Below are 144,179 nucleotides of genomic sequence, written 5' to 3' on the forward strand. Positions count from 1 at the left end.
GTGATGTTCCCCCCTCCTCCACCCCTCCATCCCAGTCTGCACTCCTCCTGTCTTACCCCTCTGGCATACCGTTTACCAGAGAGAGGGAGCTGTGATGTTCCCCCCTCCTCCACCCCTCCATCCCAGTCTGTACACCCCTCCCAGCCTGTACCCTCCTCCACCCCTCCATCCCAGTCTGTACTCCTCCTGTCTTACCCCTCTGGCATACCGTTTACCAGAGAGAGGGAGCTGTGATGTGCCCCCCTCCTCCACCCCTCCATCCCAGCCTGCACTCCTCCTGTCTTACCCCTCTGGCATACCGTTTGCCAGAGAGAGGGAGCTGTGATGTTCCCCCCTCCTCCACCCCTCCATCCCAGTCTGCACTCCTCCTGTCTTACCCCTCTGGCATACCGTTTGCCAGAGAGAGGGAGCTGTGATGTTCCCCCCTCCACCCCTCCATCCCAGTCTGCACTCCTCCTGTCTTACCCCTCTGGCATACCGTTTGCCAGAGAGAGGGAGCTGTGATGTTCCCCCCTCCTCCACCCCTCCATCCCAGTCTGCACTCCTCCTGTCTTACCCCTCTGGCATACCGTTTACCAGAGAGAGGGAGCTGTGATGTGCCCCCCTCCTCCACCCCTCCATCCCAGTCTGTACTCCTCCTGTCTTACCCCTCTGGCATACCGTTTGCCAGAGAGATACCGGGAGCTGTGATGTTCCCCCCTCCTCCACCCCTCCATCCCAGTCTGTACTCCTCCTGTCTTACCCCTCTGGCATACCGTTTGCCAGAGAGAGGGAGCTGTGATGTTCCCCCCTCCTCCACCCCTCCATCCCAGCCTGTACTCCTCCTGTCTTACCCCTCTGGCATACCGTTTGCCAGAGAGAGGGAGCTGTGATGTTCCCCCTGGCATCCTCCACCCCCCTCCATCCCAGTCTGCACTCCTCCTGTCTTACCCCTCTGGCATACCGTTTGCCAGAGAGAGGGAGCTGTGATGTTCCCCCCTCCTCCACCCCTCCATCCCAGTCTGTACTCCTCCTGTCTTACCCCTCTGGCATACCGTTTGCCAGAGAGATGTTCCCCCTCCTCCACCCCTCCATCCCAGTCTGAGGCTGTGATGTTCCCCCTCCTCCACCCCTCCATCCCAGCCTGTACTCCTCCTGTCTTACCCCTCTGGCATACCGTTTGCCAGAGAGAGGATGTTCCCCCTCCTCCACCCCTCCATCCCAGTCTGCACTCCTCCTGTCTTACCCCTCTGGCATGTTTACCCCCCCCTCCTCCACCCTCCATCCCAGCCTGGACTCCTCCTGTCTTACCCCTCTGGCATACCGTTTGCCAGAGAGAGGGAGCTGTGATGTTCCCCCCTCCTCCACCCCTCCATCCCAGTCTGCACTCCTCCTGTCTTACCCCTCTGGCATACCGTTTGCCAGAGAGAGGGAGCTGTGATGTTCCCCCCTCCTCCACCCCTCCATCCCAGCCATCCCAGGGAGCTGTGAAAGTGACTGGATCAAAAAGCGGAATCAAACGGCTGTCAGAGTCCCAGGTGATGATTAATGAACTGTGTTTCTCTGTAGCTGAGAAGAAAGGAGCAGGGAAATATACAGATGGGAGCTCTCATTGTAAGTACAGTAAGTAACATGTGTTAAGATAATATGTGTGAGAGGCTCACACGTTTCTGAGGCGGCCATTTGAAGGTAATTATCTTTGTCTGGGATGAAAGGTTTGAGAGATTTTCTTAGGCTTCCTTGAGAGTTAACAGTGGATACAAGGTCTCTCTCTCTCAGCCAGAAGAGGACATTTACAGAAAACCTTTGCTGGAATTCACAAGTTTTTATATTGGATCCTGCACACAGAGGGCCACAGTCATGGCTTTGTGAGGGCCAAGTGGTCCCTGAGTGGTAGTGAAGAGACTCTCTGGTGGCGAATACCACACACACATACACAGACAAACACACAGTGTGTGAGACTGATTGAGACGTTGGACAGAGCTGTATTGTATTGCGTCTCCCTTTACGGATGTTCCACTCAAACCCCGGTCCTACTCTCACACTCATCTCTTCCTCGAGCATCAGGAACACAAGAGGTAGTCACATCCAAGCTGAAATGATTTGAGGTGAAAGAGAAAGAAAAAGTGGGAATGGGGGAGAGCTGGATGAGAGACAGAGAGAAGAAAAAGAGAGAAGAAAAAGAAGAGAGAAAGGAAGAGAGAGAGAAGGAGAGAGAAGAGGAATAGATAGAGATGGTGAGAATTATTGAGAGAGGATAGACAAGAAGATGGAGATATCATTGACATAGATAGAGAGATTGTTGAGAAGGAGTGAGAAAGAGAGGAGATAAAGATATGGCAGGGGTAGGAGGAGACCACAGAGACAGTAGTCAGAGGGGTGAGCCCATCGATCCGGGACACTGAGTTGTTGCATTTCACCCCCTTAGTAGATGCACTGGAGCTTGGTCCATGGAACTGAGCCCTGTCCTGTCTTGCCAGGGTCAACTCCATCTGTGTGTGTGTGTGTGTGTGTGTGTGTGTGTGTGTGTGTGTGTGTGTGTGTGTGTGTGTGTGTGTGTGTGTGTGTGTGTGTGTGTGTGTGTGTGTGTGTGTGTGTGTGTGTGTGTGTGTGTGTGTGTGTGTGACAGAAAAAGAGAGCGAGAGAGAGAGGCTGGCATACGGGATCCATCATATCAATCAATCACAAATACACATATTACACACTACACACATCAAATACACAATTGTACCTCAAACATGTAGCCTTCTCCAGCCGTTTCTCAAAATAAGCACTGTTCTGAAAACATATCAGTATTTGCTCTGAATGCTTTCAATTCAGCGATTTGGAATAGACATTGAATAGAGTAGATTCTGTTTCCACTTAACCATAAACTGAATCTAGCCTACATTATTCAAGTTTATGTCTTGTCCATAGACAAAAAGGCCCAGCCCATACCTGCTTTCCCCCCCACACATCTGCCAACCTCTCCAGCAGGGGAACTGACTCTGAATGAATCATTTCAGCCATGACACACAGACACATACACACACACAATTTAGTGAGTGGAGGATCCATTCTCAAAGCCATTGCTCTGTCACCCGAGCCCACGTTGATGGTCCGATGACCAGAGAGAACAGACGGCCGAGCATGTGGCATCTCTAGTGACCTATAGAAACTTCCCCTATCTGACCCACAGCAGTCCAGCTAATGGATCCTTAACGTAGGCTTCGAACCCACAATTGCTCAGTGGCCACTGGCTACTCTCACACACACACGCACGCTCATGCGTACGTGCACGCTTGCTCGCTCACGTGCACACATGCATACAAGCGCACATACACACACCGAACACACACAGAACAATCTTGCGCACACATAGACACACACACTCCTTTGTGCGAGTGCAGTGAGAGGCCAATCAGATCTGAAACAGAGCAGGGGAACAACTTTGACCCCTTGGGTGAGGGCAGTGGAGTTTTGGGGTTGTGGATGGGACATGGATGGGGGGTGTTGTTGGTGATAAGATGCAGATGGACAGTTTTGCAGAGAGGGAAACAAGTCGTCTGTTGATGGTTAGATGTCTCTAAAGTAGGTGACACTGAACTGAAGATTGGTAACAGACTTTCTTCCCTTGAAGATGAGTTACTGCATTGTGCAATTCTATGGGCTTATTCAGCTCTTATTGAGTCCCAAAACCCATCTGAGTGACCACTTGACTAAGCGCTGGCCCACCAACACGGTTTTCCTCTGAACGTTGATTTAGGGGGGTTTCATGCCCATTGGTTGGCAAACTTGGCATCTCACCCTCTTGCCAAGTCACCTGGTGAAAAGCCATACGACAACCCACACAGGATTTGAAAATCCCTCCCATTGGAACAATAAACGCCTGGTACAGTGATGTTACAGGGAAGTGAAATACAGCTCCTCAATGGGTTGTTTCACGCTTTATTGGCACAACCATTTTCACATGATGTTTTACTGGCAGATCAAGGCCAGAGAATGTGTGAGGGGAAACTGTTCCTGCCAGTTCATATCCTACAGTATCCTTTCTCACTCAACTGAACAAAACCCACCAACCCTGTATATACTGTAAGTAGAAAGAAACATGTCACAATGGGCAATATACTGTATCACAAAAGAAGACATGAAAGAAACATGCAGGAATCGCAGTCAGAATTTCTCAAAGGAGCTCCGAAGCGGAATCTATTTTTATAACCTATAAAATAGAACCTATTCTATGTATCTTAGGACTTCTTAAAAGATGTTTGTCACTTAAAATATTTTTTTCATGACAGGAGATTGGAGATTGCCTCCTAGAAAAAGGTTCACGCCCTATACTTCTAAACTCTGGTTCCAGATCAGATATTGAACACAGGGGAGTAGTTGGAAGAATTCCTAAACACACATAACTTCTAGTCTGGGGTCAGATTGAAACCACAGGGGGTAGATCGACAGCCTTCCTAAACTAATATCAAACTGGTATTGGGTTAGATATTAAACACTGGGGAGAAGACCTGGGAAACCTTACTGAGCAACTTTCCAGTATGATGGTTCACTAGTGTTTCGCACACCGTCTTTACTCACAGTTCAGCGAAGTGTCTCACACACACACGCACACACACACACACACAGACACACAGACACACAGACACACACACACACACACACACACACACACACACACACACACACACACACACACACACACACACACACACACACACACACACGTTAGCTGGTAATAGCCAGCTTTTGTCAAAAAAGAAAATAGAAAAGCCAATGAATACAATTGGAAGCAGCCAAGTGTCCAGGAGAAGAAGAAGAAACAATCCCATTGTGAAATAATGTTTTTAGCCTGTTCATTGATGGAAATACCGTTAATACATTTGACTGGTCATGCTTATCGGTCTAATTAATTAGCACGTGTGAACAGTATATTTGTTCTGTATCTTATTTATCACGCGCGTTAATCATACAGATACAGAGCCTTGGAGTGGAACATCTGTCAGACAAGAGCTGCTGCTGCGGCTTGCACCTACTCCCTCTCTCTCTCCATCTACTCTCCCACCTCCTTCTCTCTCCTCCCTCTCTCTCCCATCTCCTTCTCTCTCCTCTCTCTCCATCTACTCTCCCACCTCCTTCTCTCTCCTCTCTCTCTCTGTCTCCATCTACTCTCCCACCTCCTTCTCTCTCCTCTCTCTCTCTCCATCTACTCTCCCACCTCCTTCTCTCTCCTCTCTCTCTCTCTCCATCTACTCTCCCACCTCCTCTCTCCTCTCTCTCTCTCCATCTACTCTCCCACCTCCTTCTCTCTCATCCCTCTCTCTCTCCATCTTCTCTCCCACCTCCTTCTCTCTCCTCCCTCTCTCTCTCCATCTACTCTCCCACCTCCTTCTCTCTCCTCCCTCTCTCCATCTTCTCTCCCTCCTTCCTTCTCTCCCTCCTCTCTCCATCTCTCTCTCCACCTCCATCTCTCTCCCTCCCTCCTTCTCCATCTATCTCTCCCACCTCCTTCTCTCTCCTCCCTCTCTCTCTCCATCTACTCTCCCACCTCCTTCTCTCTCCTCCCTCTCTCTCTCCATCTTCTCTCCCACCTCCTTCTCTCTCCTCCCTCTCTCTCCCATCTACTCTCCCACCTCCTTCTCTCTCCTCCCTCTCTCTCTCCATCTACTCTCCCACCTCCTTCTCTCTCCTCTCTCTCTCCATCTTCTCTCCCACCTCCTTCTCTCTCCTCCCTCTCTCTCTCCATCTACTCTCCCACCTCCTTCTCTCTCCTCCCTCTCTCCATCTTCTCTCCCACCTCCTTCTCTCTCCTCCCTCTCTCTCCATCTACTCTCCCACCTCCTTCTCTCTCCTCCCTCTCTCTCCATCTTCTCTCCCACCTCCTTCTCTCTCCTCCCTCTCTCTCTCCATCTACTCTCCCACCTCCTTCTCTCTCCTCCCTCTCTCTCTCCATCTTCTCTCCCACCCCCTTCTCTCTCCTCCCTCTCTCGCTCCATCTACTCTCCCACCTCCTTCTCTCTCCTCCCTCTCTCTCTCTATCTTCTCTCCCACCTCCTTCTCTCTCCTCCCTCTCTCTCTCCATCTACTCTCCCACCTCCTTCTCTCTCCTCCCTCTCTCTCTCCATCTTCTCTCCCACCTCCATCTACTCTCCCACCTCCTCCTCTCTCCTCCCTCTCTATCTTCTCTCCCACCTCCTTCTCTCTCCTCTCTCTCTCTTTGGCCATCTGGCTGGACAAATGGACGGTGGTCGGTAAAGGTCAGGACAGCCCATAATGACCTCATCAATATCAGGGCAGCTCTTATCTGAAAGACGAGACACTGTGTGTGTGTGATAGTTGGCTGGGGGATTGTGTGTGTGTGTGTGTGTGTGTGTGTGTGTGTGTGTGTGTGTGTGTGTGTGTGTGTGTGTGTGTGTGTGTGTGTGTGTGTGTGTGTGTGTGTGTGTGTGTGTGTGTGTGTGTGTGTGGCTGAGATAAATATACGTTGTTCTGGGGTTTCTTTGTGAGCGTGCATGTATGGCATGACTCATAAACCAAAGCTGGATTCATAGCCAGGATCTGCATTCTGACTCACATACCAGATCACCAGACATGTTTGTGTGTGGCTATGGCAAGGGAGGAAACAGTGTGTGTTTGTGTTACAGCCACAGAAGTGGCGAGTGGGTGTATGTATGTAGGCTATTTTCCGTAGCATCTGGTTCTGGACATAGTGGGTGAAAATATCAGCAAACCACAACTGGAGACCCAAAAGAGACAGCGCCAAGTCAGCAGCTCTCAGTGCTTCCTCCCGCTGCCGTCGTTCAGTTGGATATCCTCCTAGCTGTCGGGTCTGTGTGTTGTCTCGATGTTTATTTATAGCGTAGCAAGTACCAGTTATATAGGTGTTCACAGTCCTTGCAGGCCGTGTAGTAGCCCATGTAGCCATGGAACGTGACGTGATAGCCAGCTAATTTGGTCAGCTTGATAAATAACCATGGATCATGATGATGGACAACCTATAGCTTGCTACGGCACTAGCAAGTTAACTTTTGCAAGTAGACAATTAGGGTCATTATCTTTGCTAATGTTAAAGTTAACCAGATTTCTACGGTGCCTTCAGAAACTATTCACACCCCTTGACTTTTACCACACTTTTCTCACTATTATTGCACACAGAGTGAGTCCATGCAACTAATTATGTGACTTGTTAAGGAAATGTTTACTCCTGAACTTATTTAGGCTTGCTATATTAAAGGGGTTGAATACTTATTGACATTTCAGCTTTCATTTTTAATACATTTGTAAAAATGTCTAAAATCATAATTCCACTTTGACATTCGTATTAGTAGTAAACATTTGCTTAACAAGTCACATAATAAGTTGCGTGGACTCACTCTGTGTGCAATAATAGTGTTTAACATGCTTTTTGAATGACTGGCTTATCTCTGTAAGGTCCCTCAGTCGAGCAGTGAATTTCAAACACAGATTCAACCACAAAGACCAGGTAGGTTATCCAGTGTCTCGTAAAGAAGGGCACCTATTGGTAGATGGGTAAAAAACAGCAGACATTGAATATCCCTTTGAGCCTGGTGAAGTTATTCATTACACTTTGGATGGTGTATCAATACACCCAGTCAGTACAAAGATACAGGCGTCCTTCCTAACTCAGTTGCCGGAGAGGAAGGAAACCGCTCAAGGATTTTAACATGAGGACAATGGTGACTTTAAAACAGTCACAGAGTTAAATGGCTGTGATAGGAGAAAACTAAGGATGGATCAACAACATTGTAATTACTCCTCAGTACTAACCTAATTAACAGTGTGAAAAGAAGCAAGCCTGTACAGAATACCAATATTCTAAAACATGTTAATGATTGCAACTAGGCACTAAAGTAATATTGCAAAATATGTGGCAAAGCAATAACATATTTGTCCTGAATACAAGGTGTTATGTTTGGGGCAAATCCAATAAAACACATTACTGAGTACCTCTCTCAATATTTTCAAGCATAGTTGTGGAGGTGTGACCTTCCTGGTCCCGTCCCTCAAGTCAGCAAGTCAACACAGGAAGGAGCAATGGACAGTTATTTTATTTCCAAAGCTGCAATGATGGGACACACACAGTATGGATGAATGATCAGTAGTGACGGGATATAAATAGCACTCCCACAGCAATTCTACATAAATCTGCTGTATAATATACTAACAAAAAACAATTGAATTGTCTATCAAAGTCACTCTGATAGTATAGTGCAGGTACGCGCAATGCTGTCGGGGGTACGCCAGATAAAAATGAGATTTGCATTTAAAAAATATATTGAAATATTTTTCCTTTATTTCTTCTTTTCTTCACATTTTCAAAAAGTCAATTTATATTTTTCAACAGGGCTAAAGATTTGGGTGAGTTTTTTTAAATCACCTGAATAGCTTCGTTTCACTGCCAAAAGTTTTATTAAACCATCTAGTGTTCGGAGAAATAACGACACAATGTCTAATACAGGTAGCCTAGTCAAATAATTAACATCACATTAGCCGTTACTCTCTCACGGGAATTCCACTAACGGTCTGTATGTAGCCAAACGTAGCTGCTGCTCATTCCGTATGCTCGAAAATGGGTAAATGGTTTAAAAAAAGTAAGGCCCTCATTCATAGACACACATACCAGCTACTACTACTACTACTACCAGCAGTACTACACCTGCACCTGTTGATGACACAAGTTGTTCTGCTTCCATGAGCACATCCAATGCTAGCATCAGTAATTCTACATATGTTGTTAACCCAGCTAGCATGGACACTGACAGTTGGGAATCTGATGCAGCCAAAGAGCTACTGTCCCCTTACCCGGGAAAGCCCCGAACAACAGACAGGGATGTTGGATCATCGAAGAGGTGCAAATATGATGAGAACTACATTGATTTGGGATTCACTTATATTGGGAGTAGTGCCTTTGCTCAGCTACAGTGTGTAATATGTGCAAAAGTACTCTCTCACAACTCAAAGAAAGCTTTACATTTAGAAACAAAACATGTCAATTTGAAAAATAAGCCACAGGAGTTTTTTGAGCAAGAATTTAGACGACTTTCGAGTAGTAAGACGTGTAAAAGCAACAGATATTATTAATAAGATAGGGGCTAGAAGAGTTTTATTTGGTGAGCTACCGAGTGGCAAGCCCCATACCATTGTGGAGGACTTAATTATCCTGCTGCCGCGGATATGGCTGGGTCAATGCTGGGGGAAAAGGCCAAAAAAACTATACAGACAATGCCTCCATCAAACAACACTGTTTCACAATGCATCAGTGAAATGGCAGGAGATGATTTGAAACAACTACTGCTTCGCATACAAGCCAGTGAATTCTATGTGTTACAGCTGGATGAGTCAACAGACGTGGCGGGCCTGGCACAGCTCCCGGTATATGTCCGTTACGTTTATGGGGGGTCAATTAAGGAAGATATCCTCTTCTGCAAACCATTGGAAACCAGGACAACAGGAGAGGATATTTTTAAAGTACTGAACAGCTTTGTGAAATCAAAGGGACTTTGGTGGTCAAGATGTGTTGGTATCTGTACTGATGGCACAAAAGCCATGACAGGGAGACATAGTGGAGTGGTAACAAACATGCAAGCAGTTGCTCCTGACGCCACTTGGGTACATTGCAGCATCCACCGGGAGGCTCTTGGGTACATTGCAGCATCCACCGAGAGGCTCTTGGGTCCACTGCAGCATCCACCGAGAGGCTCTTGGGTCCACTGCAGCATCCACCGAGAGGCTCTTGGGTACACTGCAGCATCCCCCGAGAGGCTCTTGCTGCCAAGAGAATGTCCGACAGCTTGAAAGATGTTTGTGAAAATGGTTAACTTTGTTAAAGTAAGGCCCCTGAACTCTCGTTTATTTTCTGCACTATGCAATGATGTGGGCAGTGACCATGTAACGATTTACAACATACAGAAGTGCGCTGCTTATCAAGGGGCAAAGTATTGACACATTGTTTTGAATTGAGAGACGAGCTTAAAGTTTTCTTTATTGACCATAATTTTCACTTGTCTGACAGCTTGCATAATGATGAGTTTCTCACACAAGGTTTTTTCTCACCTGAATGATCTGAATCTAGGATTATAGGGACTCTCCGCAACTATATTCAATGTACGGGACAAAATTGAGGCTATGATTAAGAAGTTATTTTCTGTCTGCATTAACAACGACAACAGACAGGTCTTTCCGTCATTGTATGATTTCTTGTGTGCAAATGAACTCAAGCTTACGGACAATGTTAAATGTGATATAGCGAAGCACCTGAGTGAGTTGGGTGCGCAATAACGCAGGTACATTCCTGAAACGGATGACACAAGCAATTGGATTCGTTATCCCTTTCATGCCCTACCTCCAATCCACTTACCGATATATGAACAAAAGAGCCTCATCGAAATTGCAAGCGTTTCTGTGAAAATTGAATTTAATCAGAAGCCACTACCAGATTTCTGGATTGGGCTGCGCTCAGAGTATCCTGCCTTGTCAAATCGCGCTGTTAAGACACTGATGCCCTTTGCAAAAGCACAGTCCCCACACCACTAAAGGGATATCTTCAACCACCAACTTACCATCCTGAGACAAGGCCGAGTATAGCCCACAAAGATCTCCGCCACGGCACAACCCAAGGGGGGGCGCCAACCCAGACAGGAAGAATTAGGGACGGCATGGAAGAGCACCAGTAAGCCAGCCCCTGTAATAGGTGTAAAGGGGTTAGAGGCAGAGAATCCCAGTGGAGAGAGGGGAACTGCCCAGGCAGAGACAGCAAGGGCGGTTCGTTGCTCCAGAGCCATTCCGTTCACCTTCACACTCCTGGGCCAGACTACACTGAATCATAGGACCTACTGAAGAGATGAGTCCTCAGTAAAGACTTAAAGGTTGAGACCGAGTCTGCATCTCTCACATGGGTAGGCAAACCATTCCATAAAAATGGAGCTCTATAGGAGAAAGCTCAGCCTCCAGCAGTTTGCTTAGACATTCTAGGGACAGTTAGGAGGCCTGCGTCTTGTGACCGTAGCGTACGTGTAGGTACGGTATGTACGGCAGGACCAAATCGGAAAGATAGGTAGGAGCAAGCCCGTCTAATGCATTGTAGGTTAGCAGTAAAACCTTGAAATCAGCGCTTGCCTTAACTGGAAGCCAGTGTAGGGAGGCTAGCACTGGAGTAATATGATCAATTTTTTGGGTTCTAGTCAGGATTCTAGTAGCAGTATTTAGCGCTAACTGAAGTTAATTTAGTGCTTTACCCGGGAAGCCGGAAAGTAGAGCATTGCAGTAGTCTAACCTAGAAGTAACAAAAGCATGGATTAATTTTTGGACAGAAAGTTTCTGATTTTTGCAATGTTATGTAGATGGAAAAAAGCTAACCTTGAAACAGTCTTGATATGTTCGTCAAAAGATGGATCAGGGATCAGAGTAACGCCGAAGTCCTTCACAGTTTTATTTGAGATGACTGTACAACCATCAAGATTAAATGTCAGATTCAACAGAAGAACTCTTTGTTTTGTAGGACCTAGAACCAGCATCTCTGTTTTGTCCGAGTTTAAAAGTAGAACGTTTGCAGCCATCCACTTCCTTATGTCTGAAACACATGCTTCTAGCGAGGGCAATTTTGGGGCTTCACCATGTTTCATTGAAATGTACAGCTGTGTGTCATCCGCATAGCAGTGAAAGTTAACATTATGTTTCGAATGACATCCCCAAGAGGTAAAATATATAGTGAAAACAATAGTGGTCCTAAAATGGAACCTTGAGGAACACCTAAATTTACAGTTGATTTGTCAGAGGACAAACCATCCACAGAGACAAACTGATATCTTTCCGACAGATAAGATCTAAATCAGGCCTGAACTTGTCCGTGTAGACCAATTTGGGTTTCCAATCTCTCCAAAAGAATGTGGTGATCGATGGTATCAAAAGCAGCACTAAGGTCTAGGAGCACGAGGACAGATGCAGAGCCTCGGTCTGACGCCATTAAAAGGTAATTTACCACCTTCACAAGTGCCGTCTCAGTGCTATGACGGGGTCTTAAACCAGACTGAAGCATTTCATATACATTGTTTGTCTTCAGGAAGGCAGTGAGTTAGTGCGCAACAGCTTTTTCTAAAAGTTTTGAGAGGAATGGAAGATTTGATATAGCCAAAAGTTTTTTATATTTTCTAGGTCAAGGTTTGGCTTTTTCAACAGAGGCTTTATTACTGCCACTTTTAGTTAGTTTGGTACACATCCGGTGTATAGAGAGCCGTTTATTATGTTCAACATAGGAGGGCCAAGCACAGGAAGCAGCTCTTTCAGTAGTTTGGTTGGAATAGGGTCCAGTATGCAGCTTGAAGGTGTATGATTATTTTCATCATTGTGTCAAGAGATATAGTACTAAAACACTTGAGTGTCCTGGCAGTTCTGTGCAGACTCAGGACAACTGAGCTTTGGGGAAATAAGCAGATACAAAGAGGAGACCGTAACTTGCTTTCTAATGATCATGATCTTTTCCTCAAAGAAGTTCATGAATTTATTACTGCTGAAATGAAAGCCATCCTCACTTGGGGAATGCTGCGTTTTGGTTAGCTTTGCGAAAGTATCAAAAATGTATTTTGGGTTGTTCTTATTTTCCTCAATTAAGTTGGAAAAATAGGATGATCGAGCAGCAGTCAGTGCTCTTCGATACTGCACGGTAGTGTCTTTCCAAGCAAGACCAAAGACTTCCAGTTTGGTGTGGCGCCATTTCAGTTCCAATTTTCTGGAAGCTTGCTTCAGAGCTCGGGTATTGTCTGTATACCAGGGACCTTGTTTCTTATGAGAAGTGTTTTTAGTTTTTAGGGGTGCAACTGGAAGGGCATCAAGGAATTTTTGTGTTGTCTGAGAATTTATAGCACGACTTTTGATGCTCCTTGGTTGGGGTCTGAGCAGATTATTCGTTGGGATTGGAAACGTAATAAAATGGTGGTCCGATAGTCCAGGATTATGAGGAAAAACATTAAGATCCACAACATTTATTCCATGGGACAAAACTAGGTCCAGAGTATGACTGTGACAGTGAGTAGGTCCAGAGACATGTTGGACAAAACCCACTGAGTCGGTGATGTCTCTGAAAGCCTTTTGGAGTGGGTCTGTGGACTTTTCCAAGTGAATATTAAAATCACCAAAAATTGGAATATTTTCTGCTATGACTACAAGATCCGATAGGACTTCAGGGAACTCAGTGAGGAACACTGTATATGGCCCAGGAGGCCTGTAAACAGTAGCTATAAAAAGTGATTGAGTAGGCTGCATAGATTTCATGACTAGAAGTTCAAAAGACCAAAACGTCTTTTTTTTTTGTAAATTGAAATTTGCTATCGTAAATGTTAGCAACACCTCCGCCTTTGCGGGATGCACGGGGGATATGGTCATGAAAACGAAATACAGGCACAGACTGTGTATGAGAAATTATTTAAGACTGTGACTCTCCAATACAACCCAACATTGCAGAGTTATGTGCATCCTTTCAAGCACACCCTTCTCATTAACCTGTGGTGAGTTATTCACAATTTTCGATGAACAAATAATGTTTTATATGTAAGATGGCTAAATAAAGATATATTATTATTATATTATTATTTGTGCCCTGGTCCTATAAGAGCTCTTTGTCAATTCCCACGAGCTGGGTTGTGACAAAAACTCACTCATTCTTATGTTTAATAAATGTATCGTATAGTGTGTGTGTGGTAGGATTAAAATGAGGGCAAAGAATCTACATTTGAGAGTGCGCTGACTCTGGGGCTAGGGGGGTACGCAGCTGTAGGCTGAATGTTTGAAGGGGTACGGGAATATAAAAAGTTTGGGAACCACTGTTATAGTGGATTTAACCATTTCTAATAAAAAACTAATTTACTATAATAAAAATAAATACATATTTTCCATCTATAATCTCCATATTTACACCATCAGAATAAACTATCCTCCATTTTAGAATCAAAAGATATCAAATTAACCTGAAAAATGACTCAATGTCACTCTTGTGGTGAAGAAATATAATACATATACACTAATACGCTGCTAGCTGGTGCTCATAAATGTATAAAACATATACTTCTACACATTTGTTTACCTGCAATCATGGGACACAGTATGGATGATGTGTAGTAGACAGGATATAAACAGCACTCCTAAAGAAGATGCATTCTCGAGTTAGCTACCAACTTCAAAGAGGGAATTTTAGCTAGCATAAAACCCACATGGCAAAATGAACTTCGGCAAATAGCATAAGGAGTGGCTTATTTGACGCCCAACCAACATGGGTACGTTTGTAATAGTTAAGGACTGGGGAGTTTTTCAGGATAAAAAAATAAACTGAATGTAGCTAAGCACAGGCAAAATCCTAGAGGAAAACCTGGTTCAGTCTGCTTTCCACCAGACACGGGGAGAAGAATTCACCTTTCAGTAGGATAAAACGCAAGGCCAAATCGAGACTGGAGTTGTTTACCAAGAAAGACATTGAACGTTCCTGAGTGGCTGAGTTACAGTTTTGACTTAAATCTACTTTAAAATTTATGACAAGACTAGAAAATGTTTGTCTAGCAATAATCAACATACAATTTGACAGAGCTTGAAGAAGTTATGAAAATAATAATGGGCAAATGTTGCACAGTCGTGTGTCTGAGAGAGAGAGCCAGTGGAGGCAATCGTTAGCTGCTATTCTTAGCCCTCTTTTCCACACACACACACACACACACACACACACACACACACACACACACACACACACACACACACACACACACACACACACACACACCTTGGCACTGAGTCTGAACTGTAACCTAACTGGCCCGCCAAAGAAACCAAGGAAATCAGGAAATCAAAGCGCCCCCAGTGTGTGTGTGGGCAGGGAAAGGAGGCTGGTGGAAATCACTCGCCCAGAAAGAGGGGTGTGTGCCTCTGCCCTCTGATGTATAGCGGACGTCCCGAGTGAGTGAGAGAGGAAGAAGACTTATTTTCATTCAGCGCGAGGAGATGTGTCTCGTTCTCTCATCCCTTTGTCTTCACCCCCTCTCTATCCTGGAGAGCATTTGAAGTCAATTCTCTTCATCACACACAAGTCCACTATATAAAATCTCTCTCTGACAGACAGACCAAGAAAATGCTGCTCTTTCTTCTTGCAATTGTGTCCAGACAAATGAGAGAGGGAGGAGAGGAGAGGGGTTAGGTCAGGAAGGCGATAAGTGGGGAAAGGAAGGTAGAGAGAGAGAGAGAGAGAAGGTAGGAAGAGAGGAAATAGTGGGGAAATGAAAGGGAGAGAGGAGAGGGTTGGGAGTGGGGTGGAGAAGTGAGAGAGGAGTCCAAACAGGAGAGCTGAAAGGAAGAAATTAAAGATGGGTTTGTTCACAACCACCGGCTGACACACTTCTCTTATCTCTTGCCCAAGTAAACCACATGCCCCTAGGCCACAGAGAGGGAGCGGTGTGTGTGTGTGGCATGTGTGTGTGCATGTGTACGAGAGCGGGCACATGCCAGATGGACAGGGAAAAGAGAGTAGGAGCGGTCGAATAGGATGAATGGAGAAAGTGAGAGAATGAGAGAGAAAATATAGCAATGGTGAGGAATGAAGAGAGATTGATAGTGCGAGAGAAAAAAAGAGAGCGAGCAACAGACAGACAGACAGATGGGGAAAGGATGAGTTAAGCTAGCAGGGGCTTGGCTTTGACCTGGTTCCATTCTCTCCCCCATGGCCACCAAGTTGCACGATGACCACAGACACAGCAGGCCAGGCGCAGTGCAACTGGCAGGGTACAGACGCCATCGCCCCATGACAAAGAGCCGCCGCCACAATCCTCCAGACACCTCAGCGGGCCACCATGTTGGCTTGATGGCCCTGATTCGACATCTTTGGAGCTGATAGTATCAAAACAAATGACCACTCTGTCTGTGGAAAATTTGGATGGGAAGTGTGAATGTCAAACAATGTTTAGACCACTACTGTGTGTATAACACGAGTTATATTTGGTTCGTTTTATATTACGAGCAAAACCTGGCAATGTGGCAAGAAATTAACACAGCGGCTGCCGTTTTTTTGATTTGTTGAGTTACATGTTGAGTTAAATGTGAATTGAACATACACAGACTATCACAGTGTAAATCCTGTTACCGGTGACTGCGGTTTGGATGCGAGTCATGTTCAAACTCCAGTTGAACGTTGAGGCACTTGACGTCTCATTCCCCTGTTTATTGAGTCGGCTTTAAACACAAAGTGAATGAAGTGAATTCAATAGCTGCATCGTGGTTGGTTGTTGGCCATTCAACACTATTACCCGAGGGATTTTACATGAGGTTAGCTTGCCCCTGGTCGTATTCATTAGGTACCAAACAGGAGAAAACGGGTCTACATTGAACTTCCCAATGCGAAACGCTCATGTTCATACCCCGTTGCAAAACATTTTTCTACGGCATGCCCTAATGAATACAACCCCTGTCAGGATGTCTGCCTTTGGCCTGCATTCCGAAGAGCCGTTGTGTTCCTGAACGTTCCCCAGTGCGGTCTCATTCCTCAATAACACCTCCTGAATAGTCTGCTATACTATGAAAGCCTTGGGGGGCTGTTTTAACTCTGTGTTCCATTCAGTGTGTTTTATATGTCTTAATGGGGGGAGGAATTGGAGGTGGAGGTTTTATCTGCAGTCAATGTGTGACTTCAAATAGTGACAGCGGTGAAAAATAGAATCCCTAGAGATTGTTGTATTACTGTGAATGAGACCCACGGTCATAGTAAAATAGAGAGAGAGATTGTGTGTGTGTAAGCCATAGAGGTTTATTTTGGACTGGTCGTCTGCTCATGATGAGTAGGATTTAAATTGAGCCCCCCGAGTGTACACTTCCTACTCACACATGATCCCTCTTTCTCTCTCTCACACACACAACACACATTCCCGGTGCAGAGCTGCGCTCTTTATCACTGTGACAGTTTGATTTATAAGCAAATCAGTCAATTGAAAGTAATTGAGTAGGCCATAATCTATGGATTTCACATGACAGAATGCAGATATGCATCTGTTGGTCAAAGATACCTGTGGAACAGAACCCCAGTCAGTATTTGGTGAGACCACCATTTGCCTCATACAGTGCAGCATCTCCTTTGCATAGAGTGAATCAGGCTGTTGATTGTGGCCGGGGGAAGTTGATGGATATTTGCAGGAACTGGAACAGGCTGTCGTACATGTCGATCCAGAGCATCCCAAACATGCACAAGACATGTCTGGTGAGTATGAGGGCCATGGAAGAACTGGGACATTCTCAGCTTCCAGGACGACATGAGGCTGTGCATTATCTTGCTGAAACATGAGGTGATGGCGGCAGATGAATGGCACCACAATGGGCCCCAGGATCTCGTCACGGTATCTCTGTTCATTGAAATTACCATCGATAAAATGCGTTCATTGTCCGTAGCTTATGCCTGCCCATACCATAACCCCACCGCCACCATGGAGCACTCTGTTCACAACGCTCACCTACATGATGTCATACATGCTGTCTGCCATCTGCCTGGTACAGTTGAAACCAGAATTTTATCTGTGAAGAGCACACTTTTCCAGCGAGCCATCGAACGCCAAACTGTAGTCAGATCAAGACCCTGGTAAGGACGACGAGATTCCCTGAGACTGTTTCTGACAGTTTGTGCAGAAATTCTTCAGTTGTGCAAACCCACAGTTTCATCTGCTGTCCGGGTGGCTGGTCTCAGACAATCCCACAGGTGAAGAAGTTGGATGTGGAGGTCCTGGGCTGGCGTGGTTACACGTGGTCTGTAGTTGTGAGGCCGGTTGAACTTATTGCCAAATTATCTAGAACAACATTGGATGCGGCTTATGGCTGAGAAATGAACTTTCAATTCTCTTGCAACAGCTCTGGTGGAGAATCCTGCAGTCAGCATCTGTGGCATTGTGTTCTGTGACAAAACTGCACATTTTAGAGTGGCCTTTTATTGTCCCCAGGACAAGGTGCACCTGTGTAATGATCAGGGCGTTTAATCAACTTCTTGATATGCCACACCTATCAGGTGGAAGGATTATTTTTGGCAAAGGAGAAATGCTCACTAAGAGGGATTTTTTATATTTGGGCAAAATAAGCCTTTTGTAAGTATGGAACATTTCTGGGATTTTTTATTTAAGATCATGAAACATAGGACCAACACTTTACATGTTGCGTTTTAAATTTTTGTTCAGTGTAGTAGTGTCTGGTCATCTGGGATCATAAAGTTTTAGACTGATCCATTGAACCATTGCATAGCCGTTCAAAATGTTGTATCAAGTCTGCCCAAATGTACCTAATTGGTTTATTAATACATTTTAAGTTCATAATTGTGCACTCTCCTCAAACAATAGCATGGTATTATTTCACTGTAGTAGCTACTGTAAATTGGACAGTGCGGTTAGATTAATAAGAATTTAAGCTTTCTGCCCATATCAGATGTATGTCTATGTTCGGTGAAATATTTTTGTTACTTACAACCTCATGTTAATCACATTAGCCTACGTTAGCTCAACCGTCTCGGGACACACACACACACACCGATCCCGTAGAAGTTAAGTAGTGTTGCACATGAAATCACAGATGCAAAACACATGGACAATTGTTTTACAGTGGATGAGATAAGGGTTAGAAGTGATATGAGCATGCATGCAGGCAGGCAAGTGAGCAACACACGCATGTGCACACGCACACATATGCACACACACAGTGTAGGCCTACATAATGGATAATGCTTGGCACAATTCAAAATACAGAGTAGGCTACTGTAAATGGTAAAACTACACATTTGATATGCAATAACAAGGGGAATTCATGCAGTAGGTCTATATCTGACCTTTACAGTGTGTGTGAACCAAGTTATCACGAGGGAGTCTGTCTGTAACGTGTCTCTCATCAACACACCTACTGACAACTAAAAATAAAACTCTAAGGCTGGCAGAAACCCAGCAGTGTAGTGCTACGATGAGGCCTCTCCTCTCCCGGCCGCAGCATTAATCTAAAACACATGGTCAAATTCGATGACTTTTCTCCTGGTCTTTTATCACAGCTATCGAAGAACGCATGCGGACTGAGTTGCTGTGTCCTCGCACATGGTTCTAACAGAGTCTCAAAGCCACCGGTGGTCCCTGACTGTTCGGAGCCTCGCGCCGCTCTCACACCCCTGTAGGACACATGGCACACCAGAACTGGCTGTTTTTGATTAATCATACCCGCTTGGACATGCTGTGCCGAGTGGCCAAATCACATCTATTACAGCAGGGGAGCCACCACAGACACAGAGGGAGAGAGGACACTTTGTGCACGAGTACACAGGTCATTGTCCGTCAGTAGCGGCCACGACGCCTGGGTCTATTTTGCGGACATTAAAATGCACATTGTGAGGGGATTGTTTTGACAAGCTCTCAGTGCAAGGCCATGGATTTCCTACGGCTACGTTTCCTATTTTGCAGCTAGATATGGGGAACAAGAAGGGTGGCCTTTAGTACTCAAAACAGATCATCAAAAAGGTAGTTGTTTCAAAACTCTATGCACATTTTCAATTGACAAGTACAACACACAAAATCAGTCACTTTTTCACCAAACTTAATCAGTGTTTCATCTAGAAATGCGTTTCACATTGCAATACATGTTCATATAAAGTAATTGCCTTTCACAATGCAGTGCTTTTGATATGATTCTCTTCTCTTTTGTTATGAGACATTTTATTATTACTTAATCCGACTGCTCTTAATTGATGATCACTTAAACATTTGGTAAACCTATAGATTTGACATGTAAACTGTTGTGTCTAGTACACACTTTGAGAAGTACATAATGAAAATGTATGTCTGTAAAGTAGAAACATATAAAGTATGATATATACTCCATTAAAAATGGGTGATTCGAGTCCTGAATGCTGATTGGCTGACAACCGACCTTATACCCCAGGTAAGGCAAAATACTTATATTTACTGCTCTAATTAAGTTGGTAATCAGTTTATAATAGCAATAAAGCACCTTGGGGGTTTGTGGTATACGGCCAATATACCATGGCTAAGGGCTATATCCAGGCCCTCCGCATGGCGTTGCGCATAAGAACAACCCTTAGCCGTGGTAAATTGGCCATATACAACACCTCCTCCGGCCGTATTGCTTAAATATACTATTATGATGACGACTTATGATATTAGTAAGTTTACACAAAATCTGATATTCACAAGATCAGAGATGTACTGTATGTAACAAATCAAATCAAAGTGTATTGTACACAGACTAGCAGATGTTACAGCAGGGTCAATACAGTACTATAATACCAGAATATATGCTATTTACGTAGCAGACACTTATCCAAAGTGACAACAATGCTGCCACCACCACCATGCTTCACTGTGGGGATGTTGTTCTCGGGGTGATGGAGGTGTTGGGTTTGCGCCAGACATAGAGTTTTTCTTGATGGCCAAAAAGCAATTTTTAGTCTCATCTGACCAGAGTACCTTCTTCCATGTGTTTGGGGAGTCTCCCACATGCCTTTTGTCAAACACCAAATGTGTTTGCTTATTTTTTTCTTTAAGCAATGGCTTTTTCTGGACACTCTTCCATAAAGTCCAGCTCTAAAAAATGTATGTGTGTACATTTGCACGGCTTAAAGTGGTCCTATGGACAGATACTCCAATCTCCTCTTTGGAGCTTTGCAGCTCCTTCAGGGTTATATCTTTGTTGCTTCTCTGATTAATGACGTCCTTGCCTGTTTTTTTGTAGTGCCATATTCTTTACATTTTTTAATAATGTATTTAATGGTGCTCCGTGGGATGGTCAAAGTTTCAGATATGTTTTATAACCCAACCACAAATTTGTCCCTGACCTGTTTGGAGAGATCCTTGTTATTCATGGTGCTGCTTGCTTAATGGTGTTGCAGACTCTGGGGTCTTTCAGAATAGGTGTATATATACTGAGATCATGTGACACTTAGATAATGTCCACCTGTGTGCAATCTAACCAATTAGATTGGTGGACTTTAACTAATGATGTGACTTCTGAAGGTAATTGGTTGCAGCAGATCTTATTTAGGGGCTTCATAGCAAAGGGGGTGAATACGTATTCACACACCACTTTTCCATTTCACTTCACCAATTTGGACTATTTTTTGCATGTCCATTAAATGAAATCCAAATAAAAATCCATTTAAATTAGAAGTTGTATTGCAACAAAACAGGAAAAACGCCAAGGGGGATGAAACATTTCAACGTCTTGAAATGGCCTAGTCAAAGCCCAGACCTCAATCCAATTGAGAATCTGTGGTATGACTTAAAATTGCTGTACATCAGCAGAACCCATCCAACTTGAAGGAGCTGGAGCAGTTTTGCCTTGAAGAATGGGCAAAAATCCCACTGGCAAGATGTGCCAAGCTTATAGAGACATACCCCAAGAGACTTGCAGCTGTAATTGCTGCAAAAGGTGGCTCTACAAAGTACTGACTTTGGGGGGGAGGGGGGGTGAATAGTTATGCACGCTGAAGTTTTCCGTTTTTCAAAAAAATATTTAGCATTTTCAAGGTGGTCGGCATGTTGTGTAAATCAAATGATACAACCCCCTCAAAAAAAATCTATTTTAATTCGACTGTACGTGTCCATTTAGATCCTCTCCAAAATGGCCTTTCAACTTAACTTTTTGGGGTCATAAAAAACATCACCATGTGGAACCATGTTAAGTTTGGAATTGATGTCTTAAATAAGGAAATTACTAAAAATTCACTTTAAGTAATGTCTTTAAGAATGGTTAACTGCTGCATTCAAAGATAACCAACCTACAGCACTAGCCTGAACTTCCTTCCGGAATTGAGATATAAACATGGCAAGGGTTTCATCAGCGGTTCATTTTGTCCTATAAAAAAATAGAAAAGCAGATGAATAAAATTGGCACCGGCCAAATGTCTTTGAGAAGAAAATAAAATCCCATTCTGAAATAATGATTTTAGCTAAGCTTTCCCTAAGTAAATTTAATTTAATTGCTGAAAATTATATAGCCTAATTACGCTTCTCCTGTCTATACATAAATAAGTAATGTAATTCAAAATGGGCTACTAAAGAATGATTTGGCAACAAAGAATCATTAGCCTCCCCTGGCCTTAAAAGTAGAATAATTGTTGATTGTTTTAAATCGCATTGCCTTCAGTCGGAAGGAAAAGGAGCAGAATTCGGGCAGCACGCACCTGGACATTTCCCAAATAGATGATTGTTAGTGAAAAGATGCTCAGCTCGGCATATCGCAATATTCAAAAATTGGATCATAGGAAAACATTGTTTGGAAAGCAAATGGCTATTGCTGTAAAGAGAAGACAATGAAAATACTAATATCTTTTTGTTATAAAAACAGGTTAATTGAGGCAACAACAGTAGGCCTATAGCCTATTTAATTGGCACCAGCAGAGACCATTGGCCATATTCCCGGTGAGTGCGCACTGCGCATATTCACTTTGTCATTCTTGGGTCAGTGCCACTTAAAAGTTTGTTTTTGGACAATAATGTACTCCAGTTTAAATGGGCATCATATTATCTTTGTCTCTCTCCTTCTCGTATATGGACAACATTGTTTTTATTGATCTATTTGTCAGTGTCAGCAGAGCATGCTACCATGTCATTAGTTGTGAAGAAAAAAATGGTCTGCTAATGTCTGCATGTAGTAGAATTGAATATAACATGTTCATTAAAAGGCATCATCTTTCCCTTGCAAAGAAAGAAGCGTATCAGATATAGCCTATAGCCCAGGCCTTGACGCTATAAGCACTCAGCCATGCATTGAGCAGTCAATTTTGCGATCAGTGATTGAGTTATATTATTAGCCTAAATTACGACAATACAATCTTCTCAAAGCATTACAAATAGTAGGCAAATGTGATGATGCATGGAATGCATTATTATAACGGTGTATTTTATGGTGAAATAGGCTCGTGATTGTGCACTTGTTACTCAAAATCAAATGTATTTATATTGCCCTTCTTCCATCAGCTGATATATCAAAGTGCTGTACAGAAACACAGGCTAAAACCCCAAACAGCAAGCAATGCAGGTGTAGAAGCACGGTGGCTAGGAAAATCTCCCCGGAAAGGCCAAAACCTAGGAAGAAACCTAGAGAAGAACCAGGCTATGAGGGGTGGTCAGTCCTCTTCTGGCTGTGCCGGGTGGAGATTAACAGAACATGGCCAAGATGTTCAAATGTCCACAAATTACCGGAATGGTCAAATAATAGTAATCACAGTGAACAGGTCAGGGTTCCATAGCAGCAGGCAGAACAGTTGAAACTGGAGCAGCAGCACGGCCAGGTGGACTGGTAACAACAAGGAGTCATCATGCCAGGTAGTCCTGAGTCATGGACCTGGGGCTCAGGTCCTCCGAGAGAGAGAAAGAAAGAGATACAATTAGAGAGAGAATTAGAGTGCATACTTAAATTCACACAGGACACAGGATAAGACAGGAGAAATACTCCAGATATAGCACCCCAACACAAACGACTGCAGCATAAATACGGAAGGCTGAGACAGGAGGGGTCAGGAGACACTGTGGCCCTGTCTGATGATACCCCCAGACAGGGCCAAACAGGCAGGAAATAAGCCCACACACTTTGCCAAGGCACAGCCCCCACACCACTAGAGGGATATCTTCAACCACCAACTAACCATCCTGACACAAGACCGAGTATAGCCCACAAAGATCTCCGCCAGGGCACAACCCAAGGGGGGCGCCAACCCAGACAGGAAGACCACGTCAGCGACTCAACCCACTCAAGTGACGCACCCCTTCTAGGGACAGCATGGAAGAGCACCAGTAAGTCAGTGACTCAGCCCCTGTATAAGGGTTAGAGGCAGAGAAACTCAGTGGTGAGAAGGGAACCGGCCAGGCCGCTTCAGCAAGGGCGGTTCGTCGCTCCAGTGCCTTTCCGTTCACCTTCACACTCCTGGGCCAGACTACGCTCAATTATAGGACCTACTGAAGAGATGAGTCTTCAATAAAGACTTAAATGTTGAGACCGAGTTTGCGTCTCTCACATGGGTAGGCAGGCCATTCCATAAAAAAAATGGAGCTCTACAGGAGAAAGCCCTGCCTCCAGCTGTTTGCTTAGAAATTCTAGGGACAATTAGGAGGCCTGCGTCTTGTGACCGCAGCGTACTTGTAGGTATGTACGCAGGACCAAATCGGAAAGATAGGTAGGAGCAAGCCCATGTAATGCTTTGTAGGTTAGCAGTAAAACCTTGAAATCAGCCCTTGCCTTAATTAACAGGAAGCCAGTGTTGAGAGGCTAGCACTGGAGTAATATGATCAAAATTTTGGGTTCTAGTTAGCACTAACTGAAGTTTATTTAGTGCTTTAGCCTGAAAGTAGAGAATTGCAGTAGTCTAACCTAGAAGTAACAAAAGCATGGATTAATTTTTCTGCATCATTCTGCAGATTCAACAGAAGATCTCTTTGTGTCTTGGGACCTAGAACAAGCATCTCTGTTTTGTCCAAGTTTAAAAGTAGAACATTTGCAGCCATCCACTTCCTTATGTCTGAAACACAGGCTTCCAGTGAGGGCAATTTTGTGGCTTCATTGAAATGTTCAACTGTGTGTCATCTGCATACCATTGAAAGTTAACATTATGTTTTTGAATGACATCCCCAAGATGTAAAATATATAGTGAAAACAATAGTGGTCCTAAAACAGAACCTTGAGGAACACCTACATTTACAGTTGATTTGTCAGTGGACAAACCAACCACAGAGACAAACTGATATCTTTCCGACAGATAAGATAGAGAGCCATTTATTATGTTCAACATAGGAGGGCCAAGCACAGGAAGCAGCTCTTTCAGTAGTTTAGTTGGAATAGGGTCCAGTGTGCAGCTTGAAGGTGTAGAGGCCATGATTATTGTATCAAGAGATATAGTACTAAAACACTTGTGTCTCCCTTGATCCTTGGTCCTGGCAGAGTTTTGCAGACTCAGGACAACTGAGCTTTGGAGGAATAGTTCCAGTTTCTGGGGCTGAGAAATAGGCCGTTTCAAATGGGTACGTTTTTTAGCCAAAAACGAAAATACTGCCCCCTATACGCAAAAGGTTAAGAAGGACACACACGTCATTAAATCCTCGACTTGCATGTTCTGTTACCCCTTACGATCACATATTTGTGATCATTGTGGAGTGCTCCCTGCAGCATACCATCGCAAGTATGTGATTGGAACAGTAGCAACAGAACGTACGATGCAACAAACATGTCTAAACAGCATTGTTGTCTGAAAAGCATCTAAACAATGTTTTGTACTGATGGGAAATGAAGGTCTTCACAACTTTATTCCTCAAGTTCACCTTTTATTGTAAAAGACAAATGTGACCTTTCTCATCCAAACATGACACGGAACACAATCAGTCAAACACTTTTCCATAAACCTGTCTAAATAACAGAATGCACTGACAGAAAAACTAAACATAAGTCAGTGACCTAACAGCTAGACTTGTTTACAACATACCACATCTCTGCTGAGCATAGGGGAGAAATGTAATATTGTTTAGAATACAGGTGTCAGCTAAGCTAACAGGAGGTAAATTCTTTATGATGGCAGCCATGTTTGTTTACGTTTGAAAAGTGAAAACTCCCTAATCCCAGAATGCCTTTTACTATAAAACGTAAATAAACAAAAATAAGAACTTATTCTGAAAAGCGGCCAAAATATTACAAATCTTTGATGTACTTGTTACAGTGTATACAACATTTACATTTTAGTCATTTAGCAGATAATCTTATCCAGAGGGATTTACAGTAGTGAGTGCATACATTTTCCTTATTTATTTTCTCCCCCCGTGGGAATCGAACCTACAACCCTGGTGTTGCAAGCGCCATGCTCTACCAACTGAGCAACACAGGACTCGACCAGAGCACATGACTTGTCAAAAACGACAAAATAAAATGCTTTCACCTCAAAAGATCATCACCCCAAATACAAGACTAATGCCTAGCCTGACCATAGCGCGAAAGCTAAACAGGGATGACACCATTTTAGGAGGGTTTGTGGAGCGTTTAATTTCATTTCTGGAAAGGGGGGTCTGAGCTTGCAACCCTGGAGGTATCATAGTTACAATCTGACGCCACATTAAAACAACTGGAACGCAGAAAGAAATGAACTCTGACTTGAGTTTTTCTCTAGTTTTGAACCGCCATCCAACTCGGGAACTTTCTAGAGCGCCGACCTTCCCACCAGAAAGACCACTAAAGTCATGATTTGATATATTTATCAGAACAAAGGCACATGACAGCCTGCTTGGAGTTTGCCAAAAGGCAACTAAAGACTCTGAAACCATGAGAAACAAGATTCTCTGGTCTGATATAACCAAGATTGGTCCCACAATTGACAGTGCATGTCAGAGCAACAAACCAAGCCATGAGGTAGAAGGAATTGGCCTTAGAGCTCCGAGAGAGCATTATGTTGAGGAACAGATCTAGGGAAGGGTCATATCGTTGGGATGTTTTTCAACAGCAGGGATTGGGAGACTAGTCAAGATTGAGGGAAAGATGAATGGAGCAAAGTACAGAGAGATCCTAATTGAAAACCTGCTCCAGAGAGCTCAGGACCTCAAACTGGGCCAAAGGTTCACCATCCAACAGAACAATGACCCTAAGCACACAGCAAAGACAATGCAGGAGTGGCTTTGGGACAAGTCTCTGAATGTCATTGAGCGGCCCAGCCAGAGCCCGGACTTGAACCCAATCGAACATCCCTAGATGGACCTGAAAATAGTTGTGTAGCAACGATCCCCATCCAACCCGACAGAGCTTGAGACAATCTGCAGAGAAGAATGAGAGAACTGCCCAAATAAGTGGGTCAAGCTTGTAGCGTCGTACCCAATAAGTCTCGAGGCTGTAATCACTGCCAAATGTATTCCAAAAATTACTGAATAAACGGTCTGAATACTTACTGTATGTAAATGTGATAGATTTATGCATTTACAAACATTTCTAAAATCTAGTTTTTGCTGTGTCATTATGGGGTATTATGCCTAGATTGATGAGGGGGAAAAAAACATTTGAATCAATTTTAGAATAAGGCTGTAATGTAACAAAGACTGAAAAAGTCAAGGGGTCTGAATACCTTCTGAATGCACTGCAAGTCAGTCGAGTGAACTATATCTTGTTACAACGTCTGACAGAAACTTACGTGACAACCAGAATGCTTTGTAATTTACAGCTGGCAAATAGCTGAGAATTAGCTCATCATAATCAGTACAATCTTCAAAAATTAGTATTTTACACACATGTACATTACAGTCTATGAAATAATCAGAATGCATGATTTGTCACCAGAACTTGAAACGTGAATGAAACAGTAAATACATGATGCTCCATTCATATGGTGTGCTAAAGTAGAACGCACACATGTTTTACACACACTCTCTCATCAGGTTACGGATTCAATTCATATGCCTATGGGTCCGTTAAATGTCTCAAATATCAGGTAAATTAAAATACTGCCGGTCAAATGTCCGGTGCCACATTTTCATAACGGAAACCCTGAAACATCATAATGCTTTAACTATTTACACATAAAGGAAGATTGTCATGTAGGAACTGAGTGCTTGCTTTGTTAGCCAACTGCTCGTGTCTTTTCAGTCATCCCGTGAACCCCGTTCATTGCTGCTTGCTAAACACGCTCACATTATACATGTAAACTTGTGATCACAATGCATGCATAGATAGTTATATTAGCTGGAGACGCACAACCAAAAGTTTCTCGACAAAACAATTACCGGCATTCGACCAAACTCTAATATGTTTCCCTCTCTCTCACAGGTGAACAACAAACGTACAATCACTTGAGAACAAACTGGACAAGCTCCATTCAAGACTATCCTATCAACGGCACATGAAGGACTGTAATATCTTATGTTTCTTGGAGTCGTGGCTGAACAAGGACAATATTCAACAAGCTGGTTTTTCTATGCATCAGCAGGACAGAATGGCCTATTCGGGTAAGCTCAAGGGGGGAGTATATTTTTGTCAACTGGTGCAAATCTCTAATATTAAAAAAGTCTCAAGGTTTTGCTCGACTGAGTTAAAATACCTCATGAAAAGTTGTAGACCATACTAGTTATCAAGAGATTATATTTTTCATAGCAGTCCATTTACCACCACAAACCAATGCTGGCACTAAGACCACACTCAACCAGCTGAATAAGGCCATAAACGAGAAAATGCTCATCCAGAAGGCTCCTAGTGGCCAGTGATTTTAATGCAGGAAAACTGAAATCTGTCTTACTAGCATGTCACCTGTGCAACTAGAGGCGGGGAAGAAAAAGCACCAAAAAAATAAACTCTAGATCACATTTACTCCACACACAGAAACGCATACAAAGCTCTCCCTCACACTCCATTTGGCAAATCTGACCATAACTTTATCCTCCTGATTCCTGCTTACAAGCAAAAAGTAAAGCAGGAAGTAACAGTGACTCGCTCAATACTGAAGTGGTCTGATGACGTTTTGCCAGCATGGACTGGAATATGTTCTGGGATTCATCCGGTGGCATTGAGGACTATACCACATCAGCCACCGGCTTCATCAATAAGTGCTTTGACGACATCGTGACCATACCCAGAACCACATCAGACAATGTGTTAAAAATATGCACATTTTATTTACTGTATTTGTGTGGCTATCGATGTTATCCTGTTGTATCCCAACCAAAAGCCATGGATTATAGGCAACATCCGCACTGATCTAAAGGCTAGAGCTGCCATTTTCAAGGTGAGGGACACTAATCCAAGTGCTTATAAGTAATTCCACTACACCCTCCAACGAACCATCAAACAGGCAAAGCTTCAACACAGGACTAAGATCCAATCCTACTACACCGGCTCTGATGCTTGTCGGATGTGGCAGGACGTGCAAACGAAGACAGATTATAAAGTGAAACCCAGTCGCAAACTGTCCAGTGAAGCGAGCCTACCAGACTAGCTAAATGCCTTCTATAATCGCTTTGAGTGAAACACAACCATACATGAGAGCACTAACTGTTCCGGACTACTATGTGATCACTCTCCCCGAAGCCGATATGAGTAAGAACTTTAAAATAGGTCAAGATTCAGAAGGCCGCGGGGCAAGGCGGATTACCAGGTCATGTACTCCAAGCATGCGTGGACCAACTGGCAATTGTCTTCAATACATGTAATACCTACACGTTTCAAGCAGACCACCATAGTCCCTGTGCCCAAAAAAGCAAAGGTAACCAGCCTAAATGACTCAATAGCCATGAAATGCTTTGAAAGGCTGGTAATGAACCACATCAACATTATTATCCCAGAAACGGTATACCCACCCTAATTTGCATACCGCCCCAACAGATCCACAGATGACGCAATCTCAACCGCACTCCACACTGTCCTTTCCCACCTGGACAAAAGGAACATCTATGTGAGAATGCTGTTCATTGATGACAGCATTCAACACAGCATTCAACACCATAGTGCCTACAAAGCTCATCACGAAGATAAGGACCCCGGGATTAAACACTTCCCTCTGCAACTGGATCCTGGACTTCCTGACGGGCTACCTCCAGGTGGTAAGGGTAGCCAATAACACCTCTGCTACGCTGATCCTCAAGACGGGGGCCCCTCACGTGTGCATTCTTAGTCCCCTCCTGTACTCAGTCTGCCCATGACAGCGTGTCCAAGCACAACTCCAACACCATCAATAACTTTGAAGACAACAAAAGTAGTGGGCCTGATCACTGAGAACGATGAGACCACCTCTCTATAGCTCGTTCCCAACCTATAGAGAGGTTGTTCTCAGAGTCCTGGCAGTGTGGTGCCAGGATAACAACCTCTCCCTCAAAGTGAGCAAGACAAAGGAGCTGGTCGTGGACTACAGGAAAAAAAAAGGCCAAACACACCCCCATTCACATCGACAGGGCTGTAGTAGAGCGGGTCGACAGTGTCCACATCACTAACAAACTACAATGGTCCAAACATACCAAGACAGCCATGAAGAGGACAGGACAACACCTTTTCCCCCTCAAGAAACTGAATAGATTTGGCATGGGTCTCCTGCTCCTCAAAAAGTTCTACTGCTGCACCATCGAGTACATCCTGACCGGTTGCATCACTGCCTTGTATGGCCCATAACATCTGGGGTTATCATGCATGCATTATTGTTGCTTGCGTTGAAGCAAGCATAAGAAGCATTTAGCCTGTCTGGTAGGCTCAAGTCACTGGACAACCTCTGGCTCTGACGAGGGTCAGATAAACTTTGGGATTAGTGTTTCACTTCTTGAAAGCGGCAGCTCTAGCCTTTAGCTCAGTGCGGATGTTCCCTGTAATCCATGGCTTCTGGTTGGGATATGTACGTACAGTCACTGTGGGGATAACATCGTCAATGAACTTATTGATGAAGCCGGGGACTGATGTGGTATACTCCTCAACAACATTGGATGAATCCCAGAACATATCTGTATTGAGCAAGTCACTGGTACTTCCTGCTGGACTTTTTGCTTGTAAGCAGGAATCAGGAGGATAACATTATGGTCAGATTTGCCAAATGGAGGGCGAGGGAGAGCTTTGTAAAGGCAATCCAGAGGTTTTTTTCCCCCATGTGACATGCTGGAAGAAATTAGGTAATACGGATTTAAGTTTGCAGCAAAGTCTCCGGCCACTAGGAGTGCTGCTTCTGGATGAGCATTTTCTTTTTTGCTTATGGCCTTATACAGCTCGTTGAGTGCAGTCACTGACAGCATCAGTTTGGTAAATAGCCAGCTACGAAAAGTATAGATAAACTCTCCTGGTAGTGTGGTCTACAGCTTCTCATGAGGTACTCTACCTCAGGCGAGCAATACCTAGAGACTTCCTTAATATTAGGCATCGCGCACCAACTGTTATTGACGAATAGACACACACCCCGCCCCTCGTCTTACCTTGTTATGACCAAGTACTAGGGAGGTTTTTATGATGACAATAAACAGAATAGAGCTAAGCACAGGCTAAATCCTAGAGGAAAACCTGGTTCAGTCTGCTTTCCAACAGACACTGGGAGATTAATTCATGACAATAACCTAAAATACACTGGAGTTGCTTACCAAGACAATTTTGAATGTTCCTGAGTGGACTAACAGCTTTTACTTAAATCTGCTTGAAAATGGCTGTCTAGCAATGATCAACAACCACATTGACAGACCTTGAAGAAATGTACCCAGAAAGACTCAGTAATCGCTGCCAAAAGGTATTAATGTATTGACTCGGGTTGAATACTTATCTAGACAAGAAAGCGTTTTATGTTCCACAATTGTTTTACAAATGTTAGAACGTCTCTTCCACTTTTAAATTAGCGTATTTTATGTAGATCGTTGACAAAAAAAAAGCCAATTAAATCCATTTAAATCCCACTTTGCAACAACAAAATGTATGTAGTCAATACGTATGCTGCTGCTACTGTGTATTATGTCACTTCATACCGAGTTATACAGTATGTGCATACTGTATCACCTCAATTGCCTCTGCACATTGACTCAGTACTGGTGCCCTGTGTATGTAGTCAATTACTCTGTGTACATATTATCACTTTCCTATTATCTCGATTTTCTTTCTCTCTGCATTGTTGGGAAGGGTCCGTAAGTAAGGTTTCACTGTTAGTCTACACCGGTTGTTTACAAAGCATGTGACTAATATTTGACATTGATATTTGAATGTCTGGTTATTCAGTCTTTAGATTAAGTGAAGGGGGGCATAGGGCACACGCCCTCTGCAGACGTACATGATTATAAAGAATACTAGGCCTATAGGTTTATGCTAAAAGAGATTCAGATTAACAGCTCAATTACCTGAGCAGCAGAAATGGCATTTGGTGTGGCCTCCACAGCAATAATTGGTGCGTAATAGTTGTTTTGCACATTGATACTGTAAACCTAAAGTTGGGTTACAATGAAGTTCCTTTCTGATTAGAAAAAAATGTCTCTTTCCAAAATCATGGCTACTTTCTTCTTGTGTCTCTGCTTCCAACACCACGTTAGAGGACTAGACCTACCTCAGCGTTTCCCAAACTCGGTCCTTGTAACCCCAAGGGGTGCACATTTTTGGTTTTGCCCTAACACTACAGTTTGATGATTAGTTGACTATTTGAATCAGCTGCGTAGTGCTGAAGTGTCCAATTCAGGACCGTATGTCGGCATCCAGGCTGTCATCCCAAAAGGAAAAGTCCTTGGGATATATCCAACTCTGATGTCAACCCATTGAAGTTGGGTTATGGTTAGCGTTTAGGGTAGGCACATCTTAAGGAGCATCTACCCATACAAAAGGGCCAGCTCATCCTCCACCTTCTGAGAAGGGGCCACAGGGTTTGAGTTCATAACCTACCAGAGGTCATCTCAGTGTTAAATAAAATAAAAACATACATACATAACATACATAATACATACATAGTTGAAGTCAGAAGTTTACATACTCTTAGGTTGGAGTCATTTAAAATCATTTTTCAACCACTCCACAAATTTCTTGTTTAACAAACTATAGTTTTGGCAAGTTGGTTAGGACATCTACTTTGTGCATGACACAAGTCATTTTTCCAAGTATTGTTTCCAGACAGATTATTTCACTTAGAATTCACTGTATCATGACACAAGTCATTTTTCATCCAATAATTGTTAACAGACAGATTATTTCACTTCACAATTTACTGTGTCACAATTCCAGTTGATCGTGCCTTTAAACAGCTTGGAAAATTCCAGAAAATTATGCCATGGCTTTAGAAGCTTCTGATTACATGATTGGAGTTTCTAAATTACATGATTTGAGTCAATTGGGGTGTAACTGTGGATGTATTTCAAGGCCTACCTTCAAACTCAGTACCTCTGTGCTTGACATCATTGGAAAATCAATAGAAATCAGCCAAGATCAACAAAATAAAATAGCATACCTCCACAAGTCTGGTTCATCCTTGGGAGAAATTTCCAAACACAAGAACGTACCATGTTCATCTGTACAAACAATAGTACGCAAGTATTAACACCATGGGACCACGCAGGAGTCATACCGCTCAGGAGGAGACGCGTTCTGTCTCCTAGAGATGAACGCACTTTGGTTATGAGAAGTGCAAATCTATCCCAGAACAACAGCAAAGGACCTTGTGAAGATGCTGGAGGAAACAGGTACAAAAGTATCTATATCCACAGTAGAACGAGTCCTATATCGACATGACCTGAAAGGCCGCTCAGCAAGGAAGAAGCCACTGCTCCAAAACTGCCATAAAAAAATCCAGACTACGGTTTGCAACTACACATGGGGACAAAGATCGTACATTTTGGAGAAATGTCCTCTGGTCTGACGAAACAAAAATAGAACTGTTAAGCCATAATGACCATCGTTATGTTTGGAGGAAAAGGGGGGAGGCTTGCAAGCCAAAGAACACCATCCCAACCGTGAAGCACGGGCGTGGCAGCATCATGTTGTGGGGGTGCTTTGCTGCAGGAGGCTCTGGTGCACTTCACAAAATAGATGACATCACGAGAAAGGAAAATTATGTGGATATATTGAAGCAACATCAAGACATCAGTTAGGCAGTTAAAGATTATTCGCAAATGGGTCTTCCAAATGGACAATAACCCCAAGCATACTTACAAAGTTGTGGCAAAATGGCTTAAGGACAACAAAGTCAAGGTATTGGTGTGGCCATCACAAAGCCCTGACCTCAATCCCATATAACATTTGTGGGCAGAACTGAAAAAGCGTGTGAGAGCAAGGAGGCCTACAAACCTGACTCAGTTACACCAGCTCTGTCAGGAGGAATGGGCCAAAATTCACCCAACTTTATTGTGGAAAGCCTATGGAAGGCTACCTGAAAAATTTGACCCAAGTTAAACAATTTAAAAGGCAATGCTACCAAATACTATTTGAATGTATGAAAACTGCTGACCCACTGGGAATGTGATGAATAAAATAAAAGCTGAAAAAATAATAATCACTACTGTTATTCTGACATTTCACATTCTTAAAATAAATTGGTGATCCTAACTGACCTAAGACAGGGAATTTTTACTAGGATTAAATGTCAAATGGTGAAAAACTGAGTTTAAATGTATTTGGCTAAGGTCTATGTAAACTTCAACTGTATGTATGTATGTTATTTATTCATATATTTATTCATGTTATTTATTTCACCTTTATTTAACCAGGTAGGCCAGTTGAGAACAAGTTCTCATTTACAACTGCGACCTGGCCAAGATAAAGCAAAGCAGTGCGACAAAAACAACAGTTACACAAACAAACTTACTGTCAATAACACAATAGAAAAATCTATGAACAGTGTGTGCAAATGTAGAAGAGCAGGGAGGTAAGGCAATAAATAGGCCATAGTGGCAAAATAATTACAATTTAGAATTAACACTGGCGTGATAGATGTGCAGATGATGGTGTGCAAAGGAGCAAGATAAATAGATAAATACTGTATGGGGATGAGGTAGGTAGATAGATGGGCTATGTACAGGTGCAGTGATCTGTGAGCTGCTCTGACAGCTGGTGCTTAAAGCTAGTGAGGGAGACTTTTGCAGTTTGTTCCAGTCATTGGCAGCAGAGAACTGGAAGGAAAGACGACCAAAGGAGGAATTGGCTTTGGGGGTGACCAGTGAGATATACCTGCTGGAGCGCGTGCTACGAGTGGGTTCTGCTATGGTGACCGGTGAGCTGAGATAAGGCGGGGCTTTACCTAGCAGAGACTTGTAGATGACCTGGAGACAGTGGGTTTAGTGACGAATATGTAGTGAGGGCCAGCCAACGAGAGCATACAGGTCGCAGTGGTGGGTAGAATATGGAGTTTTGGTGACAAAACGGATGGCACCGTGATAGACTACATCCAGTCTGCTGAGTAGAGTGTTGGAGGCTATTTTGTAAATGACATCGCCGAAGTCAAGGATCGGTAGGATAGTCAGTTTTATTAGGGTATGTTTGGTAGCATGAGTGAAGGAGGCTTTGTTACGAAATACGAAGCCAAATATAGACTTAACTTTGGATTGGAGAAGCTTAATGTGGGTCTGGAAGGAGAGTTTACAGTCTAACCAGACACCTAGGTATTTGTAGTTGTCCACATATTCTAGGTCAGAACCGTTCAGAGTAGTGATACTAGTCCGGCGGGAGTGTGCGGGCAGCAAGAGTTGAAGAGCATGCATTTAGTTTTACTAGCATTTAAAAGCATTTGGAGGCCACAGAAGGAGTGTTGTATGGCATTGAAGCTCATTTGGAGGTTTGGTAACAGCCCAAAGGGCCAGATGTATATAGAATGGTGTCAACTGCATGGAGGTGGATCAGAGAATCACCAGCAGCAAGAGTGACATCATTGATATATAGAGAGAAAAGAGTTGGCCTGAGAATTGAACCCTGTGGCACCCCCATAGAGACTGCCAGAGGTCCGGACAACAGGCCCTCCGATTTGACAGACTGAACTCTATCCGAGAAGTGAACCATGCGAGGCAGTAATTTGAGAAACCAAGGCTATTTAGTCTGCCGATAAGAATTCAGTGAAAAGCCTTGGCCAGGTCGATGAAGACGGCGCACATTACTGTCTTTTATCGATGGCGGTTATGATATCGTTTAGGACCTTGAGCGTGGCTGAGGTGCACCCATAACCAGCTCGGAAACCAGATTGCATAGCGGAGAAGGTACGGTGGGATTCAAAATGGTCGGTGATCTGTTTGTTAACTTGGCCTTTGATGACTTTAGAAAAGCAAGGCAAGATGGTTAAAGAAAAAAGTAAAAAAAAAAAACAAGAAGCTCAAATTATTTGGGCACAGACCACGATTGCATGACAGAACTCTGCAGGCTCTCGCTGTAGTGGAATGCCAGTCCGCCCCCTTGGGCAGTTCCATCTTGTCGGAAAATGTTGTAGTTCGGTAAGCCAGGATTCAGACATGGCTAGGACATCAGGGTTGGCGGAGTGAGGCTTCTGATGTTAACATGCATGATACCAAGGCTTTTACGGTTCCAGAAGTCAACAAATGAGAGTTCCTGGGGAAAGGGAGTGGTGCTGGGGGCTGCAGGGCCTGGGTTAACCCTACATCACCAAAAGGAACAGAGTGGGACTAGGATAAGGGTACGGCTCAAGGCTGTAAGAACTGGTCGTCTAGTGCGTTCAGAACAGAGAGTAAAAGGAGCAGATTTCTGGGCGTGGAAGATTCAAGGCATAATGTACAGACACGGGTATTGTAGGATGTGAGTACAGTGGAGATAAACCTAGGCATTGAGTGATGAGAGGTTTTGTCTTTAGAGGCACCATTTAAGCCAGCTGAGGGCACTAAGGCATATTGGGCAGGGCTGGGGGCTCTACAGTGAAGTAAGACAATAATAACTCATCAAAACAGCGATATACAAGGCATATTGACATTAGGGAGAGGCATGTGTAGCCGAGTGTTCATAGGGTCCAATGAATAGCAATAGGTTAGTCAGGGAGCCGTTCAGTAGTCGCTACTACGCTAGGCAAGCTGGAGACACGGCGATTCAGACAGCTAGCGGGCCGGGGCTAGCAGATGTGCCTTCAGCAACGTCACAACGGAAGAGCCTGTTAAAACCCCCTCGGACGATTACGTCAACAAACCAGTCATGATGGATCGGCAGTAAAAGGGTCCAGGCCAATAGGCAAAAGTATTGTAGCCCAAGAATTAGGTGGTGGACCTCTTCGGCTAGCTGGGAGATTGGTGCTTGCTTTGGGACAGAGACATTAGTCAGGAGTAGCCACTTGGATTGCAGCTAGCTGTGTAAAGGTTCAGAGCTGGATGATGATCTGACAATAAGTTTACACCGGTTTTCCCCTGCCTGAAAGACGTTGGCTCCAATTGAGAAATTTGATGCCAGACGAGGGCCTGGCTGTTGCTTTGGGGGCCCACCTGGAAATTCGAGGAAAAGCACTGGTCTAAACGGCCTAGGAGACAGTGTACAAGTGAACCAGGTATGTTGTGTTGTGGGTTACATGCATTCCTGTTCTTGTTCATCCTTGACACGAAAAACTATCAAACAGCTCCTGATCAGTCAGACTATCCCAGTCGTGCCAATCGTGCCAATCAAAAGAGCTGTCAAAGAGGGTATTCAGTGCCACGCCAGGAAGTCCACGGCACGCTGGCAGTTCCGCCAGTGGGGATGCCTTCAGGCTGGCAGACACACAGGCGGGCAACGCAAGGGGGCAAGAGTCTTGGCAAAAACCTTGCGTTGGGATGGCATGCCTTTCGGACGAGTAGACCTGGCATCTCCTGGCTACTACCAGACTGCCCCTCTCGCTCCAGTCCGGTAGGGAGTCGAGGGAGAACACACAGTCACTCACAAACACTGACACCATCATGCTGGGGAATAGACATAGCATTGGTGGTGGGGGTAATTTTGAAAAGTCCATTCACTCCAAAGTCTGTAAAAGGCTTTGTAGTGAATGGAGGTTTAAATAGGCAGCGTGAATAAGTGAATAGGGGCACGCTGAGCCTCTGGGGATCAGATGGGTTTAAATCAGATGGTTTTAATTAATAGCAGAGGTTTGATAGCCGACTGCTATTGAAGTGATGAGGTGGGAGAATACGACCTGCGCTAAGGTGACCCCATATCGCTGTTTGCTTTTGGGAATTCTTCCAGCACCTGCCGAGGCACAGATAAAAAATGGGGAAGGAGACATGACTAATCGATGTTTAGCATAAATATAAATGGTCAGTCACACGTCTATCCTTGGTTTTAACCATTTGAATAAAAACATTTTTTTAAAGTGTAGACACCATCAATAATTTCCCCTTGGGGATGAATAGAATTTATAGCATTAATCTCACCCTTAGACTCCCTGCAAAATTGAAAATATAAAAAATGTTGAGCTTTGGTAGAACTTTAGTGATGAAACTTTGGTAGAATTCTGAACCGTAAGATAAATTATAAAGAAAGAAAACCGGTGCAGAAAGAAAACGGAACGGACAAACGGTGCACCTCAAGACCTTACAGGACTACATAGCCACATTTCTTCTCTTTTCCATGTAGTGTGTGATACGAGAGCACCACCTGGTGGAGACAGTGCAGACATACAACAACTGAGGTTCACCCTTGTAAAAAGATAACTGAAGTCATTATCAAGTCAAACCATTACAAAATTGCTAAAAATGAGTTTATGAATTATAAAAACTTCACATTCACAATAAAATATTTTACTACACCTTTCAACATCCCAAAAAATTAAAAGTGTAAAGTGAAAAGTCTTGCCGATTCTGATGGTCATGGTCACACCACCATAGGAGTTGACAAGACAGCACAAACAGGTCTGGGACTAGGCTACTGCAACATAGCAGTGCAGAGAACACAATCTCAGTCTCACAAAAGGTAGTTGGACATCATACAGCAAAGATCATTTTTAATGGTCCCAAATATTTCTGAACAATGGAAAACAAAACTCAAAAAAAGTGAAGATATGATAAAATTGATCACATCTAATTCCACTCAATATTTAATCAAGACAGAATTACAAATTATTTTGTCCAAAAAATCTGCAGTTTCAAAGGGCAAAAAAAGTGTAAAACTAGCTCAACCTACTGCGGTCTTTAAAAACCTGTTCAAGTGAGACAGAAGTTCCTGAACATGCAAAAGGCATGTCTCTTTGTTGTCATTTACAAAAACAGAAGAGAGAGTGATTAAAAAGAAAAAAGAAATTAACAGCTGGCTTTTCGCTATTTCTCTATTGGAAGAACTTCCGCTGAGCAACGACGACAGCACTGATGACATCATCAAAATGAAAACCAACGACAGCGATTTCGCCGTTGGTCTGCAGTCTCCCGTCTGGGGTCCTAGAAACTAACATCTTAAAAAAAAAAAAAAAAAAACTTAAAAACAAACCAATACATGAGAAGGGGGGGGGGGGGGTAGTAGTGGAGGGAGAAGAAAGAAATTAACAGAAGTGGGTGGAGAAGTCAGCGTTAGGGGGTGGTGAGTGGTTCTGCATCTTGATTGGTCGGCCCCATTGGGGGAGGGGGGAGGGGGTCGCTGTGATGTCCTTCCCTGAGTGGGGGGGTTTGGGGGTCATGGTCCGAGCACGCAAGCTCTTTGGGGTTTAAGTCTGTGTGTGGATGAATGTGTGTGTTTATGTGGTCATTTCCCTCTGTATTTTAGCTTTGTTGGATTACAAATCGTCAGCCTGCCCCTTTTATCTGACGCCGTTATCGGTAATAGTCTTCCATCTCCGCCTTTCTCTTTTCCGTTCGTTCCTTCCGAGCTCTGCGGCCTCCCGATTGGCACTTGTATATTGGGATTAGTTGGAGGAGAAGCGTTTCCATCCATAGTCCGCTCCTTCACAGAAGCACCCATTGAAAACCAAGGGGGGGGTTGTGTATTCGTTTTAACAGTTTGAGCAGAGTTTGTTCCATCCTGTATTGGGTCTATCGTGGGATCGTGGAAAGCAGCCAAACAATGTATTTTTATTAGGAGCTAAGCTTGGACTTCTTGGACAAGGGCGGAGTCTCTTCTTTACTCTCGCCACCCACCTCCTCTTCGTCTTCTTCGTCGTCATCGGGGTAGTCCACCAGCCCCACCTGAGAAAGAGCAAGAGAAAGTGGGGAGGGGTTATTCATGTATTCAGATCTGATCTTGATTAGATTTCTTACAGAAAATAACTACTTAACTCTTTACCATAACAGAGGTCTAAAACTTAAGGCCTGGAAGCTACTATCTTGGAGCCTCCAAACTGATTCCCATCAGAATCAGCTCCTCAAGAGGACTTCAAGGACTTTTCAGCCATTGAAATCCTTGAGAGTGAAAACCTATACACACACACACGTTCAGAAGTTTGGGTTCACTTAGAAATGTCCTTGTTTGTTAAAGTAAAGCTATTTTTTTGTCCATTAAAATAATGTCAAATTGATCAGAATAGTAATTTATAACATTAACAATGTCTACACTGTATTTATGATCAATGTTGTTTTTATTGACATTTTTTGTTGCTTTTCTCTCAAAAACAAGGACATTTCTAAGTGACCCAAAACGTTGTACGGTAGTGTATGTGTAAACACACACCCACCCACCTAAATACAGATAACTCAGCAAAAAAAGAAACGTCCTCACTGTCAACTGCATTTATTTTCAGCAAACTTAACATGTGTAAATATTTGTATGAACATAACATGATTCAAAAACAGACAAACTGAATACGTTCCACAGACATGTGACTAACTGAAATGGAATAATGTGTCCCTGAACAAAAGGGGGGGGTCAAAATCAAAGGTAACAGTCAGTATCTGGTGTGGCCACCAGCTGCATTAAGTACTGCAGTGCATCTCCTCCTCATGGACTGCATAAGATATGCCAGTTCTTGCTGTGAGATGTTACCCCACTCTTCCACCAAGGCACCTGCAAGTTCCGGGACATTTCTGGGGGGGGGGGGAATGGCCCTAGCTCTCACCCTCTGATCCATGCTCTTCGCTGGCCATGGCAGAACACTGACATTCCATTGCAGAAAATGGCTTACAGAACGAGCAGTATGGCTGGTAGCATTGTCATGCTAGAGGGTCATGTCAGGAGGAGCCAGCAGGAAGGGTACCACATGAGGGAGGAGGATGTCTTCCCTGTAACGCACAGCGTTGAGATTGCCTGCAATGACAACAAGCTCAGTCCGATGATGCTGTGACACACCGCCCCAGACCATGACAGACCCTTCACCTCCAAAATCGATCCCGTTCCAGAGTACAGGCCTTGGTGTAACGCTCATTCCTTCGACGATAAACGCATATCCAACCATCACCCCTGGTGAGACAAAACCGCGACTCGTCAGTGAAGACCACCTTTTGCCAGTCCTGTCTGGTCCAGCGATGGTGGGTTTGTGCCCATAGGCAACGTTGGTGCCGGTGATGTCTGGTGAGGACCTGCCTAACAACAGGCCTACAAGTCCTCATTCCAGCCTCTCTCAGCCTATTGCGGGACAGTTTGAGTTTGGATTGTGCGTTCCTGGTGTAACTCGGGCAGTTGTTGTTGCCATCCTGTACCTGTCCCGCAGGTGTGATGTTCAGATGTATCGATCCTGAGCAGGTGTTGTTACACGTGGTCTGCCACTGCGAGGACAATCATCTGTCCATCCTGTCTCCCTGTAGCACTGTCTTAGGCGTCTCAGTACAGACATTACAATTTATTGCCATGGCCACATCTGCAGTCCTCATGCCTCCTTGCAGTATGCCTAAGGCACGTTCACGCAGATGAGCAGGGACCCTGGGCATCTTCTTTTGGCGTTTTTCAGTCAGTAGAAAGGCCTCTTTAGTGTCCTAAGTTTTCATAACTGTGACTTTAATTGCCTACTGTCTGTAAGCTGTTAGTGTCTTAAGGGCCGTTCCACAGGTGCATGTTCATTAATTGTTTATGGTTCATTGAACAAGCATGGGAAACAGTGTTTAAACCCTTTACAATGATGATCTGTAAAGTTATTAGCAATTTTTACGAATTATCTTTGATTGACAGGGTCCTGAAAAAGGGACGTTTCTATTTTTGCTGAGTTAAAATATAAACACACACACACACACAGTATATACACACAGGGCCTTTAGAAAGTATTCATACCCCTTGACTTATTCCACATTTTACAGCCCGAATTGAAAATGTTTAAGTCTTAAATCAGCTTGAAAATCTATGCTAAGTCAAAACTGTAACTAGGCCACTAGGAACATTTGATATCATCTTGGTAAGCAACTCGTGTATATTTGGCCTTGTGTTTTTGGTTATTGTCCTGCTGAAAGATGAATTAATCTTCCAGTGTCTGTTGGAAAGCAGACAATTAGGTCTTCTTGAGTACGACACTACAAGATTGGCACATTTGTATTTGGGGAGTTTCTTCCATTCTTCTCTGCAGATCCTCTCAAGCTCTGCTTTGTTGAAGCACCTTTGGCAGTCATTACAGCCTCAAGTCTTCTTGGGTATGACGCTACAAGTTTGGCACACCTGCAGATCCTCTCAAGTTCTGTCGGGTTGGATGGGGAGCGTCGCTGTACAGCTATTTTCAGGTCTCTCCAGAGATGTTCGATCAGGTTCAAGTCCGGGCCATTCAAGAGCGTTTAGAGACTTGCCCCGAAGCCAGTCCTGAGTTATCTTGGCTGTGTGCTTAGGGTTGTTGTCCTGTTGGAAGGTGAACCTTCGCCCCAGTCGGAGGTCCTGAGTGCTCTGGAGCAGGTTTCCATCAAGGATCTCTATTCTTCACTCTGTATTTTTCTCCGTTCATCTATCCCTCGATCCTAACTACTCTCCCAGTCCCTGCCGCTGAAAAACATCCCCACAGCATGATCCTGCCACCACCATGCTTCACCGTAGAGATGGTGCCAGGTTTCCTCCAGTCGTGACGCTTGGCATTCAGACCAAAGAGTTCAATCTTGGTTTCATCAGACCAGAGAATCTAATTTCTCATTGTCTGAGAGTCTTTAGTTGCCTTTTGGCAAACTCCAAGCAGGCTGTCATGTGCCTTTTACGGAGTGGCTTCAGTCTGGCCACTCTACCATAAAGGCCTGATTGGTGGAGTGCTGCAGTGCTTTGACATGGACTGTCAACAGGGGGACCTTATATAGACAGGTGTGTGCCTTTCCAAATCATGTCCAATCATCTCAAGGATGATGAATGGAAACAGGATTCACCTGAGCTCAATTTTAAGTCTGAATTTTAAGGGTCTGAATAATTATGTAAATACATGTATTTTTTTAAAGCAAAACTGTTTTTGCTTTGTCATTATGGGGTAGTGTGTAAATTGATGATACAATAATTTTAATCCATTTTAGAATAAGGCTGTAACGTAACAAAATGTTTAGAAGTCAAGGGGTCTGAATACTTTCCGAATGCACCGTCCACATACATGTGAACATCCCTTCAAATGAGCAGATTTGGCTATTTCAGCCACAACTGTTGCTGGCAGATGTATAAAATCGAGCACATATCCATGCAATCTCCATAGACAAACATTGGCAGTACAATTGTTACATAACACAATGTCACAGATGTCTCAAGTTCAGAGGGAGCGTGCGATTGGGGTAAATTGACTTCTAATGGTTTTTCATTTGCAAATGTTAAAAGTGAATGGTTGTTAGCAGTGGTTCGGCAAACAAACCCGAAGTGTGGATTGCAGTCTGTCCTTCTCCGGACTGATTTCAAGGTAAGGAAACAAAATGTGTCAATTTTATACTTTGGGTAAACGATCCCTGTGTTTTTGTAAGAACTAAACTCCGACCCCCAAACAATCATTCCATTCTTAGGCACAGAATGAAGAAAACAATTAAACTTGAACTGTCCAATAACTATTTTACATTTGAAATGTTTTCTGTTGTGCCCTAATGAACACAACCCAGGTCCCCGTGGAGACTAGTCTAGTGATTCTACCCACCTTTGTGGTGACTGTGGCTGCTGTTGGGGGCGAGCCCTTGGCCCCTGACCCAGGTGAGCCGGGGCGCAGCGATGCGGGCGGGCTGGACAGGCTGGTCTTGGTGGTGGAGCCGGAGAAGGAGAGTTTGAAGCTGGGGCTCTGGCGGCCTGACAGACTACTGGACTTGCCCAGGACTTCCTTGTCATCGGAGTCTTTCACTGTTCGACAGAAAGACAAAGATCCAGACAGTTGTGGACTGTCAGTTTTACTTTTTTCTAAAGATGCAAGACAACTTATTTTCTTCTCAGTAGAGAGTATATCAGCAACCTTCAAATGCACTTCATTTCATTTCCCCAGAGCACCGGAAAAAAAAGTACAAATTCTAAACCAAAACAAGTGCATCTAAACTCCCCTTAAAAAACAGCACTTCACATATGCATTTGACCCAGTTCTGTCAGTAATTCAAGCATCCTTTCCCTGCGACCTACGTTTCTTCCTTTCCATGAACTTGCTGATGGGGTCCATGAGGTCTTCATTCTCGCCGGCGCCACCGCTCGCTTTGGTGATCTTGTTGTCCGAGGGGGGCACCACCGCCTCGCAGTCCTCAAGCTCTTCCTCGTCCGCGTTGAACCACATCTCCTCATCGTCGTCCAGCGTTCGCGCATCACGCCGGAACCGGTGGTTCCTCAGGATCGACCGCATGCTGTGTAACAAGAGTTGGCAAACAGTTCAACTTGAGCATGACTGCAGAGTTGAGTTACAGACAAATGAGGGATAGCAAATTGATAGAAACCTGTGGATTCCAAAGGTAAAAAATGGACAATCATTCATAAAGCCAATCAGCTTGAGTCGAGCCAAAAGAAGACCATATCACTAGCCAATTGGAATTGTTTAAAGCCAAAGACAACAACCCACTCATTCTGTAGCTAATGACAAGCCATTTCAAAACTACAGCTAGAACGCCCACTACCAACCCCAAACATCACTAGCAGAATATGTATTTAATCTATCCATCCAGCCATCTCCTGACCCCTCCTGTCTCAGCCTCCAGTATTTATCCTGCAGTAGTTTGTGTGTCGGGGGGGGGCTAGGGTCAGTTTGTTATATCTGGAGTACTTCTCCTGTCCTATCCGGTGTCCTGTGTGAATTTAAGTATGCTCTCTCTAATTCTCTCTTTCTTTCTCTCTCTCGGAGGACCTGAGCCCTAGGACCATGCCTCAGGACTCCCTGACATGATGACTCCTTGCTGTCCCCAGTCCACCTGGCCGTGCTGCTGCTCCAGTTTCAACTGTTCTGCCTGTGATTATTATTATTTGACCATGCGGGTCATTTCTGAACATTTGAACATCTTGGCCATGTTCTGTTATAATCTCCACCCGGCACAGTCAGAAGAGGACTGGCCACCCCACATAGCCTGGTTCCTCTCTAGGTTTAGTCCTTTCTAGGGAGTTTTTCCTAGCCACCGTGCTTCTACACCTGCATTGCTTGCTGTTTGGGGTTTTAGGCTGGGATTCTGTACAGCACTTTGAGATATCAACTGATGTACGAAGGGCTATATAAATAAATAAATGTGATTTGATCCCATCACCCTTCCCCCTAAGTCTTAGAGTGGTCTTTCTTATCCCAGAGGTGCAATTCATTTTGCAGCACATAGTAAAAACAATGGACACATGACAATAAATAAACACAAAAACAATATGAACCTGTCCAGTTTGGGGTTGTCCTGCCTCTCCCTCTGCTGTTCATAGCGCAGCTTCAGTCCTTTAAAGGTCTGCACGTAGTCCACATCCTCCAGGGACTTCCAGTAGTTCTCCACTATGTGGGCCGTCAGGGACTTCACATCCTCCTGGGGGGAACGGGAGCGTATAGAGGAGGAAAGAGAAGAGAGAGAGAAAGACCATACCATTCTTGCTCAGCTTAGGTTTTGTTCTGTCTAAGCAGAGGTGATATTGTCAAAAGTAAGTCCGCTAGGAGTAGGTTACCATTTGTACTTTCTTTCGTGATATTATATATTTTTTTTTACAATAAAAGTTAAAACACAAACACAGGAGACATTGGAAGTGAAGAAATGCTCACCACGCGGACATATTCAAACATCTCGATGATGGCTGAATTCATGAGATTGTAGCGGGCGCCGTTGTTGAGGAAGGCCTTGACCACCGGCTCAAACAGGAAGTTCTTCATGATGTAGCGGTTGTAGAACTCGTCCTTCAGCCCGATGATCCGCCTCATGAAGCGCAGCGCGCCTGGAGGAGTTTGACACACATTCACATTTTCACTGTGATCAAGTTGATACAGAAACAATGTTCCAACCAACTCGTAGATTGTGCAAATGTTACAGTTCTCTCCTGAGTGTCAGCACAGAGAGAGACTCAGCAAGTGTGTGTGAGAGTGTGAGATATTGGAATATAAAGAGAAAAGGACAGGTGTTTTAAAGGTCTAGAGTGTGGTGGTGATGCAGAAAGATACAACACAGGCTTGGTGAGGATATAGTGACGGGTTATTGGCGAGCTGAACGTTATGTTGTGTGTGTGTATAGAGGACTCACAGAGGGCCAGGAAGGCGTGCTGTGAGGCAGTGAGCACCAGGACCCTACGGAGGATGTCCTTGTTGATGATGTAGTTCTTGATGTGGTAGGTGTGGTGCTCCACGCAGAACGTCAGCAGCTCCAGGATCAGCGCCAGCAGCTGAGACGTCTGGAAGTCATCTGGAGGGGATACAGGGAGGTGGTTAACGGTGTGGGTGTTCGTAACATGAAGCACTCACACAGACATTAGACTAAATTGTACCTGCTTTCATCAGATACTGTATATACAACTGTCAGTGAGTGTGCCAGTTATCCTGACAATGACAGGGCACTCACACACACACATATCTGAGTGTATTTCTGGCTCATTTGGATGCAAGTAAAACATTGTTTCTCTGCACACACACAGGGGACACACCTCTACTGGGTTTGTCATCCGTGGTGTTGGCCAGTAGAGGAGCAGAGAGGACATGCATGCAGTGCTTGTAGAAGAAGCTCAGGAACTCTGTCTTCTCTGTTTTCTGCAGGAGGAGGAGAGTCAAACCATGAGATGCAAACACTCCAAGTGAAAAGGGTTTCACCAAAACACACATGACCTGAAGGAAGTGCCTAGAGAGTAAGTTGGGTTTGGTTTAGTTAGTTTCAAATTATGGAATGCAGCGAAATCTCTGTGCGAAGCCCCAGGTGTGGTGCCAAGTGAAGTCACAAAACGGTAGTGGAGCCTCTAGGAAGTATGCCTGGTGGGATTTAGATCCTGCCCAAGGACTAGGAGCTAAGGGTCGATTCGAATTCCAGCCACTCTCTCGGGGGGGGGGGGGGCATTGTAAGATTTACATTGGCCATGACCAGCATGTTATCAGGGTAAGGAAAAAGGTAAGAAGCGAGCCGCTCTACTCACATTGGCGGTGGCCATCATGTTTTCAGGATCCACCAGGGTGCGTAGCAGGCCCATCAGCTGTACGGCGCCGCCCAGCTCCGGGTCCGAGTCACAGATCATGTGCTCGATGATCAGGTTGATCAGCAGGATGTCCTGGGAGACACCAAGGGACCATTGGTGGGGGAAATGTAAAACTGGCTGAAGAGCGTCTAGAAGCAAACTCGCCACTAGCATTCAAAACACATAGGCGACTCGTAGGAAGACGCCCCGGATGCCATGAAATATTGTGGACTACCCTTTGTTGCTTGGTAGTTTACCTGGCTGCCTGGTTTGAAGAGCATGCTAGCTTATGTCCAGAATTTCAAACTGAATGAATATGGTACTTTAAACCTCTTAGCTAGACTCTAGGTGAAGACTGTTCATGAGGCCCCTGTGTGAGACGTCAAAAGGTAAAAATACAAAATTGCAATCAGTCTCATTAAAAACAATGACATCAACATGAAATCAGATATAATTAAATTGAATAATCCCCATACAACATACATGCGGAACAAACCCCTAGAATGGCATGGCTCCCAAAGTAAATACTTATTTTCAGTAGTACCAATTACCCCACCGAAAACATTCTTTCAAAAAATATACTCTGCCATAAGAGAATTCATAAAACTCAGAATAAATAGGAAAGTTTTACATGTCCCTAAATTTAAAGGTGGTTTTAACCTTCCAGATTTGGAATTGTATCTTTTCACCAAGCAAGGCTTTTTTATTTTTTATTGTTAAATGCACTAAAGCAGAACAATGGGTACATATTGAAGATACGCATGCTCATCCCCAGAATCTTTTCACGTGTCTGGTTTCAAAGGATGGAGCTAAGAACATGAACAACTTTACAGTTCAGAAAATTAAATGGATTCTACAAGAACCAATATCACTCCCTAAAAACACCACCTTTGGAAATATATTTGGATAGCTTTTCAGAATTCACAGACAAATTGGCCCACATGGAAAACTAAAGGCATAGAAACTATAAACGAACCAGTAATAGGCAATACAATTATTTCCATGATAGAATTAAAAAGCAATTTTGGACTGACCAATGTAGACTTTTTCAAATATATGCAACTTAAGTTTTATACTGTTTCACAAAATGTTGACCTGAAAGCTTTTGGACATCAGAGCAATGTCGAGGGAATCCTATTTGAGCCAGTCCTAAAGTGAAGGGCAGAGTTAGAAAGCTGGCTGTCAGAAGTTTTACAATGCAATCCATCTGTCTGCATACTTCCAAGGCAAGGCATATGGGGGTGTGGTGAGATACCCAATGGGTTGGGCAATATTTTTTTGTCACTTGTATTGCATAAGTCATTACATAAATACGGGAAGTCAATTGATCCAACTTTAAGAGAATGAAAGAATCAAATGTTTTATCATTTAAATATTTTGTAAAAAAAATAATATTTCAAAAATTGTCTAGACAAACACAACAATTAGATTAATGTATGTAAACATTAAGTCGTTTGTCTATGTATTATTTTTGTTAGCAAAAAAGCAAAATGAAAAATATATCAAAAACGAAAACAATGACATCTGTTTTCGCTGTGGCATGATGAGCTGCCTGCATCATCAGTTCCATCATAGTGCTTGATGGTTTTTGCGAGTGTGCTTGAAATGTTCATGTCTTTTTTTTAGTTTTATTTTACCCCTTTTTCTCCTTGTTAGTAGCTACTATCTTGTCTCATCTCATCGCTACAACTCCCGTACGGGGTCGGGAGAGACGAAGGTTGAAAGTCATGCGTCCTCCGATACACAGCCCAACCAAGCCGCACTGCCTCTTGACACAGCGCGCATCCAACCCGGAAGCCAGCCGCACCAAAGTGTCGGAAGAAACCCTGTGCACCTGGCAACCTTGGTTAGCGCGCGCTGCGCCCGGCCCGCCACGGGAGTCGCTGGTACGCGATGAGACAAGGATATCCTGGACGACGCTAGGCCAATTGTGCGTCGCCCCACGGACCTCCCGGTCGTGGCTGGTTATGACAGAGCCTGGGCGCGAACAGAGAGTCTCTGGTGGCACAGCTGGCGCTACAGTACAGCGCCCTTACCACTGCGCCACCCAGGAGGCCCTGTCCTTCATGTCTTAAAGCAAAGTTTTGCTTTGATTATTTGAGCTGTTCTTGCCATAATATGGACTTGGTCTTTTACCAAATAGGGCTGTCTTCTGTATACCATGTCACAACAACTGATTGGCTCAAACGATTAAGGAAAGAAATTCCACAAATGTACTTTTAACAAGGCATGCTTGTTAACTGAAATGCTAAGATGGCCCTCACAAAGATTTCAATGGCAGAAATATTCCTGACACCTTTGTGACAATTGTGCACTAAGATCTGAATGAAACATTGATTAAAGAATACAACGAAGCCACAAAACAAGACCATTAACTATCCAAGGTTGGGGTTAAGTTTAGCACTGAGCCCAGGTCCTTTCGTGTTTATAAAATATTAAAAAATAAGTTATTTTCTCAGATGGTCATGTGATTGTTCTGTCAATAACTCAGAGCCCCACTGTTCTAGGACCTGGTACCAGTTTTGCGATACTCAAAAAGGTTTCTTGGCAAGGAAACAAAACATGAAGCAGACAATATTTCAGAGGAAAACAATCCTAATGTTGGAAATAAGAAGCCTTAGGTTGTCACCCAGAATCACATTTGTTTATTTTCCAAGCTATAGGTACATTACATTTGACATCAAGCAGTTATATATATATATATACACAGTGCCTTGCGAAAGTATTCGGCCCCCTTGAACTTTGCGACCTTTTGCCACATTTCAGGCTTCAAACAAAGATATAAAACTGTATTTTTTTGTGAAGAATCAACAAGTGGGACACAATCATGAAGTGGAACGACATTTATTGGATATTTCAAACTTTTTTAACAAATCAAAAACTGAAAAATTGGGCGTGTAAAATTATTCAGCCCCCTTAAGTTAATACTTTGTAGCGCCACCTTTTGCTGCGATTACAGCTGTAAGTCGCTTGGGGTATGTCTATCAGTTTTGCACATTGAGAGACTTGAGAGAATTTTTTCCCATTACTCCTTGCAAAACAGCTCGAGCTCAGTGAGGTTGGATGGAGAACATTTGTGAACAGCAGTTTTCAGTTCTTTCCACAGATTCTTGATTGGATTCAGGTGTGGACTTTGACTTGGCCATTCTAACACCTGGATATGTTTATTTTTTAACCATTCCATTGTAGATTTTGCTTTATGTTTTGGATCATTGTCTTGTTGGAAGACAAATCTCCGTCCCAGTCTCAGGTCTTTTGCAGACTCCATCAGGTTCTTCCAGAATGGTCCTGTATTTGGCTCCATCCATCTTCCCATCAATTTTAACCATCTTCCCTGTCCCTGCTGAAGAATAGCAGGCCCAAACCATGATGCTGCCACCACCATGTTTGACAGTGGGGATGTGTGGTCAGGGTGATGAGCTGTGTTGCTTTTACGCCAAACATAACGTTTTGCATTGTTGCCAAAAAGTTCAATTTTGGTTTAATCTGACCAGAGCACCTTCTTCCACATGTTTGGTGTGTCTCCCAGGTGGCTTGTGGCAAACTTTAAACAACACTTTTTATGGATATCTTTAAGAAATGGCTTTCTTGCCACTCTTCCATAAAGGCCAGATTTGTGCAATATACGACTGAATGTTGTCCCATGGACAGAGTCTCCCACCTCAGCTGTAGATCTCTGCAGTTCATCCAGAGTGATCATGGGCCTCTTGGCTGCATCTCTGATCAGTCTTCTCCTTGTATGAGCTGAAAGTTTAGAGGGACGGCCAGGTCTTGGTAGATTTGCAGTGGTCTGATACTCCTTCCATTTCAATATTATCGCTTGCACAGTGCTCCTTGGGATGTTTAAAGCTTGGGAAATCATTTTGTATCCAAATCCGGCTTTAAACTTCTTCACAACAGTATCTCGGACCTGCCTGGTGTGTTCCTTGTTCTTCATGATGCTCTCTGCGCTTTTAACGGACCTCTGAGACTATCACAGTGCAGGTGCATTTATACGGAGACTTGATTACACACAGGTGGATTGTATTTATCATCATTAGTCATTTAGGTCAACATTGGATCATTCAGAGATCCTCACTGAACTTCTGGAGAGAGTTTGCTGCACTGAAAGTAAAGGGGCTGAATAATTTTGCACGCCCAATTTTTCAGTTTTTGATTTGTTAAAAAAGTTTGAAATATCCAATAAATGTCATTCCACTTCATGATTGTGTCCCACTGGTTGTTGATTCTTCACAAAAAAATACAGTTTTATATCTTTATGTTTGAAGCCTGAAATGTGGCAAAAGGTCGCAAAGTTCAAGGGGGCCGAATACTTTCGCAAGGCACTGTATATATATATTTTTTAGTCTGCTTTGTGTTTTCCTATGGAAAAATAAAGTATTGTGGCACCTACATTAAGCCCTGTCACTCTCCGCTCCTCATGACACAGGCTTGGCGACATACAGTTTATAATAAATACTGATTGCATGTTTACATACATTTTAATTTAGGCCTAGATGAATACTGTAAATGTCTTGTAACACAAGCAGCATTTACATTCAAGGCCTAAAATGTACTTTTTGTTTCATTAGCCACTGTGGCAGGTAGATATAAAAATCTACCAGACACTCAGATTTTGTTTTACCCCGCTAAAATGTTAAAATATCTCACTATAATTAAACCAACAAAATTGATGTGCATGCTCTGTAATGCATTGAAAACAATAAAATGCATTTCAAGTAATATGTAAATGTGGTATAGTATTTAGTTACATTTTTTGTTCCTTTGAACCAAAATATCAAAGACGAGACAAAAATGTTCACCTTGCCCTTTAAGTGCGTGAGGTTACCATGGTAAAAGACTCGTTTGTGCCTGTGAGATTACAGTGTGAGATGGGACAGGCTATATAGGATTCATAGTTCTTTGACGGAGATGAAACAAAAAACTGCACTCACCATCAAAATACTTTGAAAACAGAGGCATTCATTTTACAAAATGTGATCATACTTGACTGTGAAATGCTCACACTGTGGAGCCAGGATCACCAACCAACGTTGCTGTCCAAAATGTGTCTGTCTGTAGCCTGCAGAAGTCCGTTTGTTTTGTTGCATTTAATATATGTCCCATGTCCATGGTCTAAAACTCAGATTCCTATCTCTGTTGTCCTACTGCATGAGGGAGGTGTGCAGGTAAAAGAGCTGTACTCACATCGTCGTTCTGCTGGGACTCCTGCATGATAAACTCTCGTACCATAGAGGGGTTGTACTCCACCAGATAGGAGAAGATATCGGTGGCTGCGCCGCGCACCTGCACATCATCCATCCCCTGACGGCACACACAATATTCACAACGGAATCCAATATGAACAATCAGAACAGAGGAGAATAACATCGGAAAAGACAGCGAAGGAATACAAAGTAGTGAGTTTGAGTACAATATTCCATCCATGTAGACCTTAAATAACTGTGGAGGTAATTGGTATAAGCAATAAGGTCCACCTTGCCCTCAAATAGGCTGGGTGGAATTTACACAGGTTGGGGCTAGGGCTTGTGCTTGTGGGCTAGGGCTTGTGTGTGTGTGGGCACTCACCAGTATAACCTCAAGTGCAGGGAGAATTCCCATGTTTGACAGAGTCTTGAAGAAGGTGTCTCTGTTTTGAGGTTGTAACGTTTGTGAGAAGGCGCAGAACTCCTTTAGAAAGTTTACCTGCGGGGAAAACAATGCTTTGTGTTAGTCATTGGCTAACTAACTGGGCTCCAGAGTGGTGCAGCGGTCTAAAGCACTGCATCTCAGTGCTAGAGACGTCACTACAGACACCCTGGTTCCAATCCAGGCTGTATCACAACCGGCAATGAGTCCCGAAAGGTGGTGCACAATTGGCCCAGTGTCGTCCGGGTTTTGCATAAGAATTCCTTAACTGACTTGCCTAGTTAAATAAAAAGGTGAAATAATATTAAAAATAGGACTATCCTAAGACTTTTTGGCATCATCCTCAATTATTTAATTTGCATGTCTCATTTGCTATGTGCGTCGTTTCTTTTAATTGTCTAATGCAGTGTCTCCAAGCCCAGTTTTGTTTTCGCCCTAGCACGAACACAGCTGATTGAACTTAAGCAGGGGTGTCAAACACATTCCACGGACGTCCGAGTGTCTGCTGTTTTTTTGTCATTTCCTTTCAATTTGTGCCCAATTAAGACCTAGACAGCCAGGTGACGGTGAGTTCCTAACAAATCAATCACCTTAAAAAGTATTGATCAAGTACAAGGGAAAACCTGCAAACACTCCATGGAATGCGTGTGACACCCCTTCACTAAAGGCTTAATGATGAGTTGATCATTTGAACGAAGTGTGTGCGTGGAAGGGGAAAAAACAAACAAACGTGCTGCATCCCCTTTGGATTCCCAGGACCAGGAAGCATAAGGATGAGCAACTCTCCTTTCATATGAACGATTCGATACGCATCTAGATGCAGACGGGGTGTCACACACACACACGACAAGATTCCGCCACACTGTCTCACGAACACAATGACATGTGATTAGATTTTTAGCTACGTTAACGAGTGGTGGCTCAAAGCAGCCTCAAAGGTTTGTAGCCAACATTTTGAATTGAATAACACTGCAATTGTCATACTTGGGTAAAAGTAAAGAAACCTTAATAGAAAATGACTGAAATAAAAGTCACATAGTAAAATTCTACTTGATTAAATGTATTTGGTTTAAAATATACTTAAGTATCAAAAGTAAGTGTAATTGCTAAAATATACTTAAGTATTAAGTATAAATAATTAAAATTCCTTATATTAAGAAAACTAGAAGACACAAGTGTCTTGTTTTTTTTTTAAATTTACGTATAGCCAGGGGCACACTCCAGTATTCAGACATAATTTACAAACAATGCATGTGTGTTTAGTGAGTCCACCAGATCAGAGGCAGTAGTGATGACCGGGAATGTTTAGTTGATAAGTGTGAATTTGACCATTTTCCTGTCCTGCTAAGCTTTCAAAATGTAACAAGTACTTTTGGGTGTCACGGAAAATGTATGTAGTAAAAAGTAAAATATATTTTTTAAAGAATGTAGTGAAGTAAAAGTAGTCCAAAATATAAATAGTAATGTACAGATACCCCAAAAATCTACTTCAGTACTTTACATTACTGACAAAGGCATCCTTGGTGTCATGCTTGAGTAAACACATTCTGGGTGAAGCGAAACATCTCCATCACCATTACTGACAAAGGCATCCTTAGTGTCATGCTTGAGTAAACACATTCTGGGTGAAGCGAAACATCTCCCCACTGGCTTCTTCTCTGGTGAGCTCGAAGTGGCTATTGCTGATCACCATTTGCCAAAAATTTGAAGTGCGAGATGCGCAACCCAAGAGTATTGCAGATTGTGCCGATAAAATCAAATCAAATGTATTCATAAAGCCCTTCTTCCATCAGATGATATCTCAAAGTGCTGCACAGAAACCCAGCCTAAAACCCCAAACAGCAAGCAATGCAGGTGTAGAAGCAAGGTTTGAAATCAAACAGGTTTGAAAACATCGGGACGCCTGGAACTGCTCAAAGACAGGATTGGTAGCCCCCAGATTGCGTCTCTGACCCGATCACATTAAATAAGTGTCAGTGACGACCGAGAGTCTCAAGTTGGCAACAACATGGGTAATTTGTCTCCGATCTCAAAAACTTGTCGGGGACAAAAGTCTGTAGTGTACTTTCAGCTTAAGCTGCGCGGCCCTCAGTGTCTGTGTGTGTAGGCACCTGAGCTGAGCCATAGGGCAGGCTGAGCATCTACCACCCCTGGGGTGGGGGCAATTTAGGCTTTTGTCCCCCCCATAGTTTTTTTCTGAAATCACCCACTGATTAACTTGACATTTCTACAGATGAAACATTGAGAGCTCGTACTATGTCCATATTTATCTTCAGAAATGTAACTAATTAATAAAATGCAACTTTGGATTTTACCCTGTCTTTTATCCCACTCTGACCAATGAATGTGACCATGCACAGCTCACAAAAATCATTGCAGTCCTTTATGAAATTACCCTGTTCGGGTAAAAAGGACCAAATACACTGTTTAAAGCAAATCAACATCTTATGGCAAACCTGAACAATCTAAATGCAATCTTAATGATTGAAAACTCCAATCAGCAGTTGGATGAGAGTTGTATCCACTCTGGTAGGCTACACAACCCTGGTAAAAAACTATTTTCTACAGCGCATTTGGCAAAGGTAACAATGACTCAGCAAATTACGTTGGTTGTCACTCAAATAATAAAACCCATGATTTGACAATGCAAAAGCCATTTTACAAGCAGCAATTCTGAAGGTGCCCCGCAGATGTACAAATAGCCTAGAACAGGGATAGGCCTCTCGTTGGGGTGAGCAGCTGTCTCGCGCACTCTGCGGTGTGCGCATTCTTAATGTTTGAATGTGTTTTCTGACCGATGCATGCTTCACATTTGGATGTGATCGGGCTCCCGCAGACCAATGCATTGGATCTTAAACATTGGAACTGAGGACCGAGGGAATCGTTACATCCCTAGAACCATAGGTCTAATCAACACTTCTTGGCCTTAGGAAACTTTGCAGTATTTTGTATTATTTCTTACCATTGTTAGCCCAGAAAATTAGCCGGGGAGAAAGACTAGTGTGTAAGGAAGGTGGGGATATTTGTCAGGTGTAAAAAAACAAACATTTGTGCCTGCGCTGCTGTCAGTTGGCGTACCAGTTCGTGTCGCTTGTCATCGTCGGTAGCCTCATCTGTGAGCTGTGCAAAGAGGTCTGTCAGGAACTTCTCGTCGTCCTGAGCGAGGGAGGGGAAAGGAAAAAAAGAAGAGAACATGAAAGACTGATTTACTGCCAATTTTTTGTTTTGACTCCCAAATGGTTATGGTTGGAAACGGGTAAGCTGATCCTAGAGCTGTGCCTATGAAGGCAACTTCTAGCTGTCACTTGCATCACTGCACTATAGTGTTTAATTTCAAACATTTTGGCAGTTGGTCTGCTGTTTAGCTGTCCCACCATGCCCGACTCCCTGGGGTTGTTTCAGTAGGCACAAAACAGGAGAAAACATTTTGAAAAACAGGATGTACTATCTGTCCCTGTCCAATAGGAACACATTGTAGTTTTTTGTGCCTTCTGAACACAACCCTGACTTGCAGGTGACAGACTGGCCAGGTTAGAGCCATGAGATGACATTCAAAAAACAGAAGCCTCTAGATAAAAGGACCTTTGAGAAGTCTTTATGACAGTTTGACCATTTTTCATTTCAGTCAGACCTTCACATAGAGTGTGTAGCTGTATCGTGTTAACCAGAGTCTTGTTGTTTAGGGCACACAGACTTTGTTTTGTTTGTTTAATGTTTTGTGACAGAAAATGAAAATGTGCTTCTTTTTTTTTTTTCATTGGACATGCCCAGCTGCGGCCTTCCTGCTTCAGTCCGTTTTTTTCATTTGGTGCCTGATGAGCTACAGACGGATTGGCTGACAACGCCACAAAAATTATGTGAGCACATCCATGGTGTCAGAAGTCGTGCTTTATGATTTTCTATGATAGCCAAAAAGACAAGCTGCTGCCATGTGGGGAATCGTAGGTGCCTCATTTCAGCTAGTTTTATCTTGTTCTTGCTTTGAGGTGTTGACTGATTTTCTGTCCAACATTAATATGCCCCCAAAAAAATGCTACCTAGCTGACCAACAACTGAGACAAGTACACATTGTGGAAAATAATACTGAACAAAAATATAAACAATATGCAACAATTTCAACGTTTTTACTTAGTTACAGTTCATATGGAAAATCCGTCAATTTAGATGAATTCATTAGGCTCTAATCTATGGATTTCACATGACTGGGAATACAGATATGCATCTGTTGGTGACAGATACCCAGCAGTAGATAAAGTACCCACTTGACCTACGTCAGTATTTTTACACCACTGCAGATACCCTCAAAAAACAAAACAAGTCAGTATTTGGTGTGACCACCATTTGCCTCATGCAGCACGATCTCCTTCACATGGAGTTGATCAGGCTGTTGGTTGTGGCCTGTGAAATGTGGCCTGTGAAATGTCATCCCACTCCTCTTCAATTGCTGTGCAAAGTTGCTGACATTGGCAGGAACTGGAATACATGTTGATCCAGAGCATCCCAAACCTGCTCAATACCTGTCTGACTATGCATTCCATGGAAGAACTGGGACATTTTCAGCTTCCAGGAATTGTGTACAGATCCTTGCGACATGGAGCCGTGCATTATCATGCTGAAACATGAGGTGATGGCGGTGTATGAATGGCGCGACAACGGGCCTCAGGATCTCGTCACGGTATCTCTGTGCATTCAAATTGCCATTGATAAAATGCAATTGTCCGTAACTTATGCCTGCCCATACAATAACCCACCTCCACCATGGGGCACTCTATTCACAACGTTGACATCAGCAAACCGCTCACTCACACAACGCCATACATATGGTCTGCGGCTGTGAGGCCGGTTGGACATACTGCCAAATTCTCTGAAACGACATTGGGGGTGGCTTATGGTAGAGAAATTAACATTCAATTCTCTTGCAACAGCTCTGGCTGATATTCCTGCAGTCAGCATGCCAAATGCACGCTCCCTCAGAACTTGAGACAACTGTTGCATTGTGTGACAAATCGGCACATTAAAAGTGGCCTTATTTTCCCAGCACAAGGTGCACCTGTGTAATGATCATGCTGTTTAATCAGCTTGTTGATATGTCACACCTGTCAAGTGTATGTATTATCTAGGCAAAGGAGAAATGCTCACTAACAGGGATGTAAACAAAAGTTGAACAGAAAATGAGAGAAAAGCAATTTGTGCATATGGAACATTTCTGGGATCACTGTTGACAACATGTAAACCAATCTAAACCAATCCAGTCTGTTTTAACCCACTGTTGCGCAAACATCAGTTTTGTTGCAAAACAACCATCCTGTCTACGCATCCATCAAGCAAAGTTTTTTTAATAAGTAACCCAAGATAGACCACGTCTGTTGTTTCCAATGGGAGCAAATTAATCAGTGGGAAGAACAAGCAAGGTGGTGGGCAGAGCCAAGATCCTATTGGTGCATTCTTGCATGTATTTGTACATTTCCGTTAGGGAACACCTACTCTGAAGTGTGCAAGTGCAAGAACTCAATTGGCCCTTGCACTCCTACACAATGCAAAAAAAAATGTTACTTTAAAAGTCTACAAAAAAAACTTAGTCCACTGTTAATAACTAACAAATTCTAGTTTTGGGAACACAAAACTGTATTGAGAAAATGAGCAGAATGTCAAACAAAATAAATCTTCTCCCACTTCCGGCGACTTGGCTTCCTCTCATCACCATATTTGGTGGTGAGTGGAAATGCCAACCCGATGCTTCAGATTTATACATCCGGTGAAACATCTGGCTCATTGTGCCATCTGTGTCTTAACTCATTTTACCAAACACTCTTGCGTTTCCATAGAGATGGCTATGCACAAACACCTTTGGAAAGAAAGAGCGCCCCTTACGTACACTGATGGTAATCCCAGTATGGTAACGGAACAGTATGAAAGTCTGGATACCTCCCAACCTTACTTGCATGTGTATTCTACTATGCTCCCTACGCCCCGACCTCACCTGCAGCATACCCACAATCTCCACCTTGTTGAAGAAGATGAACGAGTGCAACGTAGAGAGCATGTTCTCCTCGAACACCGACGGCGTGGGCAGCACCATGTCCTGGATGTACTGCACGCGGTACGTCTGGTGGATCTTGGCCCGCAGCTCGGGGTCACCGATAGGGATGACCTCCTTGAAGCGCGCCGTCTTGGTGAGGAAGTCACGGTGGCGCCGCGGCAACCCGTCCAGCGCAGGGTCATGCTCCAGGCAGCCAATCACATCCATGATGCACTCCTCAGAGAACATGACCTCGAAGAGGGCCGTGCGGTTTAGCAGGAAGATGCCCTTGACGATCTCGTATAGGTGGTGGAGGCCGTCTGCGTTTTCCAGGTCCTCGCACTGGCGGAAGAGCTCCAGGAGCTTGCGGATGTAGCCCTCGTTCTCCACAGCCAGGGCTAGTTTTTCGCGGCGTAAGGGGGAGGGGAGGGATGAGGCCACGAGCTCGGCGAGCTCCTCAAGGTGGCCCAGCTCGCAGGGAGGGAGTTCGAGGCCCGGGGAGGACATGTCATCAAAGCGCTCCTCCTCCGACTCGTCCACCAGCTCTTGTGTGATGTCCACTGACGGGTCCTTGCCCTGGACCTGTTGGAGATCGGAGTGATAACAACAACATAAGGGACAGAACAGAGAGACAAGTCAAAACACAATGCATGAAGAAATGTGTTAAACAAGAACAAGCATGATCCTACTTTTAAACCATACTTTGATTTTTGAAATCAAAGTATCTGCTGTCACTTTGTCAAGTGAGTGAGAACCCATTTTCTTTCATTATTAGGGCATTTTGGGCATCTGGCCACAAAACAGAGTTGAGCATGATTCCCCTTCAACTTATACATACACTGAACATACACACAGGAATATAAGGTTACCAACCTGACAGATTTTCTCCCAGATCTCATCGCAGCCGGCCTTCTCCTGGAAGCTGAGAGCCAGGTCATAGTTCTCAGCCTCCGACCACACTATCAACGTGTCCTGAAGGGACAAGAGAAGGGAAAAAAAGTTAGCAACGTGTTAATTAGGGCATGCGGTGTCTGAAAACACAGATGTTTTTTATGTGACCAGCTCCAGGAATTTCCTCCCAGTTTCTTCCATTTGGTGCCTAATGAACATGGACCAGGTCATAGACCACATAATGCTCATATTCAAGTGTCTTCATCAAGCAAGCGACTGACCTGTTGTTTCTGGTAGGCTGTGTTTGGGTTGATTTTTGACTCGAGCAGTAGGGAACCTGAGGGATGAGAAAAAACACAGTATGTTATTACACTAACAAGGAACGTGCAGGTTCGCAGTTTGCACAAAGACTTCGAAAGGGGAGGCAGGTTACTGCTATAAACAGGACAGTAGAGGTGCTAAATAGGGAGTTGTGTATCTCAAAACCCTCTTTGGGAGGCTGTGAGGACAGTGTGGTTATGTAATGCCACATTCAAAACAACTGGGACCTCGGAAATCTCAGAGTTCTGCGCGTTCAAAACAATCGGGAACTCTGAAAAAAAATGTAGTTCCCGCTGTGAAAACTTTATTTGAATGGTCATCCAACTTGGAATCCCAACTCGGGAACTCTGGCCTTTTTCTAGAGCTCCCACTTTCCGCCCCAAAGATCACTATTTTTTAGACTTCAGTTGTTTCGAACATGGCATAAGTGCAAGGCGATGACAGACTTCTTGAACTGAGAAAGTTTACAACAGTTTACAACTGGAGGAAAGAGATGGGCGACATTTCATGATCCAGTCGAGCTATGTTTTTTCGTCTTTCAGTGCACAATATGGGGATTTAGGGTTAGTGCCTTGTCTATGATGTCAAGGGCTTAACCCACTCACTAGATATCAAGGCTCATTTTTTGACAGACTAAATAAGAGTACACAAAAACTACCATAATAGTTCACACAAACGATATAGTTAGTTTACTGCTAACAAGTTAGGTGTTATGAACAACATGATTCATGAAATGATCAGAACAAAGAGTTAAACCAATGGTTGAGGGTATTAGAGTAGTAACAATACTTATACCTGACTCACCATCGCTCTCCGCTCGCACCAGCAGAGACATGCCTTTCAGCCTCTCCACATAACCGGAGGAGACGTGTCCCGTACCGCGGTCATCCCATTGTCTGTCCTCGTTGAGAGTATAAACTTTGACTCGGCGGCGGGTATCCGTCATCTTGGCAGATGGTTGTGGCCGCTTCCCCCGCCGATGTATTTACCTTGCGCCGCAACTCTACCGACTTCCTTGTATGAGGACAACTAGATCCACTTTCGCTTTCAAAAACAGTAGCTAGATTACTTGGGTTTGGCTGTTTGCTAATTGTAACTTCCTACAGATAACTAACCTTAGCTGGCTTCCGCAAAACATGTCTTTCGCAGACTAGAAATACACGACGCATGATCAAGTCGCGCTGTTTAAACATAACCGACTTGCTAGTTAGGTTCGCATTATCCTCCAGAAAAAGCACAGACTAACTAATAAGTATGACGAGTATGTTTCAAAGGTAAACATTCAGGTAAGATCACCTGGCTAGGTCTTCAGACTTCAGCTACAGTGAGATGATTGTTGTATGCTAGCTACTGTAACTACCGTAGTGGGCTAGATCGCTGGCTAGCAAGTTAGCTCGTCAGCCAACTGCCTAGCTGCATTAAACATCGTATGAAAACAGTAAATTGATAAATACTATGCACCGGTTATATTATTGCCCGTTTACAACCAGTGTTGTGCAATGTAACCCCCGACGTTTCGGAACAGCTAGCGAGGTGTCTCTTGATAATACCGTTATCTGCTAGCTATTTCCTTCCCAAGTGTTCCGCCATGTTCTGGCTCCGGGCCGCAGAGAGACCAGTCTCTCTCCTTACGAGGTATTCTTGCACCCAAAAATTAGGCAGATCAACCAGCTGTAATCGTATAACTCCATCAATGTTACGTTTCACATACTAACGTTATTAACCATTAATGTCCATCATATTGCACAGATAATTGCCAACTACCCCCCCTGTGTGCGTTCAGCCATCTTGGGTCCCTTCAGAAAGTACGGGGTTTCCAGCACAGCAACAACAGGGCAGCCTGACACATTTTAAAGCAACAGTACAGTTCTCAAAAGATGAGACGAGCCTGAGCATTGTTTTATTTAACTAGACAAGTCAGTTAAGAGCAAATTCTTATTTTAACATGACGACCCTGGGCCAATTGTAAGCGGACCTGCACTTGGTGCAAAATACAGAATATGGAGAAATATCCAGCTAATGGTAAGGACTCATAACTACTAGATATACCTTGCAAGTAATAGGGAAATATTAAACATTATTTGTAAGATACTATTTTAAGATTCAGGCTTCCCTGGAGAATGCCATTTTTCATCCTCTGGTAGTTTACCAATTCAAATATGTTCCTCCATCTCTTAATACATTTGTGAGTCTTAAATGCACTTCAAATCTAATTGTGTTTGTCACATGCACCGAACACATCAGGTGTAGACACTTCAGTGAAATCCTTACTTACAAGCCCTTAACCAACCATACAGTTATGAAAATATGTGAGTTGATTGCCCCCATCTATCGCCTTTCTAATTGACCTGGCCCGGGTATCCTGGAAGGATATTGACCTCATGTCAGTAGAGGATGCCTGGTTGCTCTTTAAAAGTGCTTTCCTCAGTCTTAAATAAGCATTCCCCATTAAAACAAATGTAGAACTAAGAACAGATATAGCTCTTGGTTCAACCCAGACTTGACTGCCCTTGACAGCACAAAAACATTCTGTGGCATTGTGCATTAGCATCGAATAACCCCTGTGAAATGCAACTTTTCGGGGAAGTCAGGAACCAATATACTCAGTCAGTTAGGAAATCTAAGGCTAGCATTTTTAAACAGAAATTTGCATTCTGTAGCACTAAGTCCAAAAAGTTTGGGATACTAAAGCCCATGGAGAATAAGAGCACCCCAGCTGACCACTGCACTGAGGATAGGAAACTGTCACCACCGATAAATCTACTATAATCGATGATTTCATTTAGCATTTTTCTACAGCTGGCCATGCTTTCCACCTGGCTACCCCTACTCCGGCCAACATCTTAGCACCTCCTGCAGCAACTTGGCCAAGCCCCCTCGCTTCTCAACCAAAATCCAGACACCTGATGTTCTGAAAGAGCTGCAAAATCTGGATCTCTACAAATCAGCTGGGCTAGGCAATCTGGACCCTCTTTTTCTAAAATTCTTCCGAAATTGTTGCAACCCCTATTACTAGCCTATTCCACCTCTGAGATCCCCAAAGATTGGAAGGTTGCCGCGGTCATCCCCCTCCTCATTGGGGGAGACACTCTAAACCAAAACTGTTATAGACCTATATCCATCCTGCCCTGCCTTTCTAAAATGTTCGATAGCCAAGTTAACAAACAAATCACCGACCATTTCGAATCCCACCATACCTTCTCCACTATGCAATCTGGTTTCCGAGCTGGTCATGGGTGCACCTCAGCCATGCTCAAGCTCCTAAACGATATAACCGCCATCGATAAGACATTACTGTGCAGCCGTCTTCGTTGACCTGGCCAAGGCTTGACTCTGTGAATCACTGCATTCTTATCGGCTTCTCAAATGACTGCCTCGCCTGGTTCACTAACTACTTCTCAGAGTTCAGTGTGTCAAATTGGAGGGCTTGTTGTCTGGCAGTCTCCATGGGGGTGCCACAGGGTTCAAATCTCGGGCCGACTCTTTTCTATGTATATATCAATGATGTCACTCTGGCTGCTGGTGATTCTCTGATCCACCTCCATGCAGTTGACACCATTCTGTACACATCTGGAACTTCTTTTGACACTAACTAACCTCCAAACGAGCTTCAACAACACTCTTTCCAAGGCCTCCAACTTCTTTTAAATGAAAGTAAAACTAAGTGCATGCTCTTCAATCGATTGCTGCCCGCACACTCCCGCCCGACCGGCATCACAACTCTGGACGGTTCTGACTTAGAATATGTGGACAACTACAAATACCTAGGTGTCTGGTTAGACAGACACGTGATCACAGTCGTCAGAACAGCTGATGCTCTCACGCATGTTTCAGTGTTACTTGTCTTGAAGCGAGAATAAAAGTTATTTAGCTGGTCTGGTAGGCTCGTGTCACTGGACAGCTCTCGGCTGTGCTTCCCTTTGTAGTCTAATAGTTTGCAAGCCCTGCCACAGCCGACGAGCGTCAGAGCCGGTGTAGTCGAACTTGTTCACATTTTCTCAGTAAATAAACAGATGCAGTAATGTGTTGATATGCTTCCAGTAAAACACACCAAATAAAATCTGAAAAGTTTATTTCCTGTATTCAGAGAAAAAACAATTACCAGAGAACATGAAATTAGATGTCAGAAATTCCAAATATCAAATTTACAAAAACAGGATTTCACAGGTCTAAAATAAAAATGGTAGTAAGAGGTGCAAATATGGAAAATAAAGCTGACATAATTCACCCTAAATTAATAAATCAGCATTTAAGGTAAATCACATTCGTCAATGTTACAAAATTACCAAATTACACCCTTAACGGACACCATCAGTGGCATGTTTCAATTCAACTCTCCCATAATTTATTAAAAAACAAAGCAAAGTCACTCCTCAAACCTCTTCCTTGAACAGAAATGGACATTTAATGAAAGAAACAAAAATAGTTGTCCTCTTTTTAGTTCATGTAACCTTGTCTAGTTTCTTTTGTTCAAAAGACCCATCTTTACCAATACATTTGTCCTTCAATTAACTAGCCACTTCCACAAAGAATAGACTCAAACAAATTTTAGGCTTGTCTCCCGCCCATAGATCACTGTCGCCGTTCGAATACCTTCCTCCCTTCCTTGGCGTAATCAATGATCAGATTCAGTTGAATTGGTGAAAGCAATAGGTTGATAACCTTGTTCTCATCTATCCAATCACTTCTCGATCTGTGATTATCTCAAGGGAGGGTGAATGCACGTTGTGTATTCGAAAAGGGCCACTGTCCCCCTCCCTCTTTACAACCTCTACCAAAAAGCCAAGGATGAAGTTGCCCCTATGTACTGGTCCCGAATCAGTTTGGGCTTATCATTTCCTAGTGATTTTCATTTCAGGGTGGAGTAAACTGATCCTAGAGCTGTGCAAAGGGGGCAACCTCACCTCTCAGCTCCTTCCCTTCCTGTCTTTACTTTCCAGCTTGTTGGGCTTGACGCCGCAGCAGCACGTAGATCTTCTCCTTGATCCAGTCTTTGTTGTATGGCTGGTATGTCTGAGTGTCCGCCCGGTATCTGGATGGAGAGGTGGTGGTTTGTATTCATTAGACAACAAATGCAAGAAAAAAACACATTTGAGAGGAAATACCTGGGGTGTATTCACGAGGAACCAAACATAACAGGGAGGGACCTACCTAAATTTGTCCAATAGAAACTCCCGTTGTCGTTGCAAATTGCAAATGTTTGAAAGGGTTATGACTAATGATTAAATCCATTGAATTGTCCAATAAGAAACACTAGTTTTCTATCACACAACATTTTGAATACGACCCAGGAGAGACATGTCATTAACGTTGTTCTCATGAGATGAAGCCTTATTGTCAAATAGCCTACTGGACCTCATTATTACTGTGGTGAAAACAGAAGGCAATTCTTAGTCCCAATCTAAAGTTGACCCCTAGTCCCCTAAACCTTGGCCAACTGTTGACAGCTCCTCAAGAGCTGTGAAATGACTGGATAAAACAAGGTCGTATTCACTAGGAATGAAATGGGGAGGGATTACCTGATAAAGGCTTGTATTCATTTTACTTTGCAAACCGTATTGCTACAGTGTGGACTAACGAGTACAATCCTGCAGTATAGTATTAGCTCGATTAGCACTCTAGTAAGCAAGGTGAAGTTAAGGCTAAACCATTAGGTGCAGCATGCTAGCTGTTCCTGTAGACTTCGTCATTACACTAATGCTAATTAGCAATGGCCCCAGAAACGACCTTCCTTCAAACTGCAGGCAGACATAAATTGTACTGCACTATCCCTTTAACGGTGAGGTTGTACAGTACTACTTACACTAAACAGCTGAGGTCCGCCAAGTCGTCAATGAAGTCAAACAGCTGGCTGATGTCATAGGTGATGGAGGGACTGTTGGGGTTCATCCTCTTCAGGTGCTCCTCGTACATTTTACACACACCTGGATCAGGAGGGACACTGGATGAGACATAGAACTACACGGGAAAATACTTCAGTTACAGACAAAACACCTCGCCAACAAACCATTAAAAGCTTTATTTTTTTACACTAGGGCCGTGTTCAAAAGGGCACACTGTAGCATAATGGCAACGTTAGCTAGCTAAGCTCATGTGCAGAAACATCATCTGATCTAACGGTTGTGTCGTGCACGTGCAGGTCGTCAAATCAAAGGCATTCCTTTGCTACAATGTTGTTTTTGATGAAAGTGTCAGTTTGTCATTTTCAAGAGGTTGTAGTAATGACATGCTCAGCTACATTAGAAATTGGATCAAATCTAGGTTGTGCCTTTAGATTGATTATTTTTTTTATTTTTTTTTTTACAAATAAGGACAAATGTAACTTCTACCATCCACTTCCCAAACCACGGTCTGGTCTGTGGGGTCTGCTTCTCAAGGCATTCCCGGAAGTATTAGCCAGTTGGAACTCTTGATTTAAAAACTGTTGCACTCTGTCTGTAGATTGACTCTCACCCTCCATGCATTCGTTGACTGACTCGTAGTCGGCATATGTCCTCCCCTCTGGTCTCTTTGTTGGCTGGACAAGCAGAATTGTGTGTGACTGCAAAACAGAGAAACAAGAAGAGTTATTACAGACTACGACTGACCCCAACTGGTCGACAGAGATTGTTGACTCGAGCAGTAACACATTTGCGCCAATCTCAGTGAACTAATCCATTGGAGGCCTTGACTGGAGGCCCATTTTAGCTTGATTCGAAAATGTGGTTGGAGGCTTCATATGGAGGATGTGATGCAACTGCAGAGCCTACAGAGACATGCAGAGGCCAGATCAAGCTCTGTACCACATCGTACAACAATACATTTGTTACAGAATTCACAACACGCTTCGTGTATGCCCTCAGGTCCATACTCCACGACCACACATCTACAATGCATGTTGTATGTGTATTGTGTGTAGGTTATCGTGTGTGTATGCATGTGTCTGTGCCTATGTTTGGAGTTGGACTGTGAAGAGACCTCTGGTGTCTTGTGGGGTATGAATGGGTGTCCGCTTGTTTTTGTAAGAGGTGTTGACAAGTAATGAAGAAGTCAATCTCTCTTCCACTTTGAGCCATGCATATCATTAATGTTAGCCCTCCGTGTACTTTTAAGGGCCAGCCGTGCGCACCCTGTTCTGAGCCAACTGCAATTTTCCCAAGTCCCTCTTTGTGGCATCCGACCACACGACTGAACAGTAGTCCAGGTGCGACAAAACCAGGGCCTGTTGGACCTGCCTTGTTGAGTGTTAAGGCAGCGCAGCTCTAAGTGTCTGTAGTTTCAGTCACTGTAGTAGCTGACGTGTATAGTGTTGAGTCATCTGCATACATAGACCAACTGCCTTTACTCAGTCAGTGGCATGACGTTAGTAAACATTGACAGTAGCTCTGTCTGACCGCAGAGACCGTGCAAATAGCAGGCCCGGAATGAAGCATGACTAGTAGTGATTTAATGACGCTTTGGACATATTGTGGCCTCTGGGTCACACAGACAAAAGCTGTTTTCGAGGGGCCTAAACAGCTATCCTGGAAAATTGCTTCTACCTGGATTATGTTTGAGAGGGTTCCATTAAAGAACACCCTTTGTGTTCTGTTAGACAGGTAACTCTTTATCCACATAATAGCAGGGGGTGTAAAGCCATAACACATACGATTTTCCAGCAGCAGACTGATCGATTATGTCAACCTGTACTGAAGACATGATTGGTTGATGGTAGGCGGGGGCGGTACAACCTGTATAAACAAACTCACTTCCTTGACAACAGCGCTGCACTGCTCTGCGAAATGCAATAATTGTGAATGCCCTGACTTTAGCCGAGGCCACATCACCGTAAATGCTGCATGGCCAATGCAGATGTCGGATTGATGATGCCCTTCTCTCTCCAGAATGCACTCTCCCGCAAAATTGTGCACATTCATTGTTTCATAAATTCATTGTGTGAATTGTTTGCGTTTGATAGTTAGTGTATATAATTTCCCCATTGCATATCACCATATCACATTTACTGTTAATTCCTATCATCTACAATGTTTTACTTTGGTTACGGTCATTTATTATAATGCATTTATTATTATTCCAGGCTTGCTGTTGTCATTGTCTGAGTGGACATATTGTTTGCAGAGTGTACAACCTATATGACACGGCAGGTAGCCTAGTGCATTGGGCCAGTAACTGAAAGGTTGTTAGATCGAATCCCCGAGCTGTCGTTCTGCCCCTGAACAAGGCAGTTAACCCACTGTTCCTAGACAGTCATTGTAACTGACTTGCTTGATAGTGTCGTGGCTTTACTTTACTTTCAGCCATACAAAAATATCTAGACAAGCGAACTCTTCACACCATCCTATTGCTCTTCAAATCACAGTATTCTCCTACCATCATCACGGCCGTAGAACCTTTCGGACAATCAGAGCCTTACAAGCTGAAAGCCCAACCCACATCCTTCCTAAGGCGGCCTGGTTCAGACTGAGACTGCAAACAAAGGTACTCGCACGTAAATTCATTCATGACTTCTTATTCCAAACAGGTGGCTGTTCGTGTGCAAAGTATATGATTACTGTGGAAAAAGTTCTAAAATGTATCCACGATAAGTGTCCCTCTTTCTCTCCCCCCACTATTAATTTTCTGCGTAACAAACAGTCATATGAAAATAATCCGCCAGGGTCCCGTTTCTCATGTATATAAGGGTGTATGTTTATTCTGTGTTATTTAATTAGCTAGAAAATAAATAAGCCAATTTGTCTAGAACCGAATCATGAGCAAGGCTGGGGTGTTTGCAGATCCAAGAAGGTTTCGCCTGTTCAGAATGATAATGATACGAGGTAATGATTAATAAGATGACTGTTCATCAATGTAATAGATATACCTTCTAGAGTTTAATTTGGGAGATGGTAACTCTTTAAATAACCTCTCGTAGTGCCCCAAATCCTAATGAGTTAACTGTTACATGACTAAATTAAACATCGGGTAACAATGAAACATTTTTTATTTAGAGATAGCAGTCATCAGATTAATTAAAGTATAGTCACACCAATAGTTATCTAAGTATGTTATTGAATTAATAAGGTGATGGGGCATCATATTTGGTAAGCTTTCTGTCATGTTTGAGAAGTCAAAGCCCTTGGGATGAGTTATCTTTTGATCTCCTTGTTTATTCTCCGTTCTTGGCTGCCTGCTCCTCCCCGATCTTCTCCTCTATTAGCCTGATTAATCAGGCTGTAATACACAATTAATTGGTATATACAGCCGGAAACTAATGACTACAAAATCATGTCAATGTTCCTTGTTTGTTTGTCTGTGGTGTTGGTCCTTAAGATGGTTGAAATTGAGACAATATCAACAGGAATATATTTATGACCTTTTAGAGTGCTGGTCCTGAAGTAGACATTTCTATCACCAGGCACACGCGCAATACAATATAAATACCTGCTGACTTCAGTTGGTATCCATGCACACGTTTGCTCATGACCGAAGGCACGTACACAAGACTTAAGTACATGCACGCATGGATCAAATTTTGACCATCTGAAGGACCAACACCACAGCAGGTAAAGTACGTTCAAAGTACATTCTTACTCGAAAGGAACATTTAAGATTTTTCAGTCATTAGTTTCCTGCTGTATATGCCAATTAATTGTGTATTACAGCCTGATTAAGTCATACTATGACTGTATCAACCGTGAAAAACAAAAGATCGTTTGAGTGGCTTTTCCTTTAACATGACCTACCTAATAATGCACAGGCTAACATTAGTAGCTACATTTAGCTCATAACATTGACAAATTAGCAACTATAGTAGTTGCTAGTAAAGTCGCGAGCTCGTGCTAGCCACAGTAAGCTATCTTAGCAAAAGCCAAATGATTGAATAAGTCTCATGCAATATATGAAGAAAACCCCCCATAAACAATCACTCTTACCATGTTTGTTCTTTGTGTCCAAGCTAGACTTGCAGATTCAGTGTTTAATTTGCTGTTATACTGCTTTGCTATCCCCGTGCAATGCAACTGTTAAGGAAAGAACGGAAGTAGAGGTAGATTCTCTTCCGGTAGAAAAAGGTCAATGTCTACTTCAAAGTTAAAGCACCAATTTGTAAAAAGTGTTTTGTACGTTTTTATTTAAACATCAATAGACTGGGGTCTCAATGTAAAAGAGCAGTGGTGTAAAAAATACTTTAAAGTACTTAAGTAGTCAAGTACAGATACCCCAAAAAACGACTTATTTTACTTCACTAGATTCCTGAAGACAATAATGTACTTTTTACTCTCTACATTTTCCCTGACAGCCAAAAGTACTCCTTACATTTTGAATGCTTAGCAGGACAGGACAATGGTCCAATTCACACACATCAAGAGTATATACCTGGTCATCCCTACTGCCCCTGATCTGGCGGACTCACTAAACACATGCTTTGTGTGATAAGAGTGTGCCCCTGGCTATCTGTAAATAAATTTTAAAAAACAAGAATAGCGTCATCTGGGTTTCTTAAAGGAAATTTAAATTATACGTTTAATTTTGATACTTAATTATGTTTCAGTAGTTACATTTACTTTTGATACTTAAGTATATTTAAAACCAAATACGTTGTCTTTTACTGGGTGACTTACTTTAGTCATTTTCTATTAAGGTATCTTTACTTTTACTCAAGCATGAAAATTGGGTACTTTTCCCACCCCTGTAAAAAGGAAATAAAAAGTATGATACAAGAAGGACACCATGATTCAACAGATTTGTTCAGTTTATTGATCCCAACAATGACAAAGAATAGAGAAATGCTGTAGGTCAAATTTTGGAAGACATTCATTCACAGATTAAACAGGTAAATCCTATTGCTTCATTTTTCCTTTCCCCTGTAAGGATGTGTGTCACTGAAACACTCTCTTAAGACCGGACACGGTATGCCCTCGCCCTCGCGCTCACCCTCACGGACCGTGCGTGTGGGGATGCCACTCTTGGTGTCACAACGGCACCGCCACACTTCCTTTGGCAATGGTCCCTGGAGACAAAGTTGTTGGCATTGCCCTGGCATCCGCCGAACCAGAACTGGGTGCAACTGCCAGTGGCTGAGTTGTAGTAGAAGCGTGAAGTCCAAATGGCACAGGGTCCAGTGTCATGTGACAGGGAACACATAGGGCCAGACTGAGCAGGAGCAGAGTGGTCCTAGAAAGTGAAAGAAAGAGAGTTGTGAACGATCTGAGACACAAGGCAAGAAGGTCCTTCTATGCCATCAAAATGAACATAAAATTTGACATACCAATTAGGATTTGGCTAAAATACTAGAATCAGTTATAGAACCCATCGCACAACCAACCAAGAATTCCCAAAATGGGACAAACACCAAATTGAGACTGCATACAGAATTCTGCAAAAATATATTTTGTGTACAAGGTAAAACCAAATCATGCATGCAGAGCAGAATAAGGCCGATACCCGCTAATTATCAAAATCCAGAAAAGAGAAGTTAAATTTTACAACCACCAAAAAAGAAGCAATTCATGCATCACCTACAGAGAAGTACACCTGGAGAGGAACCCCCTAAGCAAGCTGGTCCTGGAGCTCTGTTCATAAACACAAACAGACCTCACAGAGCCACAGGACAGCAACACAATTAGACCCAACCAAATCATGAGATAACGAAAAGATAATTACTTGACACATTGGAAAGAATTTACCAATCTTGGTGTTCTCTGGCAAATGCCAAACGTCCTGCACGGTGTTGGGCTGTAAGCACAACCCCCACCTGTGGACTTCGGGCCCTCATACCACCCTCATGGAGTCTGTTTCTGACCGTTTGAGCAGACACATGCACATTTGTGGCCTGCTGGAGGTCATTTTGCAGGGCTCTGGCAGAGCTCCTCCTGCTCCTCCTTGCACAAAGGCGGAGGTAGCGGTCCTGCTGCTGGGTTGTTGCCCTTCTACGGCCTCCTCCACATCTCCTGATGTACTGGCCTGTCTCCTGGTAGCTCTGGACACTACGCTGACAGACACAGCAAACCTTCTTGCCACGGCCCGCATTGATGTGCCATCCTGGATGAGCTGCACTACCTGAGCCCCTTGTGTGGGTTGTAGACTCCGTCTCATGCTACCACTAGAGTGAAAGCACCACCAGCATTCAAAAGTGACCTAGGAACTGAGAAGTGGTATGTGGTCCCCACCTGCAGAACCACTCCTTTATTGGGGGTGTCTTGCTAATTGCCTATAATTTCCACCTGTTGTCTATTCCATTTGCACAACAGCATGTGCAATTTATTGTCAATCAGTGTTGCTTCCTAAGTGGACAGTTTGATTTCACAGAAGTGTGATTGACTTGGAGTTACATTGTGTTGTTTAAGTGTTTTTTTTTTGAACAGTGTGTATATATATATATATATATCTTGAATATTAGTTGAGTTAGTCTACCCCCTAAATAAATATATTTTAAAAAATGTAATAAAAGCATTGTTGATGTACACATGCATGGCTAAGGCGTGTTTAATAATACTGGTACTAAATACTTCTACAGAGTTTAAGTATGCATAAACCCTGATATGGAATACACTTAAGGTGTTTATTAACAACTTCTACGTAACTGCTTGCTTGCTAACCCGGTCTGCTAACTGCTAGCTTGTTTAGCCCCGGCCTACTAACTGTTAGCATCGGACTGCTAACAGTCTGAATCGCCGTGGACCCACATGTTCACTTGGCTACGCATGCCTCTAATATCAATATGCCTCGTCCATTACTGTCCTGGTTAGTGATTACTGTCTTATTTCACTGTAGAGCCTCTAGCCCTGCTCAATATGCCTTAACCAACAATGTTGTCCCACCTCCTACATATGCGATGACATCACCTGGTTTAAACGTCTCGAGACTCTCTCTCTCATCATTACACAATGCCTAGGTTTACCTCCAATGTACTCACACTATGCCTTGAATCTATGCTATAGTGCCCAGAAACCTTCTCCTCTTACTCTATGTTCTGAACGTGCTAGACGGCCAGTTCGTATAGTCTTTAGCCGTACCCTTATCCTACTTCTCCTCTCCCTTTAATTTTTTGAGCAGTGTATTTCCCCCCAGGTTACACAGACCCACAAAGAATTTGAAAACATATCCAATTCTGATAAACTCCCATATCTATTGGGTGAAATACCACAGTGTGCAGTCACAGCAGCAAGACATGTGGCCTGTTGCCACAAGAAAAGGGCAACCAGTGAAGAACAAACATTGTTAACACTACCTATATTTATGTTTATTTATTTTCCCTTTTGTACTTTGACTATTTGCACGTCATTACAACACTGTATATATAAATAATAGTTTGACATTTGAAATATCTTTATTCTTTTGGAACTTTAAGTGTAATGTTTACTGTAAAAAAAAAAAATGTTTATCCATTTCACTTGCTTTGGCAATGTAAACATACATTTCCCATGCCAATAAAGCCCTTACATTGAATTACATTGAGAGAGAGAGGCATATTTGTTTTTTCATTTCCCTTTTGTACTTTAAGTATTTGCACATCTTTACAACACTGTATATAGACATAATGACATTTGAAATGTCTTTACACTCAGAAGTTCTAAAATTATGTTTACTGTTAATTTGTATTGTTTATTTCACTTTTGTTATTATCTACTTCGAGAGAGAGAATTTCCAATCTAAAGGGATGGATAGACTGCTTTTGATTGTGAAAGAAAAAGAGTGGTCTTGACACAATGGGTCGTGGGCAGCTCTTACCGCAAGTGGGGGGGAATCAGGACATCCTGCCCTTCTATGACCCTGAGCAGGAGTCACCCCATCCAGACAGCAGCCGTACCTGACAACCGGAGACAAACACAGGTAAGGTATAGGGTAGACAAAAAACGATCGCTGTTATGGAAAGGCACAAAGGTAGGTGAGACACATGGACTCAGACAGCATCAATGAATGTGAATGTCACTAGTTGGACTGTCAAAGTAACAAAGTGCCTCTGCCTCTGCCTCTGCGTGCCATGTCTGTTTTACACAATGTTATCTCTATCTTAAAGTTATGTAAAGTTGCACCCAACTGAACAGATGCCACCTAGGTCTTACCGGGTGCGTACGCAGTCATCTGCAGGACATTCCTCTCCTCTATGCCCACCGGAGGAAGTGTGGCCATCGGGACAGCAGCCGTAGTATGACTGGGAGCAGTGAGGACCAACCACAGCGGTGGAATAGGGGTCGTACACTGTGTTAGTGGCTAGAGAGAGCAAACACAGACATGGCTAAATCTTTAGATGATCTATATAAATAGCCTATATACTTAATGAACCTATAGTCTCAACGTCAACAGTGAAGAGATGACTCCAGGATGCTGGCTTTTGCCTTAGAGTTGCAAAGAAAAAGCCATATCTCAGACTGGCCAATAAAAATAAAAGATTAAGATGGGCGAAAGGACACAGACACTGAACAGAGGAACTCTGGCTAGAAGGCCAGCATCCCGGAGTCGCCTCTTCACTGACATTGAGGCTGGTGTTTTGCGGGTACTATTTAATGAAGCTGCCAGTTGAGGACTTGAGGCGTCTGTTTCTCAAACTAGACACTCCAATGTACTTGTCCTCTTGCTCAGTTGTGCACTGGGGCTTCCCACTCCTCTTTCTATTCTGGTTGGAGACAGTTTGCGCTGTTTTTTGAAAGGAGTAGTACACAGCATTGTACCAGATCTTCAGTTTCTTGGTGATTTCTCACATTAAATAGCCTTAATTTCTCAAAACAAGAATAGATTGACGAGTTTCAGGAGAAAATCTTTGTTTCTGGCCATTTTGAGCCTGTAATTGAACTCAAATGCTGATGCTCCAGATACTCAACATGTCTAAAGACGGACAGTTTTATTGCTTCTTTAATCAGGACAGCAGTATTCAGCTGTGCTAACATAATTGCAAAAGGGTTTTCTAATGATCGACGAGCCTTTTAAAATTACAAACTTGGATTAGCTAACACAACGTGCCATTGGAACACAGGAGTGATGGTTGCTGATAATGGGCCTCTGTACGCCTATGTAGATTTTCCATTTTTAAAAAATCAGCCGTTTCCAGCTACAATAGTAGCAACATTAACAATGTCTACGCTGTATTTTTGATCAATTTGATGTTATTTTAATTGCCCAAAAATGTGCTTTTCTTTTAAAAGACAAGGACATTTCTAAGTGACCCCAAGCTTTTGAACAGTAGTGTAGATGGATAAAAATGTAAATAATACATGTTCTGAATGTGTTTATTTTTGCTATCGTATATTTAGCAATTGCATAGTTATGTTTAGCCAGAGAGTATATTTTCAGATGTCGATATACCACTTTGACTAGTGGATCCTGTCTTGTCGATATGTAGTTATAATATTTTGATGGATTACAACACTGTCTAGACAGAGAATGGATCATACTTTAAGAGAGGTGTTTTAGCGTAAGGAGAGATAGAAAAGTTAATTTTCAAATTCTTGTTTTGAGCATACTAAAATTAACTCCCAAGATGCAATTCCTATGTCTTCCACAGGGTGTCAGTCTATGTTCAATGTTTCAGGCTTGTAACTTCCAAAACGAATAAGAAATATCAGTTTTAGTACAGGGACACATTTTTGGAAATTTGTGTTTGCATGCGCCATGAAGACAGGACACAACTGCTAAAATCAGTATCCTATTGAACATACTTCTTTCCATTAGAAATATTATAGTTTGATTACATTTTAGGGTATCTGAGGAGTACATAGAAATGTATTTTGACTTATTGACACATTAGGGGTAGATTTTTGGATTCCTTTCTCTGCAAGATGAACGAGTGGATTACTCAAATCGATGGCGCTAACTACACTGACCTTTTGGGATATAAAGAAGGATATTATCTAACAAAACAAACAAAAACGACACTACATGTTATAGCTGGGACCCTTTGGATGACAAATCATGGGAAGATTTTCAAAAAGTAAGTGAATATTTAATGGCTATTTGTGAATTTATGAAACCTGTGCTGGAGGAAAAATATTTTGACACGAGGCGCCGTCCTCAAACAATCGCATGGCATGTTTTCACTGTAATAGCTACTGTAAATCGGACAATGCAGTTAGATTAAAAAGAATTTAAGCTTTCAACCGAAAGACACTTAGATTTCCCTAAAATGTTTCATAACAATAATTTGTATGATTATATATTTGAAATGCGCTCCCTCCAGTTTCACAGGAAGGGAGCGGGACGCCTAGCCCCAAGAAGTATTTTAATTATCCCAAGTCAATCTACACACATATGATTATAATTACGCACACAAATTGATACACATGCCCATGCATGCATAGAGACAAAAACATCCCTAACGCACACTCGTACCTGAAGAGTCATAAGGCACATATCCTCTCAGAGTGCTGTCATGTCCAGTTGGGTCATGGATACTTGGTACACCTAAACAGAGAGAGACAATGATACATGAATAGAACCCCCTCCACATACATACACATATATTGAACAAAAAATATCTAAGCAATGTGCAACAATTTCAAAGGTTTTACTGGGTTACAGTTCAAAGTAGGAAATCAGTCAATTGAAATGTATTAATTTGGCCTTATTCTATGGATTTCACATGACAGGACAGGGGCACAGCCATGGGTGGGCCTGGGAGGGCACAGGCCCACCCACTGGGGAGCCAGACACAGCCAATCAGAATTAATTTTTCCTCACAAAAGGGCTTTATTACATACAGAAATACTCCTCATGGATGATCTTGGCAAAGGAGAAATTCTCACTAACAGGGATGTAAACAAATTTGTGCACAAAATTTGAGAGAAATAAGCTTTTGGTGTATATAAAACATTTCTGTGATCTTTTATTTCAGCTCATTAAAAACACTTTTCAAGTTGTGTTTATTTGTTTTCAGTATGTATGTATGTATGTATGTATGTATGTATGTATGTATGTATGTATGTATGTATGTATGTATGTATGTATGTATGTATGTATGTATGTATGTATGTATGTATGTATAAACAGTACCAGGCAAAAGTTTGGACACACCCACTCATTCAAAGATTTTACTGTTTTCTACATTGTAGAATAATAGTGAAGACATCAAAGCTATGAAATAGCACATATGAAATCATGTAGTCACCAAAAAAGTGTTAAACATATCAAAATATATTTTAGATTATTCAAAGTAGCCATCTTTGCACACTCTCATTCGACTCTGGGAGTTGCAAAGAAAAGCCATATCTCTGTCCAGTGTTTGTTCTTTTGCCCATCTTAATCTTTTCTTTTTATTGGCCAGTCTGAGATATGGCCTTTTCTTTGCAACTCTTTCTAGAAGGCCAGCATTCCGGAGTCGCCTTTTCAATGTTGATGTTGAGACTGGTGTTTTGCGGGTAATATTTAATGAAGCTGCCAGTTGAGGACTTGAGGCGTCTGTTTCTCAAACTAGACACTAATGTACTTGTCCTCTTGCTCAGTTGCGCACCGGGGCCTCCCACTCTTCTTTCTATTCTGGTTAGAGACAGTTTGCGCTGTTCTGTGAAGGGAGTAGTACACCGCGTTGTATGAGATCTTCAGTGTCTTGGTAATTTCTCGCATGGCATAGCCTTCATTTTTCAGAACATGAATAGACTGACGAGTTTCAGAAGAAAGGTCTTTGTTTCTGGCCATTTTGAGCCTGTAATCGAACCCACAAATGCTGATGCTCCAGATACTCAACTAGTCTAAAGAAGGCCAGTTGTATTGCTTCTTTAAATAGAACAGCAGTTTTCAGCTGTACTAACATAATTGCAAAAGGGTTTTCTAATGATCAATTAGCTTTTTAAAATGATCAACTTTGATTAGCTAACACAACGTGCCACTGGAACACAGGAGTGGCCCGTGTTCCAGGTCTCTACACCTATGTAGATATTCTATATGAAAAATCAAGTGTTTCCAGCTACAATAGTCATTTATAACATTAATAATGTCTACACAGTATTTCTGGTCAATTTGATGTTATTTTAATTGACTTTGCTTTACTTTAAAAAACAAAGACATTTGTAAGTGACACCAAACTTTTGAATGGTAGTGTATATAGACACACTGGAATTTGACTCACTTTGGGCTTCATGGCAGGCCTGGGTGTTACAGTGCTCCACGGTAGCAGGTTTAGGGTGGGGGGTGCACCTGTCTTCCTCATATGGGTTCTGGTCTGTGTCCATACACATTACCCTCCTCTCCCGCACCCCTCCACCACAATTCCTAGAGCACTATAGGGAGAAAGAAGACAGAGAGAGCATGATAGATATATTTACACAGAAGTAGAAAGGATAAGAGAAAATTGTAGGACATCGCCGGTCTACTAACCACCGGTCCTGGCAAACCATCATTACGAACATCTGGCAACAATCATTACGCACACCTGTGCCCCATCATAAAGCACACCTGGACTTCATCACTACCCTGATTACTTCCCCTTCATCTAGCACTCTGTTGTGTCACACATTAGGTAGTAGGTAGTATTGTTTTTCGGGGCAGCAGGGTAGCCTAGTAGTTCGAGCGTTGGACTAGTAACTGAAAGGTTGCAAGTTCGAATCCCCAAGCTGACAAGGTAAAAATCTGTCGTTCTGCCCATGAACAGGCAGTTAACTCACTGTTCCTAGGCCGTCATTGAAAATAAGAATTTGTTCTTAACTGACTTGCCTAGTAAAATGAAGATTTTTTTTATTATTTTTTTTTAGACGCTACTCCTGTTTTTGTATTCACTCCATGGTCTTTCCTATTAAAACCTCTTTGGGACACGGGGCAGCACTTTCAACTTTTGGATAAATAGCGTGCCCAATTTTAACTTCCTGCTACTCATGCCAATAATATAAGATATGCATATTATTAGTGGATTTGGAAAGAGAACACTGAAGTTTCTAAAACTGTTTGAATCATGTCTGTGAGTATAACAGAACTTATGTAGCAGGCAAAACCCATAGGACTAACCGTTCAGAATTGATTTTTTTTTAGGTCTGTCCAGTGAATTCTCATGGGGAAACAATATTTCTTAGGGACTTGTTTGCAGTTCCTACAGCTTCCAATGGATGTCACCAGTCTTTAGAATTTGGTTGAGGTTATTCCTTTGTGCAATGAAGAAGTACGGCCATCTTGGAACTGGGTAATGCTGTTGAGAGTTGACCAAGACTTGGAAAAGTAGTGTTAGTTTCCTCTCGTCCTCTATTGAAAACAGATAGACCTGTCTTCAATTTGATCGATTATTAACGTTTAAAAATACATAAAGTTGTATTACAAAAGTAGTTTTGAAATGTTTTGGCAAAGTTTACAGGTAACTTTTGAGATATTTTGTAGTAACTTTGTGCAAATTGGAAGCAGTTTTGTTTCTGGATCAAACACGCCAAATAAATTGACATTTTGGATATATATGGATGGAATCAATCGAACAAAAGGACCATTTGTGATGTTTATGGGACATTGGAGTGCCAACAAAAGAAGCTCGTCAAAGGTAAGGCATGTTTTATAGTTAACCTCTTACATCTATGGGGGCGCTATTTCATTTTTGGATGAAAAACGTTCCCGTTTTAAACAAGATATTTTGTCACAAAAAGATGCTCGACTATGCACATAATTGATAGCTTTCGAAAGAAAGCACTCTGACGTGTCCAAAACTACCAAGATATTCTCTGTGCGTGCCCTAGAACGTGAGCTTCAGGCAAAACCAAGATGAGATGGCATCCAGGAAATGAACAGGATTTTTGAGGCTCTGTTTTCCATTGTCTCCTTATATGGCTGTGAATGCGAGAGGAATGAGCCTGCCCTTTCTGTCGTTTCCCCAAGGTGTCTGCAGCATTGTGACGTATTTGTAGGCAGATCATTGGAAGATTGACCATAAGAGACCACATTTACCCGGTGTCCTGCGCCGAAATTGGTGCGCAAAAGTCACCTGCCAGTATTTTTCCATGGGATACAGAGAGGAAAGCAAGCTTCCACGAACTGCATATCAATGAAGAGATATGTGAAAAAACACCTTGAGGATTGATTCCAAACAACGTTTGCCATGTTTCGGTCGATATTATGTAGTTAACCTCTTACACTTATGGTGGCGCTATTTCATTTTTGGAAGAAAAACGTTCCCGTTTTAAACAAGATATTTTGTCACAAAAAGATGCTCGACTATGCATATAATTGCTACTGTTCGAAAGAAAACACTCTGACGTGTCCAGAAATACAAATATCTTCTCTGTGCGTGCCCTTTAACGTGAGCTTCAGGCAAAACCAAGATGACTTGGCATCCAGGAAATGACAAGGATTTTTGAGGCTCTGTCTTTCATGATCTCCTTATATGGCTGTGAACGCAAGAGGAATGAGTCTGCCCTTTCTGTCGTTTCCCCAAGGTGTCTGCAGCATTGTGACGTATTTGTAGGCAGATCGTTGGAAGATTGACCATAAGAGACCACATTTACCACGTGTCCGCCCGGTGTCCTGCGCCGAAATTGGTGCGCAAAAGTCACCTGCCAGTATTTTTCCATGGGGCACAGAGAGAGAAGCAAGCTTCCACGAACTGCATGTCAATGAAGAGATATGTGAAAAAACACCTTGAGGATTGATTCCAAACAACGTTTGCCATGTTTCGGTCGATATTATGTAGTTAATCCGGAAAAAGTTTTACGTTGTAGGTGACTGAATTTTCGGTTCGTTTCGGTAGCCAGACGCAATGTAGAAAACGGAACGATTTCTCCTACACACAGACGCTTTCAGGAAAAACTGCGCATTTGGTATGTAACTGAGAGTCTCCTCATTGAAAACATCAGAAGCTCTTCAAAGGTAAATGATTTTATTTATTTGGTTATCTGGTTTTTGTGAAAATGTTGCGTGCTAAATGCTACTCAAAATGCTATGCTAGCTTTGCATACTCTTACACAAATTAGTCAATTTCTATGGTTCAAAAGCATATTTTGAAAATCTGAGATGACAGTGTTGTTAAGAAAAGGCTAAGCTTGAGAGCAGACGCATTATTTTCATTTTATTTGCGATTTTCAGAAATCGTTAACGTTGCGTTATGCTAATGAGCCTGAGGCTTAGTCACAAACCCGGATCCGGGATGGGGAGTTTCAAGAAGTTAATTTCTGCATTTTGTGTAGTGCCTTCAGGTTTGAAATATGCTACTCTCTTTGTTTACTGCTGTGCTATCATCAGATAATAGCTTCTTATGCTTTCGCCGAAAAGTATTTTTGAAATCGGATTCACAATGAGTGAAGCTTTAATTTGCTATCCTGCATGTGTGATTTAATGAAAGTTTGAATATTACAGTATTTTATTTCAATCTGACGCTCTGCATTTTCCCTGGCAATTGGCCAAGTGGGACATTTGCGTCCCCCTATCCCAGAGAGGTTATAATCTTCTTATGGCTAGGTTCCGCTAGCGGAACCCCTCGACAACATTCAGCTGAAAAGGCAGTGCGCTAAAATCTATTTTTTTGAAATATGTAACTTTCATACATTCAGAAGTGCAATACATCAAATTAAAGCTTAACTTCTTGTTAATCTACCCATCGTGTCCGATTTCAAAAAGACTTTACAGCGAAAGCACACCATATGATTATGTTCGGTCAGAGCCTAGTCACAAAAACACACACAGCCATTTTCCAGCCAAAGAGAGGAGTCACAAAAAAATTCATTAAAAATCCTACAATGTGATTTTCTGGATTTTTTTTTCCCTCATTTTGTCTGTCATAGTTGAAGTGTACCTATGATGAAAATTACAGGCCTCTCTCATCTTTTTAAGTAGGAGAACTTGCACAATTGGTGGCTGACTAAATACTTTTTGCCCCACTGTATGAGATGAGTAATGTAGGGTATGTAAACATTATATTAAGTAGCATCGTTTAAAGTGGATAGTGCTATATTTTTACATCAATTTCCATTATTGAAGTGGCTGTGTGCACGCATGATCAGCTCATGGCAGATTCAGCTCTCATTCTCCCCCACTTCACAGTAGAAGCCTCAAACAAGGTTCTAAAGTCTGTTGACATCTCGTGGAAGCCTTAGGAAGTGCAATATGACCCCATAGACACTATATTCAATAGGCAATGAGTTGAAAAACTACAAACCTCAGATTTCCCACTTCCTGGTTGGATTTTTCTCAGGTTTTCGACCTGCCATATGAATTCTGTTATACTCACAGACATCATTCAAACAGTTTTAGAAATGTCAAATGTTTTCTATCCAATCCTACTAATAATATGCATATATTAGCTTCTGGGACTGAGTAACAGGAAGTTTACTCTGGGCACGCTTTTCATCCAAATGTGAAAATGCTGCCCCCTATCCCAAACAGGATAACTGACCACTGGGATCTGGGACACATCACAGGACCACTCACCATCACCCTTTGGACCCCTGTACCAAGACAACCTTCCCTTCCTCATCATCCAGGCACCCCGTACACAAAGTCATCCTCAGAATCTTGTGGCTCCAACGCCACAACCCCACCATCTCCTGGTTGAGAATGGCGATCCCGGCCTGGGCCGTGACCCTGGTGGTTGCTCTTCAGGCCGACATCCCGGAGGTTTACCAGGATCTCTGGGAGATTTTTCCCAAGCCCCATGCCACCTGTCTCCCTCCTCATTGCCCCTGGGACTGTGCCACCGACCTGCTAACAGACTATGCGCCTTTGCGCAGCCAAGAACCGAGAACCGCTACCCCCTCCCGTTGGTGTCGGCCGCCATTAAACAGCTCCGTGGGGCCTGTTTTTTATTATTATTTTTTTTACCAAGCTGGACCTGCGGAATGCCTACAATTTGATCCGCATCCGGGAGGGAGATGAATGGAAGACGGCCTTCAGCATGATATCTGGGCACTATGAGTACTTAGAGATGCCTTATGGATAAGCCAATGCTCCGTCAGTGTTCCAGGCATTAGTGAATGAGGTGTTTCGAGAAATGCTTGGGCGTTAGGTGGTTGTGTATATCAGTGATATCCTGATCTACTTGGTCACCTTGGAGGAGCATATCGCCCACGTCCGGGTAGTCCTGAAACGTCTCCTGGAGAACCAACTGTATGTCAAAGCGGAGAAATGTCAGCTTCCTCAAGCTGCCGTCTCCTTCTTGGGATATAGGATCAGCCTGCAGAGAGTGGTTTTGGAGGAGAGGAAGGTAGCTGCAGTCAGGTCATGGCCAGTCCCAACCACCATAAAGGGACTACAACAGTTTTTGGAGTCCCCTCAAAGGTTGTCCCCGTAAGTTGGTGTGGAATTCTGCAGCCGATGAGGCCTTCCGTCTACTGAAGGGGCGTTTCACCTCTGCACCGTTTCACCACCCAGATCCTACGCTTCCATTCATGGTGGAGGTGGACGCCCCAGAAGTGGGTGTGGGGGCCGTCCTGTCACAACTTCAATGTAATCCACAAAAATTGTATCCATGTGCATACTACTTTAAAAAAGTGTTTCTTGCAGTTGAAGGGCGCCACGGACACATTTCTCTTCCTCCCCGACCATCGGAACCTGGAGTACATATGGAAAGCGAGGCGGCTGAACCCGCGCCAAGCAAGAAGGACCCTTTTCTTTACCAGATTCAACTTCACCCCGCTGCCCACATGAGGCTCCAATGCGCCGTCCTCCGCTGGAAGGAGCAGGTGGATCGTCACCTCAGTGAGGCGCCTATGTTCCATCCTGGTTATCACATCTGGCTCCACCAGGAACCTCCTGCTCTTCCTGCCCTGCCGGAAGCTGAGCCCTCGGTTTGTGGGGCCATTCAAAGTGCTCCGGAGGGTCAATGAGGTAACATACAGATTACAGCTTCCCACTAACTATTGGATCTCACCCTCTTTTCACGTTTCCCTCCTCAGGCCGGTGGTTCCTGGTTCCCTGGCTGATTCCGTCCCCCACGACCCATCTCCCCTGGACATTAAGGGAAGCCCCGCTTATGCTGTCAGATCCCTCCTGGACTCCTGACATTGTGAGGGTAGGCTCCAGTACCTGGTAGATTGGGAGGGGTACAATCCAGAGGAGAGGTGTTGGGTTCCAGGGGATGACATTCTAGATCCCAACATCCTCTCAGATTTCCACCTTCACTGACCAGACCAGCCCACTCCTTGCCCTCGGAGCAGTCCCTATGGCCGGTGTCATCCTGCGACTGGAGCCGTACATGTACTCTCACGTCTACTCCCGCTTTGGTACTTGATGTCGCCTGCCTACTTACCACCGGTCCTGGCAACCCCATCATTAAGCACGCCTGGCAACCACAATTACACACACCTGCACCCAATCATGAGGCACACCTGGACTTCATCACTCCCTGATTACTTCCACTTTATCTAGCACTCTGTTTTATCACCCATTAGGTGGTATGGTTTCATGTTTAGACTACTCCTGTTTTGTATTCCTGTGTCTCTGTTACAGAGATGCTACATAAGGGTATAGACCCTGATCTCTCTTTTGAAGAACATATCAAGACCATTTCAAGGACAGCTTTTTTCCATCTACGTAACATTGCAAAAATCAGAAACTTTCTGTCCAAAAATGATGCAGAAAAATTCATCCATGCTTTTGTCACTTCTAGGTTAAACTACTGCAATGCTCTACTTTCCGGCTACCCGGATAAAGAACTAAATAAACTTCAGTTAGTGCTAAATACGGCTGCTAGAATCCTGACTAGAACCAAACAATTTGATCATGTTACTCCAGTGCTAGCCACTCTACACTGGCTTCCTGTCAAAGCAAGGGCTGATTTCAAGGTTTTACTGCTAACCTGCAAAGCATTACATGGGCTTGCTCCTACCTATCTCTCTGATTTGGTCCTGCCGTACATACCTACACGTACGCTACGGTCACAAGACGCAGGCCTTCTAATTGTCCCTAGAATTTCTAAGCAAACAGCTGGAGGCAGGGCTTTCTCCTATAGAGCTCCATTTTTATGGAACGGTCTGCCTACCCATGTCAGAGACTCGGTCTCAACCTTTAAGTCTTTACTGAAGACTGATCTCTTCAGTGGGTCATATGATTGAGTGTAGTCTGGCCCAGGAGTGAGAAGGTGAACGGAAAGGCTCTGGAGCAACGAACCGCCCTTGCTGTCTCTGCCTGGGGGGTTCCCCTCTTTCCACTTGGATTCTCTGCCTCTAACCCTATTACAGGGGCTGAGTCACTGGCTTACTGGGGCTCTCTCATGCCGTCCCTGGAAGGGGTGCGTCACCTGAGTGGGTTGATTCACTGATGTGGTCATCCTGTCTGGGTTGGCGCCCCCCCTTGGGTTGTGCCATGGCGGAGATCTTTGTGGGCTATACTCAGCCTTGTCTCAGGATGGTAAGTTGGTGGTTGAAGATATCCCTCTTGTGGTGTGGGGCTGTGCTTTGGCAAAGTGGGTGGGGTTATATCCTTCCTGTTTGGCCCTGTCCGGGGGTGTCCTCGGATGGGGCCACAGTGTGTCCTGACCCCTCCTGTCTCAGCCTCCAGTATTCATGCTGCAGTAGTTTATGTGTCGGGGGGCTAGGGTCAGTTTGTTATATCTGGAGTACTTCTCCTGTCCTATTCGGTGTCCTGTGTGAATCTAAGTGTGCGTTCTCTAATTCTCTCCTTCTCTCTCTCGGAGGACCTGAGTCCTAGGACCATGCCCCAGGACTACCTGAAATGATGACTCCTTGCTGTCCACAGTCCACCTGGCCGTGCTGCTGCTCCAGTTTCAACTGTTCTGCCTTATTATTATTCGACCATGCTGGTCATTTTTGAACATCTTGGCCATGTTCTGTTATAATCTCCACCCAGCACAGCCAGAAGAGGACTGGCCACTGTTCCTCTCTAGGTTTCTTCCTAGGTTTTGGCCTTTCTAGGGAGTTTTTCCTAGCCACCATGCTTCTACACCTGCATTGCTTGCTGTTTGTGGTTTTAGGCTGGGTTTCTGTACAGCACTTTGAGATATCAGCTGATGTACGAAGGGCTATATAAATACATTTGATTTGTATAGTACAGAGGAGGCTGGTGGGAGGAGCTATAGGAGGACAGCCTCATTGTAATGGCCGGAATGGAGTAAGTGGAATGGTATCAAACATATGGAAACCACGTTTGACGGTGTTCCATTGACTCCAGCCATTACAATGAGTCCGTCCTCCTATAGCTCCTCTCACCAGCCTCCTCTGGTATAGTATGAGGTCTAACATCCCTCTCCAATTCAAAATGCTTTGTTGACATGACAAAATTACTTGTATGTATTGCCAAAGCAACAATGTGGAAACAATTTTAACAAACAACTAAATGTATCTCTCTGTTACCAGTCCGAAGTCATGGATGTGCCAGCTGATGTGGATGTGGCAGGCTGGCTTGCGGCAGGCCTGGACTGCAGGTGGGCGTACCAGACCACTGCAGGCTTGGTCCCCAAAGCGCTCCCCTCCTGCCCCCACGCAAACCACCTCCCTGGTCTGCTGGCCGTCCCCACAGGTCACCGAACACTGGGAATGGGAAATATATATAATAGGGAAACTTGGCATCAAAACAAGATCAATGACTCAATCTTACATTTGACATTTTCATAATTTAGCAGACGCTCTTATCTAGAGCAACTTACATTGGAGAAATTAGAGTTAAGTGCCTTGCTTAAGGGCACAATGACAGATTTTTCACCTTGTCGGCTCAGGGATTCAAACGAGCAGTGGTGTGTATTCATGGTTGCCATGGAAAGCCAGGCTTCCCCAAATATTTCACCAATGAAAATGTATCTTTCATCTCTGTGTTTTCAAAGTGTCTCAATCTCACCGGAGAAATCATCCGAACAAGGGAAACAGCGCCCCTCTGTTTCGTTATGTGTAGCCCTTGTATCTGATGCTGTCTGGATCAAAAGAGTATGATGTTGTCGACCATTTTATTGGTAAACTACATGGTAATGTAAAAGTTACTTTTTTTGTGATCTAAAACATAATATAGTACTCGTATCATGATTTAGTTGTAATCCAGAGAGGTTAGGAAAAAATATCAAGATCTTCGATGAGGCTGTGAAAGGATCCATATTGTGGATTTAAAAGAAAACAACATGAATCCTCAGCATACAATGACACCTTTTTAAACCCTGAATTTCTAGCCGCTTGATATTATTGTTGATATTATAGCTAACATTTCGATGGCCATTATAAATAAATATACTGATAGGGGACAGCCTTGTTTTACTCCTCTTGACAGTTTAATACTTTCTGAGAAGTAGCCATTATTTACTATTTTACACCTAAGATTACTATACATAACTTTAACACATTGTATAAGAGATTCTCTAAAATGTAAGTATTCCAGGCATTTATATATAAATTCCAGTCATACTTTATCAAAAGTCTTTTCAAAGTCAGCTTTGAATACCAAGCCAGGTTTCCCTGATTTTTCATAGTGTTTTATTGTTTCCGGTATAGTTTGTTGATTGGACTAAATAGTTTTTGGTATATTTAAGTTTGTTTTCACTGTATTAAACTAAGCATACATTGCATTCAACCTTGTTGATTTGATGATGTTTCAATGTTTTTAAGAGGAAATGGTGCTGGAATAGCGTAGGCAATGCTCCTGTTTCCTTTGTGCTGACTTGCTTGACTCCATGGTTCTAAATTAGTTGTTTAGTAAAATGGCAGAAACCTTGACATGCTGTAGGCCATGTAACTGTTTGCAATATTTATTTGCTTTGTTGACTTCACAGGACAGATTTTGCCCTTCCGGTATTGTTATGAAATATATGTATGTGTAGTTGAATTCATATCACCACTGTGTGTGACTGATGTCTTTTTGTTGTCTTGGCCTTATTGTATATCAAGATGGCGTATGAACGACTGGGTTATAGTGCAAACAAGACAATTATCACAACAGGATGTAATATGCCTTTTTTTACTGGCTTGGTGAGACAATACCATTATTGCGATACTTGGTAGTATCGTGGTAAGGAAACAAAACACGAAGCGGATTGATATTCTTTAGGAAAACAGCCCTAATGTTGGAAGCAAACATCATTATGTTGTCATCCAGAGTCACATTTGATTTATTTTCCAATCTGTAGCTTTCAATATTTTCCGTGGTTCTGGTACCGGTTCCGACTGACATTCTGGCGTATAAATTGATGTGTGGACACTGTAGATGGAAATGGCCTGCATATTGAGCAACAGCCACCGTAATATATTTTGTTCGTCTGTGTGATGTAGGATGTGAAATCTGAAACTACTTGAGACTGTCCATCAACTCCTGATTGAACCCTATGTCACAGCCACAGACAAATCCTTACATCTTAACACAGCGGGAGAGAGTGGCTTGATCATTATAGCATATTCAGAGATCGATTTATAGCCATAAATTTAAAAAAAATTGATTAGATTTTAAACAAAAAAAAAATCTTTGTCATTGATGGATAAGTATAGAATGAAATGAAAGATGTGTTCCTAGTGAGTTCAGGAAGCCAAACTAGACCTCAGTGTAGCGTGCACAGCGGTGGGATCAGATGTTTTGATCAAGAGGGTCCTTAAGAAAATATGTACATTTTCTCTAACACTAAACATGCAAATATGTGTTTTTCAGTTATAAGGAAGGTGAAATCTTATAGTGGATTTATAATTTGATTATACTATATTTAGAAAGTATATAAGTAATTTCAGGCCCTTCTATTGACCATACTGGGACCAGACCTGTGTCAAATACATGAAAGTATTTGATACTAGATGTCCTTGAATTAGTTTGGAGTATGTACTTTTGGGACTATTCCATTGGTACCGGCTAAACTAAATCAATTGCAACTCAAAGTATTTGAAAGTATTTGACATACATTATGTATTTGACCCAGGTCTGACTGGTACACTTCCACAGCCACCCTTTAGTCTTATCATACTAGTAATAATACTGGTAACAGTCTCACTATACCGACCATACTGGTCCTCCCAGGTACCCACCACACTGAAGCTGGACACGCTGTACTCGGCACATCCCTGCTGGTTGCAGGCCTGCTGGCTTTCCGGCCTGGGCAGTTGCTGGGAGACGCAGTAAGAGTCATCCACTACATGGGGTGCCATCGAGTCCTGTACCATGCACTGCACGCTGCGGTGCTGGGTGCCACTGTTGCAGGGGGCCGAGCACTCGGACCAGGCGCTGTATGTGTAGGCATACGTGAGGGGGTAGCGGAGGTTGGCAGTGGGAGCGGGAGTGGCAGGAGCCACATCGCGGTCCATGCCAATGATTTCTCCATTTCTCACAGCCTAGAGAAGGAAAATATAGGAGGATTACATGGTCAAACAACATCCCTGAACAGATGACACAGTTATATGCCCCCCCCACAACCTTCCTCCCATGCTAGTTTTGGTTATCCTCCCTACTCCCATCCCCAGGACAGGCCCGGGACACTCCTGCCCCCGATGGCAGCCCCAACCCGCAAACAGGAGCCACACCAAGTCCTCCTGTACACATCCAGCATGGAGCTTTGGCAGCCACATCACACACTAACTTTAGCTATTATTATTTTTGCTTAATCACACTAGACCTGAATCAAACGATGAAACCAGCTGCCAAACGTTTTCTCAACGCAATGTTTGTTTTTAGTCAGTATAGTAATGTTATTGATCTGACAGTTTCCCTAGCTAATTCCCTACTTTCACACTGACATAGTATAAACAGCTCTACACTGTCATGGTGAAAAGTCAGTAAACAACACTATGCTCATAATGTCTTAGTAGGATCAGGTTAATGTGTAGGCTACAATCTGGGATCTGGGAATAATGGTCATTTCAATTGTTGAACTATTGATTCTATTCTTGGATAATATAACGTATAAATGTACACAAATATTTCTTTGTCATGCCTCATCTGAACAGGATCAGATGGTGACAGGGATCACAGCAGGGTCTGAGAACCAGGGAAGACCAGTCTCTGACGGCGCAGAAGTGAACTTTTGCAGATACAACACTTTATTCCCTCTGTGCAGCAAACACTTGACAAGCAAGAAGCTTCAAAGACTGAAACTAATTTAAGGCAGTGTGACAAACCTCTAAAGTTGATTTCAAAACTGTATCAAGGGTTGATAGAGGCTTTTCTCGGTGACACAAAACATGTAAAACAAAAATGTGAAGAGGACCTGAGACACGCTAATGATGATGAATGGATACAGATATGTTAGAATGCCCAGTCATGTTCATATCATCTCAGACATAAATTACTGCAGGTTAAGACCATCCATAGAACGTGCTATATGTCAGTGAAACTGAATATCATGCACTCAGAAATGCAATTCATCTGCTGGAGGTGTTAAACACAGAAGGGAACATGTTTCAATATGTTATGGTCTTATGAAGGCTGGCTGAATTCTGGCAAAGAGTCTGTTCTTTTATCTCAATATGTCTACAGATTCTCCCTTTAACCTGTTTTTGTTTAGTAGGAAATGTTGATACTGGAGACTTATCAGAAGAAATTGTGTAACCTAGCATTTATTACAAGATTTAGAGTGTATTTAGGCTATCCCTAGCTGCTGGGCTGCTCAGTCCTGGCCCTGGAGGTCTGCTGTACTGTTGTCACTCTAGCCTTGGCCTAACACACCCGAAACCAATAAAGAATGTTTCACTAAGATCCTAAAGCTGGGTGGGGTGTGTTGGGGCGCTGCAGGGCCGTGGACCCGTAGGGACAAGACAGGGTAACCCAGCTATATTGTGTGCAAGTCAAAAGAGCTCTACTGTACTATTAGGCCATTGACATGAATTGCAGTGCATTCAGAAAGTATTCAGACCACTTGTCTTTTTCCACATTTTGTTACATTACAGCCTTATTCTAAAATGTATTACATTGTTTTTCCCCCTCATCAATCTACACACAATACCTCATAATGACAAAGCAAAAACAGGTTTTTAGATTTTTCTTTGCAAATTCATGAAAAATAAAAAACATATGCCACATTTACATAAGTATTCAGACCCTTTACTCAGTATTTTGTTGAAGCATCTTTGGCAGCAATTACAGCCTTGTATTTAAACATTTAAAATTATACATTTCAGTGAAAGGGGATAGACAGATACAAAGACATGTATTGCATTTGTGTTTAAGGTGCTGGCACTTTACCCACTAAAACAGCCCCATGCATTTTGGTGTGTTGCCGTCATCAGAAAGGTAACATTTCTAATGTATTTTCCAATTCAACAAGCAAGTTGAAGTAAGTACCTACCCGGTGGGCACAGACGTCGATTCAACGTCTATTCCACGCCGGTTCAACGTAATTTAATTGAAATGACGTGGAAACAACGTAGACTCAACCAAAGTGTGCCCAGTGGGAAAGTACTAACTACTAACCCTGCAGATGCCGTTGATACAGATGTCACTGCGCCCCACAGAGCAGGGTGTCCCGTCCACCACGGAAGGCCTGTGTCTGTAGAAGAAGTTCTCTCCATGGGGGACGCAGTTCAGCTCACATGGGTTGGACGCTTCACAGGTAAACAACAACAGGTAAACAACAGAGTACATTAGTATTTCTTTGTGTATGGGTAATGTGGTTATGGGTAATAATCCGTAGTGAAATGTTAAACTATTATTTGCATCAATATTACAGTTTTATTCAATAGCTTTTCACAAGTATGTGGTACATTTTGACAACACTTAGTACAAAAGTCAAAACAGATCAGTCGTTTCAAAATTCTAAGAGCGATTTCAATTGACTAAGTACAACACACAAAATCATACTCACTTTTACACCTAGAAATACAGGTTTCGCATTGGAATATGTGTTCATATAGAGTAACTGCTTATCACAATGCAATGCTCCCATTACTTTTGATATGATTGTCTATATAATTTTACTGTGAAATACCACAACATCATTGATTTAATCACCGAAACACAACATAATGATTTTTTTCACATTTTAGTTGTTTTAACAACCAGTTAATCCAATAGCAGAAAATACAAGATACACGTTTCAAAATTGCCCTTTGCATATAATATGCTACAGTACTGTAAATTACAGTACATTACACTGTTTTAACATTAGGCAATACACTTGCAGCACCTACATAAATTGACCCTTCAAAAATCTAAGGTGTGATCAAAGGTGTACTGTTAGCTAGCTAGCTAATATTAGCTGGCTGGCTCCCTAGTTTACGTTATTATTCATATTCATATCCCAGAGCCGTTTGCTTTTCTAGTTAGAGCCTATTGTTAGCTAGCTAACATTGAACCTGGTTGGTTAGCTCCGAGCATTTTCATGCAGGGTAGTAATGAATTGAATTGTCACTGTGCTCATTGTTGTTTAACTAGCTAACGTTGGCTGGCTGGCTCATTAGCTAAAGTTACGTGACATGTGTGATCTTACACGTTGTTTATTAGGTTCATTGTTTACCTAGCTAGCTGCATGTCTTAAGCTAAAGTGTACAACACCCATTGAATATGGCCGGTGTCGGTAAACATTGGCAATTTACAGTACTGTAGCATAATCCATTCAACGGGCAATTTACAGTACTGTAGCATAATCCATTCAACGGGCAATTTACAGTACTGTAGCATAATCCATTCAACGGTCAATTTACAGTACTGTAGCATAATCCATTCAACAGTCAATTTACAGTACTGTAGCATAATCCATACAATGGGCAATTTACAGTACTGTAGCATAATCCATTCAACGGGCAATTTACAGTACTGTAGCATAATCCATTCAACGGGCAATTTACAGTACTGTAGCATAATCAATTCAACGGTCAATTTACAGTACTGTTGCATAATCCATTCAACGGGCAATTTACAGTACTGTAGCATAATCCATACAATGGGCAATTTACAGTACTGTAGCATAATCCATTCAACGGGCAATTTACAGTACTGTAGCATAATCCATTCAACGGGCAATTTACAGTACTGTAGCATAATCAATTCAACGGTCAATTTACAGTACTGTTGCATAATCCATTCAACGGGCAATTTACAGTACTGTAGCATAATCCATACAATGGGCAATTTACAGTACTGTAGCATAATCCATTCAACGGGCAATTTACAGTACTGTAGCATAATCCATTCAATGGGCAATTTACAGTACTGTAGCATAATCCATTCAACGGGCAATTTACAGTACTGTAGCATAATTTTTAAAACACAAGTATCTTGCATTTTTTGCTATTGGATTGACTGGTTGTTAAAACAACAAAATGGAGAATATATCATTATGTCATTATGTTGTGTTTTGGTGATTAAATCAACGTGCTCATATTTCACAGTAAACATATTTTGGATCAAAGGTTGCATGGTAAAAGCAGTGGTGTAAAGTACTTAAGTAAAAATACTTTAAAGTACTACTTAAGTCGTTTTTCTGTGTATCTGTACTTTACTATTTATATTTTTTACTACTTTTACTTCACTACATAACTTAAGAAAATATTGTACTTTTTACTCCATACATTTTCCTTGACATCCAAAAGTACTCATTACATTTTGAATGCTTAACAGGACAGGAAATTAACCAATCACGCACTTATCAACCGAACATCCCTGGTCATCCATGCTGCCTCTAATCTGGCAGACTCACTAAACACATGCTTTGTTTGTAAATTATGTCTGAATGTTGGCCTGTGCCCGTGGCTTTCCGTAAATAAAGAAAAACAAGAAAATGGTGCCTTCTGGATTGCTTATTAATAAAAGGAATTTGAAATGATTTATACTTTAACTTTTAATACTTTTAGACTTTTACTCAAGTAGAATTTTACTGGGTGACTTAAACTTTTACTTGAGTCATTTTCTATTAAGGTATCTTTACTTTTACTCAAGTATGACAGTTGGGTACTTTTTCCCCCACCCTATGTTAAAGTTGAAACCAAACAAAATAAATGCAAAATAAAAGGTTTTGAATATGAGACATGCTTTGTTACAAGTGTTACCAGTTTGGAGTTTTGTACTAAGAGTGTAGAAAATTCCCCCACATACTTGTGAAAATAGCATCAAAGTGCTAAAAAATACTATATGGCAATACAGTATATAATCCGTATTGCACCTCCATGGTAAGGCAGCCAGGTGTAACGTTTGCCCTGGAAGTCCATCCTACTAAACTGGGCACACTGCTCCTCACGGAAATCCCTGGATCCCCCTGGACATGCCTGCATGGAGCAATTACAGACAATGTCCGTCTGTTAGTGTTTACATCGGAAACAGAGAGACTGTGTGTGTGTGTGTGTGTGTGTGTGTGTGTGTGTGTGTGTGTGTGTGTGTGTGTGTGTGTGTGTGTGTGTGTGTGTGTGTGTGTGTGTGTGTGTGTGTGCACCTGCATATTACAGATGCGGTAAGATTTTGAAGATCCCACGCAGTTGTTTCCTCCATCTGTCCTGCAAGTCAAAGAGAAGTAGAGTCAGAAAGACACACAATCGTCATATACACACTCTCTCTCACTTGCATGCTGTCTCTCTCACTTGCATGCTGTCTCTCTCTCTCTTTCTTTTACCTTGCAGTGATACATTGTCTGATCCTCATGGCTACCCCAGTGCCACAGGGGCGACTGCACGCCCCATAAGCCCCATACTCTCCCCAGTAGTCATTGCTGGGTGATGTTAGCTGGAACACAACAGCAGCCAGCACATCAAGCACTGAGACACCACTGTGCACTAGTACACACAGTACTCTACACCAGAATAGCAACTGGAAAACATCCTATCACCACAAACCATTCCATATCATTACACAAACCCTTATTATACACCAGTACGGTAAAGATAGACAATCCCCACATTCCAGCTGTTTTTGTAAACAGAATCATACTATTTGTGTGTGTGTACATTCACAGTGTAAACTTGAACTGTATTGTATGCTATTGAGTTGTGTTGTATTATTTTTGCTATTTTATGTGTATGTTGTGTATGTGGTATTATTAAATTATCATATGTACTGTATTTCCTGTTTGTACTTTGTACTTGTTTTTACACTGCAGAATAATACAATCAAATAAGTATCACTTACAGAGAATGATGGTACAGCCAGTAACTGCAGGAGAACCAGGACCAGTAGGATGCCCATGTTTACTAGGGAGTAAGTGCAATGATAGTACTGCATTGAAGAAAGCTACAGATTGTAAAGACCTTACAGCAATGTCCTTTTAAAGGGACATTTCAAAATGTTGTAAGTAAAAAGAATATAAAGGAAGAGAATGTGTTTCCAATGATATCATCAACTAATTAGAAGAATGTTTGTAGGCAATTAGTATGCAATTCATAATTGGTTAAAAATCACATGATGTACACCGGTGTTGTCAATAGAAACACTTAGCTTCTTCTAAGCTTCTTCGTCTATTTTACTAGAAAACATAGAAACAGTCAATTTTCATGTCGGGGTGGTGCTGGAGATGATGAATATGAAGGAAAACATTTGTGAAATGTCTCTTTTAACGCGTTTCATTTAACATCTGATAAACTTTCGGATTAATACGATTACATACAGTACCAGTCAAACGTTCTGGACACACCTACTCATTCCAGGTTTCATTTTTTTATGATTATTTTCTACATTGTAGAATAATAGTGTGGACATCAAAACTATGAAATAACGCATGGAATCATGTAGTAACCCCAAAAATTGTTAAACAAATTAATTACTTTATGTTTGAGATTCTTCAAAGTAGCCACCCTTTTCCTTGATGATAGCTATGTACACTCTTGGTATTTTCTAAACCAACTTGTTAAAAGTACATTTGTGGAATTTCTTTCATTCTTAATGTGTTTGAGCCAATCAGTTGTGTTGTGACAGGGTAGGGTTGGTATACAGAAGATAGCCCTATTTGGTAAAATACCAAGTCCGAGTGCCGCAGCGTTCGAAGGCACTGCATCTCAGTGCTAGAGGCGTCACTACAGACACTGGTTCGATTCCAAGCTGTATCACATCCGGCTGTGATTGGGAGTCCCATAGAGGGCCTAGTGTTGTCCGGGTTAGGCAGTCATTGTAAATAAGAATTTGTTCTTAATTGATTTGCCTAGTTAAATAAAGGATAAATAAATGTATGGCAAGAACAGCTCAAATAAGCAAAGAGAAATGACAGTCCATCATTATTTTAAGACATTAAGGTCAGTCAATCTTTGAAAGTTTCTTCAAGTGCAGTCGCAAAATCCATCAAGCGCTATGAGGAAACTGGCTCTCATGAGGACCGCCACAGGAAAGGAAGACCCAGAGTTACCTCTGCTGCAGAGAATAAGTTCTTTAGCATCAGAAATTGCAGCCCAAATAAATGCTTCACAGAGTTCAACTAACAGACACATCTCAACATCGACTGTTCAGAGGAGACTACGTGAATCAGGCCTTCATGGTCGAATTGCTGCAAAGAAACCACTACTAAAGGACACCAATAATAAGAAGAGACTTGCTTGGGCCAAGAAACACGAACAATGGACATTAGACCGGTGGATATCTGTCTTTTGGTCTGATGAGTCCAAATTTGTGACTTTTGGTTCCATCCGCCTTGTCTTTGTGAGACGCAGAGTAGGTGAATGGATGATATCCACATGTGTAGATCCCACAGTGAAGCATGGAGGAGGTGTGATGGTGTGGGGGTGCTTTGCTGGTGACACTGTCTGTGATTTATTTTCGAATTCAAGGCACACTTAACCAGCATGGCTACCACAGCATTCTGTAGCAATACACCATCTCATCTGGTTTGTGCTTAGTGGGACTATCCTTTGTTTTTCAACAGGACAATCAATCAAATTCAATCAAATGTATTTATAAAGCCCTTCTTACATCAGCTGATGTCACAAAGTGCTGTACAGAAACCCAGCCTAAAACCCCAAACAGCAAGCAAGGAAGGTGTAGAAGAACAATGACCCAAAACACACCTCCAGGCTGTGTAAGGGTTATTTGACTAAGAAGGAGAGTGAAGGAGTGCTGCATCAGATGACCTGGCCTCCACAATCCCCCCGACCTCAACCCAATTGGACCGCAGAGTGAAGGAAAAGCAGCCAACAAGTTCTCAGCACAAGTGGGAACTCCTTCAAGACTGTTGGAAAAATCATTAAATCATTCCAAGTGAAGCTGGTTGAGAGAATGCCAAGAGTGCGTAAAGCTGTCATCAAGGAAAAGGGTGGCTACTTTGAAGAATCTGAAATATTAAATATATTTTCATTTTAAAAAAAGTGTTACTACATGACTCCATATCTGTTATTTCATAGCTTTCTGTCTTCACTGTTATTCTACAATGTAATGATAACATATAATGATAATATATAATAACAAGTGTCTAACTGAAAATGACAGTGAAAATTGACCAAGAAATTGCTCTAAGCTGAAATTGTAATTTGCCTTATTTAATTGTTCCAACGACTACATCCTATTGGTAAGTATCTTTTACATACAGGCCACACAGACAGCTTTAATTAACATACACAGAGAAGACAAAATAACCACTTGTCACCACAAAAGACACATTCCCTAAAATGTTTCCAAAAATGTAACGAGTATGACAATATGATAATAGAATATATGATCATCATTCAATAGTACCTTATCAATATCTCTGTAGTTTAAATCCAAGCCTCTTGCCCAGCATCCTAGAAGAAAGTGCACTCACCCAGAAGACAGGACAGCGACTGACACTCAGTTATCTGTCCACTCCACCTCTCAGCTCTCAAAGCTGTTAGCTACAGGTGTCAGGTTACAATTAACTCCTCGCATGAAATTAACACCTTTTATATCCTGTTCACTGGATCCTTTCCACTTGGAATTGCCCCTTCGCTCACTTTGCCTTTCATATTGATTTTTATCAGGAGATGACGATGCATGTATACACTACCCGTCAAAAGTTTTAGAACACCTACTCATTCAAGGGTTTTCCTTTTTTTATTATTTTTTAAACTATTTTCTACATTGTAGAATTATTTGAGTGAAATAACACATAGTAACGTAGTAACCCAAAAAGTTGTAAACAAATCAAAATATATTTTAGATTTGTGATTCTTACAATGTTGCCACCCTTTGTCCTGAAGACATCTATGCACACTCTTGGCATTCTCTCAACCAGCTTCACGAGGTAGTCACCTGGAATGCATTTCAATTAACAGGCGTGCCTTCTTAAAAGTGAATTTGTGGAATTTCTTTCCATCGGCGTGTCCAAACATTTGACTGGTACTGTGCACACACATCAATAAAAGCATAGAGTGTCACATTTGACAAATACATGTTTAACACGTACAGAGAAAACAGCTTACAAGTGATGTCCTTTAATGGTTTGTATGTGGTTCATTCTGACCACTGAAAGTCCCTTTCGCACACCCCACAACCACAATCCCACTAAACACACACTGATAAATCACATGAGAAGAGCAGTTGGAGTCGCCGAGTCTTAAGAGGGTAATTACTTATGAGTTATTTCAGTGTGAAAGCACAGAGAACAGAGAAATCCTGTTTCTATACGTTAGAGAACCATTAGAAGCGGTTGCCACGTTTTCACCAGACGTTTTCACCAGATGAAAGAGGAGACATTACTGCTTCTCTGCTGTTGAACAAACAGCCAAACGGAATGCTGGACTATATACTTGAATTGAATCAGTAGGCTATCTATTCTGGGGAGAGAGAGAGAAAGAAGGACAGAGGGAAAGGGGGCGGGTAGACAGAAAGGACAAGAGAAAGGGGCAAGACAGAGAGTAAAAGGTAATGACAGGGAACAGATGCTACTGTAAATCAGCCCATACTGTATATGGACAGGATGGGACCTCTCAACTGAGACACAATTTATGATTTACCGTGGGTCCAGTTAACAAAAATATTTTCTATTGGATGACGTGAAGTGTCCTCCGTTAACCTGAGAGAGCCCAAATCACACTAGGTACTGTATTTATTTTTGTAGAAGTGCCCTGAAGAACATTGGTGACTGTCTTTCAGGTGCTTGTGTGACCGATTGGATGTCACAAGACTGTTAGCCCGCAGAACTAAAGCCTAGAAATTCGTTCAGGGAACTAACACGAGTCTTTAGGTTTCGAACAAGACTCTGTTAAACTTGCATAGGCTCAGATATTACTGATTTCTCATTGATTGATTAATCTCTCAAAATCACAAACTGCAAAATAGAATACCAATAAGTCAATCATGTGAGTTTGAACCTAATTGGAGGTTCTTCAGATCAATGGACATTTTTCTCTCTACCTCCTCGCTTATCATTAGCAAAAAACAAAAGACTCCATTCTTTATGCATTATCAAAAATAATCATTGACATCAATGTCAATGTTATCAACATTTTTGTTGGGCAAAAATAATTTAAAAGTACAGAAAAAAGGCTGGTCCGATGCTAGCCTGTTTAGCATGACGATTCCACGAAGAGAATAAGAGAGCAGAAACAGATGGCCACTTGGCGAATCCAACACTTCTTACACAGGGTTTTTGGGGCCTGTGCTGCCGTAACTGCATGAACAAAGGAATTGAGAAAACTAAAACATTCATGATATAGCAAGCGTCTACTTCAATAATGACCTCAGCTTATTCAGCATCAAAATGGAAAATGTTTATTATTTTGGGAGGATTTTGGGGGTGGGAACAGCTAACTTCCTGCAGATCAACACATATTGCCATTGGGCAGAGAGGAACATTTGCAGTTTCATAGCAAATCTCATGCTATTCTACACATGATTGAGATCATTCAGCATTTTTACGGCTAATTTACTGCCAATTTCCACATTTTGTCACGAGGCTGAGAGAAAATGTAAAAGTTTTTCCGGTAAATTCCTGTAATTCTCTGTATTTTTTGCCATGGCTTATACGTTTTTTCTTCAAACCACTCTACACAAGATCAAGTCCGCTCACATGAAGAATATAGTTATTTGAGTTGAATTGTTTGAAGAATATCTTTCTTCTTCTGGTTCATGTTAATTTCTATCTTCAAGTAACAGAAAATACCCAGCAATGGTGTGGTTGGGAGGTGAGAGTAACCCCATTGTTCTTCCCTCCAAAGGCAACAGACAGCACAGCAGGTACAGACTGATGAGAGCTCAAACAATGTTTTGTTCTCTTGGAAATGAAAAATAACATACACTGCAGTGAATGATCCACACTCCTCTCATTCTCTGCAACAGCATTAAACAGTCTGAGGAGCAAATGGTACAAAAGTATAACAAAGGTGTAATACAGCTAATAACCCACAAGATGTCAGTCTTTACTCATTCATTTATTAAATGTCAATAAGAGTGAACATTTGTGACCCATTTCAGGAAACTACCTCACACAAGAACCATTTGAACATAATCTTTTTTTAAATCAAAATGCATTTTTTGGGGCAGAAATGCCTTCTGGAACATGTGAACGTTCATGTGCCTTAATAACGAACTTGTACGCCATCTGTAAATACATATAAACATTTTAAATTACGAGCCTAGTTGGTTTAGCCACAGAAAAAGTCAGCAGCCTTCCCGTTAGCCATGATTGGCTGAGATCAATTCAGATTATCTGCCATATAGCACACTCCTGTCTATTTGAGCTGGTTAGTATACAGTGGTTTTGAGCTTTTGCTGCAACTGTTTGTGTTGGATGATGGCACATTGCGTTAAATTGCGTCATTCTGTCATTGCACCACACTATCACAAGGGGAGTTTGAATGCTGATCTATCGGCAGTCTAAACTCTGGAACAAAATTTTAAAAAATCGTAAATTAATGGGGGTGTTTTCAGTCCGCGAGTCTTTCTTCTCTGGCACTAGAGTTCTGAATCAGGCAACAACAAAAAAATTAGCTGACGGTGGTCCAGGAGTTGAGAGAGAACTTGGGTAAATACAATGGGCGAATTATACTTGACATGTGGATTGATGATCTTCTAAAAATAGGTATGGTGGGCTGTTGGTTTCTCTCCCTCTAAAAACAGAAAGAAATAATTATAAATAACAAACTGGCTTTATTTACCACAGTGTGAAAGAGCGACAGCCCCTTTATATGAAGTGCCTTTCTGAAACACGGAGACCTTCTTTACTAATGTGAAGAAGTAACGGAATGAAAAAGTCCAGCGAGGATTTGTCAGCAGAAAGCTGAGTAACTCACTCATTCGTGGCTTTGGATCAAAATAAATAAGTACCAACATTCTTTCTGGTAGTCTTTAATAAATAAATGTTCTGGTTGTCCTGACCTGGACACCATGTACAGTATTATAACAGCCCATTATTCTTTCTGATAGTTTATAGATATGTTCTGGTTGTCCTGACCTGGACGCCATGTACAGTATTATAACAGCCCATTATTCTTTCTGATAGTCTTTAATAAGTCAATGTTCTGGTTGTCCTGACCTGGACACCATGTACAGTATTATAACAGCCCATTATTCTTTCTGATAGTCTTTAATAAGTCAATGTTCTGGTTGTCCTGACCTGGACACCATGTACAGTATTATAACAGCCCATTATTCTTTCTGATAGTCTTTAATTAATAAATGTTCTGGTTGTCCTGACCTGGACACCATGTACAGTATTATAACAGCCCATTATTCTTTCTGATAGTCTTTAATTAATAAATGTTCTGGTTGTCCTGACCTGGACACCATGTACAGTATTATAACAGCCCATTATTCTTTCTGATAGTCTTTAATAAGTCAATGTTCTGGTTGTCCTGACCTGGACACCATGTACAGTATTATAACAGCCCATTATTCTTTCTGATAGTCTTTAATAAGTCAATGTTCTGGTTGTCCTGACCTGGACACCATGTACAGTATTATAACAGCCCATTATTCTTTCTGATAGTCTTTAATAAGTCAATGTTCTGGTTGTCCTGACCTGGACACCATGTACAGTATTATAACAGCCCATTATTCTTTCTGATAGTCTTTAATAAGTCAATGTTCTGGTTGTCCTGACCTGGACACCATGTACAGTATTATAACAGCCCATTATTCTTTCTGATAGTCTTTAATTAATAAATGTTCTGGTTGTCCTGACCTGGACACCATGTACAGTATTATAACAGCCCATTATTCTTTCTGATAGTCTTTAATAAGTCAATGTTCTGGTTGTCCTGACCTGGACACCATGTACAGTATTATAACAGCCCATTATTCTTTCTGATAGTCTTTAATTAATAAATGTTCTGGTTGTCCTGACCTGGACACCATGTACAGTATTATAACAGCCCATTATTCTTTCTGATAGTCTTTAATAAGTCAATGTTCTGGTTGTCCTGACCTGGACACCATGTACAGTATTATAACAGCCCATTATTCTTTCTGATAGTCTTTAATAAGTCAATGTTCTGGTTGTCCTGACCTGGACACCATGTACAGTATTATAACAGCCCATTATTCTTTCTGATAGTCTTTAATAAGTCAATGTTCTGGTTGTCCTGACCTGGACACCATGTACAGTATTATAACAGCCCATTATTCTTTCTGATAGTCTTTAATAAGTCAATGTTCTGGTTGTCCTGACCTGGACACCATGTACAGTATTATAACAGCCCATTATTCTTTCTGATAGTCTTTAATTAATAAATGTTCTGGTTGTCCTGACCTGGACACCATGTACAGTATTATAACAGCCCATTATTCTTTCTGATAGTCTTTAATTAATAAATGTTCTGGTTGTCCTGACCTGGACACCATGTACAGTATTATAACAGCCCATTATTCTTTCTGATAGTCTTTAATAAGTCAATGTTCTGGTTGTCCTGACCTGGACACCATGTACAGTATTATAACAGCCCATTATTCTTTCTGATAGTCTTTAATAAGTCAATGTTCTGGTTGTCCTGACCTGGACACCATGTACAGTATTATAACAGCCCATTATTCTTTCTGATAGTCTTTAATAAGTCAATGTTCTGGTTGTCCTGACCTGGACACCATGTACAGTATTATAACAGCCCATTATTCTTTCTGATAGTCTTTAATAAGTCAATGTTCTGGTTGTCCTGACCTGGACACCATGTACAGTATTATAACAGCCCATTATTCTTTCTGATAGTCTTTAATAAGTCAATGTTCTGGTTGTCCTGACCTGGACACCATGTACAGTATTATAACAGCCCATTATTCTTTCTGATAGTCTTTAATTAATAAATGTTCTGGTTGTCCTGACCTGGACACCATGTACAGTATTATAACAGCCCATTATTCTTTCTGATAGTCTTTAATAAGTCAATGTTCTGGTTGTCCTGACCTGGACACCATGTACAGTATTATAACAGCCCATTATTCTTTCTGATAGTCTTTAATAAGTCAATGTTCTGGTTGTCCTGACCTGGACACCATGTACAGTATTATAACAGCCCATTATTCTTTCTGATAGTCTTTAATAAGTCAATGTTCTGGTTGTCCTGACCTGGACACCATGTACAGTATTATAACAGCCCATTATTCTTTCTGATAGTCTTTAATAAGTCAATGTTCTGGTTGTCCTGACCTGGACACCATGTACAGTATTATAACAGCCCATTATTCTTTCTGATAGTCTTTAATAAGTCAATGTTCTGGTTGTCCTGACCTGGACACCATGTACAGTATTATAACAGCCCATTATTCTTTCTGATAGTCTTTAATAAGTCAATGTTCTGGTTGTCCTGACCTGGACACCATGTACAGTATTATAACAGCCCATTATTCTTTCTGGTAGTCTTTAATAAATAAATGTTCTGGTTGTCCTGACCTGGACACCATGTACAGTATTATAACAGCCCATTACTCTTTCTGATAGTCTTTAATAAGTCAATGTTCTGGTTGTCCTGACCTGGACACCATGTACAGTATTATAACAGCCCATTATTCTTTCTGATAGTCTTTAATAAGTCAATGTTCTGGTTGTCCTGACCTGGACACCATGTACAGTATTATAACAGCCCATTATTCTTTCTGATAGTCTTTAATAAGTCAATGTTCTGGTTGTCCTGACCTGGACGCCATGTACAGTATTATAACAGCCCATTATTCTTTCTGGTAGTCTTTAATTAATAAATGTTCTGGTTGTCCTGACCTGGACACCATGTACAGTATTATAACAGCCCATTATTCTTTCTGATAGTCTTTAATAAGTCAATGTTCTGGTTGTCCTGACCTGGACACCATGTACAGTATTATAACAGCCCATTATTCTTTCTGGTAGTTTATAGATATGTTCTGGTTGTCCTGACCTGGACACCATGTACAGTATTATAACAGCCCATTATTCTTTCTGATAGTCTTTAATAAGTCAATGTTCTGGTTGTCCTGACCTGGACACCATGTACAGTATTATAACAGCCCATTATTCTTTCTGATAGTCTTTAATAAGTCAATGTTCTGGTTGTCCTGACCTGGACACCATGTACAGTATTATAACAGCCCATTATTCTTTCTGATAGTCTTTAATAATCAATGTTCTGGTTGTCCTGACCTGGACACCATGTACAGTATTATAACAGCCCATTATTCTTTCTGATAGTCTTTAATTAATAAATGTTCTGGTTGTCCTGACCTGGACACCATGTACAGTATTATAACAGCCCATTATTCTTTCTGATAGTCTTTAATAAGTCAATGTTCTGGTTGTCCTGACCTGGACACCATGTACAGTATTATAACAGCCCATTATTCTTTCTGATAGTCTTTAATAAGTAAATGTTCTGGTTGTCCTGACCTGGACACCATGTACAGTATTATAACAGCCCATTATTCTTTCTGATAGTCTTTAATAAGTCAATGTTCTGGTTGTCCTGACCTGGACACCATGTACAGTATTATAACAGCCCATTATTCTTTCTGATAGTCTTTAATAAGTCAATGTTCTGGTTGTCCTGACCTGGACACCATGTACAGTATTATAACAGCCCATTATTCTTTCTGATAGTCTTTAATAAGTCAATGTTCTGGTTGTCCTGACCTGGACACCATGTACAGTATTATAACAGCCCATTATTCTTTCTGGTAGTCTTTAATAAGTCAATGTTCTGGTTGTCCTGACCTGGACACCATGTACAGTATTATAACAGCCCATTATTCTTTCTGATAGTCTTTAATAAGTCAATGTTCTGGTTGTCCTGACCTGGACACCATGTACAGTATTATAACAGCCCATTATTCTTTCTGATAGTCTTTAATAAGTCAATGTTCTGGTTGTCCTGACCTGGACACCATGTACAGTATTATAACAGCCCATTATTCTTTCTGATAGTCTTTAATAAGTCAATGTTCTGGTTGTCCTGACCTGGACACCATGTACAGTATTATAACAGCCCATTATTCTTTCTGGTAGTCTTATAACAGCCCATTATTCTTTCTGGTAGTCTAATAAATAAATGTTCTAATAAGTATTATAACAGCCCATCTGGTTGTCCTGACCTGGTTGTCCTGACACACATGTACAGTATTATAACAGCCCATTATTCTTTCTGACAGTCTTTAATAAGTCAATGTTCTGGTTGTCCTGACCTGGACACCATGTACAGTATTATAACAGCCCATTATTCTTTCTGATAGTCTTTAATAAATCAATGTTCTGGTTGTCCTGACCTGGACACCATGTACAGTATTATAACAGCCCATTATTCTTTCTGATAGTCTTTAATAATAAATGTTCTGGTTGTCCTGACCTGGACACCATGTACAGTATTATAACAGCCCATTATTCTTTCTGATAGTCTTTAATAAGTCAATGTTCTGGTTGTCCTGACCTGGACGCCATGTACAGTATTATAACAGCCCATTATTCTTTCTGGTAGTCTTTAATTAATAAATGTTCTGGTTGTCCTGACCTGGACACCATGTACAGTATTATAACAGCCCATTATTCTTTCTGATAGTCTTTAATAAGTCAATGTTCTGGTTGTCCTGACCTGGACACCATGTACAGTATTATAACAGCCCATTATTCTTTCTGATAGTCTTTAATAAGTCAATGTTCTGGTTGTCCTGACCTGGACACCATGTACAGTATTATAACAGCCCATTATTCTTTCTGATAGTCTTTAATAAGTCAATGTTCTGGTTGTCCTGACCTGGACACCATGTACAGTATTATAACAGCCCATTATTCTTTCTGATAGTCTTTAATAAGTCAATGTTCTGGTTGTCCTGACCTGGACACCATGTACAGTATTATAACAGCCCATTATTCTTTCTGATAGTCTTTAATAAGTCAATGTTCTGGTTGTCCTGACCTGGACACCATGTACAGTATTATAACAGCCCATTATTCTTTCTGATAGTCTTTAATAATAAATGTTCTGGTTGTCCTGACCTGGACACCATGTACAGTATTATAACAGCCCATTATTCTTTCTGATAGTCTTTAATAAGTCAATGTTCTGGTTGTCCTGACCTGGACACCATGTACAGTATTATAACAGCCCATTATTCTTTCTGATAGTCTTTAATTAATAAATGTTCTGGTTGTCCTGACCTGGACACCATGTACAGTATTATAACAGCCCATTATTCTTTCTGATAGTCTTTAATAAGTCAATGTTCTGGTTGTCCTGACCTGGACACCATGTACAGTATTATAACAGCCCATTATTCTTTCTGATAGTCTTTAATAAGTCAATGTTCTGGTTGTCCTGACCTGGACACCATGTACAGTATTATAACAGCCCATTATTCTTTCTGATAGTCTTTAATAAGTCAATGTTCTGGTTGTCCTGACCTGGACACCATGTACAGTATTATAACAGCCCATTATTCTTTCTGATAGTCTTTAATAAGTCAATGTTCTGGTTGTCCTGACCTGGACACCATGTACAGTATTATAACAGCCCATTATTCTTTCTGATAGTCTTTAATAATAAATGTTCTGGTTGTCCTGACCTGGACACCATGTACAGTATTATAACAGCCCATTATTCTTTCTGATAGTCTTTAATAAGTCAATGTTCTGGTTGTCCTGACCTGGACACCATGTACAGTATTATAACAGCCCATTATTCTTTCTGATAGTCTTTAATAAGTCAATGTTCTGGTTGTCCTGACCTGGACACCATGTACAGTATTATAACAGCCCATTATTCTTTCTGATAGTCTTTAATAAGTCAATGTTCTGGTTGTCCTGACCTGGACACCATGTACAGTATTATAACAGCCCATTATTCTTTCTGATAGTCTTTAATAAGTCAATGTTCTGGTTGTCCTGACCTGGACACCATGTACAGTATTATAACAGCCCATTATTCTTTCTGATAGTCTTTAATAAGTCAATGTTCTGGTTGTCCTGACCTGGACACCATGTACAGTATTATAACAGCCCATTATTCTTTCTGATAGTCTTTAATTAATAAATGTTCTGGTTGTCCTGACCTGGACACCATGTACAGTATTATAACAGCCCATTATTCTTTCTGATAGTCTTTAATAAGTCAATGTTCTGGTTGTCCTGACCTGGACACCATGTACAGTATTATAACAGCCCATTATTCTTTCTGATAGTCTTTAATTAATAAATGTTCTGGTTGTCCTGACCTGGACACCATGTACAGTATTATAACAGCCCATTATTCTTTCTGATAGTCTTTAATAAATCAATGTTCTGGTTGTCCTGACCTGGACACCATGTACAGTATTATAACAGCCCATTATTCTTTCTGATAGTCTTTAATTAATAAATGTTCTGGTTGTCCTGACCTGGACACCATGTACAGTATTATAACAGCCCATTATTCTTTCTGATAGTCTTTAATAAATAAATGTTCTGGTTGTCCTGACCTGGACACCATGTACAGTATTATAACAGCCCATTATTCTTTCTGATAGTCTTTAATAAGTCAATGTTCTGGTTGTCCTGACCTGGACACCATGTACAGTATTATAACAGCCCATTATTCTTTCTGATAGTCTTTAATAAATAAATGTTCTGGTTGTCCTGACCTGGACACCATGTACAGTATTATAACAGCCCATTATTCTTTCTGATAGTCTTTAATTAATAAATGTTCTGGTTGTCCTGACCTGGACACCATGTACAGTATTATAACAGCCCATTATTCTTTCTGATAGTCTTTAATAAGTCAATGTTCTGGTTGTCCTGACCTGGACACCATGTACAGTATTATAACAGCCCATTATTCTTTCTGATAGTCTTTAATAAGTCAATGTTCTGGTTGTCCTGACCTGGACACCATGTACAGTATTATAACAGCCCATTATTCTTTCTGATAGTCTTTAATAAGTCAATGTTCTGGTTGTCCTGACCTGGACACCATGTACAGTATTATAACAGCCCATTATTCTTTCTGATAGTCTTTAATAAGTCAATGTTCTGGTTGTCCTGACCTGGACACCATGTACAGTATTATAACAGCCCATTATTCTTTCTGATAGTCTTTAATAAGTCAATGTTCTGGTTGTCCTGACCTGGACACCATGTACAGTATTATAACAGCCCATTATTCTTTCTGATAGTCTTTAATAAGTCAATGTTCTGGTTGTCCTGACCTGGACACCATGTACAGTATTATAACAGCCCATTATTCTTTCTGATAGTCTTTAATTAATAAATGTTCTGGTTGTCCTGACCTGGACACCATGTACAGTATTATAACAGCCCATTATTCTTTCTGATAGTCTTTAATAAGTCAATGTTCTGGTTGTCCTGACCTGGACACCATGTACAGTATTATAACAGCCCATTATTCTTTCTGATAGTCTTTAATAAGTCAATGTTCTGGTTGTCCTGACCTGGACACCATGTACAGTATTATAACAGCCCATTATTCTTTCTGATAGTCTTTAATAAGTCAATGTTCTGGTTGTCCTGACCTGGACACCATGTACAGTATTATAACAGCCCATTATTCTTTCTGATAGTCTTTAATAAGTCAATGTTCTGGTTGTCCTGACCTGGACACCATGTACAGTATTATAACAGCCCATTATTCTTTCTGATAGTCTTTAATAAGTCAATGTTCTGGTTGTCCTGACCTGGACACCATGTACAGTATTATAACAGCCCATTATTCTTTCTGATAGTCTTTAATAAGTCAATGTTCTGGTTGTCCTGACCTGGACACCATGTACAGTATTATAACAGCCCATTATTCTTTCTGATAGTCTTTAATAAGTCAATGTTCTGGTTGTCCTGACCTGGACACCATGTACAGTATTATAACAGCCCATTATTCTTTCTGATAGTCTTTAATAAGTCAATGTTCTGGTTGTCCTGACCTGGACACCATGTACAGTATTATAACAGCCCATTATTCTTTCTGATAGTCTTTAATAAGTAAATGTTCTGGTTGTCCTGACCTGGACACCATGTACAGTATTATAACAGCCCATTATTCTTTCTGATAGTCTTTAATAAGTCAATGTTCTGGTTGTCCTGACCTGGACACCATGTACAGTATTATAACAGCCCATTATTCTTTCTGATAGTCTTTAATAAGTCAATGTTCTGGTTGTCCTGACCTGGACACCATGTACAGTATTATAACAGCCCATTATTCTTTCTGATAGTCTTTAATAAGTCAATGTTCTGGTTGTCCTGACCTGGACACCATGTACAGTATTATAACAGCCCATTATTCTTTCTGATAGTCTTTAATAAATAAATGTTCTGGTTGTCCTGACCTGGACACCATGTACAGTATTATAACAGCCCATTATTCTTTCTGATAGTCTTTAATAAATAAATGTTCTGGTTGTCCTGACCTGGACACCATGTACAGTATTATAACAGCCCATTATTCTTTCTGATAGTCTTTAATAATCAATGTTCTGGTTGTCCTGACCTGGACACCATGTACAGTATTATAACAGCCCATTATTCTTTCTGATAGTCTTTAATAAGTCAATGTTCTGATAGTTGTCCTGACCTGGACACCATGTACAGTATTATAACAGCCCATTATTCTTTCTGATAGTCTTTAATAAGTCAATGTTCTGGTTGTCCTGACCTGGACACCATGTACAGTATTATAACAGCCCATTATTCTTTCTGATAGTCTTTAATAAGTCAATGTTCTGGTTGTCCTGACCTGGACACCATGTACAGTATTATAACAGCCCATTATTCTTTCTGATAGTCTTTAATAAGTCAATGTTCTGGTTGTCCTGACCTGGACACCATGTACAGTATTATAACAGCCCATTATTCTTTCTGATAGTCTTTAATAAGTCAATGTTCTGGTTGTCCTGACCTGGACACCATGTACAGTCTTATAACAGCCCATTATTCTTTCTGATAGTCTTTAATAATAAATGTTCTGGTTGTCCTGACCTGGACACCATGTACAGTATTATAACAGCCCATTATTCTTTCTGATAGTCTTTAATAAGTCAATGTTCTGGTTGTCCTGACCTGGACACCATGTACAGTATTATAACAGCCCATTATTCTTTCTGATAGTCTTTAATAAGTCAATGTTCTGGTTGTCCTGACCTGGACACCATGTACAGTATTATAACAGCCCATTATTCTTTCTGATAGTCTTTAATTAATAAATGTTCTGGTTGTCCTGACCTGGACACCATGTACAGTATTATAACAGCCCATTATTCTTTCTGATAGTCTTTAATAAGTCAATGTTCTGGTTGTCCTGACCTGGACACCATGTACAGTATTATAACAGCCCATTATTCTTTCTGATAGTCTTTAATAAGTCAATGTTCTGGTTGTCCTGACCTGGACACCATGTACAGTATTATAACAGCCCATTATTCTTTCTGATAGTCTTTAATAAGTCAATGTTCTGGTTGTCCTGACCTGGACACCATGTACAGTATTATAACAGCCCATTATTCTTTCTGATAGTCTTTAATAAGTCAATGTTCTGGTTGTCCTGACCTGGACACCATGTACAGTATTATAACAGCCCATTATTCTTTCTGATAGTCTTTAATAAGTCAATGTTCTGGTTGTCCTGACCTGGACACCATGTACAGTATTATAACAGCCCATTATTCTTTCTGATAGTCTTTAATAATAAATGTTCTGGTTGTCCTGACCTGGACACCATGTACAGTATTATAACAGCCCATTATTCTTTCTGATAGTCTTTAATAAATAAATGTTCTGGTTGTCCTGACCTGGACACCATGTACAGTATTATAACAGCCCATTATTCTTTCTGATAGTCTTTAATAAGTCAATGTTCTGGTTGTCCTGACCTGGACACCATGTACAGTATTATAACAGCCCATTATTCTTTCTGATAGTCTTTAATAAGTCAATGTTCTGGTTGTCCTGACCTGGACACCATGTACAGTATTATAACAGCCCATTATTCTTTCTGATAGTCTTTAATAAGTCAATGTTCTGGTTGTCCTGACCTGGACACCATGTACAGTATTATAACAGCCCATTATTCTTTCTGATAGTCTTTAATAAGTCAATGTTCTGGTTGTCCTGACCTGGACACCATGTACAGTATTATAACAGCCCATTATTCTTTCTGATAGTCTTTAATTAATAAATGTTCTGGTTGTCCTGACCTGGACACCATGTACAGTATTATAACAGCCCATTATTCTTTCTGATAGTCTTTAATTAATAAATGTTCTGGTTGTCCTGACCTGGACACCATGTACAGTATTATAACAGCCCATTATTCTTTCTGATAGTCTTTAATAAGTCAATGTTCTGGTTGTCCTGACCTGGACACCATGTACAGTATTATAACAGCCCATTATTCTTTCTGATAGTCTTTAATTAATAAATGTTCTGGTTGTCCTGACCTGGACACCATGTACAGTATTATAACAGCCCATTATTCTTTCTGATAGTCTTTAATAAGTCAATGTTCTGGTTGTCCTGACCTGGACACCATGTACAGTATTATAACAGCCCATTATTCTTTCTGATAGTCTTTAATAAGTCAATGTTCTGGTTGTCCTGACCTGGACACCATGTACAGTATTATAACAGCCCATTATTCTTTCTGATAGTCTTTAATAAGTCAATGTTCTGGTTGTCCTGACCTGGACACCATGTACAGTATTATAACAGCCCATTATTCTTTCTGATAGTCTTTAATAAGTAAATGTTCTGGTTGTCCTGACCTGGACACCATGTACAGTATTATAACAGCCCATTATTCTTTCTGATAGTCTTTAATAAGTCAATGTTCTGGTTGTCCTGACCTGGACACCATGTACAGTATTATAACAGCCCATTATTCTTTCTGATAGTCTTTAATAAATCAATGTTCTGGTTGTCCTGACCTGGACACCATGTACAGTATTATAACAGCCCATTATTCTTTCTGATAGTCTTTAATAAATCAATGTTCTGGTTGTCCTGACCTGGACACCATGTACAGTATTATAACAGCCCATTATTCTTTCTGATAGTCTTTAATAAGTCAATGTTCTGGTTGTCCTGACCTGGACACCATGTACAGTATTATAACAGCCCATTATTCTTTCTGATAGTCTTTAATAAGTCAATGTTCTGGTTGTCCTGACCTGGACACCATGTACAGTATTATAACAGCCCATTATTCTTTCTGATAGTCTTTAATAAGTCAATGTTCTGGTTGTCCTGACCTGGACACCATGTACAGTATTATAACAGCCCATTATTCTTTCTGATAGTCTTTAATAAGTCAATGTTCTGGTTGTCCTGACCTGGACACCATGTACAGTATTATAACAGCCCATTATTCTTTCTGATAGTCTTTAATAAGTCAATGTTCTGGTTGTCCTGACCTGGACACCATGTACAGTATTATAACAGCCCATTATTCTTTCTGATAGTCTTTAATAAATCAATGTTCTGGTTGTCCTGACCTGGACACCATGTACAGTATTATAACAGCCCATTATTCTTTCTGATAGTCTTTAATAAGTCAATGTTCTGGTTGTCCTGACCTGGACACCATGTACAGTATTATAACAGCCCATTATTCTTTCTGATAGTCTTTAATAAGTCAATGTTCTGGTTGTCCTGACCTGGACACCATGTACAGTATTATAACAGCCCATTATTCTTTCTGATAGTCTTTAATAAGTCAATGTTCTGGTTGTCCTGACCTGGACACCATGTACAGTATTATAACAGCCCATTATTCTTTCTGATAGTCTTTAATAAGTCAATGTTCTGGTTGTCCTGACCTGGACACCATGTACAGTATTATAACAGCCCATTATTCTTTCTGATAGTCTTTAATAAGTCAATGTTCTGGTTGTCCTGACCTGGACACCATGTACAGTATTATAACAGCCCATTATTCTTTCTGATAGTCTTTAATAATAGTAATATGTTCTGGTTGTCCTGACCTGGACACCATGTACAGTATTATAACAGCCCATTATTCTTTCTGATAGTCTTTAATAAGTCAATGTTCTGGTTGTCCTGACCTGGACACCATGTACAGTATTATAACAGCCCATTATTCTTTCTGATAGTCTTTAATAAGTCAATGTTCTGGTTGTCCTGACCTGGACACCATGTACAGTATTATAACAGCCCATTATTCTTTCTGGTAGTCTTTAATAAATAAATGTTCTGGTTGTCCTGACCTGGACACCATGTACAGTATTATAACAGCCCATTATTCTTTCTGATAGTCTTTAATAAAGAATGTTCTGGTTGTCCTGACCTGGACACCATGTACAGTATTATAACAGCCCATTATTCTTTCTGATAGTCTTTAATAAGTAATGTTCTGGTTGTCCTGACCTGGACACCATGTACAGTATTATAACAGCCCATTATTCTTTCTGATAGTCTTTAATAAGTCAATGTTCTGGTTGTCCTGACCTGGACACCATGTACAGTATTATAACAGCCCATTATTCTTTCTGATAGTCTTTAATAAGTCAATGTTCTGGTTGTCCTGACCTGGACACCATGTACAGTATTATAACAGCCCATTATTCTTTCTGATAGTCTTTAATAAGTCAATGTTCTGGTTGTCCTGACCTGGACACCATGTACAGTATTATAACAGCCCATTATTCTTTCTGATAGTCTTTAATAAATAAATGTTCTGGTTGTCCTGACCTGGACACCATGTACAGTATTATAACAGCCCATTATTCTTTCTGATAGTCTTTAATAAATCAATGTTCTGGTTGTCCTGACCTGGACACCATGTACAGTATTATAACAGCCCATTATTCTTTCTGATAGTCTTTAATAAGTCAATGTTCTGGTTGTCCTGACCTGGACACCATGTACAGTATTATAACAGCCCATTATTCTTTCTGATAGTCTTTAATAAGTCAATGTTCTGGTTGTCCTGACCTGGACACCATGTACAGTATTATAACAGCCCATTATTCTTTCTGATAGTCTTTAATAAGTCAATGTTCTGGTTGTCCTGACCTGGACACCATGTACAGTATTATAACAGCCCATTATTCTTTCTGATAGTCTTTAATAAGTCAATGTTCTGGTTGTCCTGACCTGGACACCATGTACAGTATTATAACAGCCCATTATTCTTTCTGGACACCATGTCTTTAATTAATAGTCTTTATAAATGTTCTGGTTGTCCTGACCTGGACACCATGTACAGTATTATAACAGCCCATTATTCTTTCTGATAGTCTTTAATAAGTCAATGTTCTGGTTGTCCTGACCTGGACACCATGTACAGTATTATAACAGCCCATTATTCTTTCTGATAGTCTTTAATAAGTCAATGTTCTGGTTGTCCTGACCTGGACACCATGTACAGTATTATAACAGCCCATTATTCTTTCTGATAGTCTTTAATAAGTCAATGTTCTGGTTGTCCTGACCTGGACACCATGTACAGTATTATAACAGCCCATTATTCTTTCTGATAGTCTTTAATAAGTCAATGTTCTGGTTGTCCTGACCTGGACACCATGTACAGTATTATAACAGCCCATTATTCTTTCTGATAGTCTTTAATAAGTCAATGTTCTGGTTGTCCTGACCTGGACACCATGTACAGTATTATAACAGCCCATTATTCTTTCTGATAGTCTTTAATAAGTCAATGTTCTGGTTGTCCTGACCTGGACACCATGTACAGTATTATAACAGCCCATTATTCTTTCTGATAGTCTTTAATAAGTCAATGTTCTGGTTGTCCTGACCTGGACACCATGTACAGTATTATAACAGCCCATTATTCTTTCTGATAGTCTTTAATAAGTCAATGTTCTGGTTGTCCTGACCTGGACACCATGTACAGTATTATAACAGCCCATTATTCTTTCTGATAGTCTTTAATAAGTCAATGTTCTGGTTGTCCTGACCTGGACACCATGTACAGTATTATAACAGCCCATTATTCTTTCTGATAGTCTTTAATTAATCAATGTTCTGGTTGTCCTGACCTGGACACCATGTACAGTATTATAACAGCCCATTATTCTTTCTGATAGTCTTTAATAAGTCAATGTTCTGGTTGTCCTGACCTGGACACCATGTACAGTATTATAACAGCCCATTATTCTTTCTGATAGTCTTTAATAAGTCAATGTTCTGGTTGTCCTGACCTGGACACCATGTACAGTATTATAACAGCCCATTATTCTTTCTGATAGTCTTTAATAAGTCAATGTTCTGGTTGTCCTGACCTGGACACCATGTACAGTATTATAACAGCCCATTATTCTTTCTGATAGTCTTTAATAAGTCAATGTTCTGGTTGTCCTGACCTGGACACCATGTACAGTATTATAACAGCCCATTATTCTTTCTGATAGTCTTTAATAAGTCAATGTTCTGGTTGTCCTGACCTGGACACCATGTACAGTATTATAACAGCCCATTATTCTTTCTGATAGTCTTTAATTAATAAATGTTCTGGTTGTCCTGACCTGGACACCATGTACAGTATTATAACAGCCCATTATTCTTTCTGATAGTCTTTAATAAGTCAATGTTCTGGTTGTCCTGACCTGGACACCATGTACAGTATTATAACAGCCCATTATTCTTTCTGATAGTCTTTAATAAGTCAATGTTCTGGTTGTCCTGACCTGGACACCATGTACAGTATTATAACAGCCCATTATTCTTTCTGATAGTCTTTAATAAGTCAATGTTCTGGTTGTCCTGACCTGGACACCATGTACAGTATTATAACAGCCCATTATTCTTTCTGATAGTCTTTAATAAGTCAATGTTCTGGTTGTCCTGACCTGGACACCATGTACAGTATTATAACAGCCCATTATTCTTTCTGATAGTCTTTAATAAGTCAATGTTCTGGTTGTCCTGACCTGGACACCATGTACAGTATTATAACAGCCCATTATTCTTTCTGATAGTCTTTAATAAGTCAATGTTCTGGTTGTCCTGACCTGGACACCATGTACAGTATTATAACAGCCCATTATTCTTTCTGATAGTCTTTAATTAATAAATGTTCTGGTTGTCCTGACCTGGACACCATGTACAGTATTATAACAGCCCATTATTCTTTCTGATAGTCTTTAATAAGTCAATGTTCTGGTTGTCCTGACCTGGACACCATGTACAGTATTATAACAGCCCATTATTCTTTCTGATAGTCTTTAATAAGTCAATGTTCTGGTTGTCCTGACCTGGACACCATGTACAGTATTATAACAGCCCATTATTCTTTCTGATAGTCTTTAATAAGTCAATGTTCTGGTTGTCCTGACCTGGACACCATGTACAGTATTATAACAGCCCATTATTCTTTCTGATAGTCTTTAATAAGTCAATGTTCTGGTTGTCCTGACCTGGACACCATGTACAGTATTATAACAGCCCATTATTCTTTCTGATAGTCTTTAATAATCAATGTTCTGGTTGTCCTGACCTGGACACCATGTACAGTATTATAACAGCCCATTATTCTTTCTGATAGTCTTTAATAAGTCAATGTTCTGGTTGTCCTGACCTGGACACCATGTACAGTATTATAACAGCCCATTATTCTTTCTGATAGTCTTTAATTAATAAATGTTCTGGTTGTCCTGACCTGGACACCATGTACAGTATTATAACAGCCCATTATTCTTTCTGATAGTCTTTAATTAATAAATGTTCTGGTTGTCCTGACCTGGACACCATGTACAGTATTATAACAGCCCATTATTCTTTCTGATAGTCTTTAATAAGTCAATGTTCTGGTTGTCCTGACCTGGACACCATGTACAGTATTATAACAGCCCATTATTCTTTCTGATAGTCTTTAATAAGTCAATGTTCTGGTTGTCCTGACCTGGACACCATGTACAGTATTATAACAGCCCATTATTCTTTCTGATAGTCTTTAATAAGTCAATGTTCTGGTTGTCCTGACCTGGACACCATGTACAGTATTATAACAGCCCATTATTCTTTCTGATAGTCTTTAATAAGTCAATGTTCTGGTTGTCCTGACCTGGACACCATGTACAGTATTATAACAGCCCATTATTCTTTCTGATAGTCTTTAATAAGTCAATGTTCTGGTTGTCCTGACCTGGACACCATGTACAGTATTATAACAGCCCATTATTCTTTCTGATAGTCTTTAATAATAAATGTTCTGGTTGTCCTGACCTGGACACCATGTACAGTATTATAACAGCCCATTATTCTTTCTGATAGTCTTTAATAATCAATGTTCTGGTTGTCCTGACCTGGACACCATGTACAGTATTATAACAGCCCATTATTCTTTCTGATAGTCTTTAATTAATAAATGTTCTGGTTGTCCTGACCTGGACACCATGTACAGTATTATAACAGCCCATTATTCTTTCTGATAGTCTTTAATTAATAAATGTTCTGGTTGTCCTGACCTGGACACCATGTACAGTATTATAACAGCCCATTATTCTTTCTGATAGTCTTTAATAAGTCAATGTTCTGGTTGTCCTGACCTGGACACCATGTACAGTATTATAACAGCCCATTATTCTTTCTGATAGTCTTTAATTAATAAATGTTCTGGTTGTCCTGACCTGGACACCATGTACAGTATTATAACAGCCCATTATTCTTTCTGATAGTCTTTAATAAGTCAATGTTCTGGTTGTCCTGACCTGGACACCATGTACAGTATTATAACAGCCCATTATTCTTTCTGATAGTCTTTAATAAGTCAATGTTCTGGTTGTCCTGACCTGGACACCATGTACAGTATTATAACAGCCCATTATTCTTTCTGATAGTCTTTAATAAGTCAATGTTCTGGTTGTCCTGACCTGGACACCATGTACAGTATTATAACAGCCCATTATTCTTTCTGATAGTCTTTAATAAGTCAATGTTCTGGTTGTCCTGACCTGGACACCATGTACAGTATTATAACAGCCCATTATTCTTTCTGATAGTCTTTAATAAGTCAATGTTCTGGTTGTCCTGACCTGGACACCATGTACAGTATTATAACAGCCCATTATTCTTTCTGATAGTCTTTAATAAGTCAATGTTCTGGTTGTCCTGACCTGGACACCATGTACAGTATTATAACAGCCCATTATTCTTTCTGATAGTCTTTAATAAGTCAATGTTCTGGTTGTCCTGACCTGGACACCATGTACAGTATTATAACAGCCCATTATTCTTTCTGATAGTCTTTAATAAGTCAATGTTCTGGTTGTCCTGACCTGGACACCATGTACAGTATTATAACAGCCCATTATTCTTTCTGATAGTCTTTAATTAATAAATGTTCTGGTTGTCCTGACCTGGACACCATGTACAGTATTATAACAGCCCATTATTCTTTCTGGTAGTCTTTAATTAATAAATGTTCTGGTTGTCCTGACCTGGACACCATGTACAGTATTATAACAGCCCATTATTCTTTCTGATAGTCTTTAATAAGTCAATGTTCTGGTTGTCCTGACCTGGACACCATGTACAGTATTATAACAGCCCATTATTCTTTCTGACAGTCTTTAATAAGTCAATGTTCTGGTTGTCCTGACCTGGACACCATGTACAGTATTATAACAGCCCATTATTCTTTCTGATAGTCTTTAATAAGTCAATGTTCTGGTTGTCCTGACCTGGACACCATGTACAGTATTATAACAGCCCATTATTCTTTCTGATAGTCTTTAATAAGTCAATGTTCTGGTTGTCCTGACCTGGACACCATGTACAGTATTATAACAGCCCATTATTCTTTCTGATAGTCTTTAATAAGTCAATGTTCTGGTTGTCCTGACCTGGACACCATGTACAGTATTATAACAGCCCATTATTCTTTCTGATAGTCTTTAATAAGTCAATGTTCTGGTTGTCCTGACCTGGACACCATGTACAGTATTATAACAGCCCATTATTCTTTCTGATAGTCTTTAATAAATAAATGTTCTGGTTGTCCTGACCTGGACACCATGTACAGTATTATAACAGCCCATTATTCTTTCTGATAGTCTTTAATAAGTCAATGTTCTGGTTGTCCTGACCTGGACACCATGTACAGTATTATAACAGCCCATTATTCTTTCTGATAGTCTTTAATAAGTCAATGTTCTGGTTGTCCTGACCTGGACACCATGTACAGTATTATAACAGCCCATTATTCTTTCTGATAGTCTTTAATAAGTCAATGTTCTGGTTGTCCTGACCTGGACACCATGTACAGTATTATAACAGCCCATTATTCTTTCTGATAGTCTTTAATAAAGAAATGTTTTGAGTGTTTTGTCCAAGTTAACCTGGATTATTCTAAATGAGTTCCGAGAGCTGATCGGTTACCCAACAACATAATATCATTTTATTTAGCTAAATGGTTTTAAAACTACAGACAGCAGGCTATTATTCCACTTTTCCTCCGTGCAATAATTCATGTGTCTGCATGCCTGTTCAACATTTGGTGAAAAAGAAGCAATGCCATAAATGAATATCAGACATGTTTTTTTCTCTGTAAGGTTTTACATTTCTAACTCAATACCACAGCTCAGATTTGCCCTAACGAAAAATAAATCAAACACTACAAATATATTAAATGATTATTAACCCTGCATTATATTTGTATAAAAGCACTTAGGTATTAATTTAGAAATCTCCGGTCCTCTATATTTAATTAGATCTACAGGGTAATGTTATTGATCTGCCAGTATTTTCATTTAGAAGCAGCCTGTTAATGAGTTCCAAGAGCCGTGTCATAATCATTATTATTGGATTATTCACCCTGGCAACCACTTGTTAGTGTAAAATTGAAAATTATGTCTGTTTATTTTTTTGATCGAATTCAGTCATATATTTGTACCACTGTAGATGCTGTATTTTAATTTAGAAAACATGTTTTCAAACACTTGTTTTTCCATAAGTGTAGCACAGTGTGAACTCTATAAACAACGTTTGCATGATGGGTTATTAGCGGGACAATAGACTCTTCATACCTCCATTTATTTACAAAATGATTTAAGTCTAATAGCTCGGCCACGTGTGAAAAATCCTCCTCAACTTGCAATGTATTCTATGCTTAAGTACTCTAAAGTTTTACGTTTCTAACTCCAAACCTCATGCAACCGCAAAATGTCGGGTGAAGCATATACTGTACAGTATTTATGCTTTCGTTAATAAAATAATGATAAAAAAATACTCTTTCAAAATGCAGATGTTTATTTCAAATACTGTACATACGTCAGTTTCTGTTTGGGTATTGGTTAGCCAACAATTAGGGTGTGGAAAATGTTAGGATTATTTTGCTCTTCACTTACTGTCACTTAGTAGCCTACTCCCGACCAGTCACTTATACAGTGCCAAAGAACACAACGGAAATATCACATTTACATAAGTAGTCAGACCCTTCCCTCAGAACTTTGTTAAAGCACCTTTGGCAGCGATTACAGCCTTGAGTCTTCTTGGGTATGATGCTACCATTCTTCTCTGCAGATCCTCTCAAGCACTGTCAGGATGACCAGAGAATCTTGTTTATCATGGTCTAAGAGTCTTTAGGTTAGTAGCTTAGGACTACTCCCGACCGGGCGTGTTGTACAGCATCATATTTTCTTAATAGAAAGACTGAGGCCTACTGTACATAGGCTATTGTAAAATGCAGTTTTGTTTTTCTTGGAATAACAACACCATAATATTAATCAAATTAATTAGGCTACATTTCTAAAAATCAATCCCATACATAATGTTCTTGCAAAAAAGGTTTAAAGTCTCTAGTATTGCCAATATTAAAAACAGTCAAATGCTTCTCCAAGATGCCCTCTGGTGGTCAAACTAGCACTAATTAGCATTAATGGAAACATTGACTGACAATTAAATACGGTGCCATAGAATTTTGCGGCAGCCTGCAAGCTGTGCTGCAGTACGACACAAATTTTAAAGAACTAACCACTGTATGTCGGTAATCCTGTCTAACACTGCTTTAAAAATATATATATTGCTTAGTAGAACTGCATAAGTGTTGCTCTCCACTTTTTGGATGACCAAGGTTTGAAATCAGTGGAATTCAAGTATGATAGCTAAGGATTCAAACTCAGGGCAACCATGGCATCCGTTACAGGGAGAAACAGCTAGCTACATTTTCAGATATTACACGTTTTTAATTTTGACAAACTAGTTTTCATTTAAAGTGTACTGTTAGCTAGCTAGCTTAAAGTTAGGTGTATGATCTTGTTATTCATACCTCAGAGCCATTTGCTTAGGTAATTATAGCCTAATGTTAGAAAGCTAACATTGAACCTAGTTGGATACCTGCAGATTCATGCAGGGAAGTAACGTCATGAGTTGTGATTATAGTTTACTGTTTAGCTAGCTAGCTACATGTCTTAACAAAAGACTCCACTATCCTAGTATCCATTTCAACATAGCTGTTAAATTCACTCTGGCTATCTACTCCGATTTCTAACCACGGGTAAGATAGTCGAGCGAGCTACATTTTCAGATATTACACGTTACTAATTATGACATAAACTCTTTTCATTTCAAGTTAAAGTGTACTGCTAGCTAGCTAGCTACTGTTAGCTGGCTCGCTAGCTAACATTACATGTATGATCTTATTATTTTGTATCTCAGAGCCATTAGCTCTGTTTGTTATAGCTTAATGTTAGCTAGCTAACATTGAACCTGGTTGGTTTGCTACCTGCAGATTCATGCAGGGTAATAACGTCATGAGTTGTGATTATGGTTAATTGTTTAGCTAGCTACATGTCTTAACAAAAGACTCCACTATGCAAGTGTCCATTTCAATAGCATGTCACTGCGACAAATGTTAGTCAGTTAGCTTGGGTGCTTGAATGCTGTTGTTGGGACAGAATGCTCGGATCAACCCTTAAAGTGATTGGTTGATCTAAAGCTTAAGAGGGTGTGAACGATGCAGAACGGGTGTAGACAAAAAACATTCAAAGGCCATTTTCTCATAAGTAAGGTTACAAGTTTATCAACCTTCAAAGCAGAATTACTTTCCCATTGTTCCTCAAACGCAGTGTATGATATACCATTTTGTAGCTCTTTGTCTCTGATTTTATCCAATGTAGAAAACATTATTTCAAATTTTGCTACATAAGACCGAATCAAGGACGTCGGTCACATTTAGTCAAAGACAAATTCAACCTAAATTCACTTTTGCTTTACAGGCACCTGTTCTTCAATTGAAGCTTCTCTAACATCAGATATGTACAGCGCGATATCCCTCAGGCTGTTATTTTTCTCTATTTTTACATTTGATTTGCCACTGGTCTTACATGCAGCTATTATGTCTATGTATGAAAAATAGAGGAGTAACAGTCACTATCAGATTGGGTGATTATTAATAAACTGGTCCTAAATACATCTAAACGAAAAGCATTGTATTTAGTTCAAAACATTCTCTAAGAACTAACCCTAAACTGGAGTTGTACATAAAGGGTGTGACCATTGAGCAAGTTGAGGAAAAACTCCTAGGTGGAACATTCAATGATCAATTATCATGGGCAAAGTTGTTGTGAAGAAGGGGAGGGGTATATCTGTCATAAAAAAAATATGTTCTGCGTTCTTGACACAAAAATCAACTGTACTAGTTGTTCAGGCTCTGGTCTTGTCCCATGTTGATTACTGTCCAGTAATGTGGTCAGGTGCGGCAAAGAAAGACCTAGCAAAGCTGCAGCTGGCTCAGAACAGAGCAGGACACCTTGCCCTTAACTGCACATACAGAACTAACAACATGTCTTTCCTGGTTGAGGGTTGACGAGAGATTAACTGCTACTCTTTGAGATTTTATGAGAAATATTACGGTGATGAAAATTACAGATTGTCTGCATACTCAAATAACATGCAGCTCAGACACCCTTTCATACCCAAGCGTCTCTTCACAGTTTCAAAATCCAAAGCGAATTCATGGCAGTGCACGGTATTATACAGAGTTTTGATCGCATGGAACTCGCTTCCATCTTCAATTACTCAAGCAAACAGCAAAGTTACAGACTAAACTTCATATCATGGAACGACAGGGACTGTGATGGGACACACACACAAAAACACACTCACACACACTTTGTGTTGTTGTATTGCTTGCATATCGTTATTTGACAAATGTCTGTGACTGTCCTTGTCTATCAGTGTATTGTGATCCAAATAAACCAATAGGCCAAGTACATGCAGGGGTCCTAGTACACCTGGTTGGGAACCACTGGTCTACATGCCTGGGTGTCACACAGGATATTTTAGTAATCCATCTCTCTTTTGTTTAGAGAGAAAACAATGTCTTGTTCGACTTGGATGTCATATTATGAAAATCTGCTTCCATTCCATCTCTCCAGTTACTGTATGAACAGAAGAAAAATAATCACAATTAAAGGCTGTTTTTATTTTGAGAATCCAGTGGATATACTACAACTTAAGAATTATAACAGCACATTATCCAGCACAAAACCATATACACATGAAGTTCTTTGCACATTATTCTTGTTCATCTGCAAGTGGTGCAGTTAGTTTTCAAGTAATTATACCTAATAACAAGTGTATTTCTGTCAAATGCAGTTAAAGTAACACACTCTTGTCCACACGACGCCATACATGTGGTCTGCGGTTGAGCCTGGTTGGACGTACTGCCAACTTCTCTAAGACTACGTTGGCGGCAGCTTATTGTAGAGAAATGAACATTCAATTCTCTGGCAACAGCTCTGGTGGACATTCCTACAGTCAGCATGCCAATTGCACCCTCCCTCTAAACATCTGTGGCATTTTGCTGTGGGATAAAACTACACATTTTAGATTGGACTTTTGTTGTACCCAGCACAAGGTGCACCTGTTTTTGTTTTTTTTTTTTATTTTACCTTTATTTTACTAGGCAAGTCAGTTAAGAACAAATTCTTATTTTCAAGGAACAGTGGAACAGTGGGTTAACTGCCTGTTCAGGGGCAGAACGACAGATCATGCTGTTTAATCAGCTTCTTGATATGCCATACCTGTCAGGTGAAAGGACTATCTTGGCAAAGGAGTAATGCTCACGAACAGGGAAGGAAACATTTATACACATCATTTTTTATTTTATTTTACCTTTATTTAACTAACAATTCAGTTAAGAACAAATTCTTATTTTCAATGACGGCCTAGGAACAGTGCCTGTTCAGGGGCAGAATGACAGATTTGTACCTTGTCAGCTCGGTGGTTTGAACTCGCAACCTTCCGGTCACTAGTCCAACACTCTAACCACTAGGCTACCCTGCCACCCAACATTGTTGAGAAATAAGATTTTTGTGTGTATGGAACTTTTCTGGGATCTTTTATTTCAGCTCTTGAAACATAAGACCAACACTTTACATGTTGCATTTATATTTTTGTTCTGTGTATGTATGGGGTTGTGACGTATCAAACTAAAACTTAGCCATGGTCACCATGTGGGTCTTCATTTAAAAGTTGCAAGGCCAAAATCCCTGTCATTCGCACGAAGAAGAGATGGTCATAGGTCGGGGTGCCCTGTAAGGATCCGATGGCTATTGGGTAATCTGCCTTTACCATCAGTCCTATTAGCCAACGTGCAATCATTGGATAACAAAATAAATGAGCTCCGATTAAGACTATACCTCCAACAGGACATTAAAAACTGTAATATCTTATGTTTCACTGAGTCGTGGCTGAATGACAACATAGATAACTTACAGCTGGCTGGGTTTTCCGCGCATCGGCAAGACAGAACAGCTGCCTCCAGGATGACAAGGGGTGGAGGTCTGTGTCTATTTGTAAATAACAGCTAGTGCACAAAATCTAATATTAAGGAAGTCTCAAGGTTTTGCTCGCCTGAGGTAGAGTATCTCATGATAAGCTGTAGACCACACTATTTACCAGAGAGTTTTCATCTCTATTTTTCATAGCTGTCTATTTAACACCACAAACTGATGCTGGCACTAAGACGTAAGCAAACGAGAAAATGCTCATTGAGTCGGTGCTCCTAGTGGCCGGGAGTTTAATGCAGGGAAACTTAAATCTGTTTTACCTCATTTCTATCAGCACATTAAATGTGCAACCAGAGGGGAAAAAAACTCTAGACCACCTTTACTCCACTCACAGAAACACGTACAATGCTCTCCCTCGCCCTCCATTTGGCAAATCTGACCATAACTCTATCCACTTGATTCTTGCTTACAAGCAAAAACTGAAGAAGGAAGTACCAGTGATTCACTCAATAAGGAAGCGGTCAGATGACGCAGATGCTAAGCTACAGGACTGTTTTGCTAGCACGGACTGGAATACGTTACGAGATTCCTCCGATGGAATTGAGGAGTACTCCACATCAGTCACTGGCTTCATCAATAAGTGCATCGATGACATCATCCCCACAGTGACCGTACATACATACCCCATGAATTACAGGCAGCATCTGCACTGACTAAAGTGCAGAGCTACCGCTGTCAAGGAGCGGGACTCTAACTCGGACGCTTATAAGAAATCCTGCTATGCCCTCCGACAAACCATCAAACAGGCAAAGTATCAATAGAGGACTAAGATTGAATCGTACTACACCAGCTCCGATGCTTGTCAGAGGTGGCAGGGCTTGCAAACTATTACGGACTACAAAAGGGAAGTACAGCTGCGAGTTGCCCAGTGACACGAGCCGAGCAGACGAGCTAAATAACGTCTATGCTCAGTTCGAGGCAAGCAACACTGAAACATGCATGAGAGCATCAGCTGTTCCGGACGACTGTGTGATCAAGCTTTCCGTAGCCGATGTGAGTAAGACCTTTAAACAGGTCAACATTCACAAGGCCGCAGGGCCAGACGGATTACCAGCACGTGAACTCCGAGCATGCGCTGACCATCTGGCAAGTGTCTTCACTGACATTTTTAACCTGTCACTGACCGTGTCTGCAATACCAACATGTTTCAAGCAGACCACCATAATCCCTGTGCCCAAGAACACTAGGGTTACCTGCCTAAATTATTACCAACACATTGCACTCATGTCTGTAGCCATGAATTGCTTTGAAAGGCTGGTCTTGGCTCACATCAACACCATTATCCCAGAAACCCTACACCCACTCCAATTTGCATACTGCCCAAACAGATCCACAGATGATTCAATCTCTGTTGCACCATAATGCCCTTTCCCACCTGAACAAAAGGAACAACTATGCGAGAATGCTATTAATTTACTACAGCTCAGCGTTCAACACCATCGTGCCCTCAAAGCTCATCACTAAGCTAAGGACCCTGGGACTAAACACCTTCTGCAACTGGACCCTGGACTTCCTGACGGGACGCACCCAGGTGGTAAGGGTAGTTTACAACCCATCTGCCATGCTAATCCTCAACACAGGGGCCCCTCAGGGGTGCGTGCTCAGTACTCCCTGTACTCCCTGTTCACCCCTGCATGGCCATGCACAACTCCAACACCATTAATAAGTTTGTCGACAACACATCACCGACAACGATGAGACAGCCTATAGCGAGGAGGTCCGAGACCTGGGACTGTTGTGCCAGATAACATCTCCCTCAACGTGATCAAGACATAGGAGATGATTGTGGACTACAGGAAAAGGAGGACAGAGTACGCCCCCCATTCTCATCGACGGGCTGTAGTGGAGAGCTTCTTGGTGTCCACATCACCAACAAACTATCATGGTCCAAACACACCAAGACAGTTGTGAAGAGGGCATGACAATGCATATTCCCCCTCAGGAGACTGATAAGTTACAGCAAGGGTCCTCAGATCCTCAAAAGGTTCTACAGCTGCACCATCAAGAGCATCCTGAGAGAGCATCACCGCCTGGTATGGCAACTGCTCGGCCTCTGACCGCAATCCACTACAGAGGAAAGTGCGTATGGCCCAGTACATCAATGGTGCCAAGCTTCAAGCCATCCAGGACCTCTATACTGTACCAGGCGGTGTCAGAGGAAGGCCCTAAAAATTGTCAAAGACTCCAGCCCCCCTAGTCATAGACTGTTTTCTTTGCTATCGCATGGCAAGTGGTACCGGAGCGCTAAGTTAAGGTCCAAAAAGGCTTCTTAACAGCTTCTACACCCAAGCCTTAAGACTCCTGAACATCAAATCAAATGGCCACCCGGACTGTTTGCATTGTCCCCCCCCCCAGCCATGACATGACTGACACCAATGGTTTGTGGTGGGTTTCTACTTCGAAGTCTCGTCAGTAGGCGTATTGGTGAAACCTTTCGCAAGCATATGTGCATGGCAGTAGTTCTTTCTCTATTTGTGCATACCTCGTCTCTGCGCCTGTCAAGGCTCTGGACGCAAAAGCGACGGGTTGCCATGTGTCATCATGCTGTTGCAGAACAACTGCTCCCAGGACAAACTGTGACGCGTCTTCAGAAATCCTTGTGCTTTTCTCTGGATTATAGAACCTGAGCACTGGCTCTTCTGTGATTGTCTTCTTTAGGTTTTTGAAGCAGTTTTCCTGTTCATGAGACCATTCCCATTCATTTTTCTGTTCCAGAAGACATCTGAGTGGAGCGGACTGTGCTGACAGTTGAGGTATGAACTTTGCAAGGTAGGTGATCATGCCCATGACGCGTCTCACATCGTCCTTGTTCTTCGGGCACTCCATGTTGTTGATGGCTGATGTTTTCCTCGGGTCTGGTTTGACTCCGTCCTCTGGAAGTACATCTCCCACGAAGGTAAGTGTTTTCACACCAAACTCGCATTTGTCCTTGTTTAGTTTTAGGTTGACTTTCCGTGTCAGGTCCAGCACTTGTCTCACTCTCGCATCGTGTTCTTCTTTTGTGGACCCCCAGACGATGATGTCATCCATCATAGTCTCTACTCCTGGAATGTGCTCAAAGATCGTGTGGATTGTCTTGTGGTAGACCTCTGGCGCTGAGAGAATCCCATATGGTAGACGAAGAAATCTGTACCTGCCCTCAGGTGTGTTGAATGTGCATAGCCTTGAGCTTGCATCGTCTAGCTTCATTTGCCAGAATCCTGATGAGGCATCAAGCTTACTGAACCACTTTGCTCCAGCAAACTGCAACATTATCTCTTCTCTGGTTGGCAACTTGAAATGCTCTCTCTTGATTGCTTTGTTGAGATCTCTCGGGTCTCGACATATCCTGAGATCGCCGTTCTTTTTCACCACAATAACCAGTGAGCGTAACCCAGTCTGTAGGTTCATCCATTTGTGTGATGACGTCCATCTTTCCCATGCGTCCGAGTTCCTCTTTGAGCTTTTTCCTCAGTGCAAATGGAACTTTTCTGCATGCAGGCACAACTGGAGTCATTTTGTCATCAGTACATATGTTGTGTTCTCCTGGTGAACATCCAAGACCCTCAAACACGTCCTCATACTCAGCCAGTGTTGATTCTTGGTCATTTTCAGTCTGTGATGTCACTACATACACTCTTTTAAACAAATTGAGCTTTTCACATGCATTGATTCCTATAATAGACTGTACACTCTTTTCCACAATCAGCAGCTGTGCTCTGAACTGTTTTTCTTTATGCTGTAAAGTTTCTATGCAGCTACCTTTGACTGGTACGTTCTCCCCAGTATAACCAGTAACCTTAATTTTCCCCGGGTGTATTTTGCTCTTCACCTTCAGTGTTTTGTAGTCATCCAGCGACAACAGGTTTAACTGTGCTCCAGTATCAAGCTTGAATGGTATTACAGTTTCATTCACAGTCAATGGCACAATCCATTCAGCATTTACTGCATTGCATATTTCCACAGAGTCAACAAAGAATTCTTCCATCTCCTCTCCAGCATTTTGAGAAATGATTATTTTCCCCACAGTTGTTACATGATTTGCTATATGCAGGGCATTTTTTTGGCTTGTGGCTAAATCCACATTTTCCACATGTAGTGTTTTGATTTCTCTCTTTTGCTTGTTTTTGTTTTGTAAGGCGTTGTGTGTGGTGCTCCTCTCTTTTTATTGCATACATTGACGTCATTCCTACAAAGCTCTTTAGCTTGTGCTCTGGTGGTTTCAGCTGCTCGACACATATTCACTGCTTTATCCAAAGTTAAATCTTGCTCACGCAGCAATCTCTCCTTGAGTCCATTATCAAGTATGCCACAGACTATCCTGTCTTTCACTAGTGAGTCTTTCAGATTTTCAAATTCACACGTTTTGCTCAGTGTGTTCAGCTCAGTCAAATACTGGTCAAAACTGACTCCCTGATTCTGATCATGAGAGAAAAACTTGTATCTCTCAAACGTGACGTTCTGGCTTGGTACAAAGTACTCCTCACATTTTCCCATTAGCACAGTCAATGACAAGTTTGCCTCCACTTGCTGAAAGCTATTGTAAATGTCCAACGCATCCTCTCCAATAACATGCAGAAAAATGGACGCTTTCAATTTGTCATCATCTCCACCTGCACAACTGGCTACTAGGTAGATATTGAATCTCTGCTTGAAACGTTTCCAATTGTCTGCTAAATTGCCTGTTAACTGCATAGGAGTAGGAGGACTAAGCCTATCCATGACGGAGAACAGGAACAGTGTCAATTTCCCTCACTTCAGTATTTTGCTCATCAACTTGCTTGTCAACAGATTCCACTGCAGCCTCGCACTCTCTGCTGTCACTCTCGCTGCTGTCCCTCTCGTTGCTGTCCCTCTCGCTGCTGTCACTCTCGCTGCTGTCACTCTCGCTGCTGTCACTCTCGCTGCTGTCACTCTCGCTGCTGTCACTCTCGCTGCTGTCCCTCTCGCTGCTGTCTCTCTCGCTGCTGCCCCTCTCGCTGCTGCCCCTCTCGCTGCTGCCCCTCTCGCTGCTGCCCCTCTCGCTGCTGTCACTCTCGCTGCTGTACCTTTCGCTGCTGTCCCTCTCTCTGCTGTCACACTGCTGTCACTCTCGCTGCAGCCCCTCTCGCTGCTGTCCCTCTCTCTGCTGTCACACTGCTGTCCCTCTCGCTGCTGTCCCTCTCGCTGCTGTCACTCTCTCTGCTGTCACTCTCGCTGCTGTCCCTCTCGCTGCTGTCCCTCTCGCTGCTGTCCCTCTCGCTGCTGTCCCTCTCGCTGCTGTCCCTCTCGCTGCTGTCACTCTCGCTGCTGTCCCTCTCTCTGCTGTCACACTGCTGTCACTCTTGCTGCTGTCCCTCTCTCTGCTGTCCCTCTCGCTGCTGCCACTCTCGCTGCTGTCCCTCTCGCTGCTGTCCCTCTCGCTGCTGTCACTCTCGCTGCTGCCACTCTCGCTGCTGCCCCTCTCGCTGCTGCCCCTCTCTCTGCTGCCCCTGTCGCTGCTGTCACTCTCGCTGCTGTACCTTTCGCTGCTGCCCCTCTCGCTGCTGCCCCTCTCGCTGCTGCCCCTCTCGCTGCTGTCCCTCTCGCTGCTGTCATTCTCGCTGCTGCCCCTCTCGCTGCTGCCCCTCTCGCTGCTGTCACTCTCTCTGCTGTCCCTCTCGCTGCTGTCACTCTCGCTGCTGTCACTCTCGCTGCTGTCACTCTCGCTGCTGTCACTCTCTCTGCTGTCACTCTCTCTGCTGTCCCTCTCTCTGCTGTCCCTCTCGCTGCTGTCACTCTCGCTGCTGTCCCTCTCGCTGCTGTCCCTCTAGCTGCTGCCCCTCTCGCTGCTGCCACTCTCGCTGCTGCCACTCTCGCTGCTGCCCCTTTCTCTGCTGTCACTCTCGCTGCTGTCACTCTCGCTGCTGTCACTCTCGCTGCTGTCACTCTCGCTGCTGTCACTCTCGCTGCTGTCACTCTCGCTGCTGTCCCTCTCGCTGCTGTCCCTCTCGCTGCTGCCCCTCTCGCTGCTGCCCCTCTCGCTGCTGCCCCTCTCGCTGCTGCCCCTCTCGCTGCTGTCACTCTCGCTGCTGTACCTTTCGCTGCTGTCCCTCTCTCTGCTGTCACACTGCTGTCACTCTCGCTGCTGCCCCTCTCGCTGCTGTCCCTCTCGCTGCTGTACCTTTCGCTGCTGTCCCTCTCTCTGCTGTCACACTGCTGTCACTCTCGCTGCTGCCCCTCTCGCTGCTGTCCCTCTCGCTGCTGTCCCTCTCGCTGCTGTCCCTCTCGCTGCTGCCCCTCTCGCTGCTGCCCCTCTCGCTGCTGCCCCTCTCGCTGCTGCCCCTCTCGCTGCTGCCCCTCTCACTGCTGTCCCTCTCTCTGCTGTCACACTGCTGTCCCTCTCGCTGCTGTCCCTCTCGCTGCTGTCACTCTCTCTGCTGTCACTCTCGCTGCTGTCCCTCTCGCTGCTGTCCCTCTCGCTGCTGTCCCTCTCGCTGCTGTCCCTCTCGCTGCTGTCCCTCTCGCTGCTGTCACTCTCGCTGCTGTACCTTTCGCTGCTGTCCCTCTCTCTGCTGTCACACTGCTGTCACTCTTGCTGCTGTCCCTCTCTCTGCTGTCCCTCTCGCTGCTGTCCCTCTCGCTGCTGTCCCTCTCGCTGCTGTCACTCTCGCTGCTGCCCCTCTCGCTGCTGCCCCTCTCGCTGCTGCCCCTCTCTCTGCTGCCCCTCTCGCTGCTGCCCCTCTCGCTGCTGCCCCTCTCGCTGCTGCCCCTCTCGCTGCTGCCCCTCTCGCTGCTGCCCCTCTCGCTGCTGCCCCTCTCGCTGCTGCCCCTCTCGCTGCTGTCCCTCTCGCTGCTGTCATTCTCGCTGCTGCCCCTCTCGCTGCTGCCCCTCTCGCTGCTGTCACTCTCTCTGCTGTCCCTCTCGCTGCTGTCACTCTCGCTGCTGTCACTCTCGCTGCTGTCACTCTCTCTGCTGTCACTCTCTCTGCTGTCCCTCTCTCTGCTGTCCCTCTCGCTGCTGTCACTCTCGCTGCTGTCCCTCTCGCTGCTGTCCCTCTCGCTGCTGTCCCTCTAGCTGCTGCCCCTCTCGCTGCTGCCCCTCTCGCTGCTGCCACTCTCACTGCTGCCACTCTCGCTGCTGCCCCTTTCTCTGCTGTCACTCTCGCTGCTGTCACTCTCGCTGCTGTCCCTCTCGCTGCTGTCCCTCTCGCTGCTGTACCTTTCGCTGCTGTCCCTCTCTCTGCTGTCACACTGCTGTCACTCTCGCTGCTGCCCCTCACGCTGCTGTCCCTCTCGCTGCTGTCCCTCTCGCTGCTGTCCCTCTCGCTGCTGCCCCTCTCGCTGCTGCCCCTCTCGCTGCTGCCCCTCTCGCTGCTGCCCCTCTCGCTGCTGCCCCTCTCGCTGCTGCCCCTCTCGCTGCTGTCCCTCTCTCTGCTGTCACACTGCTGTCCCTCTCGCTGCTGTCCCTCTCGCTGAAGTCACTCTCTCTGCTGTCACTCTCGCTGCTGTCCCTCTCGCTGCTGTCCCTCTCGCTGCTGCCCCTCTCGCTGCTGCCCCTCTCTCTGCTGTCACTCTCGCTGCTGCCACTCTCGCTGCTGTCCCTCTCGCTGCTGTCCCTCTCGCTGCTGTCCCTCTCGCTGCTGTCCCTCTCGCTGCTGTCACTCTCGCTGCTGCCCCTCTCGCTGCTGCCCCTCTCGCTGCTGCCCCTCTCGCTGCTGTCCGTCTCGCTGCTGCCCCTCTCTCTGCTGCCCCTCTCGCTGCTGCCCTCTCGCTGCTGCCCCTCTCGCTGCTGCCCCTCTCGCTGCTGCCCCTCTCGCTGCTGCCCCTCTCGCTGCTGCCCCTCTCGCTGCTGCCCCTCTCGCTGCTGCCCCTCTCGCTGCTGCCCCTCTCGCTGCTGTCATTCTCGCTGCTGCCCCTCTCGCTGCTGCCCCTCTCGCTGCTGTCACTCTCGCTGCTGTCCCTCTCGCTGCTGTCCCTCTCGCTGCTGTCCCTCTCGCTGCTGCCCCTCTCGCTGCTGCCCCTCTCGCTGCTGCCCCTCTCGCTGCTGCCACTCTCGCTGCTGCCACTCTCGCTGCTGCCCCATTTCTCTGCTGTCACTCTCGCTGCTGTCACTCTCGCTGCTGTCACTGTCGCTGCTGTCACTCTCGCTGCTGTCCCTCTCTCTGCTGTCCCTCTCGCTGCTGTCACTCTCGCTGCTGCCCCTCTCTCTGCTGTCCCTCTCGCTGCTGTCCCTCTCGCTGCTGTCCCTCTCGCTGCTGTCATTCTCGCTGCTGCCCCTCTCTCTGCTGTCCCTCTCGCTGCTGTCACTCTCGCTGCTGTCACTCTCGCTGCTGTCACTCTCGCTGCTGTCACTCTCTCTGCTGTCACTCTCTCTGCTGTCCCTCTCTCTGCTGTCCCTCTCGCTGCTGTCACTCTCGCTGCTGTCCCTCTCGCTGCTGTCCCTCTCGCTGCTGCCCCTCTCGCTGCTGCCCCTCTCGCTGCTGCCACTCTCGCTGCTGCCCCTTTCTCTGCTGTCACTCTCGCTGCTGTCACTCTCTCTGCTGTCACTCTCTCTGCTGTCACTCTCTGCTGTCCCTCTCTCTGCTGTCCCTCTCGCTGCTGTCCCTCTCGCTGCTGTCCCTCTCGCTGCTGTCCCTCTCGCTGCTGTCCCTCTCGCTGCTGTCCCTCTCTCTGCTGTCACACTGCTGTCACTCTCGCTGCTGCCCCTCTCGCTGCTGTCCCTCTCGCTGCTGTCCCTCTCGCTGCTGCCCCTCTCGCTGCTGCCCCTCTCGCTGCTGCCCCTCTCGCTGCTGCCCCTCTCGCTGCTGCCCCTCTCGCTGCTGTCCCTCACTCTGCTGTCACACTGCTGTCGCTCTCGCTGCTGTCCCTCTCGCTGCTGTCACTCTCTCTGCTGTCACTCTCGCTGCTGTCCCTCTCGCTGCTGTCCCTCTCGCTGCTGCCCCTCTCGCTGCTGCCCCTCTCGCTGCTGCCCCTCTCGCTGCTGCCCCTCTCGCTGCTGTCCCTCTCGCTGCTGTCATTCTCGCTGCTGCCCCTCTCGCTGCTGCCCCTCTCGCTGCTGTCACTCTCTGCTGTCCCTCTCGCTGCTGTCACTCTCGCTGCTGTCACTCTCGCTGCTGTCACTCTCGCTGCTGTCACTCTCGCTGCTGTCACTCTCTCTGCTGTCACTCTCTCTGCTGTCCCTCTCTCTGCTGTCCCTCTCGCTGCTGTCACTCTCGCTGCTGTCCCTCTCGCTGCTGTCCCTCTCGCTGCTGTCCCTCTAGCTGCTGCCCCTCTCGCTGCTGCCCCTCTCGCTGCTGCCACTCTCACTGCTGCCACTCTCGCTGCTGCCCCTTTCTCTGCTGTCACTCTCGCTGCTGTCACTCTCGCTGCTGTCCCTCTCGCTGCTGTCCCTCTCGCTGCTGTACCTTTCGCTGCTGTCCCTCTCTCTGCTGTCACACTGCTGTCACTCTCGCTGCTGCCCCTCACGCTGCTGTCCCTCTCGCTGCTGTCCCTCTCGCTGCTGTCCCTCTCGCTGCTGCCCCTCTCGCTGCTGCCCCTCTCGCTGCTGCCCCTCTCGCTGCTGCCCCTCTCGCTGCTGCCCCTCTCGCTGCTGTCCCTCTCTCTGCTGTCACACTGCTGTCCCTCTCGCTGCTGTCCCTCTCGCTGCTGTCACTCTCTCTGCTGTCACTCTCGCTGCTGTCCCTCTCTCTGCTGCCCCTGTCGCTGCTGCCCCTCTCGCTGCTGCCCCTCTCGCTGCTGCCCCTCTCGCTGCTGCCCCTCTCGCTGCTGCCCCTCTCGCTGCTGCCCCTCTCGCTGCTGTCCCTCTCGCTGCTGTCATTCTCGCTGCTGCCCCTCTCGCTGCTGCCCCTCTCGCTGCTGTCACTCTCTGCTGTCCCTCTCGCTGCTGTCACTCTCGCTGCTGTCACTCTCGCTGCTGTCACTCTCGCTGCTGTCACTCTCGCTGCTGTCACTCTCTCTGCTGTCACTCTCTCTGCTGTCCCTCTCTCTGCTGTCCCTCTCGCTGCTGTCACTCTCGCTGCTGTCCCTCTCGCTGCTGTCCCTCTCGCTGCTGTCCCTCTAGCTGCTGCCCCTCTCGCTGCTGCCCCTCTCGCTGCTGCCACTCTCACTGCTGCCACTCTCGCTGCTGCCCCTTTCTCTGCTGTCACTCTCGCTGCTGTCACTCTCGCTGCTGTCCCTCTCGCTGCTGTCCCTCTCGCTGCTGTACCTTTCGCTGCTGTCCCTCTCTCTGCTTTCACACTGCTGTCACTCTCGCTGCTGCCCCTCACGCTGCTGTCCCTCTCGCTGCTGTCCCTCTCGCTGCTGTCCCTCTCGCTGCTGCCCCTCTCGCTGCTGCCCCTCTCGCTGCTGCCCCTCTCGCTGCTGCCCCTCTCGCTGCTGCCCCTCTCGCTGCTGTCCCTCTCTCTGCTGTCACACTGCTGTCCCTCTCGCTGCTGTCCCTCTCGCTGCTGTCACTCTCTCTGCTGTCACTCTCGCTGCTGTCCCTCTCGCTGCTGTCCCTCTCGCTGCTGTCCCTCTCGCTGCTGTCCCTCTCGCTGCTGTCCCTCTCGCTGCTGTCACTCTCGCTGCTGCCCCTCTCGCTGCTGCCCCTCTCGCTGCTGCCCCTCTCGCTGCTGTCCGTCTCGCTGCTGCCCCTCTCTCTGCTGCCCCTCTCGCTGCTGCCCCTCTCGCTGCTGCCCCTCTCGCTGCTGCCCCTCTCGCTGCTGCCCCTCTCTCTGCTGCCCCTCTCGCTGCTGCCCCTCTCGCTGCGGCCCCTCTCGCTGCTGCCCCTCTCGCTGCTGCCCCTCTCGCTGCTGCCCCTCTCGCTGCTGCCCCTCTCTCTGCTGTCCCTCTCGCTGCTGCCCCTCTCGCTGCTGCCCCTCTCGCTGCTGCCCCTCTCGCTGCTGCCACTCTCGCTGCTGTCCCTCTCGCTGCTGTCCCTCTCGCTGCTGTCCCTCTCGCTGCTGTCCCTCTCGCTGCTGCCCCTCTCGCTGCTGCCCCTCTCGCTGCTGCCACTCTCGCTGCTGCCACTCTCGCTGCTGCCCCATTTCTCTGCTGTCACTCTCGCTGCTGTCACTCTCGCTGCTGTCACTGTCGCTGCTGTCACTCTCGCTGCTGTCCCTCTCGCTGCTGTCCCTCTCGCTGCTGTCACTCTCGCTGCTGCCCCTCTCTCTGCTGTCCCTCTCGCTGCTGTCCCTCTCGCTGCTGTCCCTCTCGCTGCTGTCCCTCTCGCTGCTGTCCCTCTCGCTGCTGTCCCTCTCGCTGCTGTCACTCTCGCTGCTGTCACTCTCGCTGCTGTCACTCTCTCTGCTGTCACTCTCTCTGCTGTCCCTCTCTCTGCTGTCCCTCTCGCTGCTGTCACTCTCGCTGCTGTCCCTCTCGCTGCTGTCCCTCTCGCTGCAGTCACTCTCGCTGCTGCCCCTTTCTCTGCTGTCACTCTCGCTGCTGTCACTCTCGCTGCTGTCCCTCTCGCTGCTGTCCCTCTCGCTGCTGTCATTCTCGCTGCTGCCCCTCTCTCTGCTGTCCCTCTCGCTGCTGTCACTCTCGCTGCTGTCACTCTCGCTGCTGTCACTCTCGCTGCTGTCACTCTCTCTGCTGTCACTCTCTCTGCTGTCCCTCTCTCTGCTGTCCCTCTCGCTGCTGTCACTCTCGCTGCTGTCCCTCTCGCTGCTGTCCCTCTCGCTGCTGCCCCTCTCGCTGCTGCCCCTCTCGCTGCTGCCACTCTCGCTGCTGCCACTCTCGCTGCTGCCCATTTCTCTGCTGTCACTCTCGCTGCTGCCCATTTCTCTGCTGTCACTCTCGCTGCTGTCACTCTCTCTGCTGTCACTCTCTCTGCTGTCACTCTCTGCTGTCCCTCTCTCTGCTGTCCCTCTCGCTGCTGTCACTCTCGCTGCTGTCCCTCTCGCTGCTGTCCCTCTCGCTGCTGTCCCTCTCGCTGCTGCCCCTCTCGCTGCTGCCCCTCTCGCTGCTGCCCCAAAAGGGGCAGCAGCGAGAGGGGCATCTCCCACGAAGGTAAGTGTTTTCACACCAAACTCGCATTTGTCCTTGTTTAGTTTTAGGTTGACTTTCCGTGTCAGGTCCAGCACTTGTCTCACTCTCGCATCGTGTTCTTCTTTTGTGGACCCCCAGACGATGATGTCATCCATCATAGTCTCTACTCCTGGAATGTGCTCAAAGATCGTGTGGATTGTCTTGTGGTAGACCTCTGGCGCTGAGAGAATCCCATATGGTAGACGAAGAAATCTGTACCTGCCCTCAGGTGTTGAATGTGCATAGCCTTGAGCTTGCATCGTCTAGCTTCATTTGCCAGAATCCTGATGAGGCATCAAGCTTACTGAACCACTTTGCTCCAGCAAACTGCGACATTATCTCTTCTCTGGTTGGCAACTTGAAATGCTCTCTCTTGATTGCTTTGTTGAGATCTCTCGGGTCTCGACATATCCTGAGATCGCCGTTCTTTTTCACCACAATAACCAGTGAGCGTAACCCAGTCTGTAGGTTCATCCATTTGTGTGATGACGTCCATCTTTCCCATGCGTCCGAGTTCCTCTTTGAGCTTTTTCCTCAGTGCAAATGGAACTTTTCTGCATGCAGGCACAACTGGAGTCATTTTGTCATCAGTACATATGTTGTGTTCTCCTGGTAAACATCCAAGACCCTCAAACACATCCTCATACTCAGCCAGTATTGATTCTTGGTCATTTTCAGTCTGTGATGTCACTACATACACTCTTTTAAACAAATTGAGCTTTTCACATGCATCGATTCCTATAATAGACTGTACACTCTTTTCCACAATCAGCAGCTGTGCTCTGAACTGTTTTTCTTTATGCTGTAAAGTTTCTATGCAGCTACCTTTGACTGGTACGTTCTCCCCAGTATAACCAGTAACCTTAATTTTCCCCGGGTGTATTTTGCTCTTCACCTTCAGTGTTTTGTAGTCATCCAGCGACAACAGGTTTAACTGTGCTCCAGTATCAAGCTTGAATGGTATTACAGTTTCATTCACAGTCAATGGCACAATCCATTCAGCATTTACTGCATTGCATATTTCCACAGAGTCAACAAAGAATTCTTCCATCTCCTCGACTGTGTGAACTTTTTTCTTTGTAGCCTCAGCGTTGCAGCATTTTGAGAAATGATTATTTTCCCCACAGTTGTTACATGATTTGCTATATGCAGGGCATTTTTTTGGCTTGTGGCTAAATCCACATTTTCCACATGTAGTGTTTTGATTTCTCTCTTTTGCTTGTTTTTGTTTTGTAAGGCGTTGTGTGTGGTGCTCCTCTCTTTTTATTGCATACATTGACGTCATTCCTACACAGCTCTTTAGCTTGTGCTCTGGTGGTTTCAGCTGCTCGACACATATTCACTGCTTTATCCAAAGTTAAATCTTGCTCACGCAGCAATCTCTCCTTGAGTCCATTATCAAGTATGTCACAGACTATCCTGTCTTTCACTAGTGAGTCTTTCAGATTTTCAAATTCACACGTTTTGCTCAGTGTGTTCAGCTCAGTCAAATACTGGTCAAAACTGACTCCTTGTTTCTGATCATGAGAGAAAAACTTGTATCTCTCAAACGTGATGTTCTGGCTTGGTACAAAGTACTCCTCACATTTTGCCATTAGCACAGTCAATGTCAAGTTTGCCTCGTCTTGCTGAAAGCTATTGTAAATGTCCAATGTATCCTCTCCAATAACATGCAGAAAAATGGACGCTTTCAATTTGTCATCATCTCCCCCTGCACCACTGGCTGCTAGGTAGATATTGAATCTCTGCTTGAAACGTTTCCAATTGTCTGCTAAATTGCCTGTTAACTGCATAGGAGTAGGAGGACTAAGCCTATCCATGACGGAGAACAGGAACAGTGTCAATTTCCCTCACTTCAGTATTTTGCTCATCAACTTGCTTGTCAACAGATTCCACTGCAGCCTCGCACTCACTGCTGTCACTCTCGTTGCTGTCCCTCTCTCTGCTGTCACACTGCTGTCACTCTCGCTGCTGTCACTCTCGCTGCTGTCCCTCTCTCTGCTGTCACACTGCTGTCACTCTCGCTGCTGTCCATCTCTCTGCTGTCACACTGCTGTCACTCTCGCTGCTGTCCCTCTCGCTGCTGTCCCTCTCGCTGCTGCCCCTCTCGCTGCTGCCCCTCTCGCTGCTGCCCCTCTCGCTGCTGTCCCTCTCGCTGCTGTCCCTCTCGCTGCTGTCACTCTCGCTGCTGTCACACTGCTGTCCCTCTCGCTGCTGTCCCTCTCGCTCCTGTCCCTCTCGCTCCTGCCCCTCTCGCTGCTGCCCCTCTCGCTGCTGTCACTCTCGCTGCTGTCCCTCTCGCTGCTGTCCCTCTCGCTGCTGTCCCTCTCTCTGCTGTCACTCTCGCTGCTGTCACTCTCGCTGCTGTCACTCTCGCTGCTGTCCCTCTCGCTGCTGTCCCTCTCGCTGCTGTCCCTCTCGCTGCTGTCCCTCTCGCTGCTGTCCCTCTCGCTGCTGTCCCTCTCTCTGCTGTCACACTGCTGTCACTCTCGCTGCTGTCCCTCTCGCTGCTGTCACTCTCGCTGCTGTCACTCTCGCTGCTGTCACTCTCGCTGCTGTCACTCTCGCTGCTGTCACTCTCGCTGCTGTCACTCTCGCTGCTGCCCCTCTCGCTGCTGCCCCTCTCGCTGCTGTCCCTCTCGCTGCTGCCCCTCTCGCTGCTGCCCCTCTCGCTGCTGCCCCTCTCGCTGCTGCCACTCTCGCTGCTGCCACTCTCGCTGGTGCCCCTCTCGCTGGTGCCCCTCTCGCTGCTGTCCCTCTCGCTGCTGTCACTCTCGCTGCTGTCACTCTCTCTGCTGTCACTCTCTCTGCTGTCCCTCTCGCTGCTGCCCCTCTCTCTGCTGTCCCTCTCTCTGCTGTCCCTCTCTCTGCTGTCACTCTCGCTGCTGTCACTCTCGCTGCTGCCACTCTCGCTGCTGCCACTCTCGCTGCTGTCACTCTCGCTGCTGTCACTCTCGCTGCTGTCACTCTCGCTGCTGTCCCTCTCGCTGCTGTCCCTCTCGCTGCTGTCCCTCTCGCTGCTGCGGCTCGTTGTCCTCGCTCTTGCAAGCTAGCATCTTCGACTACTCACGTTACTTGACTTGTGGCAGAATGTTCAGTTTTCGTCGCGGAAATTTGCAGAATTACTCCTTTCTTTTGCAGAATTACTCCTTTATTTTACTTTTAATGAACATATACTTCAGCTAGAAAACTCCATGTTTAGCCATGCAAGGCATTCATTAACCAACTCCCGCGCCTGCATAGCCTGCTGGGTAACGTAGTCTAAATGTTATTAACACATAACACACCACTGACATCGATGCCAACAAAAATGGCACTTCAGAGCTTTCTGTTCTCCATGTTAGGCTGCCAGTAACTCTTGAGTGAGCCTCAGGCCTCAGAACAGCCCTTGTCAGGAGTTGTCACACAATAATTCCCGGGTTCTCAGGATTTACTGCATAATTGATGTTCTAGACACGTTTCATGGGAACATTGCAAGAACATTCCTGTGTATCTGTCGTCAGGCTGATGTTCCCAAAGAAACGTTCTCCAAAAAAACAAAACAATTGTTTCATCATTACACTACACCCCTTGTTACTGTGGCCGAGCCCATCAAGACTCTGATTGGTGAACCACTGATCCATTCACAGTTTTTTGTTGGCAAGATTAGGGACACACACAACAATGCATTGAACATAGTGTTTAGAACTTAACGTACTTTGACATAACACACTTTGACATAACATGCACAATGTAACCAGGTAATTTATACTTTCTATGTAGTTTTAGACTTTCAAGAGTGGCCTGGAGTGCTTTTTAACCCAAAATAATAATTTTGCCAAAATGTGTAACATTACAAAACGTTCAACCTCTAGAATTGTTATATTGCCCAGCTGATGCTGCTGTTGGTGACAGCAATGCCAGTTTATTACCTAACCCCGCTGCTCAAGGACCAACAGGGCTCACACACACACTTACTGTGTCACAAGATGGCAAAGATGTAAAAACTAAAGACAGGAAATCATGTCACATGGGTATACATAGCTCTGAAGAGGACGTCATGATATGTCGTCATATGTCGTCATAGCGGCCATTTTTAAGAGCAGATTTGGAGGCCACCTGCCTAGCACCAAAATGGCTACTTGTGATATAAGAGAGAGAAATGCAGTGACTGGTTAAATCTGTCGCTCACACACAGATCACTAGTTACACATGAATGAGCATAATCATAGATAAACGAGCAAACCTGCAAAAATTACACATAGGCCTAATATTTCACACACATGCAATAAATAAGCATGTAGCGTGTGTGTGGAACATACATACACTCAGATAAAAACTGACACACACACCATTTGGTAGAGGGTGAAATGCTGAAGAACACAGACGTGAGCCTGAGGGTGACACCGTTGGAGTGACAGTCACCAGGAGAAACTGACTGATTGCCTGGCTGTCAGTCAGCAACATTAACCCTGTGGCCCCTGCCTCCGCCTCCCTGGAGATGACCTATCCGTATTTTGATACAATCCCAGAAGGAATATGGAAACGGCTACTGAGCACAAAATATGTCCCTTTTCAAATATACAGCTACTCTCAGTCGCAAACCTAAGCTCTGAGGTGGTTGGCACAAACAATAGTGCAGACATAGGCTACTCTAATGAATGTACTGCTATTTCATAAAGATATCTGATCATATACACATAGATGTGCAACATACACAAGTGGAAGGTGTTGGGTTTGCATATGGTTGCGTGAAACTTTATTACATTTTTTTATTGAACCTTTATTTGAACTGGGAGTCACATTGAGATTAGAAATCTATTTTACAAGAGAGCCCCGTACACATTACAATAAAAACAGAATATTAAAACAACAACAATAAAACAAAATAAACATATTTAATAAAAGCAATCACGTTCAACTACAGGTCCTGAATGAATAATTTAATTTAAACTGCCTGAGTGGTACTGTACATCTAGCTGCAGTGAACTCTGCAGATTGTTCCACAAATTCGTGGCAAAAAAACTAAATGCAGATTTTTCCAAATCTGTGGAGACTGTAGGAATCTCTAGTGTTTTCCATTCCTATGAACGGGTTTGGTAACTTATGATTATTATCTTAATGAATGATGTTACATATAGAGGGAGTTTCTGTCAGATTACTTTGTAAATAAATAAGAGAGAATGCAGCTCTCTTGTTACAGACAGAGAGGTCCATCCTACATTTTGTACAGACTACAATGATGAGTCTTAAAATTGTCCCCTGTGATTAAACTAATTGCTGAATAGTAGACTGTGTCTAAGGTTTTAAAACAGAGGTTGCCCCATGCATATAAACAATATCACCAAAATCCACTAAAGGGAGAATGTCACGGGTCCCTCCGGAACTTTCATCACACACACCTGGCCCCTATTCCCACTGATTGTATTTGTACACTGCTCAAAAAAATAAAGGGAACACTTAAACAACACAATGTAACTACAAGTCAATCACACTTCTGTGAAATCAAACTGTCCACTTAGGAAGCAACACTGACTGACAAATTTCACATGTTGTTGTGCAAATGGAATAGACAACAGGTGGAAATTATAGGCAATTAGCAAGACACCCCCAATAAAGGAGTGGTTCTGCAGGTGATGACCGCAGACCACTTCTCAGTTCCTATGCTTCCTGGCTGATGTTTTGGTCACTTTTGAATGCTGTGGGTCAGTCATGGTGTGGGGTGGCATTTCTTTGGGGGACCGCACAGCCCTCCATGTGCTTGCCAGAGGTAGCCTGACTGCCATATTAGGTAACGAGATGAGATCCTCAGACCCCTTGTGAGACCATATGCTGGTGCGGTTGGCCCTGGTTTCCTCCTAATGGAAGATAATGCTAGACCTCATGTGGCTGGAGTGTGTCAGCAGTTCCTGCAAGAGGAAGGCATTGATGCTATGGACTGGCCCGCTCGCTCCCCAGACCTGAATCCAATTGAGCACATCTGGGACATCATGTCTCGCTCCATCCACCAACGCCACGTTGCACCACAGACTGTCCAGGAGTTGGCGGATGCTTTAGTCCAGGTCTGGGAGGAGATCCCTCAGGAGACCATCCGCCACCTCATCAGGAGCACGCCCAGGCGTTGTAGGGAGGTCATACAGGCACTTGGAGGCCACACACACTACTGAGCCTCATTTTGACTTGTTTTAAGGACATTACATCAAAGTTGGATCAGCCTGTAGTGTGGTTTTCCACTTTAATTTTGAGTGTGACTCCAAATCCAGACCTCCATGGGTTGATAAATTTGATTTCCATTGATAATGTTTGTGTGACTTTGTTGTCAGCACATTCAACTATGTAAAGAAAAAAGTATTTAATAAGAATATTTCATTCATTCAGATCTAGGATGTGTTATTTTAGTGTTCCCTTTATTTTTTTGGAGCAGTGTATGTGCCCTTTGTTCACCATGGTCTTGTTGACTATTGTTACTATGTCCATTGGTGCGTGTGAGTACCTGCGTGGATTGAGCAGATGATTACGTCCCGTGTGTTATTTATTCGAGGTACTCCTCGCTCTTCTTGTTTGGGTTTCAGCCCTGTGTTTTTCTATTGACGATATGGCTTCATTTTAGGCCGACACGGAAATCTTAGCGTCTGATCTGAGCATGTATTTGAAGGTTAAAAGCATAGATAGGTCTCATTTTGGTTAAGCTAAAATTCGCAATAACTTCTAAATAGAAGGGTAAGAATTAGAAGTCTTCCTCAATTAAAGTGGTAGGCCTGTATAACTAAAAAGTAGGCTACACGGCTATAGGCACCAGTGGAAGCTGCCGAGGGGAGGACAGCTCATAATAATGTCTGGAACAGCGCAAATGGAATGGAAATCATGTGTCTGATGGATGAGACACCATTCCACATATTCTGCTTCAGCCATTACTACAAGACCGTCCTCCCCAAGTCAGGTGTCACCAACCTCCCAACCTCCGTTCATGGCACAATGCTTTAAGGGCATCATCAAGCAAGACCTCCATCTTTCAAATGTAATTAAATTAGCCTTCAATAGCCAGGGAGATTCAAGATCCTTGGAGTTTAAAATATTTCAACAAGATGGCTATCCTGTATACTATCACAATTGCCAACACACTGACTTCTGCACCGTCATACCTGTGTATGTCACAATGGTTTACTACGCGGTAAACCTCAGTGACGTCGCATCAAAACTCAAAGGAATTAATTCAAATAATTAAAATATTCGACGATGACTGAACAATAACAAAAAAGTAATCAAAATAGGTCCTGGGGGAATTAATTAATTGTAGCTATGCAACCAGTCGTGTAGTGAATTCATGACGTGTTTTTTTTCTTCCGTGGGATAGGTGTCTATAGTTGCATGTGTTGCATGTGGTCATAAACCAGTATTGTAGGTTTTTAGATGTGTTTTTTTCACATGGAAGCAAAAAATGAAAGACCCCTATGTGCAATCATCTAGCCTTATACATATTGCAATAATCATAGGCTACTGCAACGAGAGAGAGAAACAGTGGAGTTCTTATTCATGAGGTATATAAAGATTATTTTAAATCATGGCATTTGAGGACAGTGAAATGAATCAACGCAGGGTATTGGCTTGCATCGCTCCTGGATCCGCCTCCCGGGCATGTTTGCTGGACAAGAGAGAAGGCGCCCTTGTATGCTACACTACCTCATTTAATAAATAACCACCTCGCTGCCCGGACCTCAGTCTATCCATAAACGCCTATTCGAGCTTTCACCGGCCGGGTAAACAATTGCGGTGAGTGTATCTGAAAGCCCGTGGACCACGGAGACTATAGCGCACCATCTCGTTAGATTCCTAGTAAATGCCTCATAAATACCAGAATGGTGCAATTGTTTTACGCGATAAGCCCGTGTTC

At 43.0% G+C, this 144,179-nt stretch overlaps 3 protein-coding genes across 7 annotated transcripts; all 3 read right to left on the bottom strand.

The window, feature by feature from the left end:
• Positions 1–38,057: 38,057 nt before the first annotated feature.
• LOC135557374 (serine/threonine-protein phosphatase 4 regulatory subunit 3-like) lies at positions 38,058–61,403 on the bottom strand. 4 transcript variants are annotated; one of them, XM_064990592.1, is made up of 16 exons: positions 60,395–61,403; positions 59,560–59,615; positions 59,261–59,359; positions 58,349–58,969; positions 55,447–55,524; positions 52,309–52,425; positions 51,928–52,044; positions 46,702–46,833; positions 46,222–46,324; positions 45,825–45,983; positions 45,353–45,522; positions 44,980–45,122; positions 43,765–43,979; positions 43,298–43,494; positions 43,025–43,058; positions 38,058–39,485 (listed from the first exon to the last, which is right to left on the bottom strand). In XM_064990592.1, the coding sequence occupies exons 1-16, from the start codon at positions 60,543–60,545 to the stop codon at positions 39,460–39,462; spliced, it is 2,418 nt and encodes an 805-aa protein (XP_064846664.1). In that variant the 5' UTR covers positions 60,546–61,403; the 3' UTR covers positions 38,058–39,459. The 4 variants fall into 4 exon arrangements, with proteins under 4 accessions (XP_064846664.1, XP_064846663.1, XP_064846662.1 ...); XM_064990591.1 differs by lacking the exon at positions 43,025–43,058 and having other exon boundaries at positions 60,404–61,403; XM_064990590.1 differs by lacking the exon at positions 43,025–43,058 and having other exon boundaries at positions 44,980–45,119.
• A 2,251-nt stretch (positions 61,404–63,654) lies between these two features.
• On the bottom strand, positions 63,655–69,607 carry LOC135557375 (enhancer of rudimentary homolog). The gene is made up of 4 exons (XM_064990594.1): positions 69,490–69,607; positions 66,053–66,140; positions 65,403–65,523; positions 63,655–64,631 (listed from the first exon to the last, which is right to left on the bottom strand). Exons 1-4 carry the CDS (start codon positions 69,490–69,492, stop codon positions 64,529–64,531), a joined length of 315 nt encoding a protein of 104 aa, XP_064846666.1. The 5' UTR covers positions 69,493–69,607; the 3' UTR covers positions 63,655–64,528.
• Positions 69,608–70,289: 682 nt separating this feature from the next.
• LOC135557162 (papilin-like) lies at positions 70,290–97,043 on the bottom strand. Of its 2 annotated transcripts, XM_064990369.1 has the most exons (13): positions 96,935–97,043; positions 94,409–94,470; positions 93,897–94,006; positions 93,720–93,780; positions 93,453–93,555; positions 90,767–90,897; positions 88,390–88,692; positions 85,756–85,932; positions 77,613–77,763; positions 75,881–75,952; positions 73,621–73,768; positions 73,286–73,364; positions 70,290–70,729 (listed from the first exon to the last, which is right to left on the bottom strand). In XM_064990369.1, exons 2-13 carry the CDS (start codon positions 94,463–94,465, stop codon positions 70,451–70,453), a joined length of 1,671 nt encoding a protein of 556 aa, XP_064846441.1. In that variant the 5' UTR covers positions 94,466–94,470; positions 96,935–97,043; the 3' UTR covers positions 70,290–70,450. The 2 variants fall into 2 exon arrangements, with proteins under 2 accessions (XP_064846441.1, XP_064846443.1); XM_064990371.1 differs by lacking the exons at positions 70,290–70,729; positions 73,286–73,364; positions 73,621–73,768; positions 75,881–75,952 and adding an exon at positions 76,797–77,048.
• Between the last annotated feature and the right edge of the window lie 47,136 nt (positions 97,044–144,179).

The sequence above is a fragment of the Oncorhynchus masou genome, chromosome 16 (assembly GCF_036934945.1).
Source record: "Oncorhynchus masou masou isolate Uvic2021 chromosome 16, UVic_Omas_1.1, whole genome shotgun sequence".
NCBI classification, from domain to species: domain Eukaryota; kingdom Metazoa; phylum Chordata; class Actinopteri; order Salmoniformes; family Salmonidae; genus Oncorhynchus; species Oncorhynchus masou.

Excerpts from the sequence above, each read along its gene's own strand:
- LOC135557375 (XM_064990594.1), bottom strand. Across the intron at positions 65,524-66,052 it reads AGTCAACGAATGCATGGAGG|GTGTGTGTAAAATGTACGAG; the intron begins GTGAGAGTCAAT and ends CTCCTGATCCAG. Across the intron at positions 64,632-65,402 it reads GCGGACCTCAGCTGTTTAGT|ATACCGGGCGGACACTCAGA; the intron begins GTAAGTAGTACT and ends CTCTCCATCCAG.
- LOC135557162 (XM_064990369.1), bottom strand. The coding sequence starts at position 94,465 with ATGGGCATCCTACTGGTCCTGGTTCTCCTGCAGTTACTGGCTGTACCA. Across the intron at positions 94,007-94,408 it reads TGGCTGTACCATCATTCTCT|CTAACATCACCCAGCAATGA; the intron begins GTAAGTGATACT and ends GTTGTGTTCCAG. Across the intron at positions 77,764-85,755 it reads ACATCCATGACTTCGGACTG|TGCTCTAGGAATTGTGGTGG; the intron begins GTAACAGAGAGA and ends TTCTCCCTATAG.
- LOC135557374 (XM_064990589.1), bottom strand. The coding sequence starts at position 60,545 with ATGACGGATACCCGCCGCCGAGTCAAAGTTTATACTCTCAACGAGGAC. Across the intron at positions 55,525-58,348 it reads AGATTGTGGGTATGCTGCAG|GACGACGAGAAGTTCCTGAC; the intron begins GTGAGGTCGGGG and ends TCCCTCGCTCAG. Across the intron at positions 46,834-51,927 it reads AGTCCCAGCAGAACGACGAT|GACATCCTGCTGATCAACCT; the intron begins GTGAGTACAGCT and ends GGTGTCTCCCAG.